Source organism: Patella vulgata, chromosome 1 (genome assembly GCF_932274485.2).
Source record: "Patella vulgata chromosome 1, xgPatVulg1.2, whole genome shotgun sequence".
NCBI classification, from domain to species: Eukaryota; Metazoa; Mollusca; class Gastropoda; family Patellidae; genus Patella; species Patella vulgata.
Window position 1 is genome coordinate 88,929,004 of NC_065879.2, and position 121,136 is coordinate 89,050,139.

Genomic DNA, 121,136 nt, shown 5'->3' on the forward strand with positions numbered 1-121,136 from the left:
ATAAATTATTTCCATGGCATTTAGTAATTGAACTAGAGTATACAGGTCACAATTCTATGGAATACAATTACTGCTTATTACTGAGCGGCGTTTCGATGCTGGTACAGTTAGGGTGTCTCTGGTTGGTCAGCTTTAACTAAGTATTGTCGTGTACATGTATATATTGTCTTGTCATATTTTCATATTTTATCAATGCTTGATAATGACTAGAGAAGCCTAGTCGAAACGTCACTCAGTAATAAGCAGTAATTGTATTCCATAGAATTGTGACCCTGTATGGGTAAAATCAAGCTCTTGTATATTAAAAAGTCACTTTAAAACATGGTATCAAAATCGCTACCGTGAGAAGAGAGAGCGGGTCATCTCCCCCCCCCCCTTTGTCATAATAAAAAAAGTTAAAAAATGGAGGCCCAGCTGATTAATGTTTGGTGGTGACTTCAATCTGATTGGTTATTTCCTGCATGTGACTTCAATCTGATTGGTTATTTCCTGCATGTAACTTCAACCTGATTGGTTATTTCCTGCATGTGACTTCAATCTGGTCATGTCCTGAATTAGTTTTGTTTATGCTTGGTTTTATGTGTTTCAGGCGTCTGGTTAAATGTAAGCGAATGCTAGATCTTCAAATTTCACGAAGATTTTCATTAAATAAAATTTAAATATATTTACAGAAATATAAAGCAATTTGAGTTTCTTGGTCGGTTGGTTAAAATAATTTTTATTTAAATGGATTTTACAGTTCAACCGGGCATATTCAAATTAGATTGGACACCGCCATATTGAATTATGTTAATTACGTCATTTCGGCCGCTTTGAATAAGATGTTGTGTAATAGAAGTATAGTTGAACCAAACTACATTGGTTTATTTTGTTTGGGGTCACTCCACTTTTGTGGGTGGGGGTGGGGGTGGGGGTGGGGTGGCCGAATGATTAGCACGTGCGCGCTGTATCATAAGGCCTTTCATTGAGTCAACTGGCGTGGTTTCGAATCCCCGGTTTTACGTGACAAGGAGTAGGGTCGCATGTCCAACCTCGTGGGTTTTCTCCGGGTCCTCCGATGTCCTCCCACTACTAAAGACCCCTACGCACAAGCAAATTATTGAAATAAAATTAATACCATATGTTAGTCCCGAAATGACCTTGTTTGTGTCGAGTGGACGTTAAACCCCATTTCTCTCTCTCTCTGTCTCTAATTTATTTAAAATCTGATGACCTAGATTTGTCCTAGGGAGATGATCACAAGCTTGCCAGGTGAATAAATGTCAAAATAATAATTCATATATAATATTTCAAGCGAGCCCCCCCCCCGCAATATTCAGATTTAGCTCTTACATATTGTGTTTTTAACGAACGATGACGCAAAGTACCACACTCTAAGTTGGCTTGTAGCTAAGAGACTATACTGGTTATTTAGATTATGCTATTGCATAAAGTTTATTATTATACATTAAGTAATAAAGCCCCTTTAACTTAACTTTGAAAATTAGTCTATGAATATATCTAGTTAGAATATCGTATGTGAATATATGTGAATGTTATCTGTTTATGTATATAAATGTATATTTATGTATAATATCATTAGTTACAATATATGTATATGTATAAGATAGAATGTATGTATTTGTATATTAGTTAGATTGTATGTACCTGTATATATGTACACGTAAGCTACAATGTATGTATATGTATTAGTTACAATGTATGTATATGTATATTAGTTACAATGTATGTATATTAGTTAGATTGTATTATATGTATGTATATTAGTTAGATTGTATTATATGTATGTATATTAGTTAGATTGTATTATATGTATGTATATTAGTTAGATTGTATTATATGTGTATATTAGTTAAAATGTATAAAACATGTATAATATTAGTTAGAATATATGTATGTATATATATATATATGTATTAGTTACAATGTATATTAGTTAGACTGTATTATATATATTAGTTACACTGTATGTATATTAGTTAGATTGTATTATATGTATATTAGTTAAAATGTATAAAACATGTATATTTAATGTAAATAAAATCAAGTAAAAATCCCAGTGTGAGAAAATTAGATTTATTGCCTGCCCTGATCACACGAATATAGTGCCTCTGTCTATAGAAAATCCCTCTTAAATTTTTGTTTGATGGCTTGAATTTCCGTTATCTACCAGCTTGTGATGAATATTCATGATTTGGGGGCGGATCCGAGGATCAGAAAGTAAAGAGATTTGCATTAGTGTGATCGGCTAATAAAATGACGTCACTGCCAGTATATTCCTTTAATTAACCACGCCTAGGTAAGACTCGTAATGGCGAGCACCCCTCCCCCCTTCAATTTGTTTTCTTGGATGAAATGATTGTGACATGTTGGGCTCGTTATGGTTATAAAGAAGATGAAAATGTTTTAAGATTGAAATCAGTGTGAAAGAATTACTTTCAATGAGTGGAGAGAGAGAGAGAAATGGGGTTTAACGTCCACTTGACACATACTAGGTCATTTCGGGACTAACATATGGTTTTAATTTTGTTTCAGTAAATTGCTTGCGCGTAGGGGTCTTTAGCAGTGGGAGGAAACCGGAGGACCCGGAGAAAACCCACGAGGTTGGACAGGCGAACCCACTCCTTGTCACGTACAACCGGGGATTCTAAACCACGCCAGTTGACTCAATGACGGGCCTTATGATAAAGAGCGCGCGTGCTAACCATTCGGCCATCCAACCCCCGTTCAAAGAGTGGAACAGTGGTAGTCAGGTCCGTTGTGTTCAGGGCAGTGGTAGTCAGGGATATGGTAGTCGGGGCCGTGGTAGTCAGTGGTACTTAGGTCCGTAGCCCAACGCCCTCCCATACCTTCCACACATGTGTTCCTAACTTCATCCCTATAAGCAAGAATAGGGCACCAGGGATGGGATCGCGAATCTGGTCACCCACACATAAGACATTGAAATAGATCCCCATGGGCCCACTAGGACTTCCCGCCCCTGGAGAGATGTAGCGTCTCCATCCTCTCCACGGCCCTGGTGGTAGTTATATTTCAATTGTTCGATTAGGCGCCCCGTGCAGTCCAGTCATCAATCAGCTCAGAATAAGAACAGGTAAACATGTCCCAAATTGTGTTATATCTCCTCAAATCACCACAGTGACTCAGTGAGTAATACGTTGAATTGTTAACCTAGATGTCCCGTGTTCGATCCCTTTATTGATTAGTATTTTCGGGCGTGGTACCTCCTTGTCATTGGTGCAGGACAACGTATAGTCGTTCGGATGGGACAAAAAACCAGTGTACACATTGGCATGCACGTAATAACACCCTTGACAGACGGAATTCGATATAAGAGTAGGCCGCGGCACCGATGTGTGGGCAAAATGTCCCTCACAGCACACTTTATCGCGTATGCCCAACCAGAGCAGAACAGCAGGACATTATTTTTAGTTGTTTACCACAAAATTATTGTCGATGATTCATGCTCTGAGATTAAACCAAGCTGGACAACATATACGTAGACTAAAGTTTATTTTATAATAGTTATATATAAAATTAAAAACACGTCAAAATATAAATCATACAAAAATACACAATTATAAAATATACAATACAATTGTAAAACTGTTTATAAATTATACGATTATAATACTGTTTATAAATTATACAATTATAACACGGTTTATAAAATATACAATCATAATACTGTTTATACAAAAAAAATAACAAAACACCTCTAAATTAACCTGAATAAAATACTGATCTATACATGTGTTTCGTTTCGTTTTATTAAACTTTCGATAACCTCAACTACATGAGTAAAGACAAGTAAAACGAAATTTTGAATTATAGAAGATTGAAACGAAAAAGGATCTGTGATTGCCTTTAAAAAAAAATAAGTTTACAGAATCACGACTTTAATTACATAGATTTGGTGGCAATATACATAATGATTACTGTCACAATATACACTATAATATTATTACTGGCTCACAATATGCACTATTACTGGCTCACAATATGCACTGTAAACATATTACTGGCTCATAAGATACACTATAATAATATTACTGGCTAACAATATACACTATAATAATGTTACTGGATCAAGATACACTATATTAATATTACTGGCTCACAATATACACTATAATGATTACTGGCTAACAAGATACACTATATTAATATTACTGGCTCACAATATACCCTATAATAATATTACTGGCTCACAATATACACTATAATAATATTACTGGCCCACAATATGCACTATAATAATATTACTGGCTCATAAAATACACTAGAATAATATTACTGGCTCACAATATGCACTATATTAATATTACTGGCTCACAATATACACTATAATAATATTACTGGCTCATAAAATACACTAGAATAATATTACTGGCTCACAATATGCACTATATTAATATTACTGGCTCACAATATACACTATAATAATATTACTGACTCACAATATACACTATACTAATATTACTGACTCAAAAGATACTATTACAATATTACTGGCTCACAACATACACTATAATAATATTATGATCTATAATAATTACTGTCTTGATTTCAATAACTCACTACTAAATGACAGGCTCACAATATGTCCTATAACAATATTACTGTCTTTATTTAAATATTTCACTACTAATGACAGTCTCACAAAATGGCCGATAATGATAACTGTCGTTATTTCAATAACTCACCACTAATGAATCTCATGATATACAATATGTACATATACAATACATGCATTCTGTATTTTAAGTTGTTTAATGGTCGAGAGCGAGGCATTAAGTAATATATTGTATCATGGAATTCTACAAGGGTGAGATAGAGAGAAATGGGGTTTAACACCACTCGACACAAGCTAGGTCACTTCGGGACTAATATATGATTCAATTTTATTTCATTAACTTGCGCTGTGAGAGAAAACAGAGGAACCAGAGAAAGCCCACGAGGTTGGACAGGCAACCCTACTCCTTGTCAAGTACGAGCGGGGAATCGCGAAACCACGCCGAATGACTCAATGACCGACCTTATGATATAACGAACACGCAATCAATCACTCAACCTCCCCCGTTCTACTAGAACTTAAAACCTAAACCAGTACGATCATACAGGCGTTACCCCCCCCCCCCCCAAACCCCTCGCGCAGTTCCCAATCCCCAGTTCTATTAGAATTACAAGCCCAAATCAACCATTCGGCCACCTAACCCCCGAGTTCTACTAGGACTAAAAACACAGACCAACCATTCGGCCACCCAAACCCCAAGTTCTACAGGAACTAAAAAAAACCCAAACCAGTACGATCGTACACGTCACGTTCATTGGGGGCTATATAATTAAAGGCCGGGGGAATGGCCTGTTGAAATCCTCCAGGGTTATCATAAATATTAAATGTTTGTAGATGTGATTGAGGTGGCCGTGCCTGTGTCTGTCGGGGTTTAACGATTCTCGTTCGTTTGTAACTACGGTAAACTAAATAAGCGACTATGACCACTACTACTATGACAACGACAGCGACAACAACTCCCACAGCAATCTGTACTATGGTTGCGACTGAAAATGCTGTAATTGGGGCCACATAAACTGAAATAAAATATGCGCATGTCATTAATTTTAACAGTTACTACGGAAACGTCCATGAGAAGTGATATAATGATATGTTATAGAATCACACAGATCTATATTTCGTTTCGGTTTTTTTATACTTTCGATGGACTACACTACATGAAGATCTGACCGGTTGTAGTGGAAGGTCGCGTCAGGGGTCATGCGAACGGCTTTTGACCCTATGACGTCAGACATTTGATTAACCAATAGAATATTCACAGTCCCGTGCGCCGCGCGCCAAGAACTCGCTGCAACAGACCGTTTCATTCGATAATCCCTCACATCAACCAGAACGCAGGTTATATAACAAATTTTCCAGATCCTAGTGTGGTAAAGACAAGTAACACGAAATTTTGAACTATAAAAAAACGAAACGAAATAGGATCTCTGTGTTTTAAACAGATTGACCTACTGGCTAGTGCTCGACATCCGTCTCTTGTGTAAGGGGAGCTCAGGGGCTTTCTAGTCAGGGGGTACAGGGTTCGATCCCGGTTTTGGTCGAGAAAGTTCTTCCTGCGTGGTTATCTTTGTCAGTGGTGAATGACGAAGGTCTTGGCAAGGAGTATGCCTAATCGTTCGGATTGGACGAACATACCTCACACAGTGTTCTATGTGGGAAATTGTGCCGGAACAGAAATGAAATGAAATGGGGTTTAACGTCCTACTGTTCTGCTCCTATGCTGGGTTAGGGTTAGGGTTACGCCATACAGTGTGCTATGAGGAAAATTTTGCCCGGGCAGCGGCACTATCGCCTACTCTTATATCGAATTCCAACTGCCAAGGGATCTTTTACGTGCATTCCAATGTATACACGGGACCTCGGTTTTTCGTCTCATCCAAAGGAATAGACAGTTGTCCTTGTCAGGCCCTCCGTCCTGCAAATCACTGGCAAGGGGGAATCACGCCGGAAAAATCTGGATGAACTTTCTCGGCCAATGCAGGGATTGGACACCCGACCTACAGGCTAGCGAGCCAGCGTCTTACCCACTTAGCCACGTGATCCCCTATGCCGGAACAGCACATATCAAGTATGCTGTTTACGTGCACGCCAAAATGTACTCGTGACCTTGGTATATGTTTGAATTGAAGTACTAGATGGGTGGGTTTACTTACGCTAGTTTTAAACAATTGCCACACCAACCCGACTAACGAAGATGAGCATATACCCTGCAGTGTTAAGGGATATTTTACGTGCACGCCATCGTCTACACACTGGACCTCGATTTTTTTGCCCCTTATGAACGACTAAAAACCCCCTTGCTACTTTTATGCATCAAACGAGTTAATGACGACGGGCATAATATGTAATTAGATTCCAACTGCCAAGTGTTCGTTTACGTGGACGCTAAAATATATACATGGCCTTGATTTTTGTCCCATTCGAAGGACTAGACATGGGTGTGTAAAAAATTGTTACTTACTTTTAACCCTGCATCTAAAACCACGCCAATTCAATGCACCATCAGTTGTAAAATCAAATCGAAGAGTATCACTGTTGGAGGTGAAATTTTCAGCATTATTGGCATTGCTGAAACCACAATATGAGCCTTCAAACACGTTCCCTGTAATAAACATTGTGAGAGAGAGAGGATATTTAATGTCTACCCAACATAAACAGCAATATGAACAACGAAACACGTCTCCTGTAATAAACATTGAGAGAGAGAGAGAGAGAGAGAGGGAGAGGGAGAGAGAGAGAGAGAGGATATATAGAGATACATTATGGAAGATTAGATAAAGAGCTAGCAATTCTCAGTATTATAGTGAAAAACTAGATAATGTAATGGGAATGTGCTGAAAATTTCAGTCAAATTGATCCACTCTAAACCGAGATACTAGCCTAGTCTCGGTCATCATTACTAAAGTCGGTACGATAAAAAACATTGTCTCGATTCTCCAATTTTTTATTTAATCATCAATGAGCGTTGAGAAGCAGATCGGATTCAAATCCAGTGACAATCCGACACATAAGATGGCATCAAGAGTTGATTATAGTTTGGACAGGTTAATTAATGTCTAATTAATACTTTATACAACATTTTAGGCCTAAATAAATGTATGTTTAATGTCTACCCAATGTGCACACGGGACCTTACGTCTCCTCCAAACAACTGGACGCAGTACCTGTCAGGCCCTCCATTCTGTACCACTGACGGGTGGAGGAGGGGGGGGGGCGGGGCACGAGGAACTTTCTCAGCCAACACCTGGGTCGATCCTGAGACAACCGAATAAAGAAGAGTGCCATTAAAGTCAATAGGGAAATATATGGCGTTATGTAGACAATTCAGATCGCAGTAGTCATGACTACCATTCCTACTGTGAGTTAGGTTATAGTACTGACGGGAGTTGTGTACAAGGGAGGATGTGCTTCACTATTCACTTTCTGCTTTTACTAGGCTTACCATCAAAAACGTTGACTTTATCAAAGAGACAGGATGGAGGCGTCGGCTCCAGTTCAAAGTCTAAAACCTCTACGGAGATTCGATCAGTTGTTTCCGGTGTAGTAATTACCCAAGATTTGCTGTGGTTACTGAAACATATAGGTCAAGAACAAACTCGTAATTACACGTAAATACGACATTATTTAGACCCGTGATTACCGTTAATACGACAAGATTAATAATTACCGTAAATACGACAGGATTCAAACTCGTAATTACCGTAAATACGACATTATTTACATCAATGATTGCCGTTAATACGACATGATTCAAACTCGTAGTTACCGTAAATACGACACGATTTAAACTCGTAATTACCGTAAATACGACATGATTTAAACTCGTAATTACCGAAAATATGACATGATTCAAACTCGTAGATACCGTAAATACGACAAGATTTAAACTCGTAATTACCGTAAATACGACACGACATGGTTCAAACTCGTAATTACACGTAAATACGTAGTGTAATTAATTGTGTTGTATGAAATCAAATGAAATAGGGTTTACGTCCTACTTTTAAAGCGGGATAATGAAGGCGGGTATACGGCATGCAGTGTGCTATGGTGATACATAGTGACAGGATTACATGGTTGTTGTTCTTATAGTGTACTCCTGTGGGAGGAAATCGGAGCAAATCACCAGGTCGAGAAGGCACCCGTATGTCACACCTGGGATCGAAACCACGACTATGACACAAACTAGGTCATTCCGGGACTAACATATGGTTCAATTTTATTTCAATAATTTGCTGGAGCGTAGGGGTCTTTAGCAGTGGGAGGAAACCGGAGGACTCGGAGATAACCCAACTCCTTGTCACGTACAACCGGGGATTCGAAACCACACCAGTTGACTCAATGACAGACCTTATGATACAGCGCACACGTGCTAGTGTCCGTGAAAAGGAACTCCGTCACATCTGTCGGATGGAAAAGTAATTTAATGGCGTAATCTTTAGTCACATAAATGGTATTAAATAACATAATTGTCAGATCAATTAATAAATCTTAGCTAAGACACGGTTCATCTAATAACATAATCGTTAGTCAAATCAAACGAACTAACCTAGGATAGGGACTGGCGTAATTTAAACGAACTAACCTAGGATAGGGACTGGCGTAATTTAATGACGCAATCGTCAGCTAAATCAATCGAACTTACCCAGGACTGTGACTGTGGTAGTTTAATGACGTAATTTTATCAATCGAACTCACCTAGGACAGCGACTGTTGTAGTTTAATAACGTCATCGTATCGTATCAATCGAACTTACCTAGGACTGGGACTGTAGTAGTTAATGACGTAATCGTATAAATCGAACTTAGCTAGGATACAGACTGCGGTAGTTTATTGACGTAATCGTATCAATCGAACTTACCTGGGACTGGCATTGTTGTAGTTTATTGACGTAATCGTATCAATCGGACTTACCTGGGACTGGCATTGTTGTAGTTTAATGACGTCATCATATCAATCGAACTTACCTAGGACTGGGACTGTAGTAGTTAATGACGTAATCGTATCAATCGAACTTACCTAGGATAGGGTCCTGGGTAGTTTGCTGAGGTAATCGTCGTCCAAACGTCTGACACGACAATGAATGTTGTCAATGGTAAGGGTGTCCCTGTACAAAATAACACAGAATACGTGAAATGAAACAGGTTTTAAATGCCCTACTGTTCCACCCAAACTTGGCTAAAGTGTGCTATTGGGGAAATATTGCCCGGACAGCAGCACTACCGCAGACAACTTTCAGGTTCGAAATTCGCAATTACCGTAAATATGACATGGTTTAAACTCGTGATTACTGTAAATACAACATGATACCGTAAATGCGACGTGGTTAAATCTCGTGATTATCGTATATACGACATGTTTATACTAATAAATACCGTTAAAAAAATGTAAATATTTGTATATTTTGTATGTGTAATCTCGTGATTACTGTAAATACGACATGATACCGTAAATACGACATTGTTCAATCTCGTGATTATCGTACATACGACATGCTTATACTAGTAATTACCGAAAATAATCTTGTAAATATTTGTATATTTTGTATCTGATGAGTCGTATGGCCCAAAGAATAAAAAAAACTTTGACTTTGATTTGAATTTGTAAATACCGTAAATACGACATGGTTCAAACTAGTAATTACTCTATCGTAATTGCCGTACAAATATACGACATGCTTATACTAGTAAATACCATAAATACGACATGGTTCAAAGTCGTAAATGAAGTAAACACGACATGATTTAAACTCGTGATTACCGTAAATACGAAATGATTTATACTAGTGACTACCGTTAATCTTACCTAGAGCTATGTGTCCCAGCAGAATTAACAGCTTCATTAAACTGTCCATGATCATGATTTATCAGCTAAAATAGAATAGAAAATGAAATGAAATGGGGTTTAACGTCCTACTGGGCTAATGAAGACGGGCATATGCCAAACAGTGTACTATGAGGGAAATGTTGCCCGATAGCGGTGCTACGGCCTACTCTTATATTGAATTCTAACTGCCGGAGAATTTTCTTAGCGAACACCGGGGTCGAACACGGGGACACAAGATTAGCGAGTTAACGTCTTACTCACTGAGCCACTGTGGATCCCTAGAATTTAATCAGTAACGTGTAAAACACGTCAATATCATTAGATATTATTATATGATTGCTCGTTTTAATGACCAATGATAATATATGTATTATATCTTTGACGGCAGCTGTCTAGTCCTTCGGATGAGACGAAAAACCGAGGTCCCGTGTATAGATTGGAATGCACGTAAAAGATCCCTTGGCAGTTGGAATTCGATATAAGAGTAGGCGATAGTGCCGCTGCCCGGGCAAAATTTCCCTCATAGCACACTGTAAGGCATATGCCCGTCTTCATTAGCCCAGTATAAGAGCAGAACAGTAGGACGTTAAACCCCATTTCATTTCATTTCATATTTACATATTCCTTTATCTAATGAATGTATAATTACCTATAGTGGATTTATATAAATAAAACTGATATTGGTTAAACACTATGGTCAGACAAGCTTAGTCACTTAAAAAAATGAAATGACATAAAAATGGGGTTCAACGTTCTACGATTCTGCTCCGAAAATTGTGCCTGGACAGCGGCGTACGGGTTACTCTTGTATGTGTACTTGGGACCTAGGGTTTTCGTATCATCCGAACGACTATGCGGTTCTACTCCGGGTCAGATCTGTCATATAAGCAAACACAGAATAAACCATAAGTTTTGTATGACAGTATAGTTCATGCGTAGAACACTAAACCCCTTCTTCCTATCATTTTATTCCAGCCCCCACCCCCCACACCCAACACCCACAAAATAAAAAAAATAGAAAAAATAAAATAAAAGAAAACTTTAGATGATAGTCGGAAATTGAAATATATTTCTTCCAGAGCATGTCATCTCTAGTAGTGCCGATAGAGGAAAAGGCGGGGCGAGGGATGACACCTTTAGGGCGGGGCGAAGGGGTGACACCTTTAGGGTGGGGCGAGGGATGACGCCTTTAGGGCACTCGAGGGTTAACACCTTTAGGGCAGAGCGAGTGATGACAACTTTAGGGCATTTTTAATTTCTGTTTTGTGACAAAAAAAAAAAAAATTTAAATTGGCTTCAAGTTTATCAAACAAATAGGATTTCCTTGTAACGTTATAATTTTCACATGTGAGCAGTCACCTGGCTGGAATTCCAGCGCTTTAATTAATTAATTTTGAAAAGGACAGATTTGCTGGACTTTATTAGGCAGAAAAAAGAGAGAAATGGGTTTAAGGTCCATTCGACACCAACTATGGCATTTTGGGACTAACATATGGTTCATATTTCTTATTTCAATAATTCACGTGCACATAAGGGTCTTTGGCTGTGGCCGGAAACTGAAGGACCCAGGGAAAAATCATAAGGTTGGACAGACGACCCTACTCCTTGTCATTTACAAGCGGGGAATCGAACGCACACCACTATACTGTAACACAAACCTTATGATCTAACGTACACCTCGTTAAACCATTTTGCCCGGGCAGCGGCACTACGGCCGTCTCTTATATCGAATTCTAACTGCCAAGGGGTCTTTTACGCGCATGCAAATGTATACAATGGGCGTCGTTTTTTCGTATCATTGGAACGACTATACGCCGTCCCTTTTCAGGGCCCCAGTCCTTCTGAGCAAACTCGGGGGTTGGATGGCTGAATGGTTAGCACGTGCGCGCTGTATCATAAAGTCTGTCATTGTGTCAACTGGCGTAGTTTCGATTCCCCGGTTGTAGGTGACAAGGAGTAGGGTCGCCTGTCCAACCTCGTGGGTTTTCTCCGGGTCCTCCGGTTTCCTCCCACTGCTAAAGACCTCTACGCGCAAGCGAATTATGGAAATAAGATTGAACCGTATGTTAGTCCCGAAATGACCTAGTTTGTGTCGGGTGGACGTTAAACCCCCCTCTCCCTCTCTCTCTCTCTCTCTCTCTCTCTCATTCCCACTCCCTTTTAATAACTAAAATCCTGGCTTTAGACCATTATTTGGTAATCAGTGACCTACCTCAATATCGACAGAGTTCCCAATAAGAAATCCAACTGTCATGCGTTGGTTTATGCTCATACAGTTTATATCGTATCCGGGCAACTACAAACATGGCGTTTACGGTTCGATGGCTTAAAGATTTAAAGGATTTGGCACACCGGTTAGAAAACAGGATTTGTGACCAAACGGTACCTGATATAAGACACGATTTATAGTTTATATCACGTGTTACCTTCGGGTCATATTTTTATACCAGATTTGTAGTGTATATCCACACTGGTCAGCAGTGAATATTCGCTCGATCGCTACAATCACTGATAGGAATGATATCGCTGCGGCTTAAAGGCTCAATACCACTCTTGTTGTAACTGAATAATATGTCCCAATCTTTATTCTGGTCAACAAATTGTACTATTTTACAATATTCCAATTAATTGGTGATACAAATTTCATCTTAACACACCTAATGTAAAAAATTGGAAAAATTCAACTAAATGATTTGAAAAGCCTAACGTTAACCTTTTCAAATGTGACTTGGATTTAAAAATACTTTCGAACCCTCTGGACAAGTAAAATAGGATGTAATGGATAATTTACACAACAGGTGGGACACTAACACATCTAGTACTTAGAATAAGGCTATTATTTATTTTCTGGAGCTGTCTAGCCAGCAAGAGTGTTATTGTCCCTTTAATGAGCCCCCAATATTATTTTTTTTTCCTTCTGCAAATTAAATTCTAAAACATTTTTTTTAAGAATTAGAAAAATAAATAAAGGTTTTGAAGTATATGTAGGTTAGCAATATTTCCTATTTAGTGTATATGAGTATGTAAAATGAGTAAAAGGCACCATTCTGCCCGGACCAGTAACGTCTTATGTAAACAATGCACGCGCCATTGAGCCAATGATTGACGCCACGTGAGTTATCAGAAGTCTTTCGTAATTTCAGTGAAATTAAATGTCGATATTTTTAAATGTCTAGACACACCAAATAACAAAATAATCCCTGACTCATCTGTTAATAATTGATGCAATTTGGCTTGAAGGAGGGGAGGCTATATAATAACACGAAATGGAATGAAATGGGGTTTAACGTTCTACTATTCTATATAATGACACGATCCGTAGGATATTTAGCAGACAGATATTTAGCAGACATATGTTAGGGTCATGGTGAGTATAAAATGAAACGAAACGTCCTCCTGTTTTGCTGCGAGTGGTCTAATAAAAACGGCTTTAAGCATGGCAGTTGGCCATGAGGGGAATTTTTACCCTGACTGCGGCCTACGGCCTACTCTTATATCGAATTACATGTGCCAAGGAATCTTTCACGTACACGCAAATGTGTACACGGGACCTCGGTTTTTCGACCCACCCGAACGATAAAAACAATAAAACAAACTAAAACGGTGTTATATTTTTGTCTGTGATATTACCAATCAACCGATCATAATGCATTAAAGATTATTTGATAACTGTCGTTAACTAAACGTCTATTCGATACATCAGGTTTATTCATTCGCATTAAAATACAGATCTATATTTCGTTTCGTTTTTTTTTTTTTACATTTTCAATGGTCTCTACTACATGATGATCTGACCGGTTGTAGTGCAAGGTCGCGTCAGGGGTCATACGAGCGGCTTTCGAAACGATGATGCCAGACATTTGATAAACCAATCAGCATTGATATTACTAGTGTGCTACCCACAGTCCCGTGCATCTCAGTCCAAACACTCGCCGTAACAGACTGTTTCATTGGCTAATCCCTCGCATCATCGAGATCGTCGGTTATATAACAAATCTTACAGATCCTAGTGTTGTAAAGACAAGTAAAACGAACTTTTGAACTATAAAAAAACGAAACGAAATATTATCTGTGTTTTAATTCGATTGGGGGTTTATTTTAAGCTCAAATCCCGGCGTATTACCGGAGTCACGGTTCATTCTGTGAGTAAGACGTAAATGTGCTCTCTAACCTTGTTGGTCTCATGGCAGTGCCCTGTATAGAACGACAAAGTTCATCGGATTTTTTCGGCGTGGTTCCTCCTTGTTAGTGGTGTAGGATGGGGTGCCTGACACGGGTCAGCGTATAGTAGTTCGAATGGGACGAAAAACCACATTGGCGTACACTGACGTGCACGTAAAAGTTTCTTTGACAGTTGGAATTCGATCGAAGAGTAGGCCGTAGTGCCGCTGCCCATTCACAATTTCCCTCATAACACACTGTATGGCGTATGCTCGTCTTCATTATCCCTGTCGAAGCAAAACAGTAGGATGTTAAACCCCATTTCATTTTATTTTGTAGACATAATGACTAGTGCCCTATATCACGCCAGTTTCCATTGCTACCAAGCTACTAAAGTTTGTCCCTCGATGATGCTTAACTAATATACTAAATCTATTAGTCCAGTCGGAGCAGAACAGTAGGACGTTAAATCCCCCTTTTCATTTATTTACAAAAGCTTGGCAATAGTTTCAATCCCCGGTTGTACGTGACAAGGAGTAGGGTCGCCTGTCGCCTCCAGGTCCTCTGGTTTCCTCCCACTGCTAAAGACCCCTACGCGCAAGCGAAATATTGAAATAAAAATTAAACCATATGTTAGTCCCGAAATGACCTAGTTTGTGTCGAGTGGACGTTAAACCCCATTTCTCTCTCACTCTTGACAATAGTTTCCCACTTACATTAAATATTATTTGATTAGCTTATTGTTATTGATTATTTAGGTTATGTAACTATTGACACGCTACTTCAGTATTAACGAGATCTACCTGAGGCCATTAGCCATCGGACTTTGATATGTATGCGGTGACTAATTCTAAACAGATTATAGTTGATTAATCCACATAACTGCTATTTAGCCTGCTGGCAAACCAAGGATAAACTTTTTAAAACCAATAATTCACATGCACGTAGGGGGTCTTTAACAGTGGGAGGAAACCGGAGGACCCGGAGGACCCACGAGGTTAGAAATGCGACCCTACTCCTTGTCAAATACAACCGGGAAATCGAAACCACACCAGTTGACTCAGTGACAGATCTTATGATAAAACGCGCACGCACTAACCACTCGAACACCCCCCCCCCTCCGAATAAATGAATGATATGGGTATTAACTCCCTACCTTTCAAACGGGATAATGATGACGGGAATACGCCATGCAGTGCTCAATAAGAGACATATTTGCCCGTACGGCGGCGAATTCCAACTACCATGACCCCGTCGATAAGTAGCCCTATTCATTTAACTGGACACTTTTCCTTTTAAGTCCCTCCTTTTAGGTCGCACATCATCGTTTCTCATTTGAATGAAAGGCAATTAAATGAAATTTAACGTCCTACTGTTTTTCTCCGGCTGGGCAATTTAAAACGGGCATACGCCATACAGTTTGCTATGAAGGACATTTTGGCCGGACAGTGGCGCTACGACTTACTCTTATACCAAATTCCAACTGTCAAGGTTTTTTTTTACATGCTCGCCACTATGTATAAGCTACCATGGTTTTCGTTCACCCGAACGACTAGAAATGAAATGAAATGAAATGGGATTTAATGTCCTACTGTTCTGGTCCTAAACTGGGCTAATGACGACGGACATATGCCATACAGTGTGCTATGAGGGAAACTTTGACCGGACAGCGGCACTACGGCCTACTCTTATATCGAATTCCAACTGCCAAGGGATCTTTAACGTGCACGCCAATGCGTGCGCGCGCTGTATCATAAAGTCTGTCATTGAGTCGACTGGCGTGGTTTCGAATCCCCGGTTGTACGTGACAAGGAGTAGGGTCGCCTGTCCAACCTCGTGGGTTTTTTTCGGGTCCTCCGGTTTCCTCCCACTGCTAAAGACCCCTATGCGCAACCGAATTATTGAAATAAAATTGAACCATATATTAGTCCCGAAATGACCTAGTTTGTGTCGAGTGTACGTTAAACCCCATTTCTCTCTCTCTCTCGTATAAAGACTGTCGCTTTAAAAAGTAACGTCTAGTCACGTGATGTTTATTTTTTTTATATATTTTGATGTAATCCAGTCGAGTGGTGAAGGTCATTAAATTTGAAAGACCCAAAATGCTAACAAACAAAAACATATTTTCTTTTACTCTTTTAAGACATGGAGAGAATAGCAAATCTTAACCCTCCAACGATATAAATAATATTATCATTTACTCTTAACATAAAGGTCAGACACACATTTACTCTTAACATAAAGGTCAGTTCACACATTTACTCTCAACATAAAGACCAGATCAGAGATTGACTCTTAACAGGTCAGTTCACACATTTACTCTTAACAGAATGGCTAGATCACGCATTTATTCTTAGCATAAACATCAGTTCATACATGTACTATTTATATAAAGGCCAGTCCACACATCTCATCTACTCTAACATAAAGGCCAGGAACACATTTACTCTTAGCATAAAGGCTATAAACACTTTCACACTTAACATAAAGGCCAGACACACATTTACAATTAACATTAAGGCCAGTTCACACATTTACTCTTTACATAAAGACACACATTTACTCTTAACATAAAGGCCAGACACACATTTACTCTTAACATAAAGGCCAGATCACACATCTACTCTTAACATACAGGACTGATCACATATTGACTCTCAACATCAAGGCCAGTTTACAAATCTACTCTTTACATAAAGGCCAGATCACACATTTACACTTAACATAAAGGCCAGATCATGCATTTACTCTTAGCATAGACGACAGTTCACACATTTATTAACATAAAGGCCAGTTCACACATTTACTATTTACATAAAGGCCAGTTCACATATTTACTATTTACATAAAGGCCAGTTCACACATTTACTCCTTGCATAAACGTCAGTTCACACATTTACACTTAACATAAAGGCCAGATCACGCATTTACTCTTAGCATAAACGTCAGTTCACATATTTACTATTTACACAAAGGCCAGTTCACACATTTACTCTAAGCATAAACGTCAGTTCATACATTTACGCTTAACATAAAGGACAGATCACACATTTACAATTTTAAACAAAATGGGATTTAACTTTGTCTTGACATTGTGTTTAAACTATTTCCAATGATCAATTGACTCTGGAACACTTTGTTGGTTAACAATGTTTTTATATCTTTATAACATCCATAATGCAAAGGTTATATACAAAAATCTACACACACAGCTATAACATAACCTAAATATAAGTTCTATAGCGCGCGTTTAGAGCCATTCCGGTCTCTAAACCCAGAGCTCGAACGATGTTTCTCCTAACTGATGTCTTCACCCTAGCCTCTAAGCCCTATAGTCGGGTGTTCGATCCCTGCATTGGCCGAGAAAGTTGTCAGTGATGCAGGACAGGGGGCCTGACAAGTACATCTGTCTAGTCGTTCGGATGGGACTAAAAACCAAGGTCCCGTGTACACATTGGCGTGCACGTAAAAGATCCCTTGACAGTTGAAATTCGATATAAGATTAGGCTGTAGTCCCTCATAGCACACTGTATGGCGTATGTTCGTCTTCATTAGCCCAGTGCGGAGCAGAACAGTATGACGTTAAACCCCTTTTTATTTCATTTCATTTCATATGCCAGTTTTCATGTGCCCAGTGGTGCAGAAAATTAAAACCCCTTTCCATTTTATAACAATGGGTCATGTGACGGATGTAAATTGACGCCATCTTGAATCTATTTCCGGCGGACTGATATGTTATTACTTACTTTACAAAGACCATATGACCCCGTCACCTTCTGGTTTTTAACACATACTCTATAGAAAGTAACACGTGGTAGCCATCATTAGTCGGTTAAAGTTTATTATGATAACTTAACAGAGACGTAATGTTTCGTTTAACAATTTCAGGTTACATAACTTAAAGGAGCTATATCGCTAATAGAGAGAGAGAAATGGGGTTTAACGTCCACTCGACACAAACTAGGCCATTTTGGGACTAACATATGGTTCAATTTTATTTCAATAATTTGCTGTCGCGCAGGGGTCTTTATAAGCAGTGGGAGGAAACCGGAAGACCCGGAGAAAACCCACGAGGTTGGACAGGCCACCCTACTCCTTGTCACGTACAACCGGGGATTCGAAACCACGCCGGTTGACTCAATGACAGGCTTTATGATACAGCGCACACGTGCTAAACATTCGGCCATCCAACCCCCCTATATCGCTAATATTTGGGACCTAGAAATTGACGCAAATTGGTAGCAATGCATATAATAATGTAATATGAATATATATAGCATGATTTATAATCAATCCTTTCTCTTTTTACTCTAATTGCTAATCAGTTTTATTTTATGATCAGTAGTGGAATACCGCGTTTTATCAGTGAAATAAAAGTGTTATTCCACTGGCTAGCAGTAGTCCATGTTGTTTTTATCTAAAATGATTGTAAAATCATAAAATAAATAGAACATTTGTCGTTTTGTCGTGAATAACATATTTTATTTCATCTCTAAGCAAGAAAACTTTATATTTTCACTCATGCTACGCATTCGTGAAAATATAAGTTTTCTTGCTTCTCGATGAAATAAAACATGTTATTCACTCTAAAAAGACAAATCTCCTCTATATATTCGGCGAAATACGCCAGAAATATAATCGAATGGCAATCTCTAGCTTCTGGTTATTTCAATCTACACCGATAGAATTTCTTGCACTTGCTCTCCAGATAAGAATATAGTGTCACCGTTTAACATGACTTGTCGAATATGTCTAGCTTCGTTCTTACAAATGGCGCTGAAATGCATTATGGCGTACACGTTAATAAAAACCCTTAACAGTTAAATTGCCTTTCGAAATAAAAGTAGGCCATAGTACCACTATCCGGGCGCATGCCCGTCGTCATCAGTTCACTAGGAGCAGTACAGTAGGACGTTAAACTCCATTTTATTTCATTGTTTTCATTTCTCTGTCAGGTGATATTATTGTTGACGTCTGCTAGTCTGGTGTGTTTCAGATGTCTTGGGGTGGTTGTGTCGCATGTCAAAGGAACTAATTTCCGTTGTGCTCACGTGACATATGGAACATGTGTATTGTTTGTCAAGGCAACGCCACGTGCTATTGTTTGTTGTAGAGTTTTAGATTCTATTATATACATATGGCTTATATTACATGCGGCGTTCTGTTTATTTTATAAAATTACTGTAGATTTTGTGCAACGGGGCTGGTACTATGGAGCGCAGATCAGGCCATATTCCAACTATTTCAACTATGGCGGGAAGAGGGGCCCCGTAGTCTAACTATGGAGAGAAGATGGGGTCATATTCTAATTATTCTGATATGGTTTATTTTAATGATATGGTTTACCTGAATAATATTCGAGTAATATTTGAGCAGTATTTGAGTAGTATTTGACTAATATTTGAGAAAAATTTATTTCATAATAAATTTGGTCAGCTTTTTGATTGCCGTTCTTAAGTGGTCTGTAATAAACTCCAATAAAAGTTGAAATTGCTTCAGTGAATGTTCAGTGTGATTACATGCTCCGGTTAAACATACATTATGCAAGAGCTAAATTTGCCTATTGCAGGTCTTTCATTAGGCATGAAATTATTAAAAATTAGACATTAATTAACTTATCCAGGCCATAATCAACTCTCGATGGCATCGCTATTGGATTACGTTCCGATTTGCTGTTCGACTTCCATTCATAATTAAATAAAAAAATGGATAATCGAGACTATGTTTTATATCCTACCGACATTAGTAATGATGGTCGAGTCTAGCCCCAATATTCAATCGCTAAAATCTCGGTTCAGAGTGGATCAATTTGACTGAAACTTTCAGCAAATTCCCTTTACATTATGTAGTTTTTAACTATTAAAGTGCGAACTGTCAGCTCTTTATCTAATCTCCCATAATGTATGTTATCACTCATTAGGATTAAAACCTACAGGAATACCGCTCTTAGTAACGTTTACAGAAATTATATTATCTCTCTCTCTCCCTCTTTCCATCTCTCTCTCTCTCTCTCTCTCTCTCCCTCTTTCCATCTCTCTCTCATCTTTAATCTAACTGTATAAAGAGAGAGAGAGAGAGAGAGAGAGAGAGAGAGAGAGAGAGAGAGAGAGAGATGGGGTTTAACGTCCACTCGACACAAACTAGGTTATTTCGGGACTAACATATGGTTTAATTTTATTTCAATAATTCGCTTGCGCATAGGGGTCTTTAGCAGTGGGAAGAAACCGGAGGACCCGGAGAAAACCCACGAGGTTGGATAACTGTATAAAGGATGAAATGAAATGTATCGCCGAAACCAGATTGTAGGTTACTGTTAACAGATGATAATATATATCTTACGTAATACGATTTGTAATAAACACCACCAATGAATTGTTTATGTCGCTGTTACCAGAGACAACATTTTTATTTCAGAGAGGAAATTAAAAAGTTAACTTTCTGCAGATAGTTTTGATTTATTGGTTAAAAACTTGTAACGTTTAAATTGTTAATCAATTACACCAAGATGGTTGTACAAATTACTCGGGTAAACAAATTCCCTACAGATGTTTCTTGGTGTTGACGTAATACAAACCAGACGCGTGTTAAATCGTTTTATTATTAGCATCCGCAAAAAAAAAAAAGAATTTGATGAAATTGATTTTATGAGACATTTGGGACTAACTATAATTCAGTTTTTCTAGATGATTAGTTTTCCGCGGTTACGAAATTTGTAATTTTCATACAAGTCAATCAAGGTCGCATTTTATAGGTTAAAAAACCCCAGCTTCTCGACAGATGTATCCCGTCCGGGATTAATCGGTAAACGAATTGTACACGCGCGCTTAAGGCAGCACGGAAAGGTGAAAGGGAGGGGGGGGGGGGCAACACAGATTGTTTTTTCAGTGCTGGATTTACCATGTAGCAACCGAACCAAAGTTTATAAACGTGTATTGTAATAAATGATAAATTAAAGATATATAATGTAAGATTTCGATAAAGAGCTGATAGTTCTCCATATAATAGTTAAAATTGGATAGTGAAAAGGAAATATGTTGAAAATTTCAGTCAAATTACTTCATTCTGAGCGAAGTTATCTAGATCTTTAGGAAAAGAAACGAAAATGAAATAAAATGGGGTTTAATGTCCTACTGTTCTGCTCTGACTGGGCTAATGAAGACGGGCATATGCCATACAGTGTGCAATGAGGGGGATTTTGCCTGTACAGCTACGGATGAGTAGTATGATTTAGAAGAGCAAAATCCGAACATAAAAGTGACCCTGAGTTGACCAAGTGCTTTCACATCTTTAGTAATGAATGAACACAAATAGTTATTGCGTGCTAATGGCGTTAAAAATCGCATTGAAACCACGTGATTTTTTCCATTTTAGCGGGGACGCAACAACTCAAGGCGACGCAGAAATTCTAAATCCATGACGTAAAGCGTGCCATTTCGTCAACTTTATTTAGCCGCCTGGTTGACAACTATTTCTAAACTATTCAATATATACTCTTAGGGGATATTCAGAAACAATACAAAACTGCAGAAATGCACTGCTGTTTTTATTAGAGGTAACCAGTGTATGTTAATAACAGGCCAATTGCCTACACATGAACATAAACAGTTCATATGGGCGGCTTATCTGGCGGCCCCATTTCACTCGCAAAGAGATACGCCGTCAAAAGTGAAAATGGACGTTTTTGATTTTTGTCTTAATAATGAGTAATTGCTTCACCAATCCTCAGACTCAGCAATTCGTCGTGGCATGCTCCTAATCAATCGTCCAATCACGAGTTGGGGCAATCTGACCCACTCCCCTTGCAGTGCCACAGCCAATTCTTATAGTGTTGTCGGTTGACGTCAACGTCGATGAACACATGATCTCCCGATGAAAATAAACGTAACACACCAAAGCAAAAGTACGCTAAACAGTAAATCTTATGCAAGAACCGATAGGAATAATAACATAGATAAATAAAACAGCACGCGGCAGTTTTCATCCACCCTTCCTTGAAGTGTCAAATTTGACAATGAATCCCTCCTACGTGTATGGCGCTATTGCGTCTCGCACATGCAGCTCAGTGATTCCGTTGGGGGGATAAGTTCTTCATCTGTGAATATACTCTCAAAGTATGTCAAGTGTCCATGACTATTTATCATCTCACAACCTGCATAGGTAATTGCATTTCAATATCCCCTACTTTTTTTGAGGAGTATATATAGGTCTGATCGTTCAAAAATGGTAAAGAAGGGGTCGGGCGAATGGTTAACGCAAGGTCTGTCATTGAGTCCAGTGACGTGGTTTCAATTCTCCGCTTGTTCGTGACAAGAAGTAAGGTCGCCTGTCCGATCACGTGGGTTGTCTCTGGGTCCTCCCGTTTCCTCCCACTGCTAAAGATCCCTAAGCACAAGCGGTTGATTAAAATAAAATTGAACCATATGTTAGTCCCGAAATGACCTGGTTTGTGTCGTGTGAACGTTAAACCCCCATTTCTCTCCCTCTCTCAGACATGGTAAATATTGGTATTTCATGTGTACACTTAAATGAACTCATTTTTTAATTAATGTACTCCAGGTCATTACAATTTGTAGCAGAAAAAATTCCCCACTCTGATCTTTCAGAACTGACTCCTTTCATCACTGATATTAATGTACTATAACACATACTTATGGAAGAACAATTATTGATTTATTTAGCCGACTTTCGAAGAGTATTGTTGTTCAATCTAACTATATAAAGGATGAAATGAAATGTATCGCCAAAACCAGACTTTAAGCTACTGTTAAAGGGACAATAACACTCTTGCTGGCTTGACAGCTCCAGAAAATAAATAATAGCCTTATTCTAAGTACTAGATGTTTAACTGTCCTACCTGTTGTGTAAATTATCTATTAAATCCTATTTTACTTGTCCAGAGGGTTCGAAAATATTTTTAAATCCAAGTCACATTTGAAAAGGTTTACGTTAGGCTTTTCAAATCATTGAGTTGATTTTTTCCAATTTTTTAAATTAGGTGTGTTAAGATGAAATTTGTATCATCAATTAATTGGAATATTGTAAAATAGTACAATTTGTTGACCAGGATAAAGATTGGGACATATTATTCAGTTACAACAAGAGTGGTATTGAGCCTTTAACAGATCAATCATATATAATATAGAGCGAAGCTCTAAATTCGCGCGGTGCTTGAGCAAAGCTCTTTTCCGGTAACACAGGAGCGTAATTGAAAATGTCACCCACAGACTGTTGATTAAAAAAAAAATTCAGCCGGAACAGGATACACTGGGCAAAACAGGCAATGCGCATGTCAACTTACCAAATCTCGCCCAAGCGAGATCACGTAACTAACAAAAATAATTCTATCCACCAAATCTCGCCCAAGCGAGATTACGCGCCTCATAGAACTATTTCTATGACGCGTCTAATCAATGACGTCACATATTTTTTACGTCAATGAAAATAATTCTCACACTTTTTTGTTCTTTTTTTAAAAACAAAATTAATGTATAAAATTTTTATCTCAATAAAAACTAAAGTATTTAATATTTTTTGTATCACTTGAGAAAATTAATGATGAATGAAGGTTTTATATTTAACAATAATCAGCTTCGCTCTACTCAGGCAATGCCTGTTACATATTATAGAGCAAAGCTCTTTTCCGGTAACACAGGAGCGAAACTAAAACTGTCACTACAGACTGTTGATTAAAACGAAATTCAGACCGGAACCGGATACACTGGACAAAAATGGCAATGCGCATGCCAACTTACCAAATCTCGCCCAAGCGAGATTACGCGTCTCACAGAAATATTTTTATGACGTCACATATTTCTGACGAGAATGAAAGTAATTCTCACAATTATATGTTCTTTTTTTTAAACAAAATTAATCATACAATTTAGATCTAAATTAAAATCAATTCAGAAAAACGAGATTATTTAACATTACTTGTATCGTTACGTGAGAGCTTGTTTATTTTATTCTGATTTTTTAAGTAGATCGAGGCATTTGTCATCGAAGCTTCAACTACAGGGATACTTGCGAACTAAACTTATTAAAACCTTTAAAAAGTTTTATGGCCGTCATATTGACTTGATTGGTAAATATAACATGTCTCTCTCGGCTATTATTCTAGATATATTTAATTGACTCGTATACTATCTCCCTGATAATGTCTGTCTACTACATCGTTAACACTGTTCATCACGTGCATTTTGCATACCGATAGTACATTGGCCAATCACGCTATTTTACCGAGATTTCGCCTAATAGTTTGGATGCAGCTATGGCGGGTGTGGCGCCAGGCAGGGTAAGCTTACTCTTCTGGACACCTGTTACCACTGTTTGTCGTGTATTTTGTACACGGTGAACAGTCCATATGCTGATTACACTATTTTGCCTTATTACACTATTTTGCCTATACCGTTTTTTTAGGACTTCGAATTTTGTCTAATGGTTTGGATTGTTCGTACTTGGTTTCATTTTATTGAGAAACTTAATTATGAAGGTTTTATATTTAACAACAATCATATCACCTTCGCTCTACTCAGGCAATGCCTGTTACATATTATTCAGTAATATGTCGTCATCAGTACATGTTTCGTCATCAGTACATGTCGTCATCAATGCATGTTGGCATCAATGCATGCACTCGGCAATCCCAGCAGATTCCAGTACCCTACTACTTTCAAGTTCTCGGATTACCAACGGCGTTGCCCCTGACGACGCCTTTGAAGAATGTTTATCATACAAATATTTCAAAGTCTGAAGCAAATTTTTCTTTCAAGTTTATCCGATTTTCTTCAAACAAGGACAACTTTGCACTGAAAATTTTACACAAGCATCGAACCGCGCAATTTCGATTACTTCTTTCTAAAAGCGGCAAGTTTTCCTAATAAGTAAACCGGTGCCGCATCGCAATTGTATAGGCGTAGGCACATATCACTTACCGTAATACAGCCGAGGCTAGAAGTAGAGTAACGGAATCTGCCGAGGATTGCCGAGTGCAATGCATGTCGTCATCGGTACATATCGTCATCAATATATGCCGTTATCAATACATGCTGTCATCAGTATATGTCGTCATCAATACATGTTGCGATCAGTACATGTCGTCATCGGTACATGTTGTCAACAATACATAACGTCAGCAGTACATGTCGCCAGCAATACATGTCGCCAGCAGTACATGTCGTTATCGGTACAAGTTGTCATCAATACATGTGGTCATTGGTACAAGTTGTCATCAATACATGTGGTCATCATTACATACTGTCATCAATGCAAATTATAAATTTAGAATACAATAGAAGTTATGAGTTATCTATTATAAAAATATAAAATAAATTTACAATAAAATATTATAATCAGTTAATTATAAGAAAGTAGAACAGTATATAGTAATATTATGGAATAAACTTCTACAACAGATCAAGAATCAACAGACTTTTAATCAATTTAAATCCACACTAAAGACTTTCTTGTTTCGACAGTAGAGCCATAATACTAAAAGTGTTATGAGCATGTGTCAACATGGAGAAGACGCTATATTATTATTAATAATATTATAATAAAGCAGGGGGGGGGGGGCAGATCTAGGAATTTTTGCAGGAGGGGGTTTGCCAGGTTCCTGAGAAAATGTATCCCCTCCCCCCTCGGCTTGAAATTTATTTGAGAAATACATGGTCTCTATCGCCATTTTGATGTATATACATACACATTGATCTTTTTAAACAGAGAAATTCAACACTTCGTTTGACGTCAATTTTTATTATGAATTAATACGATGACATTGTTATTCAATTTTATTGATGCAAAGCATTAATTGTGATATCACATATGTCTATATCATTATCTCACGCTTTGAGTGCCCATCCTGTCGCACCATCTGACTATGACACTTTTCTCATAAAAAAAGGTTGTTCTACAAAATTTTTATGTAGCTGATCGGGTGGGGGGTGGATTGCCCCCCCCCCCCTCCCTCCTGGATCCGCGCCTGAAAAGTTATAAAATGTCATTTATAATAAAAGTTACAATCAGGGATTTATAATAAAGATAAAGAAAGCTGCATGAGAAAGTTTCAATCTGTTAGTGATAATAACACAATATAAACTGACAATAGAAATTGATAAAGTATATAATGATATATTAGATGAAGACAATAAAAGGATTAATATGACTACACATATCGATTATTGGTTTATTGTGGTAGATTAATCACGTGTTTATCTTACAATCAGACACACGTGAAAAATAAACACTGTAGATAAATATAAAATATTAACAGAACACAGTTTTTATGGGAAACAATCGCTATTTTTATTCTAAAAGCACGACGTTTCGACAAGTATCCTCTTATCGTTATCAAGCACAATAAGGGGATACTTGTCGAAACGTCGTGCTTTTAGAATAAAACCAGTGGTTGTTTCCCATAAAAAAACGTGCTTTTAGAATAAACCAGTGATTGTTTCCCATAAAAACTGTGTTCTGTTAATGTGTTTCCCAATCACAGATTATATATAAGATAGTATATTAAATAATAACATCGAAAGTATTAATGAAATGAAATGGGGTTTAACGTCCTATTGTTCTGCTCCGACTAGGCTAATGAAGACTGGCAAACGCCATACATTGTGCCATTTGGGGAATATCTGCCCGGACAGCGAGGCTATGGTCTTCTCTTATACCGAATTCCAACTGCCAAGGGATCTTTTACGTCCACGCTAATGTTTGCACGGGAGCTTAGTTTTCCGTACCATCGGAACGACTAGACAGCTGTCCTTGTCAGGCCCTCCGTCCTGCATCACTGACAAGGGGGAACCACGCCGGAAAATCGGGATGAACTTTCTCTTCTCGGCCAATGCATGGATCGAACACCCGACCTCCAGACTATAAGTTGTCCCGTATCAGGCCCTCGGCCATGCTCTATAGTTTAATGACGTGCAGTCCAGTTTATATCACTCTCAGACAAACCGGAAAAATAAACACAATGAATACAATTCCAATACCACCCAATCACCAGATCTACCGAACTTGAATTATATTTAACAACTGACTAATAATAATGACACGGATACAATCATTTCGATAACAATCACTGTAACTGTGTAATAAACGTAATAATTTTATTCCTACCATTTTCAGGGCCTTAACTAGCTCAGAGCAACGAGGAGGGGGGGGGGGGGCAAGTATTCTCATGGGTGCTGTAAAATTGACGGACAATGTATAACTATTGTTTTTATGGTGGACAATTTTTTTACAGGAGGTGGGGCGGCGAAACTTTTTGCAGGGCGGGGGGGGGGGGGCTGACCATTTTAATGCTAGGTTCCCACTGTCGTGCGATGCGTTACGATAGGATTATACCTGTTGAGTCCGCTCTGGTACGTCCAGGTACGTTCGGATACCTTTCGATACGATCAACACGATTGCTACGATTTACCACAATATATGATAAGATCTGATAGGATCACCACGATTACTCCACGATTAAAACCACGATTTCAATCGCAGCACGAATCACGATGGAGGGAACATAGCATTAGGAGATTGGGTTGGTGGTATGGGACGGAGAACATGACAAGGGGTTGGTGGTACGGGACGAAGGACATGCCAAGGGGTTGGTGGTACATCCAATCGTTTAGACAAACTGAGATTCCGTGTACACATTGGCGTACACTTATAATATCCCATTACAGTTAAAACCGCATTCATTTCATTTGTCGCGCCAATTAGAGCAAGAGATTTGTTTGACGTCCACTAAATGTCGTGACTACCTAATTCGCTTGTACGTACCGGAGAAAACTCAGATACCTACCATTATACATTAAACCGTAATGTATAATTTTCAGTAATTCGTTTGGCGTATAGTAGTGAACCCTTGACAATTGCAATGAATTTGCTGATCCGACAAAATTTCCCTCATACGACGCCATATTGCGTAACCCGTTTACATTATACAGCTAATGGTGCAGAACAGTAGGGCGGTAAACCACATTTTCATTTCATACATGTATGGTTTTTTCCATCTAAGTGATATAACACACGTTGTAGTCTATATCTACCATATGTATCAAACACGGCTAAATCTATTTGTTAAGGCCAGCTCAATTTTTGTCAAGGTCGTTGAGATGTAAATAAGGTTAGGGCAGGTGATTGTTGGCGAGATTGTAGGTTAGGGTTAGGGTAAGCATTGGGACTAGGTCCAAGGTTAGGGTTAGGGTTGGGATTAGCGCTAACCCTGTTTACATCACGTGACTTATGACGAAAAATTAAGCTGGCCTTATCATTTAGCAGTAACCATGAAACACAGTTAGTCTACATTTTAAACAAGGGAACTTTCTCGATCAACACCAGGATCGTACACATGATCCTGTGCCTTATTCACTGAGCCGCCGTGGCTCTGTTTACCAAGTCTGGAGGTCGGGTGTTCGATCCCTGCATTGGCCGAGAAAGTTCATCCAGATTTTCCGGCGTGGTTCCCCCTTGTCAGTGATGCAGGACGGAGGGCCTGACAAGGACAGCTGTCTAGTCATTCGGATGAGACGAAAAACCGAGGTCCCATGTACACATTGGCGTGCACGTAAAAGATCCCTTGACATTTGGAATTCGATATAAGAGTAGGCCGTAGTGCCACTGTCCGGGCAAAATTTCCCTCAGAACACACTTTATGGCGTTGGCCAGTCTTCATTAACCAAGTTCGGAGCAAAACAGTAGGACGTTAAACCCCATTTCATTTCTTTCATTTCATTTCATTTCTCTGTTCACTATGCGATATTGGTATATTCCATATCTAAGTGATATACCACACTTTATATCTATATACAAGAGCTATAGCCTACATGATAAACAGGTGGTTTTTACTCTTTATATAGCATGTGTGAATGTTGATCGACAGATATACATGTATATTTCATGATGGTTTTCTGTGTGATTTGGTTTGTATAACTTTGGGTTTTTATTGATGAAGTACGTGTTCGTTCTTGGTGAACTTATATTAAGTTCAATACCTGCATTAGTTTATGGAACGAAAGCAGAACTGATACATTTGGTGAACCGATTTATAGTTCAATACTTGCATTAGTTTATGGAACAAAAGCATAACTGATACATTTGACAATATACAAACATATCAAGCGATTAAAGCCACTCCCGGGAATATCTATTGACTTTAAACGAAATAATTACTGTTTTTAGTTAATATACATTTGGAATCACTCTAGGGACAACGTTATTGAATTTATCGGTACGGACAGATTTTTTATTGGATTTACTGCTACAGAAAATAAAGCTTTTGGATTGATTGGTACGGACAAGCATTTTATTAAATTTATGTACAAAAGATTTATGTTATTTTAGGACATGTGTATGTGTTGAGTCTAAATTCAATTACAGACGTTTTAAGTTAATTTAAGACCTGTGTATGTGTTGGAGTCTAAATTCAAGTACAGAAGTTTCATATTATTTTAGGATATCCTGTATATGTGTTGAGTCTAAATTCAAGTACTAAAGTTTTATAGGAATTAAAGACACCCTGATTGTTTTCAGTGGAAATATCTAATGGTTGTTAACACAATCCAGATATTTGACATCACTTCATCCAGTATGTAATTGGTTGATTTAAAAAGACATTTGATTCTTATTGTTGGTCAACCCATCTGTGATCAAGTACATTTGTACGTACTAATGAAACATCGATAATATAATAACCCATAGAATTAGAGTCTCTTCTGGAAAATACAGTCTATACATTTGGAGTTACTCTCGAAACATCGCTAATTTAAGTGCAACCCATAGAATTAGAGTCTCTTCTGGAAAATACAGTCTATACATTTGGAGTTACTCTCGAAACATCGCTAATTTAAGTACAACCCATAGAATTAGAGTCTCTTCTGGAAAATACAGTCTATATATTTGGAGTTACTACTGAAACATCGCTAATATAAGTACAACCCATTGAATTAGAGTCTCTTCTGGAAAATACAGACTATACATTTGGAGTTACTCTCGAAACATCGCTAATATTAGTGCAACCCATAGAATTAGAGTCTCTTCTGGAACATACAGACTATACATTAGGAGTTACCCTCGAAACATCGCTAATATAAGTAATTTCCAGCGTCTTCTAGAAATAAGTAAAAGAAACGAAGATCTGTCTATTCCTGGATATAAAGTATATATTTAAGTACTGAAACCACTCTTATAGTTAATCCACTATTACAATCTAGACATTAGGATTAAATCTGGTAAAATTCCGTATCAAGGGATAGCCCATAGATTTAGAACTTCTTCTAGAAATAAATAAAAGAAACACAGATGTGTCCATTACTGGAGATAAATACTATGTAAATACTGAAATCATTACAATCTATATATTAGGGTTAAATCTTGGAAAATCGCGGATCTAAGCACCACCCATAGTTTTACATCTTCTTCATGGAATTAGTGAACTGAACACATACCACATATTGGAGGTTAATCTATACATTTGGAGTGAATTTGGAAACATTTCTGATTTAAAGACGTCACTTTGTTTTAGATCTACACAATAACATTAAATCTTGGAAAATCTCTGATCTAAGCAGCGCCCATAGTTTTACATCTTCTGGAGATAATTGAACTGAACACCTACCCCTTATTTGAAATATACTAGATTGGATCTATACATTTATTATTATTATTATTATTATTATTACAGCATATTTATAGTGCACCCTTTCATATACAGAGTGACAATGTAAATCATACATAAACAACAAGATTATGGACATGTTAACGATTGTATACAGAGTCGGTTAAAAGTCGGATTAAATAAATGTGTTTTAAGTTGTTTTTTAAAAGAATATAGAGATCTACAGCATCTTAAACTAAATGGTAGATTATTCCATAAAACAGGTGCTTGATAACTAAAAGAGCGCTGACCATAAGAGACTAGTTGAACAGTTTTGGGCTTTAAAAGTAGTTTATCTGATGTAGGTAATGTTCGGCCAGGTGTATAAAGTTCTAAAAGATCTGAGAGGTAAACAGGAGCTAAATTATTTAAACATTTAAAAGTAAGTAATAAAATCTTAAAAGCTAGACAATAGGAAAATTGCGGATCTACGCACCACCCATAGATTTAGACCTTCTTGATCTAAACACATCTCCCTTATTGGATAGGACTTGGATTTAATCTATTGGAAATAAACTGGATTTAATCTATATACATTTGGAATAAATGTGGAAAAATCGATGATTTAAAGACATCCCGTTGTTTTAGATCTACTTCAGGAATTAAGTGAACTGGAAGTGAACTGGAAGGAAGGAGAACCTGTATCTTACAACACAACACGGTTACTATTTGATTAAAATACAGATCTATATTTCGTTTCGTTTTTTTTTTATACTTTCGATGGTCTACACTACATGAAGATCTGACAAGTTATAGCGATAGGTCACGTCAGGGGTCAAAAGACCGACTTATGAACCTATGACGTCAGACATTTGATTAACCAATCAGCATTGATGTTACTAGGGGATTACCCACAGTTCCGTGAAAAACACGCCTAAAGCTCGCCGTAACAGACCGTTTCATTGGCTTATCCCTGACACCATTCAGAACACGAGTTAAATAACAACTCTTACAGATCCAAGTGTAGTAAAGACGATTGAACACGGTTACTATCTAACTGAAAATAAAACCCTGGATTTAATCCACCCTTACTCTTTGTTATACATTTAGAGTTTATCTTGAGAAATCGTGGATTTATGAGCGAACTTATCTATTTAGAGCATTGGAAACGGATTCTACACAGCCAGATACACAGAGCGAAAACCTGTTGATTCAGAGCAGTAGTAGCGGGCGTGAAACCATCAGATATTTAAAGCGAAAAATAAGACCTAAAAGTAAATACAGTGGTTTAATCGTATGTTGTATAGAACATTGATTAATAACATCGCCTGTCATATAGAACATTAATAACTTAGTATACATTTGGAGTTACTCTTCAAACAATCGCGGATATATTTAAATTCCTTAACTGAAATAAAGTGGTCTCGAATAAAGCGTGTTACACGTGTATCGCTTCTTGCATGGTATATCATTTACTAACAATATAATATACGTTATCCATCAAACATCGCGGATACATTTAGACCAGTAGAAACAGACGTTAAACAATGAGATATTCACAGAGAAGACCTGTAGGTTTAAAGTCCTTAAAGGAAATTAATTGTACTTATTAAATACAGCGTATTACATATGCATAGTAAATTAAATGACGGTTGGAGTTATTCTTCAGAAGTCGCAGATACATTTGAAGTCCTTCAAATCTAAACAAATTGTGGATTTATGGACAACATAGAGATTTAGAAAAGTTTAATTGAGAGCGAAAGCCTATATATTTTAAAAGTCTTAAAGGGGAAAAATAGACTTAAACACCGTGTGTTAAATGTGTATCGCATTTTGTAGAGTATATCATTTCTGACACTATGTACATTAAAGTCCTTAAAATCTGGACAAATTGTGGATTTACGGATAACCCATAGAGCAGTAGAAACACGCGTGAAATCGCCAGATATTTAAAGTAACAACCTATAGATTTAGAACAGTAGAAACAGGCGTGAAACCACCACAAAGATATTGAGAGAAATAGTCTAGATTTAAAATCCTTAATTGAAATAAAGTGTATGATACATATGTAACACATCTTATATAATCGATATAGATTTAGAGTTATACTTCAAAACGCGAAGATACACTAAAGTGGACTTTATACAACGTGTTACATGTGTATCGCATCTTGTATAGAGCATTTCTATATACATGTATATATTTGACGTCCTTCAAATCTGAAAAATTTGTGAATTTATGTACAACATATGGATTTAAAGCAGTGGAATTGAGATATTTATAAAGATTTAAGATTTAAAAGTCCTTCAAGTAAATAAGTTGGATTTAAACGCCGCGTGTTACATATGTATCGCATCTTGTATAGTGATAGTATTTTATACACATTTGACGTCCTTAAAATTTGAACAAATTGTGAATTTATATAGATTTAGAGCAGTTGGATATTTATAGCGATTTAAGATTTAAAAGTCCAATGGATTTAAACACCGCGTGTTACATGTGTACCACATCTTGTATATTGATAGTAATTATTGATTGAAAGTTGAGAGTTTAGTGCCAACACATCGATAAGAATCTTACTAAAGTCGACTAGCTCCATACCTCATGTATACTGTGTTACTAAGTCAGCCTTCGTGTTGTGTAGTGTTCCATATCAGTTCAACAGGAATCGTTGAGCCAGTTTAACTCGCTAGTAATTTATATTTTAATAAGGCGTGATATACAGAGTTAACGGGTACACTTTCTACGTATACCACAGTTTCTACATATATACCACAGTTTTTGCATATATATACCACAGTTTCGACACATATACCACAGTTTTTAAGTATATATCACAGTTTTTAAGCATATATACCACAGTTTTTAAGCATATTAGATTTAAAAATCTTCCTGATTTTAATCTTAGTTATTAAATATACGGAGAATGGAATTCCATATTTAAAAGTTTAACGGTTCGGATTATAGTGAAGAACACAGATTAGAAATAAAGGTGAGTTTCAATTCAAATTAAATTTATTTAGCTACACATTGACTTGTAATAAAATAAGCTTCAGTGGGGGCTTCCTATGGAATTGGGGGGGGGGGGGGGTGTCGCGGTGGATGGCCGAATGGTTAGCAGGTGCGCGCTGCGCTGTATCATACGGTCTATCATTGACTCGACTGGCGTGGTTTCGATTCTCCGGTTGTACGTGACAAGGAGTAGGGTCGCCTGTCCAACCCCGTGGGTTTTCTCCGGGTCCTCCGGTTTCCTCCCACTGCTAAAGACCCCTACGCGCAAGCGGATTATTGAAATAAAATTAACCCATATGTTAGTCCCGAAATGACCTAGTTTGTGTCGAGTGGACGTTAAACCCCTTTTCTCCCTCTCTCTCTATAATTGAAATTAAATTCATGGTTCAGCAATTTATTTAGCTATAAATTGGTTTGAAATAAAATAATCTTCGGTGAGCTTCCTAGGGGATAATATATACGCAATTCAATTTGACAGTATGAGGCATTTTGAAACATACAGTACTCGCTATCGAGTTGATCGACATTGTGTGAATTGTTTAAAGACCAAATTAAATAAGAGAGAGATAGAGAGAGAGAGAGAGAGAGAGAGAGTGTGTGTGAGAGAGAGAGCAGAGAGAGAGAAGAGAGAGAGAGAAGAGGGAGAGAGAGAGTTTAACGTCCACTCGACACAAACTAGGTCTTTAGCAGTAGCAGGGAACCGGAGGACCCAGAGAAAACCCACGAGGTTGGACAGGCGACTTTACTCCTTGTCACGTACAACCGGGGAATCGAAACCGTATGATACAACGCGCACACGGTAACCATTCGGCTACCCCTCCCCCCTCCCCATATTAAATAAAAACTTTCCATTGATTTACACACGCTACAATAATCAGTAATTGCTTTATTTTGAAATTTTGTTTATTTTTTTATTTATTTGTACAGAATTTAAAATATGATAATAGTTCTTTGTGTATATTACAAATTACTTTAAATTCTATATTTTTTTTAGCATCAACCGGGCTAATTAAGACCGGATTAATGCCTTTATATTGCACGATATCTTTCAAATAAATACTTTTAAATAACCGACATTATGACACATTAGATAAAGAGCTGGCAGTTACCACTATGTCCACACTATAAATGGATTGGTTGTCTTGTCGCTGCCCAAAAGTTGGATGTTAAGCCCTCATTTCTTTTTATATCATGACTGGACATATTGTTATTTTTTTCATTTGGTATACTATGTTAAAAGGGGCATTATGGGAGATTAGATAAAGAGCTGGCAGTTCTCACTATAATAGTTAAAAACTAGATAATGTAAAGGGAATTTGCTGAAAATTTCAGTCAAATTGATCCACACTGAACCGAAAATTTAGCGATTGAATTTTAGGCCTAGCCTTGATCATCATTACTTATGTCGGTACGATAAAAAAACATCGTCTCGATTATCCATTTTTTTGATTTAATCATTTGTTTTAGACATAAACTACAGCTCGTAAGCAGCTCGTGATTAGCAGGGGCTGATAAAGCGAGAGAGAGAGAGAGAGAGAGAGAGAGAGAGATGGGGTTTAACATCCACTCGACACAAACTAGGTCATTTCGGGACTAACATATGGTTTAATTTTATTTCAATAATTCGCTAGCGCGTAGGGGTCTTTAGCAGTGGGAGGAAACCAGAGGACCCGGAGAAACCCCACGAGGTTGGACAGGCGAACCTACTCCTTGTCACGTACAACCGGGGAATCGAAACCCCGCCAGTTGACTCAATGACAGACCGTGTGATACAGCGCGCGCGTGCTAACCATTCGGCCATACAACCCCCCGGCCGATAAAGATTTTAGTGCTTTATAGAGCCAGTCCCATAACAAATTGCGGGGTTTGGTGGTCGACTTATCTTCGCGTGCACTTCGGATCACAGTATGGGTTTGTGGTTTCGATCCAAACTTATACTTGGTCACCGGACGACTACAATAAGCTGTGTGAGTAAACTATTGGAATAGGGATATAAAGTAGTTTAATCTCTCTCTCTCTCTCTCTCTCTCTCTCTCTCATAATCGTGTGACTCCTCGCCTAATTGAAAGTTTATAATATATATATTTCCCTCCCTCCTATTGTTGATTGACATTTGGACACCTACTCCAACTATAAATGTTGAACATATCAGTAATACATTTATTCACTTCCATAGTCAAGTTGTATGATAACATCTGAAGCAGTTTAACATTTAAAATAATATTAATATGTAGGCTATTTGACTCTAGGCTTTTTTTAATATTGAATGTTCAGGAAATTGACATTCCTGCCAACTTGCCAGCCGACCTGTATTCGTAATACCGTTCAGCTATTGTTCTTAAACACTTCGGTTCTTGTAATGTAAGTTTTCAAACGAGTACATAAAATGGACTATATTTTGTTTTCGATTGTTGATTGTTGTTAGCACGTGCGCACTGTATCATAAGGTCTGTCATTGAGTCAACTGGTGGGGTTTCGATTCCCCGGTTGTACGTCGCCTGTCAAACCTTGTGGGTTTCCTCCGGGTCCTCCGGTTTCCTCCCACTGATAAAGATACCTACGCCCAAGCGAATTATTGAAATAAAGTTGAACTATGTATTAGTACCGAAATGACCTGGTTTGTGTCAAGTGGACGTTAAACCCATCTCTCTCTCTCCCTCCCCCCCCCCCCCTCTCTGTTTCTCTGTTTATATTTCGTCGATAAAGTACTACAGACCTTAAGACTATTGTATCTAGGATAAAGTCCCGTATGGTCTTTTCACACAGAATCTACCAGTTTTAGTAATTTGAAATATTCCTGTATCTACAATAAAGTCCCGTATGGTCTTTGAACACAGAATCAACCAGTATTATTATATTGAAATATCCCTGTATCTAGGATAAAGTTTCGTATTATCTTTTACATAGAATCAGCCAGTATTATTAAATTGAATAGGATAAAGTTTCGTATTGTCCAGAATCAACTAGTATTATTAAATTGAAATATTCCTATAGGAATTATCAAACAGTAAATTGGATCTCAACATACAAAGACAACACTCATCATATGTTTGATATACGAGAAACCGCGGGGAAATTATAACACGTGTATTGTTTGTCAACTATGTATTGATAAAGTCCCACATGTAACATTAAAACCAGGCCATGAACAAGTAATGCCGGGGCAAATTCGGAAAGCAATATTAAACATACATTATGCCAGAGCTAAATCTGCCTATTGCAGGTCTTTCTTTAGGCCTGAAATGTTATCTAAATTATTAATTAGACATTAATCAACTTATCCAGACCATAATAAACTCTCGATGTCATCACTAGCCTGCGATATTTACCTGATTAGGATCCGATTTGCTGCTCAACTTTCATTCATGATTTAATCATAAAATGAATAATCGAGATTCGAGACTATGTTTTTGTTTTATCGTACCGACTTTAGTAATGATGATCGAGGCTAGGACGAAAATTGAAACGCTAAATGTTTGGTTCTGAATGGATCAATATGACTGAAATTTTTAACAAATTCCCTTTACATTGTGTAGTTTTTAACTATTATAGTGAGAACTGCCAGCTCTTTATCTAATCTCCCATAATGTATCTTTAAAAGTTGGGTGTTATTAGGCCGAAGTCATCGTGTGCATAAAATAGTTTAAATATTTAACAAATATTCACGTTTATGATTCATTACTTCATTTACAAAACAATATACCCCCCCCCCCCCCCCAAAAAAAAAAAAAAAAAAAAAAAAAAAACCAAACAAACAAACCAAAAAACAAAAACAAAAATGTTAATCTTGAAAAGAAAAATTAGATTAAAATCAAAATTAAACTGAAAATACAAATTGATATTATTATGGGGTTATTAGTTGATTGATATCACCCTAGGTATTGTTATGGGTTATTAGTTGTGATATCACCCTAGGTGATTATTAATTGATTGATATTACCCTAGGTATTATTATGGGTTATTAGTTGATTGATATCACCCTAGGTATTATTATTGGGTTATTAATTGAGTGATATTACCCTGGGTATTATTATTGGGTTATTAATTGAGTGATATTACCCTAAGTATTATTATTGGGTTATTAATTGAGTGATATTACTGGGTATTATTATTGGGTTATTAGTTGAGTGATATTACCTTAAGTATTATTATGTGTTATTAATTGAGTGATATTACCCTAGGTATTATTTTGGGTTATTAGTCCCCATGTATTATTTTGGGTTATTAGTTGAGGGATATCACTCTAGGTATTACTATGAGTTATAAATTGTGCTATATTGCCCTAGGATGTATTGTTATAAGTTGAGTGATATTACCTTAGGAAGTATTATGGGTTATTTACGACCATACATAATACAATTACGCTGTTGATATACATCTCAAAGGTAGATAGTAGTATCAATATTGGTCCAAAATGACTCATTTACAAAAGTAATATCAAAGATTCGAGTCAAAACATTTTCGTTCCAAGCACGTTTTATCGACGGTCAAATTTACCGATGCAAGTATTGACGTTTGTTCCCAATACATCCAAGGGTAAACTTTACTTGATGTCAGCACTAACTAATATTGAGATTTTATTAAGAGGCCACCCTCGTTAAGCGGTCAGTCACGAAAATTCCCTGGAGTGGTTGCTTAATACAGATTCTACTGTATATCACAACCAAAGATAACGCCATCATTACGCTGTTTGATTTTCAAATATATTACAACCAAACATAATAGAGTTATTACGTCACTCGTTGTTTGATGCACGTATGAATAATATACAATCATTTAGACATTCTAAAGAGAGAATATTTGATTAAATCAGTTGAATAGATATGTGCACATTAATATCACCGTTTGATTAATCCATCTATTCAGTAGACCTGTGCATGGTAGTTGATTAGTTCTAATTCCCTGCACAACAGTATTATTACAATGGGTGCAGCGTTTGTCTTTGATAACTACTTACCGAGGCATGTACCCCCTCCCCACCGAATATAGAGAGATACTATTAATTAGTTCCAGTACTCTGTATAATGGCATTATTACGTCTGATGATTTCTGGTCTTGCATCAAATATCTCCATTTTTGAATTTAAAGAGAGAGGGAGATGGAGAACTTGGGTTTAACGTCCACTCGACATATACTAGGCCATTTCAGGACTAACACATGATTAGCCTTACATCAAATATCTTAATTTTTGCATTTAAAGGGAGAGAAAGTAAAATGGGGTTTAGCGTCCACTCGACACAAACTAGGTCATTTCGGGACTAACATATGATTCAATTTTATTTCAATAATTCTCTTGCGCGTAGCAGTGGGTGGAAACCGGAGGACCCGGAGAAACCCACGAGGTTGGACAGGCGCCCCTACTCCTTGTCACATACAACTGGGGAATCGAAACAACGCCAGTTGACTCAATGACAGACCGTATGATACAACACGCACGTGCTAACCATTCGGCCATCCAAACCCCTGAATTTATAGGGGCTGAACCACTAACACAATATTATTTATAATCTTTTAAATTAAATGCTCCATTTCAATCAATATTGATGTTCTTATCTTGCCGTGAAAATATATGATCCTATTATCCAACACTGTACACGCAATCAACGTAATGAACAAAGAAAAATATACCCTACAAGGCAATACCAAAGTAATTAGTAATGACTAATTCCTAAACGACAAAATAATGATAAACATGGACTAAGCAGACGTAAATGACCGTCGTTCAATTTGAACTGTTCAGGTATTTCACCGTCGTTCAATTTGAATTACAATCTTATTAAAATACAGATCTATATTTCGTTTCGTTTTTTATACTTTCTATGGCCTACACTACATGAAGATATGACATGTTATAGCGATAGGTCACGCCAGGGGTCAAAAGACCGACTTATGACCCTATGACGTCAGACATTTGATTAACCAATCAGCATTGATGTTACTAGTGGATTACCCACAGTTCCGTGAAAAACACGCCTAAAGCTCGCCGTCACAGACCGTTTCATTGGCTTATCCCTGACACCATTCAGAACACGAGTTAAATAATAACTCTTCCAGATCCAAGTGTAGTAAAGACAAGTAAAACGAAATTTTGAACTATAAAAACGAAACGCAATAGGATCTGTGTTTTAACCAGATTGATTTGAAAATATTGACTAGAATCAATGTGTTATACAGACACATGTTTATCTGTTATATGCTTGATAACGACTTGTGAAATCTTGTTGAAACGTATCAGTGAAATAAACCATAGTAATTGTTATCCATAAATAGTGTCTTATTTGATTATGTTCCAATTACTAAATGCCATTCAAAGAATATAATTGATTAGAAATTACAATAAATTATTTAAAAATAAATATAAATCACTTTACATACATTCATATTACATTAATATGTGCTTTTAGAACCATTTTGGTATATTGTAAGGTTCGATGTGCACGTAAGACAAATACCGTAACAATTGAATTTCGAAATAAGACTAGGTTGCACTCGACAAACATCGGCAGATTCCGTTACTCTACATCTTGCCTCGCCTATACAATTGCGATGCGGGAACGGCAGCGGCTTACTTATTATGAAAACTTGCCGCTTTTAAAAAGAAGTTATCAAAGTTGAAACGCGTGTAGAATTTTGAGTGCAAAGTTATCCTTGTTTGAAGAAAATCGGACAAACTTGAAAGATAAACAGCTTCAGACTTTGAAATATTTGTATGATAAAACATTCTTCAAAGGCGTCGTCATGGACAACGCCGTTGGTAATCCGGGAACTTGACGGTAGTTCCAATGGCGGACTTCGTCATACATCCGAGACTAGATGTAGGGTACTGGAATCTGCTGAGGTTTGCAGAGTGGACTAGGTTGTAGCTCCACTGTCCGGGCAAAATTTTCACCATAGCACACTGCATGGCGCATATCCGTCTTCATTGGCTCAGTCGGCGCAGAAGAGTAGGAATTAAACTCTATTTCAATTCATTTCATCTTACCCTTATGAACGTCATGAATCTAGATTGCATTTCCTCTGTTCAAGGGGGGTTGGATGGCTGAATGGTTAGCGTGCGCGCGCTGTATCATAAAGTCTGTCATTGAGTCGACTGGCGTGGTTTCGAATCCCCGGTTGTACGTGGCAAGGAGTAGGATCCTCCGGTTTCCCCCCACTGCTAAAGAACCCTACGCGCAAGCAAATTATGTAAATAAAATTAAACTATATGTTAGTCCCGAAATGACCTAGTTTGTGTCGAGTGGACGTTAAACCCCATTTCTCTCTCTCTCTCCCTCTGTTCAAAATTTCAGTATCCCCTTTGGAAATTATAGACAAAAAGTAATTTAACAATGTAGTTGAATTTCGAAATAAGACTAGGTTGTAGCTCTGCTGTTCGGACAAAACTTTCATGGTAGTACGCCAAGAATCTAGAGTGCATGCCCTCTATTAAAAATTTTTGTACCTCGTCTGGGAATTATAGACAGAGATTTAACAATGTAGTCATGATCGTCATTATAGTCTAAATTCTATTTATATCCTGTTCAACTATTCAAAGAAATCACTGACGTGAACATGTTTTAAATCTATTAGAAACAATGTTAATTAATAATTTAACGTAAATTGTTATCAATAAATCTATTAGGAGATATGTCATAATAATTTAATGTGAATTGTTATCAATAAATCTATTAGGATATGTCACCAAAGCCCAGATTAACCGGAGCGGGGCCCTGGGCAAGATTAAACGGTCTGTTATACAAGAATAATCACAGAGACCGTTGAGGGATTGCAGACTCGCCCAGTCTCCGCCCATCGCACAGCTAGAAGTTTAGACCGATCATTGAGTGGAACTTCGCAGAGAAGGTTGAGGGATTGCAGACTCACCCAGTCTCCACCCATCGCACAGCTAGAAGTTTAGACCGATCACCGAGTGGAACTTCGCAGAGAAGGTTGAGGGACTGCAGACTCAACCAGTCTCCACCCATCGCACAGCTAGAAGTTTAGAACGATCACCGAGTGGAACTTCGCAGAGAAGGTTGAGGGATTGCAGACTCACCCTGTCTCTGCCCATCGGGCCGCTAGAAGCCTAGACCGATCATTGAGTGGAACTTCACAGAGAAGGTTGAGGGATAGCTCGGTCACCGCCCTCCCGCCGCTAGATCGATTACCGTGAAACTTTCATCTGGAATTTGAATTTTTTCACGTTTTGCCATGAACCGCGGGGGCCCATGTCTATAATAATAACAGTTATATCAATTAGAAACAGTACAATGTTAATTAATAATTTAATGTGAATTGTTATCAATAGATCTAATAGGATATGTCATAATAATAGCAGTTCTATACCAGGCCTGTAAATTGTTATCCATCAATCTATTAGGAGATATAATAATTATATTAATTGTATCGAGAGCTGTGTAAATAAATATCACTGGTATAATCTATTTTACATGGTTATAACCGGATAGAACTATAAAGGTCATTATGAGTGATAACTATACAAAACATCGTACGTAGCAACCGTAGAATTGGTAAGGTTTTGTAAGTGACACAAACTGGGGGAGGGTGGGGTGGGGGAGAAATGGAGTTTAACGTCCACTCGAACCAAACTAGTCTACTTCGGGACTAACATATGGTTCAATTTTAATTCAATAATTCAAAACATCATATCATGCAAGCGTATTATGAAATGGTAAGGCATTGTAAGTGACACAAACCTACGAGGCTGGACAGGCGATCCTACTCCTGGTCACGTACAACCGGGGAATCGAAACCAGGCCAGTTGACCCAGTGACAGACATTATGAAACAACACGCACGCGATAACCCTTCAGCCCCCCCCCACCCCTGTGTTATGCTGAAAAATAAGAAACTATTTAATGCCCGCGTTCGACCATTCGGTCACCAAACCCCTACAGACATATAGAAAGCGTACTTGACCGTGGCCGCAATTTAAAGGGACAATAACACTCTTGCTGGCTTGAAAGCTCCAGAAAATAAATAATATCTCTATCTAAGTACTAGATGTTTAAGTGTCCTACCTGTTGTGTAAATTATCCATTACATCCTATTTTACTTGTCCAGAGGGTTCGAAAATATTTTTAAATCGAAGTTTCATTTGAAAAGGTTTACGTTAGACGTTTCAAACCATTATGTTGAATTTGTCAAAATTTTTAAATAAGGTGTGTTAAGATGAAATTTGTATCATCAATTAATTGAAATATTCTAAAATAGTACAATTTGTTGACCAGAATAAAGATTGGGACATATTATTCAGTTACAACAAGAGTGGTATTGCGCCTTTAAATATATCTCATTATTAGTAGGAGACACGATGGCTAAGCGGGTAAGACGCTGTCTCGCTAGCCTGGACGTCGGGTGTTCAATCCCTGCATTGGCCGAGAAAGTTCATCCAGATTTTCCGGCGTGGTTTCCCTTGTCAGTGATGCAGGACGGAGGGCCTGACAAGGACAGCTGTCTAGTTGTTCGGGTGGGACGAAAACCGAGGTCCCGTGTATACATTGGCATGAACGCAAAAGATCCCTTGACAGTTGGAGAGAGAGAGAAATGAGATTTAACGTCCACTCGACACAAACTAGGTCATTTCGATTTCGGGACTAACATATGGTTTAATTTTATTTCAATAATTCGCTTGCGCATAGGGTTTAGCGTCCACTCGAAACAAACTAGGTCATTTCGGGACTAACATATGGTTTAATTTTATTTCAATAATTCGCTTGCGCATAGGGGTCTTTAGCAGTGGGAGGAAACCGGAGGACCCGGAGAAAACCCACGAGGTTGGACAGGCAACCCTACTCCTTGTCAGGTACAACCGGGGATTCGAAACTACGCCAGTCGACTCAATGACAGACTTTATGATACAGCGCGCACGCTAACCATTCACCCCCTCCCCCTCCCCTTAACAGTTGGAAGTCGATAAAAGAGTAGGCCATAGTGCCGCTGTCCGGGCAAATTTCCCTTATAGCACAATGTATAGTGTATGCCTGTCTTCAGTAGCCGAGTTCGGAGCAGAACAGTAGGACGTTAAACCCCATTTCATTTCATTTCATATAATATAATAGTGAAACATATGATATAACGGTAATGATCAATTGATTATTGCAATATTATCAAATGAAACCTATCGACCACTATAAACTATAATAATAAAATCTAATTATTTATATGTGTGAGTAGATTATATAATAATCACACCATTATGAAATATAATCTTATATTATATGAATATCATTTGTTAGTGGGATATAATAGTAATTGATCGTCTAAATATCCCCAGCGTCACTTTAAATTACTAGTGTTGAACAGGTGTCTGAAAGACCTTATATTATGGTATTGTAATCAGCATATATTTTATGTAATAGCGTGAAAGTTGTAATTGCTCTTTAGTCGTCTGTTGTATAATAATGAAGGCGGGAGGGGGGAGGCGGGAGGGGGTATCATTAGGTCTGTCTTTGAGTCAACTGGGGTGGTTTCGATTCCCCAGTTGTCTCGACAAGGAGTAGGATCGCCTGTCCAACTTCGTGGGTTTTTATCCGGGTTCCCCGTTTTCTTCCCCCCACTACTAAAGACCCCTACGCTCACTGGAATTATTGAAATAGGATTTAACTATATGTTAGTCACGAAATGACCTAGTTTGTGTCGAGTGGACGTCTCTCTCTCCCTCTCTCTCTTTCTCTCTCTCTCTCTTTCTCTCTCCCCCTCTCTCTCTCTCTCTCTCTCTTTGTATAAAAATGGCGGGAAATATCACTAGGTCACGAAAGACATTAACCAGGGGTTATCATAATTATATAATTTGTTAAACAGAAGAGAGAGCGAGAACGAGGGAGAGAGAGAGAGAGAGAGAGAGAGAGAGAGAGAGAGAGTACGAGACTTTATTCTAGATACAGGAATATTTCAATGTAATAATACTGGTTTATTCCGTGTGAAAAGACCATACGAGACTTAATTCTAGATACAGGAATATTTTAAATTACTAAAACTGGTTGATTCTGTTTGAAAGACTACACGAAACTTTATTCTAGATACAATAGTTTAAGTACTTTATCGAAGAAATATAAACAGAGAGAGAGAGAGATGGGGAGAGAGAGAGAGTAACGCCAACTCAACAAAACTAGGTCATTTCCGGACTAACATATGGTAATCTTTATTTCAACAATTCACTATCGCGTGTAAGTGAAATGAAATGAAATGGGGTTTAATATCCTACTGTTCTGTCTCGACTGGGCTAATGAAGAAGAGCATACGCCATATAGTGTGCTATGAGGGACATTTTGCATGGACAGTGGCGCTATATACGGCCTACCCTTATATAAAATTCCAACTTCAAGGAACATACTACGTATACGCCAATGTTTACACGGGACTCCGGATTTTTCGACCCACCCGAACGACTATAATCGCAGATGGGTCTTTAGCGACCGCAGGATACCCGAGACTCAGGACAAAACCACGAGGTTAGGCAAACAAATCTACTCATTGTTGCGTGATCGGGTGTTCAATCCCTGCATTGGCCGAGAAAGTTCATCCAGATTTTCCAGTGTGTCTCCCCCTTGACAGTGATGCAGGACGAGGGGGGGGGGCTGACAAGGACAGCTGTCTAGTCGTTCGGATGGCACGAAAAACCGAGGTCCCGTGTACACATTGACGTGCACGTAAAGATTCCTTGACAGTTGGAATTTGATATAAGAGTAGGCCGTAGTGCAACTGTCGGTGCAAAAATTCCCTCATAGCACACTGTATGGCGTATGCCCCTCTTCATTAGCCCAGTTCGGAGCAGAACAGTAGGACGGTAAACCTCATTTCATTTCATTGTTGCATACAAGCTTGAATTCCAAACCACCACAGACCTTATGATCTAAAGCACGCGCGTTAGGCTATTTATAGCACCTTCATTTAGTCGCGCACAGATATCTGAGTATGTGTGGTAATTTGTCAGATACCAAGGGGCAGTTTTAATTAGATTGTCGACACATTCAAACACTGACAGCTGCTGTATTGGTACGTGAATCAACTTGTCTATCAACTTGTATTCGTGGTGTAACGTTTATAAGGTCACATGATAGACAAACCACAATAGTCGTCGTTCCATCACCATTATTAATGAGGCAAGGACTCGACATTCATGATTTAAGCTACATAGACAAAACACAATAGTTGTCGTTCCGTCACCATTCTTAAAGAGACATGAACTAGACATTCGAGATCTGAACCAGTCAATTTTCAGCGCGTGCGCATTGCATCATAAGGTCTGTCATTGAGTCAACTGGCGTGATATCGATTCCCCGGTTGTACGTGACAAGGTTAAGGATCGCCTGTCCAACCTCGTGAGTTTTGTCTGGATTCTCCGTTTCCCCCCTACTGCTAAATTAATGAATTAAAATTGAACCATATGTTAGTCCCGAAATGACCTAGTTTGTTTCGAGTGTACGTTAAGCCACAAAAAAATACAGTTTGAACTAAAGCAAGTACGTTTAGCGGCTTTAAAATGAACTGGAGGTGGAGACTATGGATAAACTTTCTCGGATAATGCAGGGATCGAACACGCGACCTCCAGGCTAGCGAGTCAGCTTCTTAACCACTTAGCCAACGTGATTTAGTGATATAAAGAAATCATTAAACGGTAATAATGAGAACCAACTGATAAATGACGTATTGATTTCCTACCCGCGAGGGAATATTTATTTTTGTTTAATCTTTGAAAATCTATTATCAATAAATATAATGAGAAACAAAAAGCTAGAATCAGGACTGAAACCAGTTAACTTGTTAAGAATAATTTTCTTTTCACTCTGCAATAGGTTGGGTACGAAAATGACCATGTTTTACGAACTTCGATAATTAAACTAGTTAAGGATACATTATGCAAGAGCTAAATCGTCTCTAAATTTATTAAAATTCAAATATATCTATTGACGTATAACAGGTATCTTGTATTATTAATATAGCATGATATGGTGATCAATCAGAGAAAGATTTAGATAAAGAGCTGACAGTTCTCGCAATAATAGTTTAAATAAACATTATGCAAGAGCTAAATCTGCCTATTGCAGGTCTTTCTTTAGCCCTGTAATTTTATATAAACTATTAATTAGACATTTATTAACAACACGAGACCATAATCAACTCTCGATGGCATCGGATACTTAAGATTTTAACTAGATTAGAACGGTTCGCCTTTTAAAAATTTAATTTAAAAATGGGAAAGCGAGGCTAAGTCTCGAATATACCAATGCCCTGGTTACCACAATGCACACGTCTTGTCCAAACAACAGTGATAACATGGCTCAGAATGAAGTAAATTGAATGGCAAGAAGTGAAATTAAATGGGGTTTAACGCCCTACTTATCTGCACCGACTGGGATAATGAGGACGGGTATACGCCACGCAGTGCTCGGGCAGTGGCGCGAGGGCCTACTCTTATTTTGAATTCCTTTACGTGCATGCCAATATATACAAGGACCTCGGCTTTTCATTCCATCCGAAGGACTAGACACTGACCTTGCCAGGCCCTCCGTCCTGCAACACTGACAAAGAGTAACCCTGGGGCCTGTTTCACGAAATTTTAACTATAAGATAAAATCCAAATTTTAGTAAATTGATTGGATAATAATAGATTGATTTTAGTGCTTAGCCAATCAAAATTGAAGTATCTACTAAAAATTGGATTTTATCTTTAGTTAAGATTTTGTGGAACAGGGCCCAGATCTATATTTCGTTTTTTTATATATATACATTCGAACATTCGAATGTTCTTAGTTGTAGTTGCTACATGTACATGTAGTTTGTATCGGTGAAGTGAGAGAGAGAGAGAGAGAAATGGGGTTTAACGTCCACTTAACACAAACTAGGTCATTCCGGGACTAACACATGGTTCAGCGTCTTATTCACTAGCAAGAAATAGCGTCTAGTCCATGTAACAGTTTGGTGTGCACGTAACCGAACCCTTGGCACTTGGAATCGGACATAGAGTTGACGGTATTGCAAATGTCTGGACAAAACTTCCCCCATGGCAGGGGGTGGATGGCCGAATGGTTAGCTCGAGCGCGCTGTATCATAAGGTCTGTCACATTGAGTCAACCGGTTGGGTTTCGATTACTTGGTTGTACGTGACAAGGAATATGGTCGCCTGTCCAACCTCGTAGTTTTTCTCCGAGTCCTCCGGCTTCCTCCCACTGTTAAAGACCCCGACGTGCAAGCGACTTATTGAAATAAAATTGAACCATATGTTAGTCCCGAAATTACCTGGTTTGTGTCGGGTGGACGTTAAACCCTATTTCTGTCTGTCTCCCTCTGTCCCTCTGTCTCTGTCTCTGTATCTATCTCTCGCTCTATCTCTCTCTCCCATGGCGTACGTACTGTTACATGTCTGGGCAAAACTTCCCTCATGGCGTACGTAGTGTTACATGTCGATGGTTTAGCTGATTACACAATCGACAAAACACTAGAAACCTTGAAACTTGAAAGCTTTGTTCATTAAACCGCTTGCTGATATTTTATTATTAATGAATTACAGACTATTCTGTATCATGTCATCTGATATCGCCAACCATTCATACAGTCATCATCTGATATCTTATACCATTCATACAGCCATCACAATGACCTATATTTAAACAAAACCCAGCTAGAAACACACATGTATAATTAACGACTTGCAGGTTTTACAATAGAATAGAGTGTAATGACTCGTCACCAGAGAGAGAGAGAGAGAGAGAGAGAGAGAAAGAGAGAGAGAGCCCGGAGAAAACCCACGAGTTTAGATAGGCGACCACACCACTTGACTCATGTGTTTTCTCCGGGTCCTCCGGTTTCCTTCCACTGCTAAAGACCCCTACGCGCAAGCCATTTCTTGAAACACAATTTAACAATGTGTGAGTTCCGAAATGACCTGCTTTGTGTCGAGTCGTACGAGCGGCTTTTGACCCTATGACGTCAGATATTGATTAATTAATCAGCTTTGACGTTTCTAGTGGTTTACCCACAGTTCCGTGCATGACACGCCAAGATGGTTTCATTGGCTAATCCCTCACATCTAGAACACATGTTATACAACAACTCTTCCAGATCCCAGTGTAGTACAGAAATTTTGAACTATAAAAACCGAAACGAAATAGTATCTGTGTTTTAATCAGATTGCGTGTAAATGGATCTATAGTCGCCTGCTAGATAAAGAATGGCGGGGACAAGAGAGCGAGAGAGAGAAAGAGAGAGAGAGAGAGAGAGGGAGAGAGGGAGAGATGGGTTTAACGTCCACTCGACACAAACTGGGTCATTTCGGGACTAACATATGGTTTAATTTTTATTTCAATAATTCGCTTGCGCGTAGGGGTCTTTAGCAGTGGGAGGAAACCGAAGGACCCGGAGAAAACCCACGAGGTTGGACAGGCGAACCTACTCCATGTCACGAAAAACCGGTGGAGGGAAATAGTCTAGCATGTAAGAGAAGTATAATTGACAATCTAGTTATTTGTTTATGGATCCAGCACGTGACAGAATTATTCACCGACTGTAATTTGTTTATGAGATCATAAATTATTATTACATAGTTTAATAGTCACTTTTATTGCAAACTTCTTTCCGTGTATCGTCCGTTTATTGCAAATTACTTCGAGGCCTGTCTATGTTATTGGATCGCACTGTAACCCAGGTATCATTTAATCTTGTGTATCTAGCACTAAATTCAGGAAATTCGTTTAATATCTAATCTTTGTTTAAAAATTCGTAAAAATCGTTTAAAATCACCAAAAATTTTGAACGAATGTCAAAGAAATAAGTGCTAGATGCACAAGATTAAATAATACCTGGGCCCTTATTCACGAAAACTTAAACTAAGATATAATCGAAATTTTAAGAAATACTGCAATTCGATTGGCTGACCAGTAAAATCAATTTGCATATATCCAATGAAGTTGCAGTATTTCTTAAAATTTCGGTTTTAACTTAGTTTAAGTTTTCGTGAATAAGAGCCCAGAGTTACAGTGTCGGGAGATGGTAATTGTATAGGCCCTGTTGAGGAGGTTCGGGAATGGCCGCTTTATATAAATGAGTATTTTGGGGAATACTAGCCCTAACCCTCACCCTAACCCTTTTAAGAGGAGTAGAAGGTAAATTGGATTAAAGTACAGTCTTCTAAAAAGAATTAAGTTCAGGGTTGGTAGGGATTTGGAGAAACATTTTGATAGATAAAGTTTTAAATAAGTTTTTAATTTAAGTGTATCATCCAATCACACAGTTTATACGCATTCAATATACACAATATCTTAAAAGGTGTTCACCACCGAGAAAAGGTGTTCACCACCGAGAAAAGGTGTTCACCACAGAGAAAAGGTTTCTACCACCGAGAAAATGTGTTCATCGCCGAGAAAAGGTGTTCACCACCGAGAAAATGTGTTCACCACCGAGAAAAGTTGTTCACCACCGAGAAAAGGCGTTCACCACCAAGAAAATGTGTTCACCGAGAAAAGGTTTCTACCGCCGGGAAAAGGTTTATACCGCGGAGAAAAGGTGTTCACCACCGAGAAAAGGTTTCTACCGCCGCGAAAAGGTTTATACCGCGGAGTAAAGGTGTTCACCACCGAGAAAAGGTGTTCACCACAGAGAAAAGGTTTCTACCGCCGCGAAAAGGTTTATACCGCGGAGAAAAGGTTTACACAGTGGAGAAAAAGTTGTTCATGTTTTTTTTTTATTTACCACAGTTTTCATTGGGAAACACTGGTTCATTGTATTGCAGAGTGAATCTATCTCATGTGTGGTAAATTACAAGAAAAATGTATAAATTAAAGATGCATTATGGGAGATTCGATAACGAGTTGTCCGTTCTCACTATAATAGTTAAAAACTAGATAATGTAAAGGCAATTTGTGGAAAATTTCATTCAAATTGATCCACTATGAACCGAAGCTAAGCGATTGAAATTTCCGCCTAGCTACTAAAGTCAGTACGATAACAGCATAGTCTCGATTATCCAGTTAATCGTTAATTAATGTCTAATTAATAATTCAGATAACCTTTCAGGCCTACAAAACCCCTGCAATAGACAGATTTAGCTCTTGCATAATGTATGTTTAACGAATTGCACCAATAGGCAACCGTATTATTAATGACAGCCGATTATTCTGACTTACTGCCGCTTTAAATACAACAATATCAAATATTTTGCCGATATGGTGATCCATTCCATTAATCAGCAAAGCATATAAAATATCTGGCAACTATGACCGTCAAAAAGAAATGAAATGAAAATGAAATGGGGTTTAACGTCCTACTGTTCTGCTCCTATACTGGGCTAATGAAGACGGGCATACGCCATACAGTGTGCTATGAGGGAAATTTTGCCCGGGCAGCGGCACTACCGCCTACTCTTATATCGAATTCCAACTGCCAAGGGATCTTTTACATGCATTCTAATGTATACACGGGACCTCGGTTTTTCGTCTCATCCGAAGGACTAGACAGCTGTCCTTGCCAGGCCCTCCGTTCTGCACCACTGACAAGGGGAAACCACGTCGGAAAATCAGGATGAACTTTCTCGGCAGGGATCGAACACCCGACCTCCAGGCTAGAGAGCCAGCGTCTTAACCACCTAGCCACCGTGACTCCCCCGTCAAAAAGAACTCACATGGCAAACAGTACCAAATATTTGTTTGCCATATAATATGATCATCCATATGATCAAATGCTACTCATATCAAACATTTGGCGGCTGTGGTCGTCCGTAAATCTAAATTTGAAATAATCTGTGATAGAGTGATTCATTAAAATTCTTACCGCGCATGTCCCTTGTGACCTCATCATCATTGGAATCTGTCAGCAGATACTTCACAATAATGCTTATAATATCCCACGAGATTTGGCGATGATAATGATGTCATTAGCTGGAAAAAACGATTAAAATGATGACGTCATATTTGTTATTTGCTTTACGATTTTTTTTATTTATATGCGAGAGAGAGAGAGAGAGAGAGAGAGAGAGAGGGGGGGAGATAGAGAGAGAGATAACCGAGGTTTAACGTCCACTCGACACAAACTAGGTCATTTCGGGACTAACATTTGGTTAAATTTATATCATAATGATTTACTTGCGCGTATGGGTCTTTAGAAGTGGGAGGAAACCGGGGACCCGGAGAAAACCCACGAGGTTGGACAGGCGACCCTACCCCTTGTCACGTACAACCGGGGAATCGAAACCACACCAGTTGCGTCAATGACAGGCTTTATGATACAGCGCGCACGTGCTAACCATACAGCTAGTCAATCCCCAGATTATCGAGCCAGGGTTTTTCTCACTGAGCCACCGTGGCTCCACCTTTTTTACTGAAACAACTTTCTCGAATGACGACCAGACACTTTAATTCATATATCACAGCCATTTCTTCATTTGTTTACAAAAGACATGGCTTCTACTACAAATAGGCAAATTTTCCCTGGATGACAATTAACATGTCTTCCATTACAAATATAGACAAATTCTTCCATGTTGTATGTCTTCTTGTATCCAGAAACCATAGACGTGCAACATTCATCTTACTTTGTTGGGTTCGCGTTATATTTCTATTTTGATATTCAGAAAAACGGGTATTTACGGCGCGATTCGTTTGGTATTTGGTAGCTGTTTGCCGTTTTCTCGGAGGAGGGTGTTAACTGTTTTCTGGGAGGAGAAGGGGTTAGCTGTTTTTGGGAGGTAGGGGTTAGCTGATTTCTGGGAGGAGGGGTGGTTAGCTGTTTTCTAGGAGGTGGGAGGGTGTATTAGCTGTTTTCTGGGAGGAGAGGGTTAGCTGTTTTTTAGCTGTTTTTTGGGAGGTGGGGGTGGCTGTTTTCTGAGAGGAGGGGTGGTTAGCCTTTTTCTGGGAGGAGGGGGTGGGCTGTTTTCTGAGAGGAATGGGGTAGCTGTTTCCTGGGAGGAGCGGTGGCTTAATTCTACGTTCAGTGACTTAGCTAGTATGGCGTTAGCCCACTAACCAGGATGTTCCTGGATGTTCCAACGTGGTAACCCAATGTCAGTGTTGCAGGATACGGGGACGGGCAAGGAACATTGGACGTAAAACCGAGACGTGTCTGCGCACGTAAAAGAATCTTTGACCGTTGGGCAGAAACGGAGCTCTCGTTCCCTCGTTACACACAGCATTAGCTTGGATGGTGCCGAAAAATAGGCCGTTACATCTCATTTCATTTCATATTTTTTGAATACACAGACGATGTAGCGGCTCATGATGACTACAATACATATGAATCACACTAAAGATGCTATCACCATTATACAGGAGGTCAACTAGTTAATCCCTGGTAATACTGCTAGCTTTATATGGATCTAACACATGGAATTGGAATATTAATGAGTTCTTTAAAGTGGCGATATGTACTTATAACATCAAGATTTCACATATCGAAAGAAGCGGTGTTATCGATAAGAAACAAAAACCTCTCGTCGGATGGAGCGAAAAATGAAAGGTTATTGCTCTGGCAAAATTCATGCCCACCACCATCGTACAATACGAGTCTCAAAGATGTCATTTATAAACACGTGGATTCATCGCAAGCTGATACCAGTATTCTTTACCGTAGACTCATACCAGGATTCTTCAGCGGGCTTACGCCATTTATCGTCAACATAGTAGTATCAGAGTTCTTGAGCAGAAAGAGGCCCATTAAGAAAAGGGGACATAAGGGTTCATTAACAGAGGAACATCGGGGTTCGCTCACAGAGGAGCATCCGGGTTCGCTAACAGAAACACCAGGGCTCGTTAACAGAGAAACCCCAGGGCTCGTTAACAGAGAAACCCCAGGATCTTATTCCATGCCCATCAATGTTACTTATCAGGTTGACTTGACCTGACTTGACGTGGGGCTTAACACCCGCTTCGCAGACAATCGCCGCAGGTTCGCAGTACCAAGTTTTAAGCCAACCACAACGGTGGAACACCCCATGATGACCGGTGTCATGTTAATGATAGAGGTCGTTAGCAGGCCACATTTACTCCTCAAGTTGACTCGACTTCACGCCGGGCTTAACGTCCGCTTACACATAGGGTGGTATCGCAGACTGTCACCTCAGGTTCCCCAGTACCAAGCTTTAAACCAACCAGAACGGTGGAACACCCTAGACTATAAATTGTTATCTGATGGTCATTGTTATGTTAATGATATAGAGGTCGTTAGATGGAATTGATCTGATATTAGTAGGAGTTTCACAGGCTACATTATAAATCTAATAGGGTAATTAACTCTTTGTGTAGGAATCTCATCTCTTTAACATGGCGTTGATAGTAAACCCCTGGCACATATTAATAGGAACCATTTGTTTTTCTTGTATATATAGAGAATGGTTTGACATAGGCTAAATCTGTTGCACAATCTCGTTTTAGACAGAAACGTACATCTCGTGTCCAGCTCGTGATTAGCAGGACCAGTTTAGTGATTAAAAATACATTATGACGTCACATTAATAATGACGTCATTGCATTAATCATATTAAACATACATTATGCGAGAGCTAAATCTGCCTATTGCAGGTCTTTCTTTAGGCCTGAAATGTTATCTAAATTATTAATTAGACATGAATTAACTTATCCAGACCATAATCAACTCTAGATATCATCGCTAGCCTGTGATAATTACTGGATTAGGATCCCATTTGCTGCTCAACTTTCTTCCCTGATTTAATCATGAAATTGATAATCGAGACTATGTTTTTTTATCGTACAGACTTTAGTACTGCTGTTTACAGTATCTAGTTTTTAACAATTAGAGTGCGAACTGCCAGCTCTTTATCTAATCTCCCAAAATGTATCTTTAATAGAGCCCGTCCCATAACTATCGCGGGATTTGGTGGTCGACTTGTCTAAGCGTACACTTTTGATCATAAGATCTGTAATTGAGTCAAGTATGGGTTTGTGGTTTCGATCCAAACTTATACTTGATCACCGACGACTACAATAAGCTGTGTGAGTAAACTATTGGAGTAGGGATATAAAGTAGTTTAATCTCTCTCTCTCTCTCTCTCTCTCTCTCTCTCTCTCTGTATATCACTCGCTAAACTGGAGGGGGTATCTCTCTCTCTCTCTCTCTACGCCCCTCTCTCTCGCTCTCTCTCTCTCTCTACGCCCCTCTCGCTCTCTCTCTACGCCCCTCTCTCTCGCTCTCTCTCTCTCTACGCCCCTCTCTCTCTCTCTACGCCCCTCTCTCTCGCTCTCTCTACGCCCCCTCTCTCTCTCTACGCCCCTCTCTCTCTCTCTACGCCCCTCTCTCTCGCTCTCTCTACGCCCCCTCTCTCTCTCTACGCCCCTCTCTCTTTCTCTCGCTCTCTCTCTCTCTCTTGTGTAACCCATTTCAAACACCTTCAACTCTTTTGCCGCTTTTTTAAAAAAAAGAAAATAAGTGGACAAGTTAATACACGCGTAGCTCCATTCGACATCTTAACACTTACCACGTGTGTTTGATATTACTGTATAAAATACTACAGTAAAGAAATCTGTCTAACTCGGAATCATTAATTGAAGCCTCATTGCTATTGTATTGTGAGCGAACACTATGATTATATCAGGTTTCGAGTTCCACATTTCTTATTCCGTGTCACGTTATAAATGACTTGTCATAAACTCGCCATTTTCTTCGCTCATTATATCTCGCTGGATGTTAAAGGGACACTGCCCTTTATAAACTCGCCATTTTCTTCGATCATTATATCTCACTGGATGTTAAAGGGACACTGCCGTGTATAAACTCGCCATTTTCTTCACTCATTATAAATCACTGGATGTTAAAGGGGCACTGCCGTGAATAAAGCAATTTATTTCTTCAGATATTGCGCGATTTGGGTATGTTGTGTGTGACTTAGTTTTATTTTACGTTCACCTCCACCGAAGTTATATCACTGACATGTTGAGTATGTCTTTGCATCGACACTTTTGTGGTGGGGTTTCTGTTCGTGGAATGTCGCCTTATGCCTAAGGTTTCCTATATATATATATTTTCGTCGCTTACCGTGGAAGAACGACGCGTAGCATTACGGTTGTGCTAATTGTTTTGAACACGATTTGGTAGTAAATTGCCAAAACGTTGCTTTTTTTTCAGAATATTCTGTTGATTTGGAAAATATATGATTTATTCAACAACAAGTATAATATAGCAGCAACTGTAGACTTTTCTTGCGAACATTTTGAGCCATATTCTATAACCATAGGTCAATCTGGTCAGAAAGTTATGAAGGTTTCCCTGACGCGCTCAATTTCAATGAAATAACGGCGTCCAATTCTAAAGATAGCCGCCGAAATGGCATTTAGCAAATTAAATCGGAAGTCCATCAACCAAACACCAGGTTAACTGAAAATCATGGTTGAATTTATTCATCATATTGGTCATGATACTACTCTGTTTCACAGATTATTTGATAAAAAAAACTGACGTATAGATTCTGTTGTGGTTTTTCTAGTCTCGGTCGCCAAGAACCTCTAAGGCTTCAACGTACGCTGCCAATATTTGACAAAAAGTTCCATTGGCCATAGGTAACCAGGAGTTTTTATGTGGTTGATTATCCAGTATCTTTGGCCAAGTCAAGTAAGAGTTGCACCAATTCGCGCAATAAATCCCATAATTCTTGCATTAATATAAACAAACATGTATAGTGATCACGAATTAGGATTAATTTTTTAAAAAAAACCCATGGATATGGTCCATGAAAAGAGAAATTTTTACAAAAAATAAGAAATTAAGAGTGTTGGATATTTAGCTGGCAATGCAATCAAACGGATTTTCTGAAATGGCATTCTTAAATTAATTTCATCGGCGTAAACGTCTTGTTTTAGGACTAGTTACCTCCCCTAAACTTTGTCTATGATACTGTAAAAGACCGGATACTTTAGCCAATGGCCTATTATTCTCAAATGTTGACAAGGCATCCAGACAGGATGATAGAGACTATGATTTTTCAGGACTAAGATTATCACAAATTAGATATATTAAATACAACGTACCGGAAATCCTCGTATTTAATCCCTGCCGTTATTAAGCCCATGGGCTAAATAACGAGTTTAAATTTCGATTTAGAGTGGTCTCCCTTTTAAATTTTCAAACCACATGTGAACTACAGGCTAAGAGATGTTCTCCAGTCACATTCCGGTATTGTACTGCCAGGAGAGGACCAACTCAGTGACGACCCGTTCGAGGATTCCAGTTCAGACGAGGACATTGATGGGTAACTGATGCTCACCATACTAGTAAAAGCTAGCCTTGAGATTTGATTTGTTCAAAAAACTTTGAAATTTAAAGTTTATGGACAGTTTCTTTTTGTATTTGGGGGGTTGGGTGGCCGAATGGTTAGCACGTGCGCGCGTGCTGTATCATAAGGCCTGTCATTGAGACAACTGGCGTGGTTTCGAATCCCCGGTTATACGTGACAAGGAGTAGGGTCGCCTGTCCAGCGTCGTGGGTTTTTTCCGGGTCCTCCGGTTTCCTCCCACTGCTAAAGACCCCTACGCGCAAGCGAATTATTGAAATGAAATTAAACCATATGTTAGTCCCGAAATGACCTAGTTTGTGTCGAGTGGACGTTAAACCCCATTTCTCTCTCTCTCTTTTTGTATTTCAGAACATTTATGTGACGGTGTATCACAATTGTCTTTTAAAAGCCATTTTTATTGATGAATTTGGTTCGTTCCATTTAAAATTATAAAAAGAACCCAAATGTTTGTCGTTTTTTCCTCTTTTCGAATTCAAGCCCTGGGCTTAATTTCAGAAGAAATGTTTCATCACTGACATGATCAAATTCGAAATTAAGCCCAGGGCTTAAATACGAGAATTCCCGGTATTTGTAAATTGATAGAAACCCTCTTACACAAGCCATTAAAACAAAGACATACCATATTTAAATACGAAATTCACCCATCATATCTATGGTGGATTCTAAATCATCTCTCTCCTTGTAATATGAGTAATTATTTCTAGTATATACGAGACAGTCCGCATGAATCTCTATCATTATATACGTCCATTATGTATAATTTTCTCTATCTATTAACTGTAGGTCGCTGTATCATTATTTAACATTAACTGTAGATTATCGTTAGGTAACTTTGTGTTATGAAGAGGGGGGGGGGCAAGTTTAAACGACGGGATGAGGCATGTGGAAGGGTTGTCTAACGCTAAGATCTTTCATTGAGTCTAGTGTCCAACGGTATGTTTAACTCGAGACAGTTCGCACGAATCTCTATCATTATATACGTCCATTATGTATAATTTTCTCTAGCTATTAACTGTAGGTAGCTGTATCATTATTTAACATCAACTGGGGTGATTGAAAACTTTAGAGTAAAATTAGGTGACTTCGTGAATCTACTTTAATTACCCTTCCGAGAATTCTACTTATGAAGGGGAGGAAATGAAATGGGGTTTAACGTCTCACTGTTCTGCTCCGACTGTGCTAATGAAGACTGGCGAAGGGGAGCGGGTGACCGGACAAGTCTAAACGAGGAGGTGGGGCATGTGGAAGGGTGGTCTAACGCTAAGGCCTTTCTTTGAGTCTAGTGCCGTGGATTTGATCTCAAGCTAGTAAGTAGCGCCACCTGCCAAACGTCGTGGGTTTGATCTCAAGCCGGATATTATGGTCCCCTGTCTAAGGTCGTGGGTGTACTGTGGTTAAGAGCGATACGCACAAGAAAAACACTTGTCTCTCCCCCTCTCTATCCCTCGCTACCCCCCTCTCCCTCTCTGCATCTCCACCCCTCTCTACCCCTCTCACTCGCCCCAACCCACCCAAGAGATTAACACCCAGATAAAAGCTGTCCCATCCCAAGAATTTCGTCTTTTGTAAAACTCTCGATCGGCGATCGACGAAACCTAAACTACTTAATCAACAATAAATAATCCTTTAGGCTATCGATTTATAACTAGCTTTTAATATTAAAATGATTTGTAGCGAAATTTATACTGATAAAACATTGACAATCTCCTGGTGGCTTGACATACTCTATCTAGGTCAAGTCTTGTCTTAAATACGTCGGAGGATAAGAAAATTACACAGCGAATTCACAGTAAATCTTTACCCTGCTGTGTCGCTATCAACTCGTTAACATGAAAGTCTAATATTATTTTATGGACACTTTGTTAGTATCGTGCTGGGAATTTGATTAAAAAAGCCATTTAACCTATTTCATCGATTGATCGTGATATAAAGTACAGCGTAATTTGACAAAAAGTAGTGGCGGATGTACGAGGCAGGTATGCTAACTCTCACGTCACATAATGATAGCTATAATTAGCAACATTTGTCGTATACGCGACAGGCTATGCGTACTATTTCTAGAGTTTAAAGATCAATAACAAGATAACCTTTAACGAAATGACTAACGACTTATCGTTCGTCACCTAAAGGGCATAAGCCGTGCAATATGGAAGACCAAATGGGACAATATTCATTTATTCTTGTTTCTAAATTCCAGTTTGAATATTTTAGACATGAACGCAGCATTCTGAATTAATGATTCGTGTTTCTACATTCTTATGTCAACATTTCATGCACAAAATCAACATTTTAAACGAAAAATTGACTTTATGCTTCATTTTCGGCGCTTTATCGGTAACTTTTATATATCATTAAATATTAAAATTAAAAAATAATTTCTTAATTTTACACGACAAAGAAATCAATTCATTGGTTCTGAAAGTATCTAAAAAAAATCTGGAATTTGAACTATAATTATAAGCCGTGCAAAGCGAGGTCATATCGGGACTTGCGATATGTTCGTGTTACCTGAATTGTGAACTATTCCGGGCGTTCTTCCAGATCTGAAATCATTTGTTTATGCCAAAGATGAACTGTATGTTTCTGATGGCATTCATTTTAGAGGAGATCGATCCCTGCATTGGCCGAAAACGTTCATCCAGATTTTCCAGCGTGGTTCCCCCTTGTCAGTGATACAGGACGGAGGGCCTAGCAAGGACAGCTGTCTAGTCGTTCAGATGTTACGAAAAACCGAGGTCCCGCGTACACATTGGCGCGCACCTAAAAGATCCCTTGACAGTTGGAATTCGATATAAAAGTAGGTCGCAGTGCCTCTGTCCGGGCAAAATATCCCTTATAGCAGACTGTATGGCGTATGGCCGTCTTCATCAGCCTAGTTCGGAGCAGAACAGTAGGACGTTAAACCCCATTTCATTTCTTAGAGGAGATTGTATTGTCATACCCGCTACTTCAACGCCGCAATTGATCACATCAAGGCATAGTTAAAACCAAGCAACTTCTTAAAGATATTTATTGGTGGCCAAAGATGGATGCTCAAGTTGAAGCTTTTATTAAAGTTTGCGTCTCCTGCCAAATGAGTGATCGATGAAGTTACCAGAATTAAACCAGTTCCTCTACATCCAGTCCCATATCCTTCAGAACCATGGGTACAGCTTGGCCTAGATATTGTTGGTCCAAGAGAAAGAGCTTCTGACCGTCGGTTTATGGTTCAATTTCATTTCAATAATTTGCTTGCGCGTAGGGGTCTTTAGCAGTGAGAGGAAACCGGAAGGTTCGGAGAAAACCCACGAGGTTAGACAGGCGACCCTACTCCTTGTCACGTACAACTGGAAATCACTCCAAAGAGGAAACGAGGTTGGAACATTCCGAGGAGCAGTCTCAACCGATACCGGTATCGAACGCGATACTTTCCTCAATCTGATTAAAACACAGATCCTATTTCGTTTCGTTTTTATAGTTCAAAATTTCGTTTTACCTGTCTTTACTACACTAGGACCTGGAAGGGTTGTTATCATTGACGTGTTCTGAATTTTGTGAGGAATCAGCCAATGAAACGGTCTGTTACAGCGAGCTTTAGGCGTGTTTTGCTCGGAACTGTGGGTTATCCACTAGTAACATCAATGCTGATTGGTTAATCAAATGTCTGACGCCATAAGGTCAGATGGCTGCTCGTATGACGTCTGACGCGACCTATCGCTACAACTTGTCAGATTTTCATGTAGTGTAGGCCATCGAACGTATAAAAAAAAACCGAAACGAAATATAGATCTGTATTTTAATCAGATTGTCGGGGATCACGTGGCTAAGTGGGTAAGACACTGGCTCGCTAGCCTGGAGGTCGGGTGTTCGATCCCTGCATTGGCCGAGAAAGTTCATCCAGATTTTCCGGCGTGGTTCCCACTTGTCAGTGATGCAGGACGGAGGGGCTGACAAGGAAAAGCTGTCTAGTCGTTCAGATGGGACGGAAAACCGAGGTTCCGTGTACACATTGACGTGCACGTAAAAGATCCCTTGGCAGTTGGAATTCGATATAAGAGTAGGCCGTAGTGCCGCTGTCCGGGCAAAATATCCCTCATAGCACACTGTATGGCGTATGCCCGTCTTCATTAGCCCAGTTCGGAGCAAAACAGTAGGACGTTAAACCCCATTTCATTTCATTTCATTTCATTTCATTTCACTTTCTCCGATGACTCCCTATAGAAAATTCCCATTTACGTCTAGTCCCATTTCTTTAATGTATCTGAAATAAAAATTAATTTAGAAATTGAAGAGCTGTCTGTCTTTATCAATAATTTAACTTGCTAACCGAGTTTTTATTATCGACATTTTGTGTCCATGGCCTGCTGTGATTTAGATAAGATTACAGAAAACTTTCAAATATTTTATCAGACATGGATGAAAATTAGATTTATCACCGTGATTTTATTCATAACACATAAAAAGTTGAACTTAAGAGAGAGAGAGAGAGAGAGAGAGAGGTTTAACGTCCACTCGACACAAACTAGGCCATTTCGGGACTAACATATGGTCCAACTTTATTTCCATAATTCGCGTGCGCGTAGGGGTCTTTAGCAGTGGGAGGAAACCGGAGGACCCGGAGAAAACCCACGAGGTTGGACAGGCGACCCTAGCGGGGATTCGAAACCACGCCAGTTGACTCAATGATACAGCGCACACGTTCTAACCACTAAGCCATCCAACCCCCCCAGTTGAACTTATATATAAATGCTTGTTTAATGGCGATAAATTACATGGAAGTAAGTTACAAGGGTTTTAATTAATTTGTTTACGTTTTTATCAATATTAAAAGGCCCCCTGCATGGCCTGATTTTCAACCCTTTGAAAATAAAGTTATTATTATTATTATGAATATGGTACACTGAACCACTGGAACTGGTGTAGTTTGATATTACCTTTTTAATCTACCTAGACTGATATTAGTATCCAGATGTCAGTAACCAGTCAACGTGTATAAACAGACGATCAGTTTAAACTATTAACTCAGGTGATAATTATAAACAAAAAGAATTAGTTAACAGGTATGTTTCATCTGGTTTTATATTAAAGGAGATGTACCATCTGTTTCTATATTAAAGGGGTGTGCCCCATCTATTTCTATATTAAAGGAGATGTACCATCTGTTTCTATATTAAAGGGGTGTGCCCCATCTGTTTCTATATTAAAGGAGATGTACCATCTCTTTCTGTATTAAAGGGGTGTGCCCCATCTGTTTCTATATTAAAGGAGATGTCCCATCTGTTTCTATATTAAAGGAGATGTACCATATGTTTCAATATTAAAGGAGATGTACCATATGTTTCTATATTAAAGAGGATGATCCGTCTGTTTCTATATTAAAGGAGCTGTTTCATGTGTTTCTATATTAAAGGAGATGTTTCATCTGTTTCTATATTAAAGGAGATGTACCATCTGTTTCTATATTAATGGAGATGTCTCATCTGTTTCTATATTAAAGAAGATGTACCATCTGTTTCTATATTAAAGGGGTGTGTCAGGGGATGATCCGTCTGTTTCTATATTAAAGGGCGGGTCCCATCTGTTTCTATTTTAAAGCGGTGTCCCATCTGTTTCTATATTAAAGGAGATGTCCTATATGTTCCTATATTAACGAGGGTGTCCCATCTGTTTCTATATTAAAGAGGGTGTCCCATCTGTTTCTATATTAAAGGGTGTGTCCAATCTGTTTCTCTATTAAAGGGGGTGCCCCATCTGTTTCTATATTAAAGGAGATGTCCCATCTGTTTCTATATTAACGAGGGTGTCCCATCTGTTTCTATATTAAAGGGGATGTCCCATCTGTTTCTATATTAAGGGGTGGGGGTCCCATCTGTTTCTATATTATAGAGGGGGGGGTGTCACATCTGTTTCTATATTAAAGGGAATATTTATCCGTATTAAAGGTGGTGATTCAACCGTTTCGTTAATAATGGAGTTGTTCTATAATTTCCTCTAACGGACCAATTTTGAGAATGCAAAAGCCATATGTGTTACATCATGAGAAAATACACATTTTTAAAACCCTGCTATAAACACTCAACTCTCTACATGCATATTTGAAGAAACACATGTACTATTTATCTTGACATGCTATAAGGTCTAATGACTAATACTGTATACCACAGGAAACCAATTTCCTTTTTCTAAAAACTGTGAAAATTCTTAAATTTGATTTTGTCAGAACGATGTTATTAAGTGGTTTTGACACCCAGCCGTCGATGAAAAATGATAAATACAGACGAAGACAAGCTCGATTAAATAAATATAAAAAGAGTTGTCTGAAGCACGTGCCTAGAAAATGACGTAAATATTTAAACTTACTTACATCTGACAGTGTTTCCTCTTATTTATTCTAATCGACCGTAGAATTGGGAATAAATCAACTATGTTAAAGGAGCTACCTCTCTAACTCAGTGGTTCTCAACCTTTTTGTCAATGGCACACCTTGGACCATATGAAAAAATAGCGGCACACCTGGCTAAATATATACAAAAAATATTTGAATTTTGTAATATAAAAACATGGCAAGTCATAGACGACACAAACTATAGCCATAGACAAAAACACAGCTATGAACTTATTTCATTGCGGTGTTTCGAATTTCATCAGTCAAATAGCTGGCTTCTTTAGTGAGAAATTTTCTTAGTGTGCCGTTCAAAATTTCGCGGCACACTTAGGAAGATCTCGCGGCACACCTGTGTACAACGGCACACTGGTTGAGAATCACTGCTCTAACTCAATATTTTTCATAATATTCGAAATTAAAAAAAACAAAAACAAATTAGAATTCAATACCGGTATTAGTGTTTTTATGTTGCCATGAAAATGCGGGATCCTAATATCCAGTATTTACGACACAATGAACGTTTTAAAATATGGTACACAGGTCGTGTACCATATTATTTCGGGCGCAAAACCAATGAACAAAGAAACACATATCCTAAATTACAATGCGACAGTAAATAGTAATGGCTGATTCACAAATAATAATAATAATATTAAAAAAATAAACGTGAAGTATAGGCTAATTAGACGTAAACGACTGCCGTTCAGTATGGACTGTTCGCGTATTTCACCGAACATAATTGATTAGAAATTACAATTTTTTTAAAAAAAAACATTGAATATAAATCACTTTATATACACTCATATTACATTAATATGTGCTTTAACACCTATTTATGGTTAAAAAAAAAATAGAGCCATACGCCCTTTAATTCGGTTTCTTACAAATATAGGTCAATTGGAACGCAATGTGTGATTTTATACGCCACTTACAGTCTGCTCATAGGAGTCCCCCATTCTACACACCGACAACTATCTACTTCGAGATTTGATCTCTGCCCTAAATGACCGCCATATCCAACAATTTGTATTCTATTTTGTAATGCGGTTTTACTCCGTTTATTATGTGCCAAACATACAAGGACTAAATAAACCTTTTCAATGATATCACATTGAAGCGGAATAAATATTTCTCAAAATTATCCAATTATGGTTAGAATTTTCAATTAAACTCGTCGATTTTGGAATTAAAATGTCGGTCAACCAATTTAGTGTCAGTCTGGTCTCAAGCGGAGCTAATTGTAGGCAGACCGTGTACGTTCAGTATGAGGTTTCTCTTCACCGGTGACGTAGTGTTGATGGCCTAGTCGTTCGGAAGGTGCGAAAAACCAAGGTTTCGTGTACACGTTGGTGTGCGTAAAATAACCCTTGACAGTTGGAATAACAATAAGTAAATGTCCGATTCTAGAAGCATACTCTGCTTCGTACACGACACCCATCACTATTGAGCAATATTGGAAAGCAACAACATTTGTAATATCATAAACTTTCGCCACTTGATAATTCCAGATTTTTTTCTTTAAAACAACACATAAAAAAAAAGATGTGAGAGAGAAATGGTTTAACGTCCACTCGATACAAACTAGGTCATTTCGGGACTAACATATGGTTTAATTTTATTTCAATAATTCGCTTGCGTGTAGGAGTCTTTAGCAGTGGGAGGAAACCGGAGTACCCGGAGAAAACCCTTGATGTTGGACAGGCGACCCTACTCCTTGTCACGTTCAACCGAGGAATGGAAACCACGCCAGTTCACTCAATGATACAGCGCGCACGTGCTAACCATTCGGCCATCCAACCCCCCGAAAAAAGACGTAATTGACAAACTAAAAAAGAAGAAAAAGAAATTACTAAAAGAAGAATGATGGCGTCGTCGATCTTAATTCTATCAATTTTAAAAGGATTTATATTGACCGGGATGCAATTGAGAAATTAGATTTTTTAAAGATCAATTACGATAATGCGGAAAGAACTGATTTTTTGTCTGAACTGCATCAAGTTCAGCCATTTATTAACCACATGTAGAACTCCAGCTGGTGTTTCTTTTAAAGCTAAGGAGCCGTGGTGACTCGGTGGGTAGGACGTTATTTTGCTAACCTGGAGCGGGGATGGATGGCCGAATGGTTAACGCGTGTCCGTTGTATCATAAGGTCTTCATTTAGTCAGCTGGCGTGGTTTCGCTTCCCCGGTTGTACGTGACAAGGAGTAGGGTCGCCTGCCCAACCTTATTGGTTTTCTTCCCGTCCTCCGCCCCCACCCCCACACACTGCTAAAAGATTCCTATGATGTGAAAGCGAATTATTGAAATAAAATTGAACCATATGTTAGTCCCGAAATAAAATTGAACCATATGTTAGTCCCGAATTGACCTAGTTTGTGTCGAGCGGACTTTAAACTCCATTTCTCCCCACCCCACCCTCCCCCAGTTTGTGTCACTTACAAAACCTTACCAATTGTTCGGGTGGGACAACAGTAGCCCCGATTATCAAGAATACTTAATGTTCATTTATGTCTTTTTCACCCGGGAACCAATAACCCTGATTATGACGAATATTCAGTGTTCATTTAGAGCTTATCGCAAGTGAAACGATAGTCTTGATTATCACTAATACTCAATTTTCATTTATGTCTTATAACTAGGGATACAGTAGCCTTGAATATCACTAATACATAATGTGCTGTTGTGTCTTTTCACCAGGACAACAGTAGCCTTGATTATCACAAATACTTAATGTGCTTTTATGTCTTTTCACAAGGACAAGATTAGCCTTGATTATCACTAATACTTAATGTGCGTTTATGTCTATTCATAATGTAGCCTTGAATATCACTAATACTTAATGTGCTTTTATGTCTTTCCACAAGGACAACGTTAGCCTTGATTATCACTAATACTTAATGTGCTGTTAGGTCTTTTGACAATGATAACAGTAGCCTTGATTATCACTAATACTTAATGTGCTGTTAGGTCTTTTGACAATGATAACACTAGCCTTGAATATCGTTAATACATAATGTGCTTTTATGTCTTTTCACAAGGACAACAGTAGCCTTGATTATCACAAATACTTATTGTGCTTTTATGTCTTTTCAGTATAGAAGACTGGAATTCGAGATGGATACCTCTGACGTCATCTGTGATCACCCTTTATTCACCGACGACAATAATCATACAATAGAGGAAGTAAAACTACGCTTGAGTGAATTAGAGGACAGGGAAGCCATTATGAAATTACCCGCCATCTTGTTTATCGGGATATTGTTGCTCATTGGACTTATGGGTAATTTCCTAGTGTGCGCAGTTTATCATCTTAAATTCCCGCCAAGTACCTCAAAGTATTTCATCATGACTCTCGCCATTTTTGATCTTTTGAACTGTACCATCGCCATTCCTGCAGAAATGGCCGATCTCCGTTTTGATTATCATTTCAATTCTCCGGATGTATGCCGAGTCATGCGCCTGACGATTAGCTTCAGTACTTCCGCCTCGGCCGGAATTCTACTTGCCATAGCAACGGATAGATACCGAAAGATATGTCATCCGTTTGAAAGACAAATGAACTCACGCGAGACAAAACTTGGAATATTCCTCGCCATATTTGGCGCGTTAATGGTGTCGTGGCCAGCAACTCTACTCTACGGTCGCAGTACGCGAATAATCGAAGGTGTCCGAGTGGCAGATTGTGCGTTTGACGATAGTGTGCGCAATACGTGTTATCCTCAAATCTATATAGCTATATTAACCGCCATGTGTCTGACGTCAATGGGAGTGCTGATTGTTCTCTACACGCTGATTATTTTACGTGTTTGGAAGCAGAAGAAACTCCGGGCGCGGTTCCAATCACCTGTGGTCAACGAACCCGTCAACAACGTCCGATGTGATTGTTTCAAAAAGTTGAATTGTTTTGACAGCCTGGATTCTAGAAGCGCGAGCACGGAAGTCGATATTTATAACGTGGATCAAAGCATGATGGAAGAAAAACGGAAGTCGAATTCAAGCCAGAATCACAGTGTTCGGACCACTCTAATGTTGTTATTGGTTACAGCGGTTTTCATCATCAGTTTCATTCCCTATTTCGCGCTACAGATTTTGAAAAACGCAGTGACGAACTTTGAACAAAATCTCCATTGTAATCACGTTGCCATGGTAGCATATAAATTTTTTCTTCGTTCGTTCTTCATAAACAGCGCGGTTAATCCGATCATCTATTCATTCTTCAATACGCAGTTCCGTTTGGAGTGTAAGGAGTTCCTGAAACGCGTCTTCTGTTCTCGTGGGTCAAACTGTTCCCGATCATCAGACTTAAACGAACCAATAGACAACGCAAATGTACCGGAAGTTACGAAATACCAAAAGGCCGAATCAACTGTGTTTTAATGCTAGTACGTCTAATGCTGAGGATTGTTTTTTCATCAAATAATAGGCCTAATTTTCAAACAATATCATCGTGACCTGGTAAAATAAAAAGTTGGTGTGGTGTGCTGTGTGTTCTACATTGCAAGTTGTAGACCTGTACCATTCGATTTCATTACAATCTGATAAAAACACAGATCCTATTTCGTTTCGTTTGTTTGTACAGTTCAAAATTTACTACACTAGGATCTGGAAGAGTTGTTATATAACATGTGTCTGGATGATGTGAGGGATTGGCCAATGAAACGGTTTGTTATGGCGAGTTTTTGGCGTGAGGTGCACGGAACTGTGAGTAACCCACTAGAAACATCAACGCTGATTGGTCAATCAAATGTCTGACGTCGTAGGGTCAATAGCCGCTTGTATGACCTCTGACGCGACCTTGCACTACAAACCGGTCAGATCTTCATCGAAAGTATAATAAACACGAAACGAAATATATATCTGTATTTAAATCATCTTCAATAGAAGGCTTGATCTCGCTTTAACTACGTACATCTTATCGAGGCCTTCACGTAATACCCTGCATATTCGGTACTAATTTCGACTTGGTATTCACCCAGCTTCTGAGTCTATCAGATTCCTCGATCATCGCGAATACCAAGTCTCGCCCTTTCCGGCTAAAATGTCTACCTGTGATAATCGAGTTGCAAAGTTCAAGGTTCGTTCAATGTCAAGGTTTCCGTGGAGGTCGCTATGCCACAACCTCCTCTGATTGGACACTACTGTTCACGTGTCTGCAGCTAACCTAGCTATAAGTTGGGGAATTGTAAAACTCGCAGTCGTTATCCCAGGAACATGTATTTTAATGTTGCTCCAGGAACATGTATTTTAATGTTGCTCCAGGAACATGTATTTTAATCAGATTGGTTTTATTACTAAATTCAATGTTTTAGACACACAGTTATAAACCATCGCTTTGTACCAGACAAATGCATTTGTTTAGACTTTAATAAAATGCCAGAAGGGCAAAGTTGACGATGTCCATAAAAGTTATATTTCAGCGCAACCCTTTGTGACATATGTCACGTCGTAATCAATCACGTAACTAGTTCCCACAATCAACTCCAGTCCATAATGCCCTACAAAATAGAACATTTTCTAGCTGGTCGGTCACCTCTGGCTTGTGCTTGTGGTTTCGATCCCTGGTGTGAGCGTATGTGGCTTGGAGAAAGGGACGCCTTCTCAACCTCGTGGGTTTACACCGGGTACTCCGGTTTCCTCCCACAGGAAAGATCCATGTGCGTGCCATGAGATAATAAAATTTAAAAAGAAACTTGACTGCAAAATCACCTTCGATGGAAGCAGGCGTTCAATCTACGAACAACGCGTTCTATTTCTAAAACCCACCGGAGATTCACAAGTTGAAAACAAAGAGAGAGAGAGAGAGAGAGAGAGAGAGAGAGAGAGAGAGAGATGGGGTTTAACGTCCACTCGACACAAACTATGTCATTTTGGGACTAACACATGATTCAATTTTATTTCATTAATTCGCCTGTGCGTAGGTATTTAGCAGTTTAAGAAAACCGGAGGACCCGGGGAAAACCCACAAGGTTTGACAGGCGACCCTACTCCTTGTCACATACAACCGGTGAATCGAAACCCCACCAGTTGACTCAATGACAGACATTTTGAAACAACGCGCACCTGAAATATAAGATACTGTTTAATGCACAGGGCCTGGTTTGGACAGCTGTCTAGTCGTTCGGAGGAGACGAAAAATCGAGGTCCCGTGTACACATTGGCGTGCATGTAAAAGATCCCCTGACAACTGCAATTCGATATAAGAGTAGGTCGTAGTGCCGCTGTCCGGCGTATGCCCGTCTTCATTAGCTCAGTTCGGAGCAGAACAGTAGGACGTTAAACCCCATTTCATTTCATTTCATTTCATTTTGTTTCATGCACGCGTTCATCCATTCAATCACCAAACCCCTACAGACATAGCATAAGCGTAGTTAGGTATACTGCGGGAGGGGAAGGGCAGGGGGCAGGGGGTGGGGGGTAGGGGACACTGGGACTGTATATTAAAAAGATTCAAACACCAAACCTTTACAGACATTGTATAAGCGTATTTAGGTATACTGGGGGGGGGGGCGAGGCCACTGGTGCCGGATATTAAAAAGATTCAATCATTTACATTATATGATTAAAATTTTAATCAAGGAAAATGATTTTCCGAACAGATAAAAATAAAAAACTAGACTAATTTCATTTGACTTTATACTGATTGGTCACCATAAACTTTGGTTAATTCTTCTAACATCGTCTTCTTCTCCTTATCAGTAGAAAAACTTGATCTAGCAGCATTAAATATCTGGGGAAAAATACATAAAATAATATGTCAGGGCTAGTGGGAAACTTGACCTAGCAGCATTAAATATCTAGGGAAAAATATAAATGAAACAGAAATAAAATACTAAGCAGCAAAAGAAACGTCAGGTTGGTATGTTACTCTGAATAGATGCATTGCGTAAAACTTGCCAAATGTTTTTATTGTATATTTGTGACCACATCTCCAACTTTACATGAGCAATAAGGCTCCTTCCCAAACACAGAATTGAAACTAGGAAATGTTTTCAAAAACACAACCTGACTTCTGAGATGGTAATGTGTTCTCCGTGATTTTCATGTAACTCATGCTGCACGTGATGAAATAAATCACTAATGTGTCAACATTTGCTCCATTTAGTAAATCGTTTTCTAGAATGATTTGATTAAAGTGCCTCTCTGATTTTGAAATCGTACAGACGTTTTTTGGGGTTTTATTTTGCTGTTTAGTACACAATAGGGCTGATGGAAAACATGTTCTTGTAGCATACGCCATACAGTGTGCTATGAGGGAAACGTTTGCCCGGCCAGCGGCACCATGGCCTATACTCTTATATCGAATTCCAACTGTCAAGGGATCTTTTACGACTAGACAGCTGTCCTTGTCAGACCGTCCGCCTTACCCCAGTGACAAGGGGAAACCACGTCGGAAAATCCCTATGAACTTTCTCGGTCAATGCAGGGATCGAACACGCAACCTCTAGGCTAGTGGGCCAGCGTCTTACCCACTTAAGTCACCGTAGCTCCCAGACGAGACAATAAGAAGTGTTATAGAATGTTCTAGAAGGAGTGGTCATGCGTTTAAGATAGTAGTATACCTGATCATTTTGACCAATATCTGTAATGTTATTACATTTACATGTAAGAGGCAGAGTATGTACAGTCTTTCTAGAACACTCGAAATAATTTCTCACTTGAGTTCAAAATGTGATCAGGGGCTCAGTAAGTAGGTGGATGGCTCGTTAACCTGTGGTACAGGAATGTGGTCCTGGTAAGGGATAGTGTATAGGTGTTCGAATGGAACAAAAAAAACCACGCCCCTTGTGCACATTGCCGTGCACGTAAAAGATCACACCAACTACACTGACATTGCAAGCAACACACATTAAATGGCTTGATTTAAGGTGGGGTGGAGTGGGGGTGGGGTGGGGTGGGGTGGGGTTTGTGAGCTAGACTTTAGTATGGATACAATCAGTTATACATTAGGTATTTGCTTGATAGCGACGTGTGAAAATCTTGCTGAAACGTTTCAGTATAATAAACCAAGTTATTTTATCCATACTAAGTGTTCTATCAATAGAGGAATCAATTAGTACTTACAGATTGTATAATTTGTTGTCTGGTGAGACCCATCTCCATGGCAACATTATAATCATCTAGTATATTATTATCTAATACATTAGGATCGTCTGTACTGATGGAAAAGTTGACGCCATCTTGAGCAAGCCTACAATTATATAAAGTGCCGTCTCGGAGTAACATAAATGGCGGTCCTGGGAGGCTCACACTAATAGCAAATGGCAGTCCTCAGATATTGGGGCGGGACACACACTAATGACAAATGGCGGCATTGCGGGTGGGGGAGGGGTCTCAAACCAATAGCAAATGGCGGCCCTGCGGGTGGAGGTGGGGGGTCTCATACTAATAGCATTTCAGTATCAAACAGGTGAAGTAACTGGTTAAACATATTCCAAATATGATTTTAACACAGCGACTGTGCCTACGTTGGATACGTAACAACGAAATTAAGGACACCTGCAGATTTCGTCAAGATCACGAGATTGAAATAGGGTTAAGGCACGTGATTGTTGACCATATTGCGGGCTAGGTTACGGGTTAGGGCTATAATTAGGGGTAGAGTTAGCGCTAGCTCTGTTTACGTCTCGTGACCTTGACGAAATCTACAGGTGGCCTTAATATTTAGACCTAGCCGTGCAATGTGTGAGCAGATGAAATGGAGGTCGTTGGAGGCTCAAACGTAAAAGCATCTGTTCTGGGTGGGCGCTATCTTTAAAGGACAATATTAGTGTCCACTCATATTACATAACTGGCGGTTGACCCGGCGTAGCACAGGTATAACCATAAAACGGAAGTAGCATAGCTCGGAAACCGGAAGTGCTATGCCATCCCCAGTACGAGCTACAAACGACGGTCACCCATATTTGAACGGATAGATGTGACAGAACTGATTAAACACAATACAAATATAATTCTAACATAGAGATCATTAGTACGGTTGGTAAGTAACAACATTTTAAAGATTCGAGAAGCGACAAAAAAAAAAAAGAATGGTAACAGAAACGTAGCCTATCTGAGATCTTAACCTCCTCTGAGGAAGCACATCCTATTGTTCTGCCCCTACTGGGCTAATGGATGACGGGCGTACGCCATACGCCATAACATATGGTTACATTTTATTTCAATAATTCGCATGCACGTAGGGGTCATTTAGCAATGGGAGGAAACGGGAGGACACGGAGAAAACCCACGAGGTTGGACAGGCTACCCTACTCCTTATCACTTACAAGCGGGGAATCGAAACCACGCAACTTGACTCAATGAAAGACCTTACGATACACGGCGCAGGCTATAACCATTCGGCCATAATGTATTTTTGACGTCACACACACACATTACGTAGGCTATGATAATAGACAGTTATTAAACCGGCAATGTGCGTTAAATGTACAGGAAATGGACGTTATAGGGATGGTTATTTGTGATAGCTATTTTAAAGACTTTTGTAATTAGTATTATTAACATGGAAATATTCCTGTCTGGTCCAAAATTACTGTTTATATACAGTCAATTGTTGTCGACCTGAGTTAGCTTCCGTTTACAAATTAATAGGGGCGTGTAAAATCATCTTCATGATCATTCTGCACGCACACAAAGATCTGCCCTGAATGGCCGCCATATACAAAAATTAGCATACGATTTTGTAATGCGGTCCTACTCCGTTTCACACCTGTCATACACACAAAGAACAAATAATGGATGCGGAATAAATATTTCTCAAAAATCTCGAAGTATACATAGCGTTTTCGACTAAAACCGTCGAATTAGGACTTTTAATGTCGGTCAACTAGCTAAGTGTCTGTTCTCAACCGGAGCTAATTGTAGACAAACAGTCTAAGTTTAGTATTCTTCACGATGTCTATGTTTGTTTACCTACTCAACGGTAAATTGGATGTCAGCGATAAATTGGATCCAAGTTGAGTCCAACATGGCCGCCGTATATAATCATTATTATTATTATTATTTCTTAAAATATTTTGTTCATAAATTGAAAGGGATTGGGGAATAGACATAGCCCATCTGACCCCTCTCCTCTTTCCTAAACCTAACCTACAAATAGACTTATTAATATGCGGGGCGGCCATTATAGGGCTCAACATGGGTTCAATTTACTTTTTAACTATCTTGATATTCTTCTTTGGATTGGTGGCGCCAACTGATGTGAATAAATGTCCAAATAATACTTTGTATAACATGCAATAGGAAGATTTAGCTCTTGAATAATGCATCTTTCATCAGATTCCAATACAAATTCAAACAGATTATTATTACATTTGCCTAAGTGAGATAGAAATGTAAATTTTGAATGACCATCATTCAAGTTACAACTGGTCGATTTGAGTTATTTTTGCACCAGATAGGGAAAGTTTGGCTTTAAACTTGATTTTTAACCATTATTCCGACATGTTGGAACAACAATAAAATGAGCAGTAATATGAGAGACAGAGAGAGAGAGAGAGAGAGGGAGAGAGGGAGAGAGAGAGAGTATTTCAATAATTCACTTGCGCGTAGGGCCCTTTAGCAGTGCCGGACTGGTGGGCCAAAGGCCCACCTGTCAGGTCATTGACCAAGGCCCACACAGGTACGTACTGAAGGAGCGTCACGAGCGCGCGAACGTCCGAGGGGGGTCTGGGAGGGGGAGGGGGTTCTCCCCCTAGGTAAATTTTGAAAAATGACAACCCCTAACCCATTTTCCAAGCATTTCAGACCAAAGCAGAAGAAGGCAAATTTTTGATTTCCTGATACAATTAGATAACAGAATGACCTAAGAACACTATCATTAGATGAATTTGAGAACTCTCTTCAGTGTCAAAAACAAAAACCTTTTATTCTCCGTGATGAAAATAATGCAAATTATGATATACATACAGTACACGTATTTGACAGTTCTGTTGACGCACATCACAGAATATAGCGAGAATCTTCGAACTCACAGAAGTAAACGAATATCATCATCTGGTAAGTTTTTGGCGATTATTTCGGCGATAATGACTTATGAAGAACTAAGTAGAAGTTAAAAGATGAATTAAACGGTTCTCGGTATAATGAGGTCAAACTCATAAAGTTCTTTACTTGTAGTACACTTCTTTTTTGTGTTGTTTGTCAGTCATTTTTTTCCTATCTTTTCTTTCTCCTGTCCAGTGTCCTGTCCTCTCATTCCTTCTTTTCTTTCCTCCCCCTCTCCTTTCTTTCTCTTTTCTTTTTTCTTTCTCTTTTTTCTTTTTTCTTTATAGGCTTAGGCCCACTTTTTTTTTAATGAGCTTAGACCCACCTGTCACGGACAGGTGGACAGGTGGGCCCAGTCCGGCACCGCATTTTAGCAGTAGGAGGAAACCGGAGGACCCGGAGAAAATCCAGGAGGTTGGACAGGCGACCCTACTCATTGTCACGTACAACAGGGGAATCGAAACCACGCCAGTTGACTCAATGACAGACCTTATGATACAAAGCGGACGCGTTAACCATTCGGCCATCCAGCCCCACCCCACCCAGCAATATTAGATAATTACTATACCTTGTTATAGGATGATTGATTTTGCCATTCGGAGCACCTCCGGTCAGTAAACTGGAAATGGGACAAGTTTCTAGATGAATTCTCTCCCCTATCACTCGGCTGTACAAGTCTGGATTGTTTATACAGCTGTATCCGTGACCAATTCTTTCAGCATGCATATCATCAAGTGCCTAATATGGTAATATAAACATTCAATTAACTGATACCAAGTGCCTTTTATGGTAATATAAACATTCAATAACTGATACCCAATGCCTCATATGGTAATAACTGATACCCAGTGCCTTATATGGGAATATAGACATTTAATTAACTGATATCTAGTGTCTAATATGGTAATATAATTATTCAATAACTGATACCTAATGCCTTATATGGTAATAACTGATACCTCGTGCCTCAGTCAGTTACTGATACCTACTGCCCTATATGGTAATATAAATACCCAATAACTGATACTTGGTGCCTTATATGGTAATAGTAAACATTGTATTAGCTGATTTCTATAGTGACTTATAAGGTAACAGTAAACATTGTAATAGCTGATTTCTATAGTGACTTATAAATAATACCTTCTGCTCCGACGGGGCTAATGGAATGAAATAAAATGAAATGGGGTTTTACATCCTATTGTTCTGCTCGGACTGAGCTAATGAAGACGGGCAGCGGCACTATGGCCTACTCTTATATATCAAATTCCATCTGCCAAGGGATCTTTTACGTGCACATCAATGTATACACGGGACCTTGGTTTTTGATCCCATCCTAACGACTAGACAGCTGCCCTTGTCAGGCCAGGGCTAATGAATATAAGCATTAGCCATTCAGTGTGCTATGAGATGAACTTTGCCCAGACAGCGGCGTATCTGTCTACTCTTCATCAAATTACAACTGCCATGGGATCTTTAATATACAAACCGAGGTGTATACAGGTTTTTTGTCTCTACCGATAAACTAGAGAGTTATCTCCTCCTATCAGTGAGTCACCCGTATGATGCACTCGGCAACCCTCAGCAGATTCCAGTACCCTACATCTAGCCTTGGCTGTATGACGAAATCCACCATTGGAATTACATTCCAGTTCACGGATTAACAACGGCGTTGCCCATGACTACGCCTTTGAAGAATGTTTTATCATACAAATATTTCAAAGATTGAAGCTGTTTTTCTTTCAAGTTTATCCAATTTTCTTCAAACAAGGACAACTTTGCACTAAAAAATATACACATGCTTCGAACGACGCAATTTTGATAACTTATTTTTATACGCGGGAAGTTTTCCTAATAAGTAAACCGGTGCCGCATCGCAATTGTATAGGCGTACACATCACTTATCGTCATACAGCCGAGGCTAGATGTCGAGTAACGGAATCTGCCGAGGTTTGCCGAGTACTGTATGATGGCGGTGAGCAAAATTAAAATCCGCACATCTTAATCCAGCATTAAATCATTTTGTATTCTAAACAGATATCAAAAGAAAACAACCAACATAGTCACCTCGTATATTGTTTCTGCAGGAGTTACTTCCCCTGCATGGGCTGTTCGGTGTATCCCGTTTCTTTCAGCATCCTGTATTCGACCAACAAAACATAATTTCAAAACTTTCAGATTTTGTTTCTATGACGATATATTGAACAAAATAATACATAGATAAATGATCTCGATCAGTTTGCACAATCTTGGTGAAAACATCAATAATAAGGAGAGTTTCCATAGTTACGTTGACACTCTAAATTTAGTGGGCATTAACCCCATACTAAACTTACAGTAACTGTAGCTACCTTTGAAAACAGACACTAAGCTACTTGATCGACATTTTGATTTCAAAATCGACGGTTTTAGTCGAAATCATTAAGTATACTTTGAAAATTTTGACAAGTATTTATTCCCCTTCCAGTTAATAATATTAAAAAGGTTTATACATGCTTTGTGTGTGTAACAGATGTGAATCGGTGTGGAACGTCATTACAAAACAGTATAATAATTGTATAGATATGGCGGCCATTCAGGGCAGAGATCTATTCTCTAGTCTAAATAAAACCGGGATAATCAAGATGGGTATATACCATGCAATGAACTTTTAGAGACATTTTGCCCGGACAGCAACGTTTACGCGTACTTTTCTTCGAATTCCAGCTGCCAACCGCGATCATTCCTCTCATCTGAACGACTAAACACTGTCCCTTGCGAGGACCTCCGTCTTGCACCACTGACAAGTTTAAACCAGACTGGAAAATTCCGAGATATTTTATAGACCCGAGATACCCTGGCTAGTACGCCAGTACCTTATTCGCTGCGCCTTAGCCACCGTCGCTTCCCTTTGTCCATATACGAAAATGAAAGTAAACGTACCAAATAAGCCATGATATGTGGTGAATCTTTACCACATAAATGTTCTGGTCCGGCTACATCAATACCTACAACTCCATCGGATTTAAAATCTCTACATAACTCAGCTACTTCTAATGACCATTCTACAAATAAATATAAAACATACACCACGTGACATTTTATGACCAATAGATATCAATATAAATATAAAGCATAGATCATACACCGTACATAGAAATGAAATGAATTGGGCTAATGAAGACGGACATACACCATACAGTGTTCTATGGGGGAATTGTTGCCGGACAGTGGCGCTACGGCCTACTCTTATATCGAATTCCGTCTGCCAAGGGATCTATTACGTGCACGTCAATGTGTACACAGGACCTCGGTTTTTCGTCCCATCCGAAATGGCTAGACAGCTGTCCTTGTCAGATCCTCCGTCTTGCACCAGTGACAAGGGGAAACCACGGCCTCCAGACTAGCGAGCCAGCGTTTTACTCAGTTAACTATCGTGGCTCCAAACCATAAATAGTTAAAAAACAAAACAAACCAAAACACACAATTCAGATTAGCAATAGACAACGATAAATATAAAAAAAACCATAAAGAGCATAAAGTTGCGTTTCGTTTATCATTTTTCTGATTTTTACACTAAAAACAAAGTTCTATCACCACTGTGTTCTTCAGAGAGTGTTCCGAGTCGCACCCCAAATGGTTGTATCTATTTATATACGTTAAACAATCAGAATCGTTCTCATTATGTTATACTGCTAACATAAAATAGAACCATATGATAGTCCCGAAATGACCTAGTTTATGTCAAGTGGACGTTAAACCCCATTTCTCTCGCTCATTGGTTATAAAATGTCCATATTTCATCATTAGGGAGAGAGGGAGAGAAATGTTTGGGGTTTTTTTATAAATAGTTTTTTATTCAGGTTATCTGAATGGGATTGGTAACAGGTTTATGTAAAACGCCGCTGGGGTTTAACGTCCACTTGACGCAAACTAGGTCAATTCGGGACTAACATATAGTTCAATTTTATTTCAATAATTCGCTTGTGCGTAGGGGTCTTTAGCAGTGGGATGGAACTACACGATCACACTAATTGACGTAATGACAGACCTCATTATATAAAGTGTATACCTTAGCCCCACTCCGCCCCCGTTATCATTTATTTATTTATTTATTTTTTCAAGAGGCATATCAAACATGACAATAGAGATGATAATATAAAGTTACATGATAATAAAGTTTGGATGAGAGAAAAAATAATGATGTCATGGATGACCAGCCTCTTGGGGATAACCCATAAAAACCTGCTTAAATTCAAACTAGGTTTTTTTTCAAATGGGGTCATGTGTCATTCTGTCCATTACCTGGCGTGTCCCTATAGCAACATAAAATACTCTTCACATTGACGTTAAAATCTCTACAACCATTGACTAAAGCCTCGTTTACAGTTGTAACTACATCACGTGGAGAATAACTTCCGGTTTCCAGCGCATAATAAGGTTTAGCGAATGTATTGGCCATTAAATGTGGAGAATAGCGAGTCTCGGCGTATTTAATGTTATATTTAGAACAGGTTTCACAGAACTCATAGGCCATCTGATAAACAGCATCTCTATCACCACTGAAACAATACAAAACAACAATACAAAACGAAACATGTTTATATGGAAAACAATCATTTGTTTGTAGACAAAGACAGCATGACGTTTCTACAAGTTTAGTGTTCGCTTATCATATGAGTTCAAAAACACAACGATGTGTTGCTCAATCGCATGATTGATATGGAAAATAATCACTTGTTTGTACACAACACGACGTTTCCACAAGTTAGTGTTCTCTTATCGAATGAGCTCGGAAACGTCGTGTTGTACGTGTCTAATAATTCTAGAATATGGTAACTTGAGTAATTACGCTAGAACCGACATAAAAGTTCCAGAGTATGTAACTTATGCCACAACTGATATAAAACGTCGCCCAAATAAATCAGTAATTGTTCTTCCATAAGTATGTGTTATAGTTTATTGATATAAAAGTTGTAGAATATGATAACTTGAGCTACAATCGATATAAAAGTTCTTAGAATATGATAACTTACGCTACAATCGATATAAAAGCTCTAGAATATGATAACTTGAGCTACAACTGATATAAAAGTTCTAGAATATGATAACTTACGCTACAATGGGCATAAAAGTTCTAAAGGAGCGTAATAGTCTCTCTAAATCATGTGTTTGTTTCAGCAGTAAATAATCGTGAAGTTCAGCCACAGTTTTTGTTGGTAGTTGAATACCACGTCGCCTAAACATAACATAAAACAACAAATTAGATCAGTTCTCTCTCTCTCTCTCTCTCTCTCTCTCTCTCTCTCTCCACAGCCTTTCATATACTATGTCATCTGATTTTCGATCCTCTCATGTGCTTAGAAAGCTGCATTCAGTCAATGCTCGTTGTATTCAAACAGGTATGCTAGTAGAATATGGACAAGAAACCTAGTATGACGTCATGTCCGTCATCTTTGACGCTGGCTCTCGATCGCTAGCCATGAGGTCTCGGGTTCGCTCCCGCTGTTGTCAGTAGTGCAGGCGAGTGTCTAGTCTTTCGGAAGGGACGAAAAACCGAGGTGTCGTATACAAATAGGTGTGCATGAACTTATTGGCGGTTCAGGGACCCTTTTTGTGAGCTACATTTGGTAGTTGCTTTTATCCGAGTCATCCCTTGGGACGAATCATAGAGTTCGCCCCTATTTCCGATATGGACTGGATCCGTTCTCAAAACATTTCTTTTTACAAACTGGGCAATGGAAGACGGGTATACGCCATACAGTGTGCAATGGGCGACACTATGGCCGACACTTATATCGAATTCCAATTGCCAAGAGATATTTTACGTGCACGCCAAGGTATACACGGGACCTTGGCTTTCCATCCCATCTGAACGGCTAGACAGCTGTCCGTGTCAGAACCTCCGTTCTGCATCACTGACAAGGGGAAACCACGCCGGAAAATCCCGATGAACTTTCTCCGCCAATGCAGGGATCGAACACATGACCTCCAGGCTAGCGAACAAGCGTTTTACCCACTTAATAGCCACCGTGGCTCCCACAGAATTTTGAAACGGTTGCATTAAATTGTTATATTTTGTCATTACATAGGTATTTATTATTAGTATTTATTCTAAATATTTGTTAGACATGCGATATAAATAAGTACTACTATGAATATGTCTTAGGTCAAACAGTGATAGTTCATGGCCTGATGCTCTAACATATGCGCTTTAGATCATAAGAACTGTTAATAAGTCAACTTTATGTCGGATCTCTAAATGTCCTATTATTTTGAGCGGACGTCAAACCCCAATACTCTCTCCGCTAACTACAGGAGGACCACGCAAACTAAACCCATAAGACAAACATGCGGACATGTTAGCTCCAGTTGTATGTAATAGTAAGCATAGGAGGACCACATCACACATAAACTAAACCCATATGACAAACCTGCGGACATGTTAGCTCCAATTGCATGTAATTCTAACTACAGAAGGACCATGCAAACTAAACCCATAAGACATGTTAGCTGAAGTTGTATGTACTAAGACAAACCCGCGGGCATGTTAACCCCAGTTGTATGTAATAATAAGCACAGGATCACACACAATCTAAACCCATACGACAAAATTGTGGACATGCCACACAATCTACACATATATTACAAGCAAATAAGCAAAATATTGAAGAAGAGTACATTACTTTGCTGTTTCAAATATGGTCTGTGGTCGTATTGTACCATCAAGATGAACATGCAGCTCAACCTGTCAAAATAATACATTATTTGATATTAACATATGGTAATTTTACCATCAAGAATTTTACCATCAAGGATTGTTTTATATTAACATGTGGTAATTTTACTATCAATGATTATTTATATTAACGTGTGGTAATTTTACCATCAAGGATTATGTATATTAACATGTGGTAATTTTACCATCAAGGATTATTTATATCAACAAGTGGTAATTTTATTTATATTAACATGTGGTAATTTTACCACCAAGGATTATTTATATCAACATGTGATAATTTTACCATCAAGGGCTATTTTATATTAACATGTGGTAATTATACCATCAAGGATTATTTATATTAACATGAGGTAATTTTACCACCAAGGATTATTTATATTAACATGTGGTAATTTTACCATCAACATAAACATGCTGCTAAACCTGTTGATATTATATGAGAAACAAAATGAAATGGAGTTAATGTTATACTGATGTGCTCCGGCGGAGTTAATGAAGAAGGACATACGCGATACAGTGACGTTTTGCCCGGATGGATATACGTGATATGGTCTACTCTTACATCGAATTCCAACTGCCAAGGGGTCTTTTACGCGCACGCCAATGTCAATGTGTACACGTGACTATGCGTTTTCCATTGCCAGTCCCTATGTCCTACACATATTATCTGAGACTAACATGCGGTAATATAATATAGCTCAGCTGCCTATAAGATACATTATACCACCACATACTGTAGCCCATCTGCCGATTAAAGCTGCATTATATGACTGCATAATGTAGTGCAGCAATCTCAACATAGAACAAACAGGAAAAGTATTAAACACAGGCTAAATCTAGGGCAATACGATATTCTCGATATAGTCATTTATCGCGATATGGTATTTTCAGACCCAACTACGATATCATGTGGCCAAAAATCGTCAATATAGTGGTTTATCGAATATCATAAAAATAGATAATAAATACACTATACAGCAGTGGAAATTAGCCGACGGCAATGAATAAACTATAATAAAACTAATGTTTTGAGAATTGTTAAATGTTGAAAACACCTGCACAGTGTCCGCAGCCGTTTTTCACTGCATCGTGTATGCGTTACTTTTACTTTGTTTTTAGTCCACAATAAATTGTCAGTTGTTACTACATGTAAAGCTTAGGCCTACTAAACGCCTGAAATTTCCCACTACCGCGGCTAATTACCAGGCTATAAATAGGTTGTCATATTTTTAAAAAACGAATATTTTTAGAAAACTCTACAAAACTTTATTTCTGAAAGCAAGAAAAAAACGACCTATAAATAGATTACTGTCACTGTTAGGCCACAAATACCACAGCCAATCGAATGCTTGAATGGAAGATAGTCCAGATCATTTAGTATTTGTTAAACTGTTTGAACTTATAATACAAGACTTGAATTGAAGACCACACCTACGAATTTTCTTATACAAGGTCACAAGCAGACGCTTTTTAAACATCAGCGGTTGTATTTAATTTTTATTCAAAAAGGATGTTGTTTTGTTCATTTTAATAAATCTATATTATAAAAAAAGCAAAGTTTCAAGTGTATGAATAAAGCAATTCTTACCCACAATTCTTACTCACACTGTAGTCAGCTTTAACGAATTTATATTTAATTTATTTAATAGGAAAGTGACATTATTATTAAATATCGCGATATTTAACTATATCGTTGAAAAAAATGTCAATATCGATATCATCCCTTTTTGCAATATCGTACAGCCCTAGCTAAATCACAATAAGATAAAATGAAATGAAATGGGGTATAAGATCCTACTGTTCTTATTCGACTGGGCTAATGAAGACGGGCATACACCATACAGTGTGCTATGAGAGAAATTTTGCCAGGGCAGCGGCGCTACGACCTACTCTTATATCGAATTCCAACTGCCAATGGATCTTTCACGTGCACACCTTTTTGTACACAGAACTTCGATTTTTGGTCCCATCCGAACGATTAAACAGCTGTCCCTGTCAGGCCCTCCATCCTGCATCACTGACAAGGGGAAATCACACGGAAAATCTGGATGAATTTTCTCGGCCAACACTGGGACCTCCAGACTAGCGAGCCAGCGTCTTACTCACTTAGTCACCGTGCCCCCACCCCCAATAAGATAATAAAACATTGTCTAGTTATTCGGATGGGAGGAAAGACGAAGATCTACACGTTCACGTGCGCGCCTTTAACCGAAACCTGGAGATTTGGAATTTAACAGGCGAAAATGTCCTTTTCTAACCAAAATATAACAGCATTAAGATATTCATATTTATAACCGTGTGTCAGTATCATTAACAGTTAAAAAAGCATCCAAAGTCGATCCAATGTGCAAACGATCCTTCACTGTCACCGGCACCTGTAATGTTCGTACTTTAGCTGGTGGTGGACATACGTCAACAATACAAAACTTTTGAAACACAAATCGAAAATAGTCGATAATCATAATGATATCTAATAAGTTTCCCTATACAATCTTGCCACTTGGCAGATCCACACAAGGCCACAAAGTATTTTCTTTCAAAGCCAGGCTTTCAGATTATTTATCCAGAGGCACGTTCGTGCATAGGGTCGCTAAATAGGCCCCGATGGAAAGTGCCCATCGTGAGTAGCCCTGTTGACGTGGAAATATTAAAGCCTATTTCCTTTGGCTATTGTCAGTAATATCACCTAGTGGGGGGTCGGTCGCTAAGCTCGACAACAACAGGAAGTTTTGAATCTATTCGACAATCAAGGTACTTAGAGAGAGAGAGAGAGAGAGAGAGAGAGAGAGAGGTGGGGTTTAACGTCTACTCGACAAAACTAGGTCATTTCGGGACTAACACATGGTTCAGTTTTATTTGGCTTGCGCGTAGGGGTCTTTATCAGTGGGAGGAAACCGGAGGACCCGGAGAAAACCCACGAGGTTGGACAGACGACCCTACTCCTTGTCACGTACAACCGGGGATTCGAAACCACGCCAGTTGACTCAATGACAGACCTTATGATACAGCACGCACGTGCTACCCCCCCCCCCCTCCCCAAGGTACTTATAAATCATAGCTTACCTTATAAGGAAAGTCATCATCTCCTGTAAATTTCTTGAACATTTTACCACCCTGTCTCAAAATGTGGGCTAACTGGAAACGAAAGAGTCGTGTTGATCTAGGATACGATTACACTGTATGACATAATATTTAAGTTGCTAATCGTACGCTATCTTTCGGTGTGAATCTGAAAGAACAGTTATATAGATTCCAAATATTTGTCTAATTGACGGGTAATGGTCTACACCATAACACAATATCTTTGTTGCTAATCAGTGATTGCCTACTCGGGAGACGTCGGTCTATAATAGTAATATATGTTATTGAGTGAGCGGGAAGTAGGTCTCAATGTTTTGCTTTACTTAAGGCACGTTAACACTGTGTCAATATTTTGACAGTGTATCGTGACGGTTCTCAACTGGTCCGATTTGTTGAATAAGAAATACAATGAAAAGAAATGGGGTTTAATGTCCTACTATTCTGCCTGGGCTAATGAAGACGGGCATATGCTATACAGTGTGCTATGAGGAAATTTTGCTCAGGCAACAGCATTATGGCGTACACTTATATCGAATTCCAACTGCAAAGATATCAATATAAATATAAAGCATAGGTCATACACCGTACATAGAAATGAAATGAATTGGGCTAATGAAGACGGACATACGCCATACAGTGTGCGATGGGGGAATTGTTGCCGAACAGCGGCGCTACGGCCTACTCTTATATCGAATTCCAACTGCCAAGGGATATTTTACGTGCATGTCTATGTAAAATAAAAACACGGCAAGTCATAGACGGCATACAACCATAGACACAGACCAGTCATAGACACATAGAATGACTCAAACTAAACTAAATAAAGAAAAACACAGCTATGAACTTATCAGTAGACACCAGTGAATACTCAATTGGGATCACGTGGTTTTTCACATTTTCTTAGTGTGCCGTTAAAAATTTCGCGGCTAAGTTAGGAAGATCTCGCGGCACACTGGTTGAGAATCACTGCACTAGACCACTAGATACCCCCTCCACATACTCACCGAGACAAGTTAAAAATTTCGCGGCTAAGTTAGGAAGATCTCGCGGCACACTGGTTGAGAATCACTGCACTAGACCACTAGATACCCCCTCCACATACTCACCGAGACAAGTTTAAATTCAATTCACTGACCGACTGACAATCGATGGTGTAGACAGCTTTATAGCTTAGAAACGGGCATTTATATATTCAACAGGATATCAATATATGGCGTGTCTGTAGTCACTCCTATAGTCGTGTGATTCGTGGTAATACATTAGATAATATAATAGACAAATAGGCCACTGTGACATGACGCGCGTGACTTTAATAAATAGGGAATTCCTCTAATTGCCACGCTAGAGTTATGTCCCTTTCATTGAGAGAAAATGAATGAATAAATGGTGTAACGTTCATACGATGAAAGGCGGACGCCATGCAGCGTTCTTTAAGGGTAATTTTGAGTAGATAGCAACTGCATTCCAACTCATTCACTCGCACTCGATTTCGCATGCACCCAACCACACACCCCACAACACCAGTACTAAGTGGGTCAGATAATCTCTTCGGTGCAGTGTAACTGTAAGTGGGAGAAATTGGAGTAGGCCAACTCAAACACAAAAAACAAAAATAGGAAGGTGACCCTACTCATTGTCACGTGAAGGTCAGTGGTGCAGGAAGGAGGGCCTGACAAGGACAGCTACCTAATGATTCGGATGGTACGAAAACCCGAAGGCTTGTGTACACATTGAGTGGACGTTAACGATCCCCTGGCAGTAGGCCATAGCGCCGCTGTCCGGGCAAAATTTCCCTCATACTTGTCATAGCTCACTGTGTGGCGTATACCCGTCTTCGTTAGCCCAGTTGGAACAGATCAGTTTGACGTTAAACCACATTTCATTTCATTTCACGTAGGCGGCCAACTAACAATTCATAGAACCAAGAGCTGTATATATCTAAGCCCTGTGACTCTCCAGTCCACCGACCAACTAACTCGATTGCTAATGCTGGAAATATTGTATTTAAAGAATAAGAAAAAAGCAAATAGGCCTACTCCCAAAACAAAACAAATCAAGGCCTAGTTCAGTAGTTGTTTACATGTCGTCATGACAACGCCAAACGACGAATGTGTTAAACAGCCATACTAACGACTTCAAAGGCCGATCATACTACGTATAATGCAAATAATTGCTAAAACCAAAATAAATAACGTTGATTTAACCGAACAACATGGGCCTATAGAAAAGCAAACAAAATCGAGTTGTAAACATTTGATTGTCAGAGCAGTTACCTCCCCTTAAATTTGGCTTCGAACATCCAGACTATGTCTATCGCCGAGACGTATAATTTTAAAAGTAAATTAAAGCGCGTGGGAAATGGAAGGTTAACGATTGTGTTAAATGATTAACAAAAAGTGCACGTTAGGTTCCATAAATGCCACTAAATGAGTATGCGATGATCATTATTTGGAAGCATTCAGCAAACCCCGGACCCCGGCAGACTCCGGTACCCTATATCTAACGTCGGCTGTCTGCCGTATTCCAACATTGGGACTACTTTCAAGTTCTGGGATAAAAATGAAGACACCCGTGAAAAGTGTTGTATATTGCTTGTTATGTACTTCTCGGATGTACTTCTCAAGCCCATTGCTTGACTAAGTTCAAAAACTCTACACACTCTTCGAACGACGCCAGTTTGAGAACTTCTTTCTAAAAGCGGCAAGTTTTCCAAATAAGTAAACCAGTAGTAGCATCACAATTGTGGAGTAGCTACATATCACTTACCGTCATACGACCGAGGTTAGATGTAGGGTACCGAGGTTTGCCGAGTGTATTTGTATAGGTGTAGCTACATATCACGTACCGTCATACGACCGAGGTTAGATGTAGGGTATCGAGGTTTGCCGAGTGTATTTGGAAGAGATGACGTCGAAGAGAGAGAGAGAGAGAGAGAGAGAGAGACATATGGTTTAACGTCCACTCGACACAAGCCAGGTCATTTCGGGACTAACATATGGTTTAATTTATTTCCATAATTCGCTTGCGTGTAGGGGTCTTTAGCAGTGGGAGGAAACCGGAGGACCCGGAGAAAACCCACGAAGTTGGACAGGCGAGTGGGCGACCCTACTCCTTGTCACGTACAACCGGGGATTCGAAACCACGCCAGTTGACTCAATGACAGACTTTATGATACAACACGCACGTGCTAACCATTCAGCCATCCAACCCCCCCAGAAGGCGTTGGAGATTGCTCCTTTAAAATTTCGAGCGGTATTATTTTAATTTTGTCATTTTATATCGTCACTCCCTCACTTTTACTTTACTTCCATAGATTATATGATGATCATTATTTTAAATAGACTGGCAAAGGGAAGACAGTGCCTTTAAAATTTTGTGCATCACATTTTGGATTCAGTCCTTTTATGTGTTGACTCCCTGACTTTCAGTTTAAATATATAGAAAATACAATGAGCTGGGGTTGTCACCTATCCAACCTCGTGCGTTTTCTTCGCGTCGCCCGGTTTCCTCCAACTGCTAAAGACACATACGCGCAAGCGAATTATTGAAATAAAATTGAACCATATATTAGTCCCAAAATGACACTCCCTCTCTCTCTAGAATATTATACCTCTCTCTCTCTCTCTCTCTCTCTCTCTGTATTTGGTAACACGTGATCACAGATTCTAATCTCTCTATCATATTATGAATAAAGTGTATGTAAAATAGGTCACATATCTTACTATAAATAGATTAGATTGCTGCTGTACAATCTACCATTGAGAAAGTTTTTACTATGATTATATTATATCTATACGACTGTCGTGTACAATACACAGAGAGAGAGAGAGAGAGAGAGAGAGAGAGGTCCACTCGACACCAAGTACCAACTAGGTCATTTCGGGACTAACACATGGTTCAGTTTTATTTCAATAATTCGCTTGCGCGTAGGGAGTCTTTAGCAATATGAGGAAACCGGAGGCCCCGGAGAAAACCCACGAAGTTGTACAGGCGACCCTACTCTTTGTCACTTACAACCAGGGAATCGAAACCACGCCAGTTGACTCAATGACAGACCTTGTAATACAGCTTGCACGTGCTAAACATTCGATCATCCAATCCACCTAGCATACAATGCAGCATTGAGAATGATATTTAACACATGTAAATGAAATGAAATTTGGGTTAACCGAGGTCTCGTGTACATATTGGCGTGCACGTAAAATATCCATTGGCAGTTGGAATTCGATATAAGAGTAGGACTCTCGTATCCTTCCGCCTCAAAATCACCAAAAACTGGCAGAGAGAGAGAGAGTAAAATAGGTGAATAGAATTTGTCTATGAAATGAAATGTTCTGCTCCGACTGAGCTAATGAAGACGGGCATACGCCATATAGTGTGCTATGAGGGAAATGTTGCCTATTCCAACTGCCAAGGGATCTTTTACGTGCACGCCAATGTATACACGGGACCTATTTTTTTTTTGTTCCATTAGAACGACTAGACAGCTGTTCTTGGCCGACTCTACATCCTGCACCAAGTCGGAAAATCTCGATGAACTATCTTGGCCAATGCAGGGATCGAACACCCGACCTCCAGGCTAGCGATCCAGCGTCTTACCCACTTAGCCACCGTGGCTCCACAATCACTGAGAGGGGTGACATCGGTGCAGTTTAATGAGCTAGCGATACTTATTTGCATCTGCAAATTAAATTCTAAAGTATTTTTTTTAAGCATTAGAAAAATAAAGGTTTTGAAGTATATGTAGGTAAACCATATTTCCTATTTAGTGTAAATTGGTATGTAAAATGAGTAAAAGGCACCATTCTGCCCGTACCAGTAACGTCTTATGTAAACAATGCATGCGCCATTGAGCCAGTGGTTGATGCCGCGTGATGTGACGTCATATGTTGAAAGCAGTCATCTTTTACGGAGTTATTAGAAGACTTTCGTATAGTTTTAATTGGATCATAATTTGTGTAGAGTGGCGTGGTGTCGATCACACACTTGGAAGTAATACGAAGTAGGGTCGCCTGGTTAACTTCGTGGCTTTTCTCTGGGTTCTCCGGTTCCACTGCTAGTCTCTCTCTACCCTCTCCCTCCCTCCCCCTCCCCGTCCCCGTCCCCCCTCCCCCTCCCCCCTCTCTTTTCACCGCTTTCTCTCTCCCTTTCTCGATAGAGCATGATCGTCTGCCTACTTCCGTGGGTTTTTTCCAGGACCTTCAGTATCTTCTTAACACCAAAGATATTGGTACACATGCGCATTATTTAAAAAAGATATAACATTTAAACTGCTATATATTCTTTTAAATTTACGCCGATGTGTATATTCGGGGTTTTCGTCCCATCCAAACGACTAGACGTTGCTCATTAACAGATCCCCCGTCATGCACCACTGACATGTGAGAAATGGGTTGTAGAAACGTTCATAGTAAACACCTCATCGATCAAGGGACCACCTCGATTGGGAGCCAGCGCCTTAACCGCTGAGCCACCGTCTCTCAATAAGTGAAATGAAATGAAGTAGGGTTTAAAGTCATACTGTTCTGCTCCGAATTGGGCTAATGAAAACTGCTATGAGGGAAATTTTGCCCGGACAGCGGCACTACGGTATACTATTATGTCGAATTCCAACTGTCAAGTGATCAAAACTGACACAGTTATATGGGACAACAATCACTGGTTTATTATACACAAGTACAACGTTTCGATAAGTATTCTGTTATCGTTATAACGATAAGAGAATACTTATCGAAACGTTGTGCTTGTGTATAATAAACCAGTGATTGTTGTCCCATATAACTGTGTCAGTTTTGTTATGTTTCCAATTGCTATATGCCACTAAAGGATTATGTCAAGTGATCTTTTACGTGCACGCCAATGTGTTTTTCGTCCCATTCGAACGACTAGACAGCTATGATTGTCAGGCCCTCTGGCCTGCATAGCTGACAAGGGTGAACCACGCCGGAAAATCTGGGTGAATTTTCTCGGCCAATGCAGAGATCGAACACCCGACCTCCAGGCTAGTGAGCCAGCGTTTTACCCACTTAGCCACCGTGACCCCCTGTCTCTCACTAAAATAAATATCAAATTATGTAGATTAAGTTTAATGTTTATTTATATTTGAATAAATATGAAAATAAAAATGAAATATCAATCTATATTTTGAAATAAAATGTGCAAATATAATTTACAAAAATCTAGCAATTCATTGTTCGCTTCGTTCTGAACACATTGCACTGCCTTCATCCGAGAACTGCGCATAAAAAACATGATGTCATCACTCTGACGCTTTTGACCTCCACATAAAAACATGACGACATGCCTAAGGAAAACATAAACATACGAAAGATAAGTTATCCTGCCAAACCCCGTTTATAAAGGCGATATAGTACTTAGTTTTAACACGAATAAATGAAATGAATTGGTGTTTAGAGTCCCACTTTTTTTTGCATCGGCTGAAGCCGGTTGTAAATGGTTCAGTTTTATTTCAATGATTCGCTTGCGAGTAGGGGTCTTTAGTAGTGGGAGGAAACCGGAGGGCCCGAAGAAAACCACGAGGGTGGTGTTGTAAATTGGGAAAATAACTACTTTTCATTAGGACATGCATCGTATAAATTACATCCGAAGCAGACAATTTATTGAGACGAATGATCATTTATTATTTCCATTTGTTAAATTTTCTCTACACTTGCGTCACATATATCTTTAAATTAGTTTGAGCTCCGTCAAGGTACTGAATCCAGTCATGAAAGACAGAATCCGGTCATGAACGTTTAATTATGGTGACCAGAAGAGAAGAAGCGAACGCGAGTGGTACATAAACTCAGTATGTTACAGGGTTTAAATATTTAAACATAAACAAACGACCTGTGGCTAATTATAGTACCCATTACTATTGAATACACAAACCCAACGGGGGGGGGGGGGGTGGATGGCCGAATGGTTAGCACGTGCACGCTGTATCATAAAGTCTGTCAAATGGCGTGGTTTTACGTGACAAGGAGTAGGGTGGCCTGTCCAACCTCGTGGGTTTTCTCCGGGTCCTCCGGTTTCCTCCCACTGTTAAAGACCCCTACGCGTAAGCGAATTATTGAAATAAAATTGTACCATATGTTGGTCCCGAAATGACCTAGTTTGTGTCGAATGGACGTTAAACCACGTCATTTCTAAAGTCGGTACGACAAAACATAGTCTCAATTATCCATTTTTGGATTTAATCATCAATGACCGTGAGCAGCAGATCGAAACCAGTGAAAATCCGGCACATAAGATGCCATCGAGAGTTGATTAATGTCTTCTGATGTTAATAAATGTCTAATTAATAATTTATATAACATTTCAAGCCTAAAGAACGACCTGCAATAGGCAGATTCAGCTCTTGCATAATGTATGTATGTTTAATGAGTACAGCCTGATTACTAACAATTTTAACTCACTAATAAAAACTGTGTCTATAAAATGACCATTTCATCATTGATAAAAGTTTTTGTTCTCTTGTCAAGGGTATCAATATTACTGTAAGATTGTTGTTCAATAGTCAATAATATGAAGTTTACAGTATCTTATTGGGGTTTGTATCCAGTTCTGGCATATTTCATAAGCTTAATGGCTTCATAACCCTTCATCTGGAAATCATCTTTGAGAATCTCTTCCGACAGATCCAACAGAAGATCCCCACTCATCTGAGCTTCTTCAAACGCGTCAGCATATTTACTTAACTTCAGTGTCTCGAGACTCTCGGTTAGCTGTTTGATGGTGAAACCTTTCACGTGCTCAGTCACAGATTGTGGCTGCGGAACTTCCGTCTCTTCCGGGGCCTGCTGAGACGACTGTGATGGTGATTTCTCTAACGGTTTGACCATAGCTCGTGGATTATTAGAGTTGACATACGTAATATTATCTCTCGAGATTTTGGGTTTCGGATTTTCAGTAATCGAAGGGATGTTTCGGACAGGAATGGGAGGAGGTGTCATATCGTCCACGGCAGGAACGATAACTCTAGAATAAACAGTGCCATCAGACATTTCGTACGTATCGCCATCTGTTGGTTGTTTCTTCTCAAGCTGGGTCAGAAGATCTTTGACGTTTGGCATCGGAGCCGAGCATTTCCGTTTTTGATTAGTTGGGCGGTATTTGATAAAGTGGGTGGGTTCGATGTAATCATAGACATTTTCGGTCGATCTTGACAAAAGGTCCGGTGAATACACAGCAATATCTGAAAAATATTTTATTTGGAAATGTAACTGAAATGAAATGGGGTCTGTAATGTCCTACTGTTCTACAGGGACTGGCCTAATGAAGGCGGGTATACATCAAGCTGTATGCAATGGGTGGGATTTTGCCAGGACAGCAGGGAATCGAAATCACACCAGTACAAACAATGACAGTCAACAAGGTATCGAGCACGAGACCTCTAGGTTAGATAGCCAACGCCCAACGCACTGAGTCACCGTGACACCCCATAGGCGTGACACCCCATGGGCGTGGCTCTCATCCATAAATTATTTCGTGGGCGTGGTATAAACGAATCTTTGATTACCTGTATTACCGCCGGCTACTTCATAAGAAATATCGTTCACCGCTTCATCCATTTCTCGTTGAAACGTGGAAAATACTGACCGCGGTTGGCCTTCAATGCCTGATACAACCGCCACGACCAGGTTCTGGAGATAGATGGGGACGTATAGAATCTCTCTATCTAACTGACCTAAAATAAAATGAAATGAAATGGGGTTTAACGTCCTACTCTTCTGCACCTAACCTGGGCTAATTGAAGACGGGCATACGCCATACAGTGTGCTATGAGGGAAATTTTGCCCGGGCAGGGGCGCTACGGCCTACTCATATCGAATTCCAACTGCCAAGGGATCTTTTACGTGCACGCCAATGTGTACACGGGACCTCGGTTTTTCTTCCCATCCGAACGACTAGGCAGCTGTCCTTGTCAGGCCCTCCTTTCTGCATCACTGACAAGGGGAAACCACGCCGGAAAATCGAGATGAACTTTCTCGGCCAATGCAGGGATCGAACACCCGACCTCCAGGCTAGCGAGCCAGCGCCTTACCCACTTAGCCACGTGATCCCCGACCTAAAATAAAACCAAAGATCTCACTCTATCTCTCCCGTCAAAAGGCAACACCTAGTAACTCACATTCTTTCTTATTTTGAGAAAACAAAGGAAAATGTAATGAATGAATATTAAACCCCAGCTTATGCATTCATTTGACTATTTAGTTACTAGGTTTTTCTGTGGCATACTAGGCAAATGAAGGAAGTTGCTAGGTTGTGTCATGGGTGTAACTGCTTACAAAATCAAAAGATTGGAATATCAAGTACAACAACAGGAAGCACATACCCCAGTAACTACAAATTTGGTCCTATCTCAATTTTGATAAAAAAAAGTGAGTTACTAGGTTTTGACTTTTGACGGGAGATTATTCTGGAGATAGATAGGGAAGTACAGAATCTCTCTATCTAATTGACCTAAAATAAAACCAAACAATTTATCTCACTCTGTCAAATCTGATTAATACAAATCTATATTTCATTTTTATGTACTTTCGATGGCCTCTACTACACGAAGATCTGACAGGTTGTAGTGAAAGGTCGCGTCAGAGGTCATACGAGCGGCTTTTGACTTTATGTCGTCAGACATTTGATTAGCCAATCAGTGTTGATGTGTCTAGTGGGTTACCCACAGTTCCGTGCACTTCACGTCAAACACTCGCCGTAACAGATCGTTTCGGTGGCTAATCCCTCCCATCATCAAGAACTCTTCCAGGTCCCAGTGTAGTAAAGACAAGTAAAACTATAAAAAACGAAACGAAATAGGGTTCGTTTTTTTTTAATCAGACTGAACTTTATCAAATCCCGAGGGAACATCGGAAATAAATGAAATAAATTAGGATTTGACTTTTTTGCACCATCCATGACATGGGAAATGGACAGTGGCGTTTTTCGCTTGCTTCTTATCGAATTCTAAATTTCAGTGATTCATTTCTGTGCAAACCAAGGTTTACAAGGGATCTCCACCATACATGACTTACAAATGGAAATGAAATGGAATTGGGTTTAGCGTCCTAATGTTCTGCACAGATCCCCCGTCCACTTACAAATGGACAACACAGTGAAAGTTGTCAAGGTACTTGTACTTGTTTCCCTAACATGAAATGAAATGAAATGAAATGGGGTTTAACGTCCTACTGTTTTGCTCCTAACTGGGCTAATGAAGACGGGCATACGCCATACAGTGTGCTATGAGGGAAATTTTGCCCGGACAGCGGCACTATGGCCTACTCTTATATCGAATTCCAACTGTCAAGGGATCTTTTACGTGCACGCCAATGTGTACACGGGACCTCGGTTTTTCGTCTCATCCGAATGACTAGACAGCTGTCCTTGTCAGGCCCTCCGTGTTTCCCTAACAAGCGCTTTACTCACTGGAACATGGTGGATACTGAAATCTGGTACAAGTGATATGCGATGTGGATCAGGACAAAAATAGAAAATGGATTGAAATATGCCAATAGGGTCGGAGAACTATTTTCCCAAATCTCTGAATGCCCTAATCGGGCCCGGAGCCACGGGGTTGGGGGGGGGGGTCTTAGCCCCCACAAAAATCGAATTAGCCCCCCCGAAATATTTTGCCAACAATAATGATTTCTTAGGAGCGTTCTTAGCCGGCCATATTCTCAGCCCCTCCAAAAAATTCCGTAGCCCCACCAAATTTTAAGAGCTGGCTACAGGCCCGCCCCTGACCCAAGAAAAGAAAGGCATGTGACCTCATTGTCGTCACGAAACTGGCATACCACGAGCGGTAGGATTAAAATGGTAGCTTTTTTGATTTCTCAAATAAATGGGGAATGGTGTTCTAGAAAGCTACTGACCTTCATTGATACTATTAGCTAGTAGATATACTGATCTTCATTGATACTATTAGCTAATAGATATACTGACCTTCATTGATACTATTAACTAGTAGATATACTGACCTTCATTGATATTATTAGCTAATAGATATACTGACCTTCATTGATACTATTAACAAATAGATAGACTGACCTTCATTGATACTATTAGCTAGTAGATATACTGACCTTCATTGATACTGTTAGCTAATAGATATACCGACTTTCATTGATACTGTTAGCTAGTAGATATACTGACCTTCATTGATACTATTAGCTAGTAGATATGTTTCATCGTAAAAATTTGTAAGATGTAAAGTACCAATGGTCTCTATCTGTTTTATGGACTCGCCAATATGTAGCGAATATCCTGGTGGTGGTAAACATAACTCTATCCTGACAGGCAGGGTGTTCTGGTCTATAATATCACGTAGGCTCTGTTCTCGGCCAGCTGAAATGACACGACTCTGTTACAAATCATGATATTAGAACTAAATGAAGAGAGTCTTAAGAGCGGTTTCAAGATGAAGAATTATAAAGCTGCTTAACTGATGAAATTTGCCAGAACAGGACACGTACGGCAAGAGAGAGAGAGAAAGAGAGGGAGAGAGGGAGAGAGAGAGAAAGAGAGGGAGAGAGACAGGGAGAGAGAGAGAGGGGGTTTAACGTCCAATCGACCTATTATACTATTCGTTTCTCTTACCTTTCTTTTGAGTTCTAGCAACCCGGAATTTAATTGGATAGTTCACAGGGAAACTAAGATGGCGCCCATGTGTATCCCTAGCAACCACTCGACGTTGCTTAGAATAGGAGTGGATTCTCATTACCTTAAAGGAAAAATAACGGCACTTTTAATGTGGCTATAACAGATTTATTGATGAATTCAAAGCTCATATACAGTGGTGTAATTTTAGGTGCACACTGTATGGCGTATGAGCGTCTTCATTGGGCCCGTCGGAGTAGAACAGTAGGACGTTAAACCCCATTTCATTTCATTTCATTTCTATGATGAATAATTGGCTTGTCACGTGATAAGGCCAGTCAGAGTAGAACAGCAGGACGTTAATCACGATGTCATTTCATTTCTATGATGAATAATTGCTTGTCACGTGATTAGATTTATCTATTAAAGTAGAAATGACGTCACTGAGAAAGATGTCCAACCAATTCTATCATAGTCTGTGGTCTGTGATAATAATTATTTTCAAGCCTTGATGTCCGACATTTTTTTCAAACAGACATTCTTAATGTTTCCTGGATAAGCAGGTCTATAAACTTATATAATTATTGTAGTCACGTAGAGCAGGTCACGTGCCACAAGTTACTATAACGTCTATCAAACATGCACTACGGTGTATCTGGGAGGCTAGATATATTTTTTAAGGCCAACTCAAGATTTCGTCAAGGTCGCTGTGATGTAAATAAGATAAGGGCACGTGATTGTTGGCGAGATTGTGGTGACCTTTGAACAAACTTGAAGTTGGCCTTATGAAGTAGATCTAACCGTATCTGGAACGCTTCTTTTAATATAAAGATAATAAAGTTAGTACTCACGTGACCAGTAGAATATGTATCTATATCAATATCACCATAGTGACCCTGCTTCACCTGTATTATAACAGGCAGACGATGGGCAAATTTCTCATAAACATTTCGTATTGACAACGCTTCACTGTTTAATTCAAATTTTATTTCAGTCGCCATCTTGGTTATTCAGTCATCAACTTCCTGTATCGTTGTGGTTGAATCCTGGGAATTGAAATGTAATGAATGAATGCAATAGGGAGCGTTCCTTTAAAACGTAGACGGAGGGCCTGACAAGGACAGCTGTCTAGTCTTTCGGATGGTACGAAAAAGTGAGGTCACGTGTACACATTGCCGTGCACGTAAAAGATCCCTTTGCAGTTGGAGTTCGATATGAATAGGCCGTAGTGCCGCTGTCCGGACAAAATTCCCCTCATAGCACACTGTATAGCATATGCCCGTCTTCATTAGCCCAGTATAGGAGCAGAACGGTACAACGTTAAAACCCATTCCATTTCATTTCATTTAAAACTCAGCGGAAACAGAGGACGTTGTCATGCCAACTATTCACCCATATTATATTATAGATTATAAAGATACATTATGTAAGATTTAGATAGATAACTGTTCGAAAATAGATAAAATGAATAATTTGAAAATTTCATTCAAATTACTCTATTGATTATGTCCTGGATAAGTTAATTAATGTCTAATTAATAATTTAGATAATATTTCAGGCCTAAAACAGACCTGCAATTGGCAGATTTAGCTCTTGCATAATGGTATGTTTAATACAGAAATAACGCCTGCTTAGCGAGTCGAAATAATTTGGACTGCCCCCCCCCCCCCACAAAGCCCCCCCCCCCCTGTCCCTTTAATATTAGTCCTTATATAGATTTTAATACTGAAAATAATCCAGATTATCCAGATTCTAGCATTTTTAACACGAAAACTATCAAAAAAATCCCGATAATACTAAACGGATGTGAAACTTTCTTTTTCGGAAAAACGAAAAGCACTGAATATTAGGAGGGGGATTGGATGGCCGAATGGTTAGCGCATGCGCGTAGTATCATAAGGTCTGTCATTGAGTCAACTGGCGTGGTGTCGATTCGCCGATTGTACGTGACAAGGAGTGACGTCCAACCTCGTGGGTTTCCTCCAACTGCTAAAGACCGCTACGCGCAAGCGAATTATTGAAGTAGTTTGTGTCGAGTGGACGTTAAACCCCATCTCTCTCTCTCTCTCTCTCTCTCTCTCTCTCCCCGAATATTAGGAAAGAATTATTAAAATGTACTTCCTTAACACGTTTATACTTAATAAGATCACTGAAACTTCCTTGTTAGTTATTAGGAGTGGAGTATGAGAGGAACGTCATTTTATGTTGCTTTTGGGGGCCACAGTGACTCAGTGAGTAATACGTTGGTTCGCTAACCCGGAGGACCCGTGTTCGATCCCTGTGTTCACTGAGAAAAGTTAATTGGGATTTTCTGGCGAGGTTTTCATCTCGTGACCTTGGGAAAATCTGCAATGGCCTTCGTAAATAGATCTGACCGTTCGATGAAGATTAGAAGGAACACCGCTGTCCTAGCAAAATCCCCCTCAGCACATTGCATGACGTATGTCCATCTTCAATAGCCCAATTATTGTACATTTTCCAAAACGTGATAAGGGGTTGGCCGAATGGTTAACGCGTGCGCGTTGAATCAGAAAGTCTATCATTAAGTTAAGTGGAGTGGTTTCAATTACCCGGTTGTACGTGTGATAAGGAGCAGGGTCACCTGTTCAACCTCGTGGGTTTTCTCTGGGTCTCCCGGAGTACTCCCATTATCAAATTGAAAGAAAAAAATTAACCATATGTTAGTCCCGAAAGGACCTGTTTTGGTGTTGAGTTAAGTGGATGTTAACCCATTCTCTCTCTCTTTCTCTCTCTCTCTCTCTCTCTGCCCACAACCCCTACGCGCTACTATAATATTAGAAGGTATTGGTTAATATCGCCTCGTTGTAATATAGGCTGGATTAAACAACGAGACTATTATTAGATCGTGACCCACGCTTTCTTATAACGAAATTGTATTCGCATTACAAATACTGAATGCTTTCTTGTGTAACTTCAAATCGGTTTGAATGAAAACATATATAATATAATAGACGTCCAGAATAGATCATTCATTATGTATCGCACAATACAAGTGTGTACATTAGCCATTATATAAGTGTTAACGAATACGCATAATTGTCGTAGAAAATATATATATATATATAGAGAGAGAGAGAAATGGAGTTTAACGTCCACTAGACACAAACTAGGTCATTTCGGGAATAACAATGGTTTAATCTTATTTCAATAATTCGCTTGCGTGTAGGGGTCTTTAGCAGTGGGAGGAAACCGGAGGACCCGGAGAAAACCCACGAGGTTGGACAAGCGACCCTACTCCTTGTCACGTACAAAAGGGGTTCGAAACCACGCCAGTTGACTCAATGACAGGCTTAATGATACAGCGCGCACTTGCTAACCAATCGGCCATCCAACCCCCCTCCATGTAAAGCGATATCTCCTTAGATTATGAAATTTATCACACAAGTGATATCTACTGTAGAATGTATTATTGGGTGATAAATATATTTCTATACATCATAACAAATTAGATAACCTACATCTAGTGCATCGCTATAAAAGTGTAATATTGTCGTGTATAAAACGACTATATATACATACCATCACTCGTCATAGAATATAAGTTTATATAGGCCTATAAGGATATATACAAAGTTTAGTATATTGTTGTGTATTAAACGACTATATACATACCATAGAATATAACTTACTATAGGCCTATAAGGATATAAACCAAATTTAGTATATTGTGTATTAAACGTAGTGTATGGTACGCCCGTCTTCATTAGGTCGGTTCAGTTCATTCATTCTTGTATAAATATAATCCCTTATGAGCTACAGCGCACCTGTTGACACCCTCGCACTTCTGCCCATAAACTTTATAACGTATTGAGGAGGTGGGGTGGGGCGGCCGGGTGTTGGGGGGGGGGATATATCAGGGAGACTATTATAAATCTAAAGCAGATGATAACGTACGAGTAAGGCATTGGACAAATAAATCTACACAGTAAACAAGATGTCACAGTTGAATTAAGACGATATTAATGTATATTTATCCTAAGCGAGAGAGAGACACAGAGAGAGAGAGAGAGAGACAGAGAGGGAACTTAATGTCCATTCGACACAAACTAGGCCATTTCGGGAGTAACATATTGCTCAATCTGATTTCGTCCGGGGGGCGGGGGGCAAAATTGGATGGCCTAAAACATCCACGGGGGTATTACTGATATCACATACTATGGGGGGGGGGGGGTTGCGCGGCGACGAAGCGTGATTTGCCCGGGACCCAGGTTTAATTCACCCGGTTGGGCAGGCAACCCTACTCCTTGTCAGGGCGGGGCAATATAAACCACGCCACTGGACTCAATGACAGACCATGTGATCTATCGCACACGCATTCAACTATTCAGTCAACCCTCGCCGGAAACTAACCCCCACTTCTGATCTGTGCTATGCTGTTTTTAACTTAACGAAAAGAAGTATCAAGCATACTCACAATATGTTGAATCTAATATTGGTTTAAATAATATACGCGGCTACCTGAATACATCCATATTTAACTCAATACGCATGACAAACAGGGTTTTAAACCCACATTTCTGATTATCGAAAAGAAAACTAAAACATACTCACAATATGTTGAGTTTAGTGTCTGTTAAAATTAATCCTTGTAAGACATGCCGCTACCTGAATACGTCCATATTCAACCATACGTATAACAGGTAAAGTGTCGGGTTTAATATCATTTTATAATGATATACTTCCTCTTTGCTTGAATACCTGAACTTTAAACAACAATAATATCACAGGTGAAGGATCTAGTTTAAAGCGACAACGCGTCTGATATCACAGGTGAAGTCTTTAGCTTAAAGCGACAACGCGTCTAATATCTCAGGTGAATACTTTTGCTTAAAGCGACAACGCGTTTAATATCTCAAGTGAAGTCTTTAGCTGAAAGCCACAACGCGTCTAGTCTATACAAATGAAATGGAATGGGGTTTAACGTCCTAGTGTTTTGCCTCGACTGGGCTAATGAAGACGGGCATACGCCATACAGTTTGCTATGAGGGAAATTTTGCCCGGTCAGCGGCGCTACGGCCCACTCTTATATCAAATTCATACTGTCAAGTGATCTTTTAGGTGCACTCCAATGTGTACACGGGGCGAATTAGGGCCGGGCGAAGTTGGGTTCCTGGCGAATTTGGGCTTCGTGGTATCGAATTAACTGTTGCTCTCCCTACTTTTCTGCACCTACCGGGATAAACAAGACGGGTATTCGTCATACAGTATTATATGAGGGACATTGTGCCCAGGCAGCAATTGAATTCCAACTAATTTAAAGCGGCAATACGTCTATATATATATATATATACTGAATAAAATGGGGTTTAACGTCCTAGTGTTCTGTACCGACATCCTAGTTAGTCAGCCACCTCCTTCCTCATTGAGTCGGGGGTTGGGTGGCCGAATGGTTAACGCGTGCACGTTGCATCAGAAAGGCTGTCATTGAGCCAAGTGGCGTGGTTCCGATTCCTCGCATGTACGTGGCAAGGAGTAACATCGCCTTTCCAACCCCTTGGGTTTTCGCAGGATACTCCGGTTTCCTCCCACTGCTAAAGATCCCTACGCACAAGCGAATTAATTAAATAAAATTGAATCGCATGTTACTCTCTCTCTCTCTCTCTCTCTCTCTCTCTCTCTCTCCCTCTCTCTTTATTAGCCCGGGAGCAGAGCAGTGAGACTTTAAACCCCTTTTCATTTCATTATTATTTTATTCTATCACAATATGGGTACTTTAAGTTACATACAAATACCGGACGTAGATGTTTTATAAAAATAGTAATAAAAAATATGGCTACTTTAAGTTACATACAAAACCCGGACGTAGATGTTTTATATTTAAATTAATGGCTACAGAAATATGGCTACAGTAAGTTACATAGAAAAACTGGACGTGGATGTTTGTATCTTTGTTTTATAAATCCAAAAACATTATTGCTACTTTAAGATTTGAAACTTCCCCTTTGCTCGCGTTCTACCTGTCCCGTGAGATATTAAAAAAAACTGTAATACAACACCACATTAGAGGTCGTTACGGATTCAGTTCACACGACAGTGACAATAACTGAGATGAAATGTAGTGTAACGCTATACTCACTGTTCTGAAGTAGCTGGGCTAATGCAGAAGTGCATACGCCATACAGTGCGCTATGAGGATGGTTTTTGACTAGACAGGGGCGCTACGGTCTACTCTTACAACTGCCATGTGTAAACGGGATCTCGGTGTTTCGTCCCACCCACTGCACCATTGACAATGCAAAATAAAAAAAATCCAATTCGTAGTAGGAAACACAATAATGTGGCTCGTCTTCAGAAACAAAAATACCAGAAGTACCACCCAAGGAAGACCATCAGCGCCACCAACACCAAAAAACACTGAAATCGCTTTTGTATATAAATCTAATGTATTGTATGTATTTTTAATAAAACTAGGAAATATCACGAACTAACTTTTCATCATTCTAGGTCAGTGCTTATGCGAGATTTAACCTCTCCCCCAAATTCTTAAACCTAACCCTAACCCTTTTTAGAAGACTGAACTTGGATCTAATTTAACGTTTACCCCTCTTAAAACGGTTAGGGTTAGGGTTCGGGTAAGTATTCCCCAAAATACTCATTTATAAAAAGTAGTTATTTCCAATAAAATTTCGTCTTTTTGGTATATAGAGTTTAGTGGTATATATATTACTTTTCGGCGAGATACGATCAGTGAAAAACGTCATAGGCAATACGATATATGTTCTATGAGGGGCACTCAGTGTTATTCTTTACATTTTATTACATATTTTGTTGACATTCATTGTTGGGTTGGGTAACATTCATTGTTACTCCGAAACGAGCCGATTGGTGACTTGGTTGCAGCACGCCCCTCCCCACCCCCACACACTTTCTGAATAACCTGGATCCGCCCCTGTCTTAGTTCACTTAACACGTTTATTTTAATTATTATGCCCATTGTGAATGATCCATGTTAAATTACCCCCATTGTTTTCTGGGATATGTGTTTGTTGGGTTGTAAACTTATCCTTATATATTGATATTGGTTACGTTTGATCTTCTTTTAAATTTTATATGGTACGAACTTGCCAAAAGGGAGCTAACCGTTAGTACCACTTCCTGTAATTTTCCTTCATTAATAAGCAGATGATTTGTCGTGTCTTATCTTTACTGTATATATTTAATCCCTATCCATCGCCAAAGTAAAATGGCAAAACAACAACAACCGGTAACACAGAATTCAACAGGTTATGAACCCAGGAGGAGAATTCCAGGGACGGTGATAAACGAAAATATGAATTGTGGGAAGTCAAATTTCGTGGGTGTAAGCGTCTCAGAAATCTCCCTTAAAGATAATACCAAGGTGAAAGACAAAATGAAGAAGCGTTTGCTGAATGTGTACATGTACTAATTGTACATGACACAATTATATGGAATACAAGTTACTTGAAAAGTTTATTTCAGCAACGTTCGACGAGGGTTCTCTCGTCTTAATCAAGCACCCTCGTCGAAAGGTCGCTGAAATAAGGCTCATGGTAGAAAAGTACTAAGAATATTACCCCATCTACCCACGGGCAAACCTAAAATAATAACCCTGTACACTGAATGGACCACACCAGTCAAGCGAGGCTCTGGATCTGTTACAGATTATAGTATTAGAGCAGAAGCTGCTCTTTGAACACGATTCCAGTCACAGCTTTGCATTTGTTGTTGCATTTCTACTCTTAAAAAATAACAAAGCTGACAATTTACTTATTGACAGTGGTGCGTCAACTCAAAGTTCTATATGTTTTAAGAAGAATTTCTCATCAGAGAAAAATGTTTTTGAATTAGCCAATGCTACTACAGCTGAAGGTGCTGTATTAGCACGAGGTGATGCCGTGGTAACACTCCATAATGTCATCAGAAACCCAATGAGGTAACCCTTCCACATGCCTTATATGTACGAACTTCCAGCCAAAATATATTTCCTGTCCGGGCTGCTACCCGAGAAGGAGCTCGTGTTGAATTTAGTGGAGATTCAGGTATTATTACTTTCGAAGAGTATGAAAATGACAATTAGATTATTCAAATAAGTTGTATTTTATCAATGAATTTAATAGTATTAGTAGTAGTACACTCAAAGAATGGCACCAAATCCTAGGACATTGTAATGCAAAGAACATTTTTGACTTACAAAATGTAATAACTGGCATTTCGATGACAAATCCAGATTCAAATATGGTCCTTAGGCAAAATGACACAAACTCGTTCTAGAATTCCAGATGTCGACGCAAAACGACCTTTTGATGTTGTAAATATTGACCTTGCATGTCCCGTCGACCCTGTACCTAGAGACGACTATAAATATGCCCTTAAGGAATATCTTGCAGATATTGGCCTTGTAGGTAATAATAAATTTGTGAGAAGTGACCAAGGTGGGGAATTTATTACAGTTTATGTCTGAGCAAAGAATGGTTCGCTGTCTCGTTATTCTAATACATATCTTTAAGTAGTACTCCCTCAAACAAATTTTTGCTCATTCTTATCGTTTAGAGTTTATCCCATCGACAATATACAAAATAAAGATTTTAGTAGTTTTATCATTCTTTAATTACTATAATATTATTATTTTTTATTATTATTATGACTATTAGATTTTAACATTTCCCCAAGACGCTTTATTCCTACTCCCAAAAGCAATACGAAAGCATGCAGTAAATAAAAAAAATTAGGAATTTTTATCATTATTACTATTAAATTTTACGTAACGTCTTTTCGCCATTTCTACGTATAGTGAGTGCACCAAAACGCATTATTCCCACTTCCAAGAGCAATACGAAAGCATGCAGTAAAAGAAAATAAAGAAAATAGGAATTTTAAAAATAGCTACTGACACATGATATTTTGCCACAAGACGCACAATTGGCTATACTGTAATATTCCAAATAATATGTCTCTACTATTAAACATATCTACATACCAGAAACAAAAGAATTAAGCGTGTTAAGTTGATCAATTAGTTATCGTTTGTGGATTAATAAACGCACATGTATTTTCATATAAAGCAAAGTACATTGATAATTATAACTTGAACGTATTGGATATACGTAAATTATTAAATTAAAATGTTTATCATATAGATTTTAAATATATAAGACAACTGCTTATATATATAGTCTTGGAACTTCCAGGTTATGTTCCAGTTGAAGATCTGTAGAACGAGCAATCTGATTAAAACACGGATCCAATTTCGTTTCGTTTTTATAGTTCAAAATTTCGATTTTACTTGTCTTTACTTCGCTTGGGTCTGGAAGACTTGTTATTTAACTCGTGTTCTGCTTGAAATGAGGGGTCAGCCAATCAAATGGTCTGTCGAATCGAGTGTTTGACCTTTTTTGCGCGGAACTGTGGGTAGACATTAGCGGCAATAGAAATCAAAACAAAGGAAAAATAGATAAAAAAAACATGGCGGTCGCTAATTGGTTAATCGAATGACTGACGTAATCGGGTCGATTGTCGGGTGCTTGGTACCTGACGTCATAGAACGTGAACTCCCACTATAACTTGTTAGATCTACATGTGGTGTAGGCCATCGAAAGTATAAAAAACGAAACGAAATATAGATCTATATTTTAATTAGATTGTAGAACCAGCAATCTGTTTCACGTTGCGTAAACCAATAATTCCAAATTAAATTAAGCTTGGTTATATAGGTTATACATACATTTTTAAAAGGAATTACATATGAGATAGCTGTCGCCGCTGCTAGCCAGACTAAAAGATTATAAAACACATATATTAGATTAGTAGCCTTCAGTAAAAGGACAATCATATTATCTAATAATATTCACCTGATGTCTAAGTAACTAACTAACTTAATTAATACCTGTCCATAACATTGTTTTACACGGTTGCCTTACGGGACTATTACATATTAAGCCTTAAAGATACATTTTCAAGAAAGTGTTTATCGAGTAGTTATTTCCAATAAAATTTTGGCAATTTTGGTATATACAGTTTGGTCGTTTATATAATCAATCAGGAATATATATATGTAACTAATTACAACAACAGTTACAGTTCAGTCGGATATATATTCTGAAAGGAATATACGTGTAACTAATTGCAACCGCAGTTACAGTTTGTTGTATTATTTGTTAAACGCGATATTTGTAGTTTCAGTTTTTCTTGCTCTAACTTGATTCGTTCTATGTCGGCAAGTAGCCATCTTTTCTTGATGTCATCAGTGGTTTCAACTGGAAAATAAAAAAGGCAATAATTAGAATATTTAAACCGAGATATTAAACGTTGTTTTATTTCAACACAGCCAATCTGATTAAAACACAGATCCTATTTAGTTTCGTTTTTATAGTTCAAAAAATCGTTTTACTTGTCTTTACTGCACTAGGATCTGGAAAAGTTGTTATATAGAGAGAAAGAGAGAGAAATGGGGTTTAACGTCCACTCGACACAAACTAGGTCATTTCGGGACTAACATATGGTTCAATTTTATTCCCGGGGGATCACGTGGCTAAGTGGGTAAGACGCTAGCTCGCTAGCCTGGAGGTTGGGTGTTCGATCCCTGCATTGGCCGAGATAGTTCATCCAGATTTTCCGGCGTGGTTCTCCCTTGTCAGTGATGCAGGACACGGGACCTCGGTTTATCGTCCCATCCGAACGACTAGACAGCTGTCCTTGTCAGGCCCTCCGTCCTGCATCCCTGACAAGGGGAAACCACGCCGGAAAATCTGGATGAACTTTCTCGGCCAATGCAGGGATCGAACACCCTCGACCTCCAGGCTAGCGAGCCAGCGTCTTACCCAATTAGCCACCGTGATCCCCCAGTTGTATATTAAAACCAGAGTAATCGGAAGTGATACAGGTTTCATCAATGTTCAACACAAATACATTCAGTTAGCATGAAATATACACATAATAATATTATTAGAGAAAAATAATGACAAAAGGGATAGGGGCCTACACAACCATCATTCACAATGACAGTGTATCAATCAATTTAATTTAATTTGTGTTTGAAAGAAGAAAATAAAAATAAAAAAAAGATAAAGAAATAATGCCATGTATTATTTCTATAAATGTTTTAATTTGTTTTAATTGTGTTGTTCTGTGTTGCTGTTGGCTCTTTTTTTTCTTTTCAGGTAATTTTTATCTGAGGAGAGTCATACGCAAGAAAAACACGAAAGAATGTCTATAACACTAAAGCGCTGAATTTGTGAACGGCATTAAAGAACTTTTTACTAACTTTTAACTATGTGGAACTTTTTGGACGAATAGTTTTTTACACACGGGTCCAGCTATGTCGTTTATACTGCTAAAAATTCCTAGCACTTCACTTTTCCACATCAAGCAAGCGGATTCTTTTTCCCCATGGTTTTTTTTCTATCTACACTGATGACGCCAAACATCCGTCAGCTGGACACCCTGTTTTAATTTGTTTTTATTATGACAAAGAGAGAAGATGACTCGCCCTCTCTTCTCACAACAGCGATTTTATAAGGTGACTTTTTGATTTATAAAGACTTTTTTTGTGTTTTTACCAATTTTTCAACCTTTTAAGTCTAAATAATTTAATTAAATCAACCTGTCCATAATATCATATTTATTGTATTGGACGTTAAATCTGTAATCAACAACAATAACATGAAATATGTATTGGTCTTAGACAGTTAGGTTTGGTTTTAAAGAAAATTAAGTATATTTAAAAGAAACGTACCCACGCCAGTAGTTGTACCTTGAGTTTTGCCATTACCAGAATCACCATCTAAAATAAAAGAAAATTCTACATCAATTTTCTGCTTGGCTCTATAATTGTAAAGGAATATAATATTGTGTAATTAATTTCGTTTTTGTATTACTTTGTAGTTAGATGTCTTGGATATCTTTAAAATATATAATGCATTACAGTTTTTGTATAGTATATACTTATTATAGAGTTCGATCAAAATATACAAGGAAGACAGATTTAAATCACACGCATTTAAATGTGGTACATGATGGAAAGGATATTTTTAAGGCAGTGTGAAGTTAGCTCGATTTTCGTTTTTCGATATTGGCGAATAACGAAAAACGAGCTACTCGTTTTTCGACATTCGCCAAAATGAAAAAACAAGGATAGCTTTTTTTATGTGAATCCACTGCTCAGGCATCCTCATTTATGATATCTTTAGTTCGTTTTGGAAAACGTATTTAATCAAATGTGTTTTGGAGACATTCTGTAGATATACATCCATCAAATTTGCTTTTTTGAGATTCAAGTTTGAATATCGAAAAACGAGTCGCCAATATTGAAAAACGAGCTAGTTGTTTTTCGTTATTCGCCAATATCGAAAAACGAGAAGCTCGTTTTTCGATATTCACCAATATCGAAAAACGAAAAACGGAAATCGAGCTAACCTCACACTGCCATTATTAATGCCAATTGTGGTTGAAAAGGGAAATTGTTGGTCGGTCGATAGCGTAACTGGTAATCATTTCTCATTTGTCTCAATGTAAGTGTTGAAATGTTAAGCTATGGAGGCAGGTAGAATATGATTTGTCTCAGTATAAGTGTTGAAATGTTAAGCTATGGAGGCAGGTAGAATATGATTTCTATTAATAACACTTCTCATGGTTTATCTGAAATCTATAAGAATCGATAAAGCATCAATCAAACTTGTTCAATTCTAGAAGAAGACGTCAAAATACAAAGTCTATTCAAATAACGACAGCAAATAAACACCCAACGTCATCAACTGACGACAGCAAGTTAACACACCACGTCGTCAAAATCAACTGAAGTAAACACACTACGTCATCACAATTGAGAATAACCAGTTCTACCAGGAGTAAATATAATAAGTTATAGTATTGTAACATACCTGTTAAGTAGATAGTTGTACTGACACTATACATTTCATTGAGATTAACCATACATCTGATTTCCAGGCCATTATAATCTTTACCAACGTAATAACTGAATGTGCTTCTGGAATAATATCCACATCGAGTTGATGTTGGAGGTTCAACCTGGCCATTTGTTATATTGGTATAAAAAAGGTCACAATGACCAGTTGTATTGGAACACCAGTTCCAGTCGTGTTCAGGATATCCAACATCTCCTTGACAAATTATATCAATCTTTTCACCAACATCATATTTCATTTTCTCTGGATATCGGGTTATTTCTATTGAACCCGGATTAACTGTACAAATTAAATTTAAGTATATAGCTTTCTTTATAATATAATACATTATATTATATCTAATGTAAATCTCAAACCCGTGTGACAAAATGCCTCGTAACTTGTATCATGTTAGAACTATGTTTTATAGATATAAAATATTTAGATGCGATGAGCCCACGAAAACCCACGTGTTACTGTCCACTTATATGTTTATTATATGGAATTCACACAGTCAGCTATACGAAGGTATAAAAGCCCCTGTGTTGTCTGTAGTTAAGAGGGGGGATCACGTGGCTAAGTGGGTAAGACGCTGGTTCGCTAGCCTGGAGTTCGGGTGTTTGATCCCTGCATTAGCCGAGAAAGTTCATCCCGATTTTCCAGCGCGGTTTCCCCTTGTCAGTGATGCAGGACGGAGAGCCTGACAAGGACAGCTGTCTAGTCGTTCGGATGGGACGAAAACCCGAGGTCCCGTGTACACATTGGCGTGTATGTAATAGATGCCTTGGCACTTGGAATTCGATATAAGAGTAGGTCGTAGTGCCGCTGTCCTGGCTAAATTTCCCTCATATGGCGTATGCCCGTCTTTATTAGCCCAGTTTAGGAGCAGAACAGTAGGCCGTTAAACCCCATTTCATTTCATTTCTGTAGTTAAGAGAGACTTGGGTAGGAGAGCGTAGATGGGCGTATGAACTCACTCGAGTTCAGCCCTTGCCGTGGCAGAGGGGAGAAATGATTGTCGTACAGATCCTATTTCGTTTCGTTTTTATAGTTCAAAATTTCGTTTTACTTGTCTTTACTACACTTGGATCTGGAAGAGTTGTTATTTAACTCGTGTTCTGAATGGTTTCAGGGATAAGCCAATAAAAGGGTCTGTTACGACGAGCTTTAGGCGTGTTTTGCACGGAACTGTGGGTAATCCACTAGTAACATCAACGCTGATTGGTTAATCAAATGTCTGACGTCATAGGTGATACGTCGATCTTTTGACCCCTGACATGACCTAACGCTATAACTTGTCAGATCTTCATGTAGTGTAGGTCATCGAAAGTATAAAAAAAAACGAAGCGAAATATAGATCTGTATTGTAATCAGATTGATTGTCGTAATAATACGGTGGTAATGTCATTGTTTATGTTCCTGATATATTTAAGTTCCTGTTTAGTTGATGAGCATAATATCCCGTGTGTAAATAAGTACTATATTTACTGATCTTTTGTAATCAATAACAGTGTTACACCCGTCTCTATATAAGTATTATATCTATTATTTCGGCTGACATAAATGCTATAAAGGGACTTTACATTGACACAATAATAGATTTTATCAATTTGAATGTCAGTGTTGCAAACAGAGGCGTATATTGATAAATGGTGCCAGTGCCAAGTGGTTCAATTGAGACGAATACCCAACAGTTTGTAGTTGGAGAAGGTTTTTCAGAAACGGGTTTGTCCAGGCAAAATGGTCATACCCCGAATTTCAGGTATGTATTGTGCTGAAGAAATATTCTACCCGATTCCATGTTTATTAACGGATCTAATACAGTACTTTATATTAAAAACGTTTAGTTATTCAGCAGACACAATAACCATATATACATGAAAAACTACCTTTTTGCCTTGTAATAACCCGGACCCTAATACGTTATCACAGTGCAATACTACGTAGATATGTTCATGGGCGTCACACATGGGGGGGTCCGACCCCCCTAATTGTTTTTCTGGGGGGGGGGGGAGGTGAATATACTTGGACCCCCCCCCCCCAAATTTCCATAGTAGGCCCTAACTCCTATTTATTTACAACAATTATTAGGATTAATTAAGATTCTATCTGTATAAAACATGTACATATCCCAATATGGTTTACATTGCGAAAATAAAACACGGAGAAAATCATCCTGGTAACATGTGTCAAGTGAAAAGTAACACTGTGGTCCATAAAATTGTGTCTAATAGCCTGTCAGTAATATTTTGTTAATTTTTTTCTGCCATGATAATCGCATGTAGGTACCCAAAAACATTATCGCCCGCTCAGCCAGCCGCGTAACCATAATGCTTTGTTTATATTTTTTAGGGATTTTAAAAAAGGGTTAGGGTTAGGGGTTAGGGTTGCGGACCCCCCCCCCCCCCCAATATATATTTCACGGCTACGCCTCTGGATATGTTAGCATCCATAATATTACAAATTTCAGCAATGTAACACAATACGCGTGAATTAATTATTTTGAACTGTCCCATTTCATCTAATCATGGGATACTGTAACATTATACACATAAAATACTTACTTCCAACTGTCACACTTTCATTGTATTGTAGCAACGCTGGATTAGTAGATATAGTAGGAGAACCACTTATTATACACTGATATTCAGTTTCAAGACGATCAGGACAATCAAGATTATTTATAATAACTTCCAAGAAGCTTTCGGTTGGTTGTTGATTTATATCATAATTACCAGTGACTGTATATTTCGGTGATATTATTCCGCTTCCAGGTCTAATCCCTCTGCCATCTATTTCTGCCATGACCGTTGGTAGTGAATTCTGTTCAAGGGAATGTTTTAGTATCCGTATATCGTATAGTGTAGTATAATAAGAGTTAGAACCAGGAGAACATCGTATGGTTAAAGATGTATAACCTATTTGTTGATAATTGGATGGTGTTATTGTGAGCCTGCCATCTGAAAGTATATATTAACTAACCAATTAGGCTTACAAAAGCCCCTCTCCTGGCTTATTCCCTATATTACTAATATAATTCTATATCTGGTGAATAACGAACAAACCGGTCCGTTGTTCATTATTCGCCAATATTAAACATCTTATTATTCAGTTAGAAAGACAGCTTGTTAAAATATATTTACCAAGACTGTGAAGTGTTATAAACCAATTAGGCTCATAAAAATCCCACTTCGGGCTTATTCTCTATAAAAATGCCTAATTATATATCTTGTAACAAAAATTAGATGATTTCTGGACTAACATTTTTTTCATTTTATTTCAGTGAGAGGAAACTGGGGACCTCGATAAAACTCACGAGATGGGAATCGTCACCACGCAACTTGACAGACCTTGTGATCTACAACACATAAACACACCACCGCATCATAAACACACCACTCTTCAAAATCTGCTGACGACAATGTGTAAACAGGCCACCAAAAAACAAGTACACCTACGACGTCATCAAATTCAGGTACAAATGGCAAGTAAACACTGATAATACGTGTTCATGAAAGAGTAAATTGTTTTGAAATATCCACTTACCTGCTAAATAGATAGTTGTACTGACACTGTCCACTTCTGAGTTATCAACTTTACATCTTATTTGCAAACCATTATCATCTTTACCAACATAATAATATTGGTAGATACTATCAGTAAAATATTCACATCCAGGTGATCTTGGTGGAATGCCCGATAGTGTTATATTTTCTGTTATTGGGTCAAAAAATAAATCACCGGATGACTTAGATTCCCAGGACACTAATTTTTCAGAATATCCAACATATCCATAACAACTAAGTTCAACCCTATCACCAACACCATACTTCATACGTTCTGGAGATCGGTCCATGTCTAGTGAACTCGATTTACCTGTACAAGTATTAGATTAAATTTTAATACATTCAGGGCCGTATGTAGGATTTATAAAGTGGGGGTGCAGCAGAGTGGTGGGGCGCCATAGCCACCACGTAAGTGATATAAGAAAGTTTGGATCAGGGCAAACGAACCCATTGGCGTGTGGGCGCCCTTAAAACCGATCGACTGATCAGTGCCTTAAGAGCATTACTGTGTGATCATAATCAAGTCTATTATTTTATAATTGAAAGATTGTCAAATTATTTTTGGGGGGATGGGGATGGGGCGCCATTTCTCGGAGCACCTTAATTTTCTAGGGGTGCAATGTACCTCACCTCCGCTAATGCAATCACACCAAAATCAAAACGTATGTGTTATTCTTGTTTCTTCTTTTATGGAAAACCAAAGAGCTCTTTATTCAGTGTTCTTAATTCTTATTTCTTCATTTAGGTTAAGTCGTATTTTGACATTTGTACACTAAAATTAACATTTGTCTCTTAAAATCAATATTTGTTTTACAAATCAGACATTTGTCGTATCAGATTTGTAAATTGTATTATTGCGTAATTTAATTGTATTTTATTATAAAGATATATAAGACTTATTTTAGAAAAAACAAATCTCGAGAAACAAATGACTAATACTCGTATATTCAGGAGCGATAGAAATTTACTTCCCGGTGGTTATACGATAACTGGAATTTCGTATTAAGACCCTTCCCTTCACTAAATAAAGTCCAACTTATATCTTCGTTAACAAGGTGCATAAATATGAATGTGCCAGAAAATATTTTAGTATTTTGTTTTATGATTCGTATTTTGACGTTGAATACCCCCACCCCATACACACACACACCAATTTAATACAGATTAACGTCATCTATATTTGATCTTTTATCAAGGTATGTAAATATAAATGTGGCAGAAAATAATTTACATTTTTGTATCAAACAATACACATACTTTCCAGCAGTATATGAACAGATACATTGAATTTTATTTTAAGATCCACATTTTGACTTTAAATATCCCCACCCCACCCTCACTTTATAAAGTTTGGCACCGTGCAACTTTGATGATCTTTTTTCCAAGGTATTTTAATATAAATGTGCCAGCAAATAGCTTGAAAGGTTTATTTACAGTTTTAGAAATGTAAATTATATTCTGACTACTTTCAATTTATTTTCATTATCGAAGGCCTGGATTAGCGATGCAGGTGATTTCTCTACTGTCAATGTGTGGGCGCTCAAAACATTTCCTATTATTGTATGGTGACTTATGTATGCCATGTTGTTTTCCACTCACCACCAGCGTCCTCTGTCGTTATAATGTTCAGGTTAGAGGAATTTGCCGAAATGCTCCTTGACATATGTTTTGTAAGATTCGTATTTGGAGATTTATATATTTCAGAATTTGTTGTTCGAGATTTGTTTTTCGTTGTATGTTTCTGATGAAATGTAAATGTATTTGTTTTGGCTTCAGAATCTTTTGTCCAGGCAAATTGTACATACCTCGAATTTTAGGCATACCCATAGAAATAAATCATTAGCGTATTGTGCTGAAGAAATGTTATACTTCATTTCATGTTTATTTAAAGAGTACTTCATAATTCATATCACAAATCTACATTCCGTTACTCAGCAGCCACAAAAACCATTGTACTGTCACGTTTTTATTTTCTTGTAATAACTCTCCGTGCAGTCTCCATGTAAAACATAAATGTTAGGATACATATAAATGTGATATTACAAATTTCAACAAAGTAAAGTTACTTTATTCAACAGGTCAAAATACTTACTTTGATATACTGTGACATTTTTATCTTCTTGTAGCAACGTTGGATCATTAGCTATAGTAGGAGATCCATGTGTTATGCACTGATATTCAGCACTATCGTCACAATTAGGATCATTTATAATAACTTGTAGGAAGCTTTCGGTTGGTTGTTGGTTTCTATCATAATTACCAGTCACTATATGGTTGTATGGTCCTAAACCCCTCCCAGGTTTAATTCCGTTCCCATCTATTTCTGCTATGGGTGTTGGTAGTGAATTCTGTACAAGGGAACGTTTTAGTATCCGTATATCGTATAGAGTAGTATACGAGTTAGAAGCAGGTGAACACCGTAATGTTAAATTTCGAGCACCAGGCTGTAGACTTTGGGATGGTGTTATTGTGAAATGAGCAGCCTTGACATCTGAAAATATATATTAACTACAGTATTGTGTGTATAATAGGTTATATCACCCAATAATACATTCTACAGTAGATATCGCTTGTGTGATATATTTCATAATCTACTGCGATATCTCCTTAGATATCGCTTTACATGAATTTGATTGGCCAGTGAAAAAGGAACTAGTGCGATAACTCGTTAGATATCGCTTTACATGAATTTGATTGTTAAGTAAAAAAGGAACTACTGCGATATCTCGTTAGATATCGCTTTACATGAATTTGATTGGTAAGTGAAAAAGGAACTACTTTTTTCATTTTAAAAAAACAGAGCATTTTTTATTACAAGTAACTTATTTCTTATTAAAAATTCGGGATTCGCCCTAACCCAGAATGATCTATCTTGCATCCGACCATTTCCTCGTTGGGTGACTCAATAACTCTTTCTAATTGAGAGAGAGAGAGAGAAATGGGGTTTAACGTCCAATCGACACAAACTAGGTCATTTCGGGACTAACAAATGGTTCAATTTTTTTATTTCAATAATTCGCTTGCGCGTAGGGGTCTTTAGCAGTGGGAGGAAACCGGAAGACCCGGAGAAAACCCACGAGGTTGGATAGGCGACCCTACTCCTTGCCACGTACAACCGGGGATTCGAAACCACGCCAGTCGACTCAATGACAGACTTTATGATACAGCGCACGCACGCTAACCATTCAGCCATCCACCCCCCTTTCTAATAGAGCTAGAATGTTCAAACTTGGTGTGAGTGCTGAGAAGAATGTACCACCAACCATGTGGAGTAAGGGGAGTTACGGTCAGACGGACTCGGGACCTAAACACTTAGAGTGGGATTGTTGAGTAAGGGGAGGTCACGATAAGACGGACCTGGCACCTAAACACTAATCCCACAACGAAGACATCTACCAATCCAGAAGCAGAAGAAAACATCTACCAAACAATATGTTTTTTACTAAATAAAGGGAAAAACTTCCCACAAAACCCAATCCATGCCCTAAGCCCGAAAATGGAAAGATTGCAAAATCATATTCTAAAAACAGGAAGCAGCTTCGGCTCTCCTATTTCTTGTCTGTGATATCACTTATGTGGAAGCAGACGTTAAAACACCACGATACTACTACTACTACTGCTCACATCATTGCTCCTTGAAACTTATGTCAGTCATTATTTCAACTTTATTCATTACAAAATATCGCATTCGTTAATTATACTGGTATGAGGCTATTTGATATTGGGTTACAATTCGATAATACTCGATAGTATTTTTTGTCATGCAAACATATTTTAAATACTCTCGTCATTGGTCTGATCAGGGTCCGAATCAGCCAAGAATCTGATCCCAATCAGTTAAGAATATGAAGCATCTTCTCTGTGATTTAGCTCATTTGCATTGAATCCGTCAATCACTAATTACACTATTCATTGTGACTAATTACACTATTTATTGTGACTAATTACACTATTTATTGTGACTAATTACACTATTTACACTATTTATTGTGACTAATTACACTATTTATTGTCTTTTTATTAAATATATGCAAACATATTTTAAACACTCGCGTCATTTAAATAATGGTCCGAATGAGCCTTGTGATCCGAATCAGCCAAAATCTAGTCCCAATCAGCCACAAATCTGGTCCCAATCAGCCAGGTCCCAATCAGCCATGGTCCCAATCAGTCGATTACCCGATGACGAACATTGTCTGCTTAGAGCAGGCAGAGATAAGCAATCTGATTGGTTGATGCTTTAGGGGCACGATAACTTTGGTAATAATGAAGTGAGAGCGATGAAACTCTGAATATAGATTCATTATATCATAACCTTGACTAAGTTCGATTGTGCGAATTTTCTGCCTTTGCTAAGGAGCGATAAGCAATTTGATTGGTCAGGACATTGGAACATAAAACCTCTTATTTTAATTGAGGTAGAATGTTTAAACCTGATGTAGATGTTCATTAGGTGAATGTCTTGACTGACTTCAATGATTAACATTTCAAGCTAAAGCTAAGCAGAGCTAATCAATTTCATTGGTCGATGCTTTGGGACAAGATAATCTTGATTCTATCTGATAGAGAGTGATGAAACTTAGTGTGTATTTTGATTGCTCGATACTTTTGAAAAAAATAAATGTGCAATTAATTGGGATTTCGGCAGGGGGACATCAAATATCAACACAAGTCGATAAATTAAAAAAAGAACAAAACTATTCTCTATATGGATTTGTTTGTAAATATGTCTAATTCAATGAGGTCTAATAAGATTGTGTTCACATTATTGCCACTTGGCCACTTGGACGCTTTTACAGCCTACACAACATTATTTTGTGAAATGTTGTATATTTCGATCGAGAGAGAGAGAGAGAGGAGAGAGAGAGAGAGATGGGATTAAATGTCCACTTGACACAAACTAGGTCATTTCGGGACTAACATATGTTCAATTTTATTTCCATAATTCGCTTGCGCGTAGGGGTCTTTAGCAGTGGGAGGAAACCGGAGGACCCGGAGAAAACCCACGAGGTTGGACAGGTGACCCTACTCCTTGACACCTTCAACCGCGGATTGGAAACCACACCAGTTCACTAAATGACAGCCTTTATGATACAGCGCGCACGTGCTAACCATTCAGCCATCCACCTCCCCTGTATATTGCGGGGTGTCATATCAAGACAAGCTGATTTTATATTTGTATAAACAACAAAAATTAATTTAACTATTCCCAGCCCATGTTATAATCCAGAAATGTTATAATTGCAGTCCCATTAACCTTAAATTGATGAGTTACGAGGGTCTAACTGATTATAGACAATGGGTCGTAGTTGAAAATTGTGATAAAGTGCCTCATGGATTTGTTGAAGGGTATATCTCTATTTGATAATTAAATTTGGTATAATGTAAGGCCCTCAAAATCAAATTATCTTCCAAAAGTAATGGTATGATAATTAGTAATTATCATTTAAAATGAAATGAAATGAAATGGGGTTTAACGTCCTACTGTTCCGCTCCTATACTGGGCTAATGAAAACGGGCATGCGCCATACAGTGTGCTATGAGGGAAATTTTGCCCGGGCAGCGGCACTATCGCCTACTCTTATATCGAATTCCAACTGCCAAGGGATCTAATACGTGCATTCTAATGTATACACGGGACCTCGGTTTTTCGTCTCATCCGAAGGACTAGACAGCTGTCCTTGTCAGACCCTCCGTTCTGCACCACTGACAAGGGGAAACCACGTCGGAAAATCAGGATGAACTTTCTCGGCCAATGCAGGGATCGAATCATTTAAAAATGTCATCTTTTTTTTATTTTGGCAAAGGTAACAGCTATTTATTTTTAGACAATCAAATTTCACTTTTGCCGTAACCCCTTTAAATCAAGATGACCGCTCCTGTGGCTTGCTGTGATTGTCATTTTGTAGAAATTGAAAATATCATTTTCTGATATATCTTGGAAGAAAGTTCATCCAGATTTTCCGGCGTGCCCCCCCCCCCCTTGTCAGTGATGCAGGACGGAGGGCCTGACAAGGACAGCTGTCTAGTCCTTCGGATGAGACGAAAAACCGAGGTCCAGTGTATACATTGGAATGCACGTAAAGGATCCCTTGGCAGTTGGAATTCGATATAAGAGTAGGCGATAGTGCCACTGCCCGGGAAAAATTTCCCTCATAGCACTCTGTATGGCGTATGCCCGTCTTCATTAGCGCAGTATAGGAGCAGAACAGTAGGACGTTAAACCCCATTTCATTTCATTTCTGTTATCTCTCGCGGTGTTTATAATGGGTATCACATTTGCCGAGAAATTTCATCGGATTTCCGACGTGGTTTCCCTTTGTCAGTGGCGCTGAACTGAGGGCCTGACAAGGACAACTGTCTAGTCGTTCGGATGAGACGAAAAACCGAGTTCCCGTGTATACATTGGAATGCACGTAAAAGATCCCTTGGCAGTTGGAATTCGATGTAAGAGTAGGCGATTGTGCCGTTGCCCGGGCAAAATTTCCATCATAGCACACTATATGGCGTATGCCCGTCTTCATTAGCCCATTGGCGTGCACGTAAAAAAGCCCTTGGCAGATGGAATTCGATATAAGAGTAGATCGTAGCAGCAATGTGCGTGTAAAATTTCCCTGATAGCACACGGCATGGCGTCTGCCCAGTCGGAGCAGAACAGAGGTACGTTAAACTCCATTTCTTTTTATTTTAATTATTTCAATGAAATGATATATGGTTTAACCTCCTACTTTTCTGCAGGATAGCTGTCAAGGGTTCGTTTTACGTGCGCGCTAACGTGTACACATCTCAATTACAAAAGGGGAACCACACTTAATAGAACATATGCGGAAGCCATATTTGTGCCACATTTGAAGCCACATTTTAAGTGCCTCATTATTTTTGGTGAATACATAAATCAACTAAAAATGCAATGTTTTCCTTCCTATGTTCACTGGACAATCATAGAACCTTAAAGAAGGTTGCCGTCATTGAGCGTCAGTGTCATACATACGTCAAGATTGGATAATATCCCAAAATTGTGGTTTACTACATTAATCTCATTAGTTATTAATACTAATTACTTTAAATCATGAATATTTATATATATTTTTTTCATCAAATTTGGTTTTAAAATAATTATTTTACGACTTGTAAGACTTAGGGGGAAATTTTCCCCAACTGCTGAAACACTGTGGGGGAATTAATTTTAGTGAATAAATTTAATGCCAAGATCAATCCTGAAATCGTTACATTTTTGCAACTATTCAATCAAAATCTGCGAAACCTGGGGGGATATATGGTTATACACCACAATTGCTACAAATGCAAAAACAAAAACTTTGTAATTTGAACCATTTTATCCAGGTAAATGCTGGTGTGACTCCGGTAAAAATTGCAAACCAAATAATTAAACAATTAAACACTAATCTAATAGTAACGACCTTACCTTGAATCACTGAAATATAAATCAGTACAAATAATACAATAATATTCCTGCTCATTATGTTCTTTGTCCACTGTTACACGTATCGTCTTATAGTCTATATGATACAGTTTACTTCATGCATGTACGGCATATACACCATCAAGTTTCTGCAGGTATCTCGATCTGTTAGCAAGGTAGCAGCTTTGGTACCGTCTAGATAAAGCGCGCAAGTGTTGTCTACCCAATGACGCTATTGAAACCTCATCTACGCATGCCCTTAACCCGTTTACGAACATCGTGATTGCAGAAGATATTAAAGTTTATTTATGGACTGCACAACTTCCTTGTCAGTAATGATAAGCAACAGACTATACTGATAACGGCGAAATGCAGGTAAAAGAGGGGAATTTAAAGGAGCTAAGCCACTTTAAGGTACGTTAACCAAGGGGTATGCAAGGTTCCCACTATCACGGTTCGTGCTACGATTTAAATCGTGGAGTAATCGTGGTGATCCTATCAGGTCGTTTCATATATTGTGGTCAGTCGTATTAATCGTCTTGGTCGTAGCGGAACGTACATGCACGTACCAGACCGTGGACTCAGTAGGGATAATCCTATCTTTACGCATCCCATCGTAGAGGAATTTCAAGGAGCTAAACCACTTTAATGTACGTTAACCATGGAATATACTGATTATTTATAACATTGTTTCAATGTTATGCTAGAGCTAAATAGATCTATTGCAGGGTAATCTTTCAGGCTTCAAAGGCTATACAAATTATCGTATATCAACTCGCATGGCCATTAGTGTTACATGTTCGAAAATTTTCAAAAAAGACTCATAAATGCGATATACTTTGCTTTCTATTCTTATATATCAAAAACATTATGTCGATTAAAAGTCGAGGGGTTGGGTGGCTAAATGGTTAGCGTGCGCGCGCTGTATCATAAAGTCTGTCATTGAGTCGACTGGTGTGTTTTCGAATCCCCGGTTGTACGTGACAAGGAGTAGGGTCGCCTGTCCAACCTCGTGGGTTTTCTCCGGGTCCTCCGGTTTCCTCCCACTGCTAAAGACCCCTACGCACAAGCGAATTATTAAAATAAAATTAAACCATATGACCTAGTTTGTGTCGAGTGGACGTTAAACC

The 121,136-nt window shown here is 38.7% G+C and overlaps 4 protein-coding genes across 5 annotated transcripts; 1 reads left to right on the plus strand and 3 right to left on the minus strand.

Moving 5' to 3' along the window:
• The first annotated feature begins 33,749 nt into the window (after positions 1-33,749).
• On the plus strand, positions 33,750-69,218 carry LOC126812550 (orexin receptor type 2). The gene is made up of 2 exons (XM_050539042.2): positions 33,750-34,143; positions 66,853-69,218. Exon 2 carries the CDS (start codon positions 66,874-66,876, stop codon positions 68,134-68,136), a length of 1,263 nt encoding a protein of 420 aa, XP_050394999.1. The 5' UTR covers positions 33,750-34,143; positions 66,853-66,873; the 3' UTR covers positions 68,137-69,218.
• Positions 69,219-70,327: 1,109 nt separating this feature from the next.
• LOC126813969 (adenosine deaminase) lies at positions 70,328-84,830 on the minus strand. The gene is made up of 9 exons (XM_050539187.2): positions 84,527-84,830; positions 81,408-81,469; positions 79,838-79,960; positions 79,027-79,283; positions 77,665-77,786; positions 76,810-76,881; positions 75,314-75,483; positions 71,821-71,947; positions 70,328-70,486 (listed from the first exon to the last, which is right to left on the minus strand). The coding sequence occupies exons 1-9, from the start codon at positions 84,566-84,568 to the stop codon at positions 70,391-70,393; spliced, it is 1,071 nt and encodes a 356-aa protein (XP_050395144.1). The 5' UTR covers positions 84,569-84,830; the 3' UTR covers positions 70,328-70,390.
• Positions 84,831-90,623: 5,793 nt separating this feature from the next.
• On the minus strand, positions 90,624-100,847 carry LOC126812429 (uncharacterized). 2 transcript variants are annotated; one of them, XM_050538858.1, is made up of 6 exons: positions 100,709-100,847; positions 96,988-97,182; positions 96,137-96,260; positions 95,693-95,884; positions 93,066-93,233; positions 90,624-92,741 (listed from the first exon to the last, which is right to left on the minus strand). In XM_050538858.1, the coding sequence occupies exons 2-6, from the start codon at positions 97,135-97,137 to the stop codon at positions 92,089-92,091; spliced, it is 1,287 nt and encodes a 428-aa protein (XP_050394815.1). In that variant the 5' UTR covers positions 97,138-97,182; positions 100,709-100,847; the 3' UTR covers positions 90,624-92,088. The 2 variants fall into 2 exon arrangements, with proteins under 2 accessions (XP_050394815.1, XP_050394895.1); XM_050538938.2 differs by lacking the exon at positions 100,709-100,847 and adding an exon at positions 100,572-100,684.
• Positions 100,848-104,787: 3,940 nt separating this feature from the next.
• LOC126811224 (uncharacterized) lies at positions 104,788-120,194 on the minus strand. The gene is made up of 7 exons (XM_050536828.2): positions 120,010-120,194; positions 114,676-115,074; positions 112,564-112,893; positions 111,582-111,977; positions 108,994-109,317; positions 107,850-107,897; positions 104,788-106,371 (listed from the first exon to the last, which is right to left on the minus strand). The coding sequence occupies exons 1-7, from the start codon at positions 120,062-120,064 to the stop codon at positions 106,235-106,237; spliced, it is 1,689 nt and encodes a 562-aa protein (XP_050392785.1). The 5' UTR covers positions 120,065-120,194; the 3' UTR covers positions 104,788-106,234.
• Positions 120,195-121,136: the final 942 nt, after the last annotated feature.

Excerpts from the sequence above, each read along its gene's own strand:
- LOC126812550 (XM_050539042.2), top strand. The coding sequence starts at position 66,874 with ATGGATACCTCTGACGTCATCTGTGATCACCCTTTATTCACCGACGAC.
- LOC126813969 (XM_050539187.2), bottom strand. The coding sequence starts at position 84,568 with ATGTTCAAGAAATTTACAGGAGATGATGACTTTCCTTATAAG. Across the intron at positions 77,787-79,026 it reads TTGCTATAGGGACACGCCAG|AATGGTCATTAGAAGTAGCT; the intron begins GTAATGGACAGA and ends ATTTATTTGTAG. Across the intron at positions 75,484-76,809 it reads CTGCAGAAACAATATACGAG|GCACTTGATGATATGCATGC; the intron begins GTGACTATGTTG and ends TTACCATATTAG.
- LOC126812429 (XM_050538858.1), bottom strand. The coding sequence starts at position 97,137 with ATGGCGACTGAAATAAAATTTGAATTAAACAGTGAAGCGTTGTCAATA. Across the intron at positions 96,261-96,987 it reads ATACATATTCTACTGGTCAC|GTAATGAGAATCCACTCCTA; the intron begins GTGAGTACTAAC and ends TTTTCCTTTAAG. Across the intron at positions 95,885-96,136 it reads TGCTAGAACTCAAAAGAAAG|CTGGCCGAGAACAGAGCCTA; the intron begins GTAAGAGAAACG and ends GTGTCATTTCAG.
- LOC126811224 (XM_050536828.2), bottom strand. The coding sequence starts at position 120,064 with ATGAGCAGGAATATTATTGTATTATTTGTACTGATTTATATTTCAGTG. Across the intron at positions 112,894-114,675 it reads AAATGTCACAGTATATCAAA|GTAAATCGAGTTCACTAGAC; the intron begins GTAAGTATTTTG and ends ATACTTGTACAG. Across the intron at positions 106,372-107,849 it reads AGGTACAACTACTGGCGTGG|TTGAAACCACTGATGACATC; the intron begins GTACGTTTCTTT and ends TTTATTTTCCAG.